Source organism: Mobula birostris, chromosome 3 (assembly GCF_030028105.1).
Source record: "Mobula birostris isolate sMobBir1 chromosome 3, sMobBir1.hap1, whole genome shotgun sequence".
Taxonomy (NCBI): Eukaryota; Metazoa; Chordata; class Chondrichthyes; order Myliobatiformes; family Myliobatidae; genus Mobula; species Mobula birostris.
The window spans coordinates 62,909,987-63,031,882 of record NC_092372.1 but is presented as its reverse complement, the minus strand read 5'-3'; the positions used below and the strand labels follow the sequence as shown (position 1 = coordinate 63,031,882).

The window sequence follows — 121,896 nt, the reverse complement described above, 5'->3', positions numbered from 1 at the left end:
ACTTGTATTCCATTGTTATTTGTCATCTATATCAATGATCTGCATGATAATGTGGTAAATTGGATCAGCAAATTTGCTGATGATACAAAGATTGGAGGTGTAATGGACAGTGAGGAAGGTTTTCAAAGCTTGCAGAAGGATTTGGACCGGCTGGAAAAATGGGTTGAAAATGCAAGATGGAGGTTAATACAGACAAGTGTGAGGTATTGCACTTTGGAAGGGCAAACCAAGGTAGAACATACAAGGTAAATGGTAGAGTACTGAGGAGTGCAGTAGGAGAGAGGGATCTGGGAATACAGATACAAAATTCCCTAGAAGTGTTGTCACAGGTAGATAGGGTCGTAAAGTGAGCTTTTGGTACATTGGCCTTTATAAATCAAAGTATTGAGTATAAGAGTTGGAATGTTATGATGAGGTTGTGTAAAGCATTGGTGAGGCCAAATTTGGAGTACTGTGCACAGTTTTGGTCACCTAACTACAGGAAGGATATTAGTAAGGTTGAAAGAGTGCAGAGAAGGTTTACAAGGATGTTTGCTGGGACTTGAGAATCTCAGTTACAGAGAAAGGTTGAATAGGTTATGACTTCATTCCCTGGAGCGTAGAAGAATGAGGGGAGATTTGATAGAGGTATATAAAATTATGATGGGTATAGATACAGTGAATGCAAGTAGGCTTTTTCCACTGAGGCTAGGGGAGAAAAAAACCAGAGGACATGGGTTAAGGGTGGAGGGGGAAAAGTTTAAAGGGAACATTTGGGGGGGCGGCTTCTTCACACAGAGAGTGGTGGGAGTGTGGAATGAGCTGCCAGTTGAAGTGGTAAATGCGGGCTCACTTTTAACATTTAGGAAAAACTTGGACAGGTACATGGATGAGAGGTGTATGGAGGGATATGGTCCGGGTGCAGGTCAGTGAGACTAGGCAGAAAAATGGTTCGGCACAGCCAAGAAGGGCCAAAAGGCCTGTTTCTGTGCTGTAATGTTCTATGGTTCTACTGTATACAAAATGCCATTTATAATTAAACAAATCAAAATATTGTTCCTGGGATCTGAAATAGTAATTGGACAAATCCATTTGCACAGTGCCAATCAGATAGGATCTATATTATTTTAAGCTGAAAAATTCAAACTTTTAAAAAAACTTCTCACTTGCCTTCCAATTAGAACATACTTGTATGAAAAGAAAGTTCCCTCTTTGAAGCAGTTCCTGAGAATGGTAACTTGAATTATGTTACTGAGGTGAATTGAATTTACATATACCGCCAGCTATCATTACTTGCAAGTCTAGGTGCACAGCTATAGTTATCATGACATATGGTTAAAATTGCGTGAACATTTAAATTGTACAATGAAAAATGTGACTATACTGTTGCATTAAATTAAATTTTTGAGGCCATCCCATACATGGCTCTATGTTAAGAAATCCTCATTCAACTTTGTCACCATTAGTATGAAAGTTACAGCAATTACTAGTGCTTAAAGCAAGGCCTTTAGGTGTTTGCTGTTATTTATGGGTAATTACAATATAAACTTAAGGTGAGGGGCAAATAATTGTTTGACTATGAATCTACACAATACACACGATACTGGCTATACTGTTCCATCATTAGCTTTAAAGAATACAGTCCTGCCATCAGATTCCCATTAACTTTTAGGAACATGTTATATTTCTCCATTAATCTCAAGGATAAGGTCCCATTAAGCAACTTTTTTGCCTATTAGCTTCAGAAGCATAAAAAGTGAGCAGAGAATCTCAATCATTAAAAAAAGTAAAAATAGCAAAGTAGAAACTTAAAAATATTACATTAATACATTTTCCTTAAAGATTCAATAAACACAATTAATGAGACTATACCATTAAACATCCTATTCACTCAGATCCAAAACATAATTTCTATTGCTGTATCATCTTCAGTTTGAAACTCCAGAACTTTGCGAGCAAGAGTTTTTTTGAACTGAAGATGCTGGAGTTGAACAGCTCAGGTGCCCAGATGCAACAAATACAGAGTCAAAAATAAAATCAACATATCTGGAAAATATCATGAATAAATCTTATAAATTAAGATCAGAAATAGATAGCTGTCCACATGCATTATAAGTACAAGTGAAAACGTGGTTTAATCCATATAGTTATTTTTTTATGTATAGACCTGACATTGAGATAAATCTCTTGGATGTGTTATTTGGTCATATCACAAGTAGACCGACTTATAGTTAAAACAAACCAAGCAGTATGAGGCACATGTTAGTTACAACAAATGTTACTGCACACAAAATGCTGGAGGATCTCAGCCAGTCAGGTGGCATCTATGTCAAGGACTAAACCATTGACATTTCGGACCTAGATCCTTCTTCAGGACAGGGTCTCGGCCCAAAACATCAACTGTTTATTCCAAGTTCCCCTAGCATTTTGTATGTGTTACTCTGGAGTTCTGGTGTATGCAAAATCTCTTGTGTTTACATATCTTACCAAATGTGTTTAGCTATGATGTTTGTTGAACAAAACAATTCAAACTTTAATCATACTATCAAGGAATATCAGTAAGCCTTAACAAGAAAAGCAATTCAAGACGTTAAAAAAATTCAGCACAGCAACCTCAGATACAATGCTAAATTTTAGATGTTGTTTATACAACCACAAACAATAGAATATAGATACTTTCCCCAACACCTTAACTCATCAATTCTGCATTCTGAAATAAAATCAAGGCACAAAATGCCGAAAGAAATTTAATATGACCATAGCAAAAGTTACCTTAACTAGTCTTGCTCTCTTCAGAACTGATCTGTTACATTGAAATAAATTATGCTATATTTCACATTCCACTTAAAACAGTTCCATGCACTGTAAATCAACTAATGTTTTTGGACACATAGAACCCAATTTTTTTGGTTGGTGTTACAAGGATTGCAATATCTTCTTCACTGCTAAAGTGATAAAAAAAAATGTACACACAAGGATCTGAGATCAAATGTGATAATAACCAAATTAAACAAATTTAGTAAAGTTGGGTAACTAATCTCTCCTGTTTCTTGGGAGTACAAATGTCATTGTTGTGTGGGTGGGACTTCAAATCTGCTTCAGGTATTCCCTGATAAATTTTCATCATAACGTCCTTGTGTTTGCTGAACAGAAAAATGATCTCCTGTGCAAAGGTATTTGAAATCTACTGCCTTCTGGACAAAGAAATCTAGTGCTATTGATATCTTCACAACAACAAAATGAAACAGTTTTTATTATAACAAGTGAACTTCTTATGGTTTTGCTCAAGAGCAGTCAAATGATATATGTCTTCATACTTGATTTGTGCTTGTTTTACAAACATCACCTCTGGATTAAGCAAGAATATCAGGTTTATTATATCATAATTCTTTAAGAAGCCACAGCTCCACCTTAGGGAGACAGGCCATTTTATTACCATTGTAATTATAGCACTAATATAAATTCATGTCACTGTACTGGTTGCACAAATCTTTATCAAAATGAAGATCCATGAGCTGTTTTCATTATAGCTGGCTGACAGAAATTGTTAAAAGCAGGCATTGGCCTCTCAGCCCGATTGCAATCAGACCTCTGCATTTCACCCCAGTAACCTTTGACCTTGCTCATCAGCCATCGACCTGTTTCTCCCTTAAAAATATTCACACTGTTCCCATAGCCCAATAAGGAAGAGAACTCCAAAAGCTTGCAACCCTCAGAATAAATTTTTAATTAAAGAAGAAAACATAACTGTCTCCATCTTCATGAACTAAACATGAAAAGCATTAGAATCAGAATCAGGTTTAATATCTCTGGCATATATCATGAACTTTGTTGTTTTGAGCCAGTAATCCATTGCAATACGTAATGATGAACACTATCATTTACAATAAGAAATGTATATATAAGAGATTAATAAGTAGTGCAAAAGGCAAGAAAAGAAAAACAAAACAGTGAGGCAGTATACATGGGTTCACTGTCCATTCAGAAATTTGATGGTGGAAGGGAAGAAGCTGCTCCTAAGCGGTGCATGTCTCTTCAGGCTCCTGTGTCTCCTCTGTGGTGGTATCAATTAGTAGCTGATTGGGGTCTTTAATGATAGATGCCACATTTTTGAGTTATTGCCTTTTGAAGGTGTCCTCGATGCTGGGGAGGCTAGTGCCCATAATGAAGCTGGCTGTATTTGCAACTTTCTGCAGCTTTTTCTAATACTGTGCACTGGCCCCTCCACATCAGACAGTGATGCAACCAATTAGTATGCTCTCTATGGTACATCTGCAGTAATTTGCAAAAGTCTTTGGTGATAGTCTCCTTAAACTTTTAATAAAATATAGCCACTGTTAAGCCTTCTTTGCATCAATATGTTGGGCCAAGATAAATCTTTTAGAATTGTTGACACCCAGGAGTTTGAAACTGCTCGCCCCTTCCACTGCTGATCACTCGATGAGGATTGATGTGTGATCCTTCGACTTCGCCTTCCCCTCAGAGGTTTTACTGACATTGAGTACAAGCTTGTTGCAATACCACTCAACCAGCTGATCTATCTCACTCATGTATGCCTTCCAAGTCACCATTTGAAATTCTGCTGAAGGAGATGCTACTTTCGATCTGCACTGACTGCGTTCTCCCAATGAGGAAATCAATGTATGACCAAAGACAGTTTGATACAACTGGAAATACAAAGTATGACATACAGCTGGATTTCTATTATCCGCTGACAAAGAAAGGGAAGAGTGAGGCACAATCACTATAGGGAAAGAGAGGAATATCAATCAGTAACCATTAGTTTATGATCTTCTAAACAAATCTCTATAAATAATAAGTTTGGTAATCTATGGTATTTGGTATTACTTGTATCTTCCTCATCTTTCCTGTGTCTCAAAGCTATAAATAAATATTAACATTCAATAAGGCCAGACAACAATGAGAAATGGAAAAATATAATAGTTCTTCATCACAGGTTTCACTTAAAAGCTGGAAACACAATCTGGAACATTATCACTCCCTATGGCCCCCAACCACAAAGAATGAAAAATAGTCTCTGCAGATTCCAGAGCCTCCTCAGTCATTCAGAATGAACTTGGTTTATCTCTTACATCCCTAGGACACTTTCGAATCTACAAATATGAAATTGAAGTTCTGTTTAGATTTAAACTGCTTCAGACTTTGAAACTATACTTCTCTGCATCTTTTCTTCCAATTGAGTAATTAACACTGAGCTATAATTAATAATTTGGCAGGCAAAGAAAGCCATTCTGTTCATATGGAGCACTATCATGTGAATGATTTACACTGCGGAATTAAAACAAAAATTCAGAAATTGTGGATAATGCCAAGTTATGGGGGAGGAGGAATTGAGTTAATGATGAGAAACAATGCATTAAATTACAGGAGGACATGGTTCATCATGTAGAGTAAGCAAACAATTGACAAATGCAATGTCAATTGGTGGGAACAGAAAAGATACCCACCTTTGGGATAGTGTGAATCCAATTAGATAATGAAATAGATAGTAATACACAGACACTAATAAGGAAAATCTGTGCCAGTGATTAACAATGCCATAAAAAGAAAATTAAGCACTCCGTGGACGACTTTGAAAATCAGGGAAGTTACAATAAACCTGTACAAAACTTTGGTTATTGAATATATTTCTGGTTATTTTATATAAAAAAACAAAATCATTGAAAAGATGCAGAGAGGATTTATGGGTAAAAGTTCTAAATTGCTCTAGTGTGTAAGTAAATGACAATTATAAAGGAAAACAGAACAGGCAATTACACCAATTTATTTATAAACACAAGAAAGTCTGCAGCTGCTGGAAATCCAAAGCAACACGCACAAAATGCTGGAACCCGCTTTATTGTTGTATCTGCAGCATCATCAGTGGAGGAAAGGAAACCTGCTCTTTGAATAAAGAGGGAGTCTCTGATGTCCTGGAAAGTAAAACTGCATCCTGGGAACAGATGTGACAGGGGCAGAGGTACTGCGAAAAAGGAATAACATTTTCGCAGGAGATAGGGTGGGAATTGGTAGGTGTATAAAATACATGGTTGACAGTTTTTCTCCAGAGACTGAGAAAGGGGATGGAAGTGTCAGAAATGGACCAGTGAATTTAAGCACAGGGTGGAAGTTAGAGGGAAAGTTGATGAAATTGACAAGCTCAGTCATCCATGTATCAGAATAAAAGTTGGGAAACTTTACAGAAGGCTTGGAACATGGATTGTTCTACGTCGCCAACAAAGAGGCGAGCATACCTATCGAGTGGGTGCCTATGGCTACAACTCAAGTCTGCATAAAGTGGGAGAAGCTAAAGGAAAATTTATTGAGGGCGAGGACTAGATCTGCCAGATGGAGGAGGGTGGTGGTGGTAGTGGAAGTGGTTCTTTTACTGAGGAAGAAGCAAAGCACTTTGGAGCCTTCTCAATGGGGGACAAAAATGTATAGGGACTGAATATCCACGGTGAAAATTAGGCTTTTTCTCCAGTTAGGGTTCCCTCCTAATGGCATGGCAGATAAACAATACAAATCTGTTATACTCTTATCATTTCTTTCAACCTCTTACATGGTGAACTGCATCATTCTTTGAGACCTTTCATCTGTTATCCATCCATTTGATTATATGCATACCAATTGGTTTTACTATCTTCTCTTGAATGTGACTCTCAGAATCTATCATTCAATTTATCATTCGCTATCACCTACATCAAACTTTTGGTGATATCACAATGGATTCAATTCACACATGTATAATTAAAGCAACCTACTCTATCTTTGATTGCATTATATCCCCGTGCTGCATGACTATATTATGTCTATTCAAAGTTTCCATAATTTCATCAATTTCAGTTCAAATGACAAACTCCCTAAACCTGGTTAACAATTATCCACCAACTCAAATTAAAATAAGACAATTTGTAATCTTGAGTAACTCATTCAACTGCTTTTGGCCTCGTATCTTCCCACAAGTACCTCCAACTTTCAACTTTTGAGTTACAGCCACCTTCTTCCAAAAACAATTTTGATTTGTTAAAGAGAATCCAAACCAAGGTGAAGTCACATTAAGGACTTGTATAATATGCATCACTGTGGGCATAAATCAAATTACTGCAGAGACAGACAAGAGATAAGTGTAGAAAAAATCTAAATGCTTCAACAACTGTCAGTAGCTCTAGGAGTTGTGATTAGCACTGAATTTTTGTAAAATTGATTATCATTTCAGTAGATGATAAAACCACAGCTTTGCTTCAGCACTGGACACTGTAGAATTTAATAATAAAAAAGCTTGATTAAAATGGCAAACCTTTCCAAAGCTTTCTTTTTGATAAATATTAGTGTTTTTATGGGCTCTGCTCCAGGAATTGCAACAAATGTGCCAAGACCAGTAAACATTTCCCAGTATTTTGAACCCATAAATTGATAGTAGGTGATGGCCCTCATCAAAATACTTCAATGAATAAGATTGGAAAGCGGAAAAAACTGATCAAGAACATTTACCAAAGTAGAAGGCAATCTATTAACAAATCTAAAGGCCAAATTCCTTTGGGAAAAATAAGAGCTTAAAAAATGCATTAGCTTTTTAACAGAACAAAAAACTGAAATTAGCAGATAAGAGGCTCTCATGTAAACTCAACCATTGTCAAATATTCTTTCTTCTCATGTTTTGGGGTGACACTTTATTTGAATGAATAAAGCTAATTAAATGGGAACACATATTTCTTCATCTTTTATTCTGCAGAACTAAACTTACCCACTACATTAAAGGATTACCACCATAAATCAGTGGAAAAACTGATTAAGAACATTTACCAAAGTAGAAGGCAATTTGTTAACAAATCTAAAACTAAAGTCCTTTGGGAAAAGTAAGAGTTTAAAAAATGCTTCAGCCTCTTAACAGAATAAAAAACTGAAATTAGCAGATGTGAGGCTCTCATGTAAACAGCCACTGTCAAATATTCTTCCTTGGTGTGTTTTGGGGTGACACTTTATTTGAATGAATAAAGAAGCTGATTGAATGAGAACACATCTTTCTACATCTTTTATTCTGCAGAACAAAATTTATTCACTAGAGTAAAGGTATACGACCATAAATCAAAAACAATTAAATCACAGTTAAAAATTCAGCTAAATACACAGATAAATTCTAATTCAGGACACATAACATGACGTAATTCAAACTATTTGAATTCAATGCTCTGTTTTAAGTTTAGCAATAATTTCCTACAGAAATGAGTTTGCAGAACATAACATGCAAGCAGTTTTGAATTAATTTTAAGTTACTAGTATATTTAAATAATGGATTGAAAAGTAATACAACTATATAACTGAAGTGTGAAAACACAAGGTTTAGCACTGATCTCAAAGACCAAACTTATTTTTGGATGGTGGAACAAAATGACCCATTCGTGATAAGCTAGGTAATGGGCCAACATAGGCAGTTACATGTCAATTGATCTGAAGTCATAAAAATTCCACATTTTCGTGTCTCAGAGCCAGCTACTTTAATTTGTGGCTTTATTTTGATCATGTAAAGCACTGTGTAAACAACGCAAAAAATCCCAACTGATCCTTTTGATCTCAAACAGCAAAGGATTACACCATGGAAAGGTGATCAACAGTTCAAAACATTCTGGCTAGCTGGGGTCAACTATTTTTATCTCCAAGCATTTTTGATTGTTACTTGCACTGAAAAGATAACAGGAAAGGGTGAGAATTAAAAATGTTGGAATGGATCAAAAAAAAACACAATTTGAACACTTTAAACAAGCCTTTCTAAACTCAGATTAACAAAGGAAGAAATAAACTAAACAGCTGTAATGTAATCTATACAAGCTGATTTCTCACAACAGATTTTGCTTCCAGTGTATAGGAATACAATTCATAGACCTCAATGGAATTTCATTATGCATGCCTAAATACACAGAAGTGTTGTCTAATCTTTCATACATGTACAAATTGAATACCTATTTGTCACGTGTATCAATCACTTTTAACATTAGTGATGGCATTTTTAAATCTTTTCAGGTTTGAGGAAAACTCAAAATATATCCTTGTGTGGGACTCTACCTAATGCAATTATTTTTGAAAAAGGTACTTTAATATATATTTTTCTCTCCCAATTAATTTTGGTCATACAAAGTCTTCTAATCTTATCAATTGAGTTGCAGTAGATAAAAAGTAACCATTGCTAGAATAACTCCACAGATAGGGATCATCAGGTATTTCTTGTATTTCTGCCAAGCGGTCTCTTTGGTCTCTTCTGCATCCCGCCTCTTGTTCTTCTTACGGCGACCTTTCTGCCTTTTCTCAAAGGCTTCTAGTTCCACCTGGATAAGATGCCAGACAAAGCAGGTTTTATTTTTGAAATTAAAAAAAAATTAAGCTACTGATTAGAAGAGAGAAAACAAGCATTTCAGATGTACTATTTTTCATGAGCGTATCTATGGGGAAATTACAAGCATAACATAGTGAAGTCACTGATAATTGATAGCATATAAAAGGCTGATTTGTACCTGCATAAAACAGAAAATCTCATTTAATATTTGTTTTCTACCTCTTACACCCATTCTAAAGGTACCTGACCTCAGCCAGGATAGAGTTTGAAACAATAAAATTGGTTCCAATACCCCTGGATTTCGAAGGCACAAACATTAGCCCAAGATTTCATTTCTGAGCATCATCCATTGACTTTACTGAGTGTGCATAAACTATGTTCCAATAGAGTACAATTAGACCTTGCTGTTACACCTGTCAGAGTGAAAATGGTTCAGCAGAGGTTACTACCTTTGCTTCTCTTTTAAATTAATGCAGCTTTCAAAAACTGAAAATTGATTTGCTTTTCATGACAGACATACAGAATTATAGAACTAGATTTTAGGAATGAAAAAAATCATTCAGCATTGACTCTAGCCTTTAAATTTTTGAAGTGGTACAGGTTTTCATTTTTTTCCCTTCAGAAATTGTAAATGTTACAATGACATTACTGGAAGTGATTTTAAAGACACCTGAAATTCAGAGATGAACATGATGACTAGACAACATAATTTTTGTCAACCTGAAATTGGAACTAGAAACAAGAATATAATAGTACAACTAAATAATGTTCATCAGTGAAATATAAAGGTCATTACAATTTTCAAACACTAAGAGGTGGTGATAATTACTTCTTGTATTTTTTTATTTGTGCAGTGGGGGGTAATGCTCGCATTATTTGGCTTGCACAAATTATTGTTATTCTATGTTATTTAGAAGTGAAAATTTAAATGTTATTGCTTTGTCCAATCTTTAAAGAATTTTCTTCAGCATACAAAATAGGCTGAAAGGTCATTGGATTTTCAAATCAAATCAGTAAGAAAGCACCAGCATTTGATAGCAACTCTCACACTTACAGCATGACCCAAAGTGGTGAACAGCCCAGGCACTTCTGAAATGCAGACATGGGACACCATGTATTTTCAAGATACCAAAAACCACAAATATATTTGTGATGGTCCTGGTTAAAAATATTGAGCAGGAAACCAGGAAAACATGTTCTTCAAGTATTGATGTGGGATCTTTCCATTTCATTGAACAGACAGCCAAATATACACTTCTAATAATGTCCTTGAGGGATTAGAAATGGAAAAGGTGAGCTGTTTTAAGTTCAACATCTCCAAGGATCTATCCTTGGCCTAACATGTTGATACAATCCAGGGGGTCAGTGTGGACATGGTGGAGGATTACAAATACCTGGGGATATGAATTGACAATAAACTGGACTGGTTGAAGAACACTGAGGCTGTCTACAAGAAGGGTCAGAGCCGTCTCTATTTCCTGAGGAGACTGAGGTCCTTTAACATCTGCCGGACGATGCTGAGGATGTTCTACAGGTCTGTGGTGGCCAGTGCTATCACGTTTGCTGTCGTGTGCTGGGGCAGCAGGCTGAGGGTAGCAGACAAAAACAGAATCAACAAACTCATTCGTAAGGCCAGTGATGTTGTAGGAATGGAACTGGACTCTCTCACGGTGGTGTCTGAAAAGAGGATGCTGTCTAAGTTGCATGCCATCTTGGACAATGTCTCCCATCCACTACATAATGTACTGGTTGGGCACAGGAATACAATCAGCCAGAGACTCATTCCTCCGAGATGCAGCACAGAGCGTCATAGGAAGTCATTCCTGCCTGTGGCCATCAAACTTTACAACTCCTCCTTTGGAGGGTCAGACACCCTGAGCCGATAGGCTGGTCCTGGACTTATTTCATAATTTACTGACTTAATTTACATATTACTATTTAACTATTTATGGTTCTATTACTATTTATTATTTATGGTGCAACTGTAACGAAAACCAATTTCCCCCGGGATCAATAAAGTATGACTATGACTACTATGACAATTACAAAGTTGGCATGACAGCAGCTATATATCATTAGGAATTTGAGGTGTGTCATCAAAAACTCTCACAAATTTCTCCAGATGTACTGTGGACAGCATTCTAACTGGTTGCATCACTGTCTGGTATGGGGGGGGGGGGCAGAACTGGGTAAAGCACTAGTTTCCAAAGCATCCTGGACACCTTCAAAAGGAAATGCATCAAAAAGGTGGCATCCATCATTAAGGAACACCATCATCCAGGACATACCCTCTTCTCATTAGAATCAGGATCAGTTTTAATATTACTGGCATATGTCATGAAATTTGTTAACTTAGCAGCAGCAGCAGCAATACAATGCAATACATTATAAATGTAGAAACAAATAAATGAATTATAGCAAGTATATATATCTATATTAAATAGTTAAATTAAAAATAGTAGTGCAAAACAAATAATTAAAAAGTGAGATAGTGCTGGTGGGCTCAACGTCCATGTAGAAATCAGATGGCAGAGGGGAAGAAGCTGTTCCTGAATCGTGGAGTGTGTGCCTTCAAGCTTCTATACCTCCTACCTGACAGTGACAACGAGAAGAGGGCAAGTCCTGGGTGATGTCCATTGCTACCATCAAGGTGGCAGTACAGGAACTTGAAGACAAACTCAACTTTTCGGGAATAGCTTCTCCCCCTCCACCATCAGATTTCTGAATGGACAATGAACCCATAAACACTTCCTCAGTATTTTTCCCCTCTCTTTTTACACTATTTAATTTATATATATATATATATATATATATAGTGTATTCCAGTTAATGGGACACATCAGGTTCAGTACATTTTGGCTCAATTAAGTGGCTGTCTCAACTAGCCGAAGTTTTATGGAAAATGTTAAGGTATTAAAAGACAAACTACTGTTTAACTGAGTAACAAATTATGTATTTAAATGAAATACAGAAAAAATTATAACACTAGCAATATTACTACAGTACTATAAAACCATATTCATTCCTAAAATATATCAACAGAGGAATTCATCCAGTGTACACGCAGTGTCCTTTTGATTGACATTAAATGAACAAAATCAATGCAGACACCAAGTGCAGGTAATCGATCCACTATGCAACCCGTTGGTTTCTTTGAACCTGATAGTGTTGTGGATTTGTAGCAAAAGGACCCATTCAGTGTGGCACAATAAAAAAGGCCTATTTCATCGTCATTGTAGGTATCATCGCACAATATTTTTTGAAGCAAGTCAGGGAGTTTTGTAGATATCCATGTTTTTGCAATTATAGCAACAGCAATATCTTTCTCACCATGTATTTCCTTAAATTTAATATGGTGCCAACACTTCCATCAAGGCAAACAACCATTTGTTGCTTTATAATCTTCGTGACCAGCTCTGACTTGTTTTTAAACATTGGTCCACTGGCACACACACTTCATCCAGTTACAATGGAAAACCATTGATTGAGGACCTGTTTAATATCTGGATCCTTAGCTTCATGCTTTTGTTTTTGGGATGTTCCCTGTAGTCCATTGCATAATGCTTATTCTCGCAGTTTACCTTGCAGATGTATCAGTGTGTAATTCTAAATTTCAGCACTCCAGTTATCTCTGCCAGCTGACAATGAGTGTTGTGAGCAGACATCCCACCTCTCCCGGATATTGATAGTGGCTCCCTGACGCCTGGAAATTATATACAGTATCCCGGAAATAGATTTTTTTGAGAGGGAGAGCGAGCATCCTGATTGGTCTCTCTTCATGCTAAGAGTGGTCCCCAACCACCGGGCCGCGAAGAAACAATATGATTTGGCGATATGAAATGATATGAGTCAGCTGCACCTTTCCTCATTCCCTGTCACGCACTGTTGAATTTTAACGCACACGAGGTCATCAGTGACCCAAGACGTGCAAAGGAATAGGTCCGTGACCCATTTGTGAATGTTTCCGGTGAATCTCCCATGTCAGCGCGGGAAAAAGATCAACTCCTCGAGCTTGCAAATGACGGCGGGCTGAAAAGTATGTTTGACATAACATCTCTGCCGGCATTCTGGATCAAAGTCAAGGCTGAATATCCTGAGATAGCCACGAAAGCACTGAAAACGTTGCTTCCATTTCCAACATATCGCTGCGAAGCGGAGTTTTCTGCAATGAATGCAACGAAAACTAACTTGTGGAATGGACTGGACATCAGGAACTCCCTTCGAGTATCGCTGTCTCCCATCACCCCTTGATGGGACCGTCTTGTTGCAGGGAAACAAGCTCAGGGCTCCCACTGATTCAGCGATATTGGTGTGTTGCAATGATTTTATATGTTCATACGAGGAAAATATGCACTGTGTGTTTAATATCCAAACGTTACATAAAATATTATGATGCTATTGACTTATAAGTGACTTATAATTCAGTGGTCCCCAACCTCCGGGCCGTGAAGAACACAGCAGTGGCCAGAACGCCCCCAGTACATCTGTAAGAAAAAAGCCAAAGTAAACAAGCTAATTAATTAGGTGCCACCCGGCATGTAAATGTCAACCCAGATCAGAGGCGATTGCCGATTGCGTCGCCTCTGATCTGGGCCGACACTTACGTGCCGGGCGGCACCTAATCAATTAGCTTGTTTATTTCGGCTTTTTTCTTAAAGATGTGCTGGGTGCATTCTGGCTACTGCTATATTCTTCGTGGCCTGGAGGTTTGGGACCACTGTTATAATTGACTTATCACTATATTCATGCGAGGAAGATATGCGCTGTGTGTTTAATATTAAATTCGTTAGATAAACCCCTTTAGAAATGAAATTGAGTGTATTAGCCACTTACAAACTTATCACCTATATTCCGGTCACATTTAACACCCCCCTCTCCCCCCACCCCCCCCGCACCGGTCCGCAAGAATATTGTCAATATATAAGTACATATTTTAATGTCAGATTTGCTGCATATATCCAACTTGGTTTACAAATTAGACAAAATCACTAAACAAAGTATTATATACACCCTTGGAGGTTGACGGGGGGGAGGGGAGGAGCTACCTCCCTGAAATGAGTTTTTGTAGGGTGGGATGTCTGTGTTAGGCAAATAGGTTTTTAATTCAGTCCAGTTGGGTATTTTTACAGTTACTGTCAAATCCTTTTGGTAGCATCTTGGCAAGGGGTCGGCAATTTTTTAAAATGATCAAAAATCACTGCTCTTTGAATCGATGTCCATTGGCCCAAACAGATAACATAACACAAGTACACACAACTAATGCTATTTAGAAACTGTTTGCTTTAAGCACAGTGTAGTGTCCAAGGGCTACATAATGTGCACGTGACCAATGCCCGTTAGAAATTGTTTGGCAACAACCTCCTACTCCAATTAAGTGGCATAGTGTCCCAAAGAAATGAAAGGAATCCTGGCTATTTTCTTGATTTTTGCCAAGAGTTGTCTCAAATAAGCAACTGCCCAATTGACCAATGGCCCAATTAACCGGAATCCACTGTACTTATTGTAATTTATACAACATCACGGAGGCGGAGTTAAGATGGCGCTAAATGGTGATTCCTTTGCTTGCATCTTCGGAAACAGCTCTATTTCCATCTTTAATATCTTTACTTTTCCCTTTCAGAATTCTTTTGAAGACCCTGACCTGGAGTTACATGCAGACTTTGGTTCTTTGCAGGAACGGGATCCATTCTCAGGGTTTCAGGACTGGCCGTTTTTCGGCACACCAAGGGTTCGGCCTGAGTGTCCGGCTCATATTTCAAAGCCCAAGATCTTGGGGCACTGGAGAAGGGCGGGTCGAGGGTTGGTGTCACAGCAGGAGCCCCGTATGTTGTCGGGGAAGTCAGAAAATCTACTGCTGTGGGCCCGAAGACTTGAGATCTTTGCGATCTTCAGGCAGAGAGCTCAAAAAAAGTGACGTAACAGACTTTTAACATCGTAAACCAGCGAGTTGTTGTTATGTCTCCCTGCTCACTGGGAAAATGGAGACACCTCCTTCACAGCAGCACACACAAAATGCTGGTGGAAAGCAGCAGGCCAGGTAGCATCTATAGGAAGAGGTACAGTCGACGTTTCGGACCGAGACCCTTTGTCAGGACTGTACCTCTTCCTATAGATGCTGCCTGGCCTGCTGCTTTCCACCAGCATTTTGTGTGTGTTGCTTGGATTTCCAACATCTGCAGATTTCCTCGTGTTTGCGTTTTTAAAGACCCCTCTTTCTCCCTCATTTGGGAGAGACAGAACCTGTGGTTTGTCGAATGCTGTATGAAACGCAAAGTCTTTGGGGTAACTGCAAGTCTGTGTCTTTGCCATTGCCTTGCTCACGCTTGAGTATTCGGTGGCCGTGCTGATGCTTGCTTTTTTTTTTGCTGGTGGGGGGGAGGGGGGATTGTTGCTGGCTGCCGCTTACGCACGGAAGGGGGGAGTTGGGGGGGACTTTGGGGTTCTCATGTTTAACTGTCGTTCATTCTTTAGGGCACTTCTCTGTTTTCGTGGATGTTTGCAAAGAAAAAGCATTTCAGGATGTATATTGTATACATTTCTCTGACATTAAATTGGACCTTTTTATTACTTTATTTTACAATGTACTGCTGCTGCAAAACAACAAATTTCATGACATACGACGGTGATATTAAACCTGATTCTATCAATCATTTCAAACCAGATATTACATTTTAGTCCTAAATGGAGCTTCTAAGACAATAAAGTACTTAATTGTCAGATTCCCTGCTCAATTAAAAAACAAAATATACAGCAGATATTCATGAATAAAACTAATTCCAATCTAAATCATTGCTCATGTAATTGCAGATTATTTATACAATGTGGCAGAAATGAACAAAAAAGTTTCTAATGTTAATTTTGCACTCACATGCTAGTGATTTCTGGGCATTTGGTACCACCCTTGTGGCTACATTCTGATGTTAGAAAGGGAGTGTAATGCTGTGATATACCAGCACTAGTAAAGGGGGATATGCTCGAAAAGCTACACTACATGGGTGGTGACACAGGAACCTTGCCTCCTCCAGGGAACTAAAAAATGTTGCAATTCATATTTTTGCATTGCTTAAGGTTGTTTTTTAAACTTTTAAGCCTATTTAATTGCTTGCTATTCATGTTAAGCTTTTTTAAATAGTTTAAAATTTTGTAAGCTTTTAAAAAGTCATTATCAGAACTTTCAAACCACAAAAATACACTGCTTTGCTCATAATAATGAAATAATTTCAGGAGGTCCATGTACCAGCTGATTACAACAATATGAACACAATCGAAGCCATTCCTGCAGCTCATAAGGAGGAGGCACACACTGCAGGAAGTCATTTCAAAGCTTTAGAAACCTTTATTGTAACAAAAAAGCCAGGAATGAGAACTTATAACATAGCTCTCATATCCAGTACAGGAACTACTAGAAGAGAGGGAAACCAGGAAAGAGCCTGTTTTTTCATGACCCTGGAGAATGCCAGAGATTGACAACAGAAGTAATGCCCCATGGATCTGGGTACAGTGCTGGAAGTTTAATAATATCTGGTCAAAGTTAATGAAGACATACACAAAGCACAGCAACAAACAGATACATCAGTATGCTTGGATATTGCTTCAAGCATTCTACTACCATTACTTAGTGACAAACCAAACACTTACCTAGCACGCATCTACATATTTGTAGACGCAATATGGAGACTAATCTATGCACATTTTGTAGCTCGCACGCAGTACCCACTATTCAACCATGACAACATCCCAAACTTTAAATAATGTGCTCGTCACAATGAGACTGGCTACCACACGGACTGTGGCCAACAATATAGCCAAGGTCATTGAAGGAATGCTCATATCCATTCCACTTTCTCACAGCCCTCTCCCCAAACCACCCCATTTTTTTTCTTGTTACATGATGCAGGTGACTTAAACAAGCTTCATACTTCACCTGCTGAGATCAAAACTGTGTGTCTTTCTCTTTTCAGACACCAAAGAAAAATTGTCTACACTGACACCAGAACTGGATGAAATTTAAGTAAGAGGGCATGCTGTCCCTCCATCTGACGTTTGTAAACACAAGCTCAGATCATGGAATGCTCCTCATGTAGTGATCACAGGGTACAAGAAGCCTATAGACAAGCAAACACCTTTCAGAACGTCTTTCTTGTTAATCAGCTCCCTGCACACAAGTTCTTACGTCACTTCTGTTAAAATACAGATCATACTAAATTAGGAAGTCCTATAGGCTCTTGATTGCAGATACATCAAGATGCTTCAGGAGTACTCAGGGCTTTCTCAAAGCCAGTACCAAGAGTAAATGGAAATCCAACTTCAAACTTGAACATTATGGCCAATACTTTATCCTTGGCCTTGTAACAACATCTAGCTCCAGCTCTATTTCAATACTTAGGGACAAAAACAGACTGACAGCATTTCATGGCTTAGGTTGCAGATTCCACAATGGCATAAGCAGACACTATGTAACAGAGTGATGCAAATTCAGAATACTGCCAATGTGGCCCTGGATTTTACTATCTATAGGTACTTCCAGCTAATCACAGTTCTCTATGACACTAGAAATCTGTCCTTCACTCTCCGTAGTCATTACAGAGTCGTCTATGAGAAGTGCACAGAATTGTAGGGAAGGCTAAGGAACACAGAATATAGGCAATTAAGGGCTTGCACAATAACTATATGGTTTTGGTATTAATCAAATGCATGTCACTGTTACTTTGCATGGTACATGCTATGGAAAAAAATCAGGCTCTTGTTTTCATTCCCACTAGAGAGAGTTCAAAATTGCAAAGCTGCAAGACCACAATGGTTTACAAATTCTATAGTGAGGTGCTCACCAAATGACTTCACAAAATAATTACAATCACTCAGATGACACAAAGCTGCTGAGTAACTTTTTTTCTACCCGTTTCCAAGACCGCAGTTTTAAACACATGAAAACAGCTTTCAGGATAAAATGTATGCCCTGATTGCTGACCCCATCTACCACCCTAAGTGTTTAATACAGTCCATTACCAAATGTAGTGCTGTATGCGCCATTTACTAAATGGAAGGCAACAACTTTTCTAAGCTTCCTCGGCAGTACAAACAAAAACTCAATCTCTCGCATCCAGAAGAATGGATGAGAGCAGCAATTAGTTGGTTACTAAAACACCTGCAATATCTTATCCAAGGCAAACATTTATATATAGTCACAGTTTGCAACCGTGCTGAAAAAACAAAATTTGGTTGTACTGTGACTGCCAGTGGTAGATTGCAGCAGAAGATAAACAAAATGGTGACATTAGAAGATGCAAATTTGAGAAGATGTTGGTATGCAGTGCCCTTTTTCCTTCAAAAATAGCAATGTGCATTTCCGTCAAAAAGTTTGACTTTTGTCTCATCTGTCCACAGAACATTGTCCCAGAAGGATTGTGGAACATCCAGGTGGTCTTTTGCAATCTCGAGATGTGCAGCAATTTTTTTTTGGACAGCAATGGTTTCCTCCATGAACACCATTCTTATTCAGTGTTTTTCTTATAGTGGACACATGAACAGAGACCTTAGCAAGGTCTAGACAATTCTGCAGGTCTTTTGCTGCTCCCCTTGGGTTCTTTTTCACCAACTTCAGCCATTGCCAAGAAAACGCCTCTAATCTGGACCAACATTTACATGCTGGGCGAGACCTAATTAATTAGCTTGTTTATTTCGGCTTTTTTCTTAAAGATGTGCAGGGTGCGTTCCGGTTACCGCTAGACCCCTGCATGCTTCACAGCCCGGTATTGGTTCACGGCCCGGAGGTTGGGGACCACTGCTATAATCCACAGCTCCAATCTCATCTCATTAGTTGGAACACCTGACTCCAAACAGCTTTTGAAGAAGGCATTACCCAGAGGTTTACATACTTTTTTGACCCTAGACTGTGATAGTTTAGATGGTGTACTCAGTATTGATGAGAAGTAGTACAATTGTTTGTGTGTTATTAGTTTAGGCAGTTTGTGTTTGTCGATTATTGTGACTTAGATGAAGATCAGACCACATTTCATGAGTAATTAATGCAGAATACCAGTTAATTGCAAAGGATTCACAAACTTTTTCTTATAACTGTATGTCAGAATGCTGTTTTTAGATTTCAGCATTCAAAACAGCTGTTCCAGAGACATTGGTGAACAAACTCCTACTCCTCGGTCTAAATACATCACTGTGCAACTGGCAATCGGAACAGACCTCAGATAGTCAAGATGCTCAACCGCTCCTCCCTCCCCACCATCCCCCACATGGGTGCCTCCCACCCCCGGGCTGCGTGCTGAGCTCATCACTGTGCTCACTGCTCACACTTGACTGCACAGCAAAACACCCGAGTAATCACATCATCAAGTTCGTCGATAACACAACAGTGGTGGGGTTCATCACCAACAACAATGAAACAGCCTACAGAGAGAAGGTGGAAGAGCTTGAGGCCTGATGCCAAGCAAATAACCTCTTCCTTAATGTCAACAAGACAAAAGAGACTTTAGAACTCGCACCACCAACACCCCCTTTACATTGGCGACACAGCAGCGGAAACTGCAAGCAGTTTCAAACTCCTGGGAATGCACATCACTCCTAACTTCTCATGGTCCCTGAACACATCCTACACAGTCAAGAAAGCTCACCAACACCTTTACTTTCTGAGGAGGCTGAAAAGAGCTGCACACTGAATGTCCAAATGCATGTCATTCTACAGATGGGCAGCAGAGAACATCCTGACAGACAATCACTGGCTGGTACAAAAAGTGCACTGCAGCAGACTGGAAGGCTCTACAACAGTCAAAACTGGCCAGCAAATCCCAAGCACCAGTCTACTAGCAATCAAGAACATAGGTACAGAAAGGTCCTGGAAAAGGGCCAGTTATATGATGGATCTAACACACCCTGCTCATGGACTATTTGTCCCACTCCCGTCAGAGAGCATCCACACCAGGACCACCCGACTCAAAAACGGTTACTTTCCCAAGCAGTAAAGCTGATTAACACTTCCACCCACCAGCTCCACCCATTGCTTTATTATTTCCCACTAGACAATGGGATGACCCATTGGGGCACCCTTTGAGAGATGGGCAGTGCAGGCTGATGTGACCAGAATAAACATTAAATTTTCCTGAATGCTATTGGTATCGCTTTGCTTTGGAAACTGAAGTAGAAAACCTCAGTTTATTAAAGAAGAACGACACGTAGCAAGGCAAATATAGCTCTTCCTCATTTAACGAAGGACACTTTTGATGGCATAATTTCGGGTTTATCTGCCACCCTTGTGCCTCTCATTGTCATTCTGGAGACGTGCAGTCCTTTCATCCCCTGTCTCTTCATCTCTTCTGCTGTTCGTTCGTTGTCTCTGATCCTGGATTTCACAGCTCCTTTGTCTCTTCCTCTCCTCCTTCTGTGCCTGTTTTAGTCATTCTGGAGACGTGCAGCCCTTTCATCCCCAGTCTCTTCATCTCTTCTGCTGTTTTTTGTTTGTCTCCGATCCTGGAGACGTGCATGCCTCTCCTCCTCTGTCTCTTCTTCTCTCATCGTTTTTTGTCCTCTTTGATCCTGGAGTCATACGGCCCTGGCCTCATCTGATTCTTGTTCTCTCCCTCTCCTTGCCGTTTCCCGACAAGGTTTGGCGTCATCTCTTAACCATAATTTCCCCCTTCCCTTTCCATGCGGCATAGTTAGGCTGACCTTTTTTTTTTAATACCCTAATCCTGGATAGAAGATACGAAGCAGTAACACCAAAGGATGCTGATTATTCTTGATGTGGCTGGCGCTCTCCTAAATGGACATGATATAGTCACTGCTGTCCTTTGACTGCAGCAAAGGGTTTTATGAGTGTCTCGAAGTACATCATTACAATAAGATTTAATTATCTCTTATTGATGGGTGGCAGTTACATCTGTCCCAATCCTGCACATGCCGATGGTGATTAGCAGAATGTGACCCCTCGAAATAGAGCTACCTTGCCCTTTTGCTCCGGCAGGTGTTGCTGCTGAGGCAGGCCGTGCGCATGCGTCAGGCTGTCGCGTCCCGAATTCCATGATGGTGGATCAGCTCTAGGGTGAAAGCGAGCCTGTTTATTTTGGCGTATGAGCAATTTTATACGAATATATAACCCTGAACTTTGCCTGCATTCAGCAAGCTAGCACATTTTAATTCGATTTAGCCCAGAAAAGTGCCACCGTAATGCACCATTTGCGCTAATTGGAGGTCACAAACAGACAGACAGAACATGAGAGTTTTAGTAGTATATAGATCAGTCACCATACATACAGCCTAGTGTCAGTTTATAAGACACACAATCAACGTACAGTGCCAATAAAAAGCATTCACCCCTGCTCCCCGGAAGTTTACATGTTTTATTGTTCTACAATACTGAATGACAGTGGATTTAATTTGCCTTTTTTGACACTGATCAACAGAAAACTCTTTCATGTCAAAGTAAAAACAAATTTCTACAAATTGGTCTAAGTTTATTACAATTATTAAACACAAAATAATTGATTGCATAATTACTCACCCCTTCAAGTTAGTATTTGGCAGCAATTACAGCCTTGAGTCTATGTGGATAGGTGTCCATCAGCTTTGCACATCTGGACACTGCAATTTCTCCCCATTCTTCTTTACAAAACTGCTCAAGCTCTGTCAGATTGCATGAGGTTCGTGAGTGAACAGCCCTTTTCAAGTCCAACCACAAATTCTCAATTGGATTTTGGTCTGGACTCTTACTCGGCCACTCCAGGACATTAACTTTCTTGTTTTTAAGCCATTCCTGTGTAGTTTTGGCTTTATGCTTGGGGTCATTATCTTGCTAGAAAACAAATCTTCTCCCAGTCGTAGTTCTCTTGCAGACTAAATCAGGTTTTCCTCCAGGATTTCCCTGTATTTTGTTGCATTCATTTTACTCTCTACCTTCGCATGCCTTCCAGGAGCTGCTGCAGTGAAGCATCCCCACAGCATGATGCAGCCACCACCATGCTTCATGGTAGGGATGATGTGTGCTGTTTGGATATGCCAAACATAGCATTTAGTCTGATGGCCAAAAAGCTCAATTTTGGTTTCATCAGACCACAGAACTTTCTTCCAGCTGACTTCAGAGTCTCTCACATGCCTCCTCGTAAACTCTAGCCGAAATTTCACGAGAGTTTTTTTCCTCCCAACAGTGACTTTCTCTTTGCCACTCTCCCATAAAGCTGCAACTAGTAAAATACCTTTTCAAAACCTTTTTGCCGAATTGCTTGGAGTGTTCTTTTATCTTCATGGTATAGTTTTTGCCAGGATACTGACTCACCAGTAGTCAGAACTTCCAGATACAGGTGTAATTTTACTACAATCAATTGAAACACCTTGACTGCACACAGTTCTCCAAAAACAGATCTCCATTTAACTAATTATGAGACGTCTAAAACCAATTGGCTGCATCAGTGATGATTTGGTGTGTCATATTAAAGGGGTGAATATTTATGCAATTATTTTGTTTTATACTTGTAATTATTTTAGATCACTTTGTAGAGATCTGCTTTCACTTTGACACTACAGAGTCTTTTTCCGTTGATTAGTGTAAAAAAAGCCAAATTAAATCAATGTTGTAAAACAATAAAACATGAAAATTTCTGGTGGGGGGGTGATGTGATTACTTTTTATAGGCTCTGTTTTTCTCAGCTATCTTACGTATTTATTTATTGTGTTTTTTATTATTATGTTCTTTATCTTTGTGTTTTGCTATTTTGCACTGCATACGATCTGAAGCAATTATTTTGTTCTCCCTACATTTGTATACGGGAAATGACAGTAAACAGTCTTGAATTTCACTTTATCATGTTAGCTAAATTTACGTATTAATCTCATTTAAGACTTCAACCACACCCATCACATGTGGTGATCAAACAGAGTGGGTTTTTGAACATCAGCACCTTAATTACACAACCATCTATAAAACCATAGAAATACACAAATACCAAGAAATGAAACAGATGGTCACAACACATTCCTACTATTGTAAAGGCTGTAAGTTTTTCATTGCACCTGTGCATACTTGTTCTTGCATCTATGACAAAATACTTGACCTTGAATGTAGTATCACTGATTATTCACCTAACAGTTGTGAAAATATACATCAAGCACAAAACCCCTGCCTTCTAATTGTCATGTACACAATAAAAACAGGTGTAGACTAATCAGTTGCTTGTGCTTGCTCTGTATTCAATGTTATAGCTAATTTATCCTTTTGACTCTTTCATACAATAACCCCATATCCCTTGATTACCTTAAAATCCAAAAATCCGTAAGTCCATTTTGAATTGGTGACTTAAACTCCATAACCTCGTGTAGAGAATTCCAATGATTCCGTATCCTCAAGGTGAAGAGATTCAATCTCATCTTAATCATGAAAGAACCAACCACAGGCCACAACCACCCTGCATTTTCTCTGGTTAAAGCCCATAAAAATTTTGTATGTTTCAGTAGAATTTCTTCTAACTTTTCTAAGTTCTCAGCATTGGGTCATTTCACTTAATTTATCCTCAGGAAAAAATCTGCCATGTTTAGAATCAATCTGGTAAACCTTTGTTGTACTTGCCCTAGCGCAAGTTATACTTCCTGAGGTAAAAAAAAATCAGACATTTACACATTTTATACAATTCTAGTATGCCATCTTTACGCTTAGGCAAAACTATATGACAAGATTGCTTAGTAATTAGATAAAAAGAACATAGGTCTAATAACTGCTAGGTTTAATTCAATAGAAATGATTCATCTCTACCACAAATGCTAAAAACGTTTTGAACAATACTCTTCAGCCAATTTAATGGTAGTAAGACTTCAACTTTCAAATGACCTTTTCAACTAGCTTCACATGAAGCATGAGTTATAAAAATAGCCATAAAAAGGAACATTACTTCAGAAATATCCAAAGAGGGGGAAAAAATTAAGATAGAGACACGAGACCACAGATGCTGAAAATTTCGAGCATCAAACAATCTACTGGAGGAACCAGTAAGTAATGCTACATCCTTGCAGGGAAAGGAATTGTCAATATTATGATAGATAAATACTTTATTGATCTCAAAGGAAATTACAGTGTCACAGCAGCATTACAAGTTCACAGATATATGAATATTTGAAGAGAAGTAAGAATAAAATTAAGTTACCTCAAACAGTCTAACAGGAGGGGGTCATCACTTCCCCTGCTATAGGTTGACTCATTATAAAGCCTAATGTCCGAGAGTAAGAATGAGCTCATATAGTGCTCTTTGGAGCAGTGCTGTTGTTTTAGTCTATTACTAAACGTGCTCCTCTGTTCAGCCAAGGTGGCATGCAGAGGGTGAGAAACATTGTCCAAAATTGACAGGATTTTCTGTAGCGTCCTTTGGTCTACCACAGCCTCCAGTGTGATGTCTACCACACCCTCCATCAGCACTATGAACAGCAAGGGGAGACAGTATAAAGAGAGGGTAGTGGTGAAACAGCGGGCAGAGATGATTTGTGGAGTGGGGTGGGGGGAGGAAGAAGAGAGGTTGCAGGTAGGGGCAGGTTTTGTTGAAGGATGACAGGCACATGGAGCAATGTAGAGGAGAGCAGGGGTGGAGTTAGAGGTGGGTGACAAGAGAATGAGGGAGATGCAGCCAGGATTTGTTTGGAGTAGGGTGGGTGTCTAGAGGGTGAAAATGGAGACAGTTGCTGGAGGGTGATGAGCAGGAACACAAAGGCTCCAGTGGCGGATTCTGATAAGGAAGGTGATAATGGAAACCAGAGGGGCAGAAATGAAAGGTGATAGAACCAGGAAGAGGGGGTAGGCAGAGACAGCCAGTGGGTGAAATGCATGGATAGTTGGTGAATGGAATGGGGGAGTGCAGAAGTTGGGGGACAAAAGAGAACTGGAGGCTAGGGTTAAGCAAAATTTAAAACAAAACTTCACACTACAGAAAACCATCTGAGCAGAGGGTAAAAATAAATGTTATTCCATCATTTAAAAGATACATTTTGCACCAATAAACATTAAGAACATTAATTAATATCTTATTTTTACATCATGAATACTCTCAGCTAATTTATACCACTTACCTGCTGTTTTAATTTTTCTTTTTCAAGAGCTGCTTTCTCTTCAGCTTCTTTCATCTGGAGTTACCAGTTTAAAAATAAAATGTCTATATTATTAATTCAATAATTGGTTTACCTTTAAAAATGCAAAATGAGCAAATAACTTATTCAGCTATTGTTCTCATTTTTATTCGCAAAACTTGCAGATCAAATCTGACATTTTAGATTAGCTATACTGTTTGTATAGTGGATAATGATCAGCATATCCTCAGCAGTAATTTGAAAAATAACTACGCTTCATTTCAACAAATCACAAGTCATTTCAAAAGTTTAAATAATATTTCATTCTCCTCACTTAAATGGGGTTTAAGCCTTTTTCCCCCAAATGTGACTATCATAAGACATATAATCATCATCCAGTTTGTAAAAGTGGAAAGAGGAAATCTAAATTGCTCCTTGCTAAAATATGCATTTATGGGGCTCTTATAGCAAAATGAAATTGGAGTACATCCATGTTAAATATAAGCCACCTGGCAAATTTTAATGAACTTATCCCTTATAATGCATATAAGGTTTTGCATGTAACCCAATACAGTTCTTGGGAGTCTTTAATTTAAAATCCTGTCTAGTTCCATAATGGCAAAATGATTAAAATTCTTCTGACTCTGGATTAACATTGCAATAATTCAATTTGAGGTAATTAGTTCATGATATATCATTTCTGGCAAAAGCTATTATTCCACTGCTTTTCCAGTCAGCTAGTTGGCAGCTGCAGAGAAGCTTTAAATCAGAAATAAATTAATGTTTCAAGCCATTGCTGACAATTCAATAGGTAAACACCATCACTGGGAATTTAGATATTGGTGAGAAATCATCTCCATTTCTCCAGGATCTGATTTGCAGTCACACCTTCAGTTATCAAGGGCCTAACATTTGGAATTCCCCCCCCCCCACTTCATGCTTACCACTCCTAATTTCTACATTTTTTGACCCAAGTTATAGCCATTCAGCATAAATACTTCATTTGACAGTATCATACTTTCGATAATGGTCTGCCAAGTACTTGGGAAACTTTCATTTTTTTTAAAGCTACTGATATTGAATGTTTTTGTATACTGTCAACACCCCTTGCCCAACTATTTTCATTTTGGCTGTGATCATATTCTCTCAGATAGATACTGTTCAAATCCAGGGAACGAGTCAAAAATTGTGCAATTATGAGGCCATTAATTTCTAATTAATATATTTCATGTTTGGGGTAAAAGAGACAGACATGACAGGATTTTAAAAAAAAACGAGAATGTAGATTTTTCACAAGGCATCACTGCTATGTGTCCACATAAGATTTATTTAATTCTATCCAACAACTATTGTTCAATTTCCTAATCAATTAATAAAAAACATTAAGTTGAGTCTGTGACAAATATCATGCTTTGAAACATTAAACTCTGAATACAAGATGCCACTATATCCTTTCTCATTTCTCTGCTTTCGCCACAACCTCTGCTTTTTACAAATATTTATCTTATTTACAAGTTCCATGGAATCTGCTTTTACTACCACACCTGGCGGAGAAAGTAACTGTGATTAAATATCTTCTGAGCAATATGACATGACACACGCATTATGGTAGCTTAACTTGTTGAAATCCACATATATAACTGCAATGGCTTGACTGGGGAGTTCCTTTGTTTGCCAAGTCTATTGTACCTTAAGGAAAGCTTGGAGAGTATAGCATGACAATACAGGAGACATTACCTCAGATGCCTTTTGTTTCATTTCCTGACAGGCTTCATCACATTCCACCAGGACCTGCTCCTTAGTCACCACTGAACACAGCATTTCCTTACAGAACACAGAAAGTGGCTACAGTATTAGTTCTTCAACGAATGTTGCATTAATTTAAAAGAAAACTATATATATTATGTATGAATGATCTAGATATAGTGAATTTAAATAAGCTTTTGCTTAAAATGTCATAAATACGCACACTTACTAATTGTCAATAAACTTTTTTTTAAACTCGCTACACAAAAAAACCATGGATGATACAGTTCATGCAATGATGGAAGTTATACTCAAAGTGCATGACTGACATCTCAACCATGCAGAATACATCTGAACCTTGCAGAACTCAAATTCAATTTCTTTTCTGAATCATTTCACTGACTTATTGCATGAACTGAAACAATAAAGATAGTCTTCTTCACCTAATTTTGAATAATTCTTCCCTGTATGCATAAAGGAATGCATTTGAAGATTAAGGAAAAACAAGCTTGTAATTGGTTTTAAAAAATGTAAAAGTATTTGAAATAGTTATTGGATGAATATTATATTGCATATAATGTTATCATTTAAATTCCCAAAATTAAACTGCTTTCTGTGAGGAATTTATAACTTTTTGAAGCCAATTACATGGCAGTCTGACTAAAGCCTCTTCAACTCAAACTATTTCAACCGAATCAACCTTAAAAATTTGATACACATTACCAATCTATTTACAGATGCAAGTGGTTTGTTTTTTTTTAATTTTCTTATGACCAAAGAGGGTATCATTCTGTCCATCAAGTCAATGCTAGTTCTCAAGAGCAATTCCATCCTCAATTTCCCCCATAACTTATTTTCTCTCAATGCCCCCCTCCCAGTTCTTATCAATACCACAGGTAATTTACAGTGGGCAATTAATCTACCCAACTGAACATCTTTAGTACGTGGAAGGAAACCAGGGCCCCAGGGTAAAACCGCACACAACTTGACCAGGAGCAGCGGACAAACATTTTAAGTCTAGTTTCTGGATAGATGGAGCACCACCCTGTTTAATTTGGATGGGACCACCAAATTAAAGTTTGTACAAGCGGCGTAATGTTTTCATTTATACCACTTAAACTGTCATTTAATATTTTTAAATATAATTTATTTTAGTAATTTAGACCCATTTGAATGTTCATTAAAACTACTCAAAGTCAAAAGGCCATCTGGATAGCTGCCAAGATCCATCAGGATCTTTCAATCTGAACATTATCCTTTCATCCTCTGTTCAACTCCTCGCTATATGCATTTAGGACACCTCTGGTGCCCTCTGTCACCTTCCTTGATAACTCTCAAAAAAACTGCATGTGCTAGAAACTGGCAAAAGGCAAAATGCTGCAAACACTTGGCAATATCTACAAAACAATCTTGTATCAAAAGCAGTGAGAAAATATTAGTTTTACAATGCATAGAGTGTAGATTAGATGGGGCAAGATGGATAGACAAATGGTAAATCTGTAGTAGGATGAAGGTACATTCTCAATTCTGCTGCTGAAGGGTCCTGAGATGAATCCAAATGGCATCCAAATGGCATCCAAATGAATCCCCTCCATAGATGCAACTTGACTTGCTGAGTTCCTTCAACATTCTGTGTGTGTTGATCACATTAGCAGTCCTTATATGCATATGACCCAAGACAAATATTCTCCATCTTATCCATCCTACCCTCATTCTCTAAAACCAATTTGTTTACTCTGTTGAAAGGTCTTCAAACTGTTTCCTTTCCACAAATGGGATTTGCCCTGCTGCGTATTTCCAACATTTTGTTTTATTGCAGTTTCCTGGTTCTAACTGGTTCAATTTCAACATGAGCATTAATCACTCCACAACTCCATCCTATATCAGAATGATTTTGACAGCTCTTCTCTCTCATTTCAAACATTAGTCCAACCATCTTTGTCCCTCTATCTCTGTCACATCTACCCTCAAGACAAGACTCTTCACACAAGTTCCTTTAAGAGGTCTTCCTTTTTTCTTCACGGTTTTCTCTCTAGCATAGTTAACACAACTGTAAACTCAAGTTCCTTTGCTTCAGTCAGTTTTCTTATCCCTCTTCAGCCTCTAACTCCTATTTTTTTTCCCTGATAACTTTCCATCACAGACATTCTACTAGACACGTTCCACAGCCTTGCTATTAGCAACACGCAGTACAATGAAAAGAACATAATCTGATCCTAACTGTTGCCTTAAATCATCTGGTCTCACTTTTTCAATATATTCCTTTTGTATCATCCATCTCTTCCCATTACCTCTGCTACTGAAAAACAGCTTGTTTTCTCCCTTTCCCACTAATGGCAACCAGTTTCAGAACTTTTCAGTTAACCATATCACTTTCCATTTATGCTGCCCGACTTGCTGAATGTTCCCAGCATTTATTTCAGAGCATCTCAGGTATTTTTCTTTTTCTGATTTAAAGGAAGATTTTAAAGTTGAAGTGTTATCTCCACTTTCCTCCCCACCCACCCAGCTTGATATGGTGAGTGCTTGAAAAATCTTGCATTGATAAAGATCCAAAGGCCTGTTGCTTGCTGAATCACAGGCTTTAGGATAATTGAGTTCCCAGTGACAAATGCAGCAGTGGATATTGCACACCCGCGAATGGTAAACCAGAACTTAATTGGCCAAGTGAAACTGCTGGGCTCGAACATATGAAATAACAAGGCAAAGTTCCTATTCTGGAATTTTCACAATGTATTATAATTAAGGTTTTACCTTTTTAATCCGCCTACAGGGGCATTTCATCTTCACTTTCTGGCTGCAGCTCTCTAGACAGTTACCAGGGTGGCAGATTGCTTTGCATCGATGTCCACAAGGTAACTGGAAAAAATGAAGATGATACACAGAATTTTGTTCAATAAATACAAGGAATAAAATGAAATAAGTGAAGGTCAGACCTAAACTTGCTCAAAATTGTTCCGTTGGAAGTTTACACCAAATAAGTACAGAAGGGTTGATTGTTTCATTAAAAAAAATCTCCACTTGACAGCTGCACAGCTCTTACTTGAAATGATTTGTCAGAGAGCATGGTTTTTAAATAAAGTGACTGCTATGATGTTGGGCTGGACTCATTCTGCATTCAGCCATCTGGATGGATTCTTTCTTGATGCAAAGTTGAAAATGAACTAACTTTAAGACAAGAGAAAAACTGACAGCTAAAAAATTAAATAAGGCAAACAGATGATGAAAAAACTTATAATTACTCAGTACTCTTTAGAAAGTGATATATTTTGGTCATCTTTTGCGCAAATTCAATTATTTAACATACAATTCTACAAAAAAAATCCACAATACTCATCCTTTGACATATCCAATAAGCATGTAGTATCTGGTAATACAACAGCCGAACATTCAATTTCTTAATAGGCTTAAATTCTACATTCTCTTCTAAAGGACTGTGCTTGAACATACCTGCTTAGGACATTGATTTTTGCAGGAATTGAGGTGAATTTTAGTTTTAGCATCAGCTGTAGTCATTTTTCTAAAAGAGAAAGAGTACGTGATGTTGAAAGACAAAATGTCGCATGATAATAACCTTAACGAGATTAGTTTACAAGGCAACACTTTTGTAGATCATTTACATTCATCTTTCCAAAATATTACCCAGAAATTTTCCCAGAAGCAGCTCCTTAAACAAATATACATGATTCACTTACTGATGTTCAACATAATTATAAAGATAGACAGACATCATACTCCTGAACTTGTTCCTATTTCATTCTAGTCACCTCTGAGAAATGTATTCTTAATTTCTTTAAACACCTCTAATGAGTAATGATGAAAATTTTAAGTTCAACCTTTCTCAATTATTAAATAATGGAATACAAATAATATAGTTTGAAGCACAAAAAAACAAAGCATTTATTTTGTTTAAAGGGGAGAAATATGAGGCTTGTACCATTGGATAAGCCATTCATTAGAGTCCCTATGCTCTGCTCCTTCTTTCCCTGACAACTGCTAAACCGACTAGCCCAATGAAACTTTGTAAATGATCCAACTCCAAAAAATAATAGAGGGCTATGGGTAACCCTAGGTAATTTCTAAAGTAAGAACGTGTCTGCATTGTGGGTTTTCTTAATCACTACATCGAAGACCCAACGGGAGAATGAGCGATACTTGACCTGCAACTAGGGAATGAGACAGGCCAGGTGACAGAAGTTAGTGTAGGAGAACACTTTGCATCTCGTGATCACAATGCCATTAGTTTAAAAGTAAATATGGGAAAAGGTAGGTCTAGTGCACAGGTCAAGATTCTAAATTGGAGAAAGGCCCATTTTGATGGTATCCAAGGATCTGGCATGTGTGGATTGGGACAGGCTGTTTTTTGGCAAAAGTGTACTTGGTGAGTGGTTGGCCTTCAAAAGTGAAATTTTGAGAGTACAAAGCTTTTATGTGCCTGTCAGAATAAAAGGTAAAGATAATAGGTGTAGGGAACTTTGATTTAAAGAGATATTGAGGCCCTGTTAAAAAAAAAAGGGAGTTCATTACTGGTAAGAGCAGGTAGGAACAAATGAGGTGCTTATGGTGTACAAGAAATGCAAGAGGACACTTAAGAAAGAAATCAGGAGGGCTTAGCAGACAAGGTGAAGGGAAGGGGAATCCCAAGGGATTCTACAGATATGTTAAGAGCAAAAGGACTACAAAGGACACCACAATAGGGACAGAGTTCCCCTTGTCCTCACCTACCATCCCACCAGCCTCCGGATCCAGCACATTATCCTCCGCATCTTCCACCAACTTCAACAGGACCCCACGACTAAGCACATCTCTCCCTCTCCACCCCTCTTTGCTTTCTGCAGGGATCGGTCCCTCCACGACTCCCTGATCCACACGTCCCTCCCCACGGATCTCCCACCTGGCAATTATCCCTGTAAGCGCAAGTGCTACACCTGTCCCTACACCTCCTCTCTCGCCACCATTCAGGGCCCCAAACAGTATTTCCAAGTGAGGCAACACTTTACTTGTGAGTCTGTTGGGGTCATCTATTGCATCCGGTGCTCCCAGTGCGGCCTCCTCTACATCGGTGAAACTGGACGCAGATTGGGGGACCGCTTCGTCGAGCACCTCCGCTCCGTCCGCCACAACAGACAGGATCTCCCAGTAGCCACCCACTTCAACTCTGCTTCCCACTCCCATTCAGATATGTCCATACATGGCCTCCTCTACTGCCATGATGAGGCCAAACTCAGGTTGGAAGAGCAACACCTCATATACCATCTAGGTAGTCTCCAGCCCCTTGGTATGAACATAGAATTCTCCAACTTCCGGTAATTCCCTCCCCCTCCCTTCCCCTATCCCTATTTCACTCTGCCCCCTCCTCCAGCTGCCTATCACCTCCCTCATGGCTCCACCTCCTTCTAATACCCATTGTGTTTTCCCCTATTCCCTCTTCACCTTTCCTGCCGATCGCCTCCCTGCTTCCCCTCCCCCACCCCTTTATCTTTCCCCTTACTGGTTCTTCACCTGGAACCTGCCAGCCTTCTCCTTCCCACCCTCCCCCCACCTTCTTTATAGGGCCTCTGCCCCTTCCCTCTTCAGTCCTGACAAAGGGTTCCGGCCCGAAACGTCGACTCATTGTTTTCACGGATGCTGCCCGACCTACTGAGTTCCTCCAGCGTGTTGTGAGTGTTACAAAGGACAAAATTGGGTCTCCCGGAAGATCAGAATGGTAACCATGTGTGGATGGGGAGACCTTAAATACATTTTTTGCATCTGTGTTTACTCAGGAGGTGGACATGTAGTCTATAGCAGTGAAGCAGAAAGCATCAACTTCATGGACTCTACAGATTACAGAGAAGATGCTGTTTGCTGCCTTGAGGCAAATCAGGGTGGATAAATCCCCAGGACCTGACAAGGTGTACCCTTAGGCCATACGGCAGGCAAGTAAAGAAACTCCCACAGCTCTAGCATAGATATTTAAATTATCCTTAGTGACAAATGAGGTACCAGAGGATTGGAGGATAGGTAATGTTGTTTTGCTGTTTAAAAAATGGCTCTAAAAACAAACCAGAAAATTATAGGCCAGCAAGCCTGACATCAATAGTGAGAAAGTTATTTATTGGAAGGTATTCAAAGGGACCGGATAAATGAGTATTTAAATAGACATGGACTGATTAAGGATAGTCAGCATGGCTTTATGAGTGGTATTATGTGTCCAACCAATCTTATTGAGTTTTTCAAGGAAGTTGCTAGGAAAGTTGATAAGATAAGGCAGTGGATGTTGTGTACATGGACTTTAGTAAGGCATTTTACAAGGTCCCGCATGGGAAGTTGGTCAAGACGGTTCAGTCATTGGCATTCAAGATGAGGTAGTAGACTGGATTAGACATTGGCTTTGTGGGAGAAACCAGACAGTGGTAGTAGATGATTGCCTCTCCGACTGGAGGCCTGTAACTAGTGGAGTGTCGCAGGAATCACTTCTGGGTCTATTGCTGTTTGTCATCTATACCAATGGTCTGGATGACAATGAAGTTAACTGGATTAACAAATTTGTGGATGACACCAAGGTCTGGGTGTAGTGGACAGCAAGGAAGACCATCAAAGCTAGCAGTGGGATCTGGATTAGCTGGAAAAATGGCAGATGGAATTTAATGCAGACAAGTGCGAGATGTTGCCCTTTGGTGGGACCAACCAGGGTAGGCCTTACACCGTGAATAGTAGAGCACTGAGGAGTGTGGTAGAACAAAGGGATCTGGGAATACAGGCCCATAATTAACTGAAAATGGCATCACAGGTTGATAGGGTCATAATGCAAGTTTTTGGCACAGGAGATGAGATTATTATGTTGATGCTGTCTTAGACATTGGTGAGGCTTAACTGTGTGCAGTTTTGGTCACTTACCTCCAGGAAAGATGTAAATAAGGTTGAAAGAGTATAGAGAATATTTACAAAGATGTTGTCGAATCTGGAGGACCCAAGTTATATGAAAGATTGAATAGGTTAGGACTTTATTCCTTGGAACATCGAAAATTGAGAGGAGATTTGATACAGGTATATAAAATTACAAGGGGTATAGATAAGTAAATGCAAGCAGGCTTTTTCCACTGAGGTTGGGTGGTACTACAACTAGAGGTCTTGAGTTAAGGGTGAAAGGTGAAAAGTTTAAGGGGAACATGAGGGGAAACTTCTTCACTCAGAGGATCATGAAAATGTGGAACGAGATGCCAGCACAAGTGGTGGATGCAAACTCGATTTCAACATTTAAGAGAAGTTTGGATAGGTACCATGCATGGATGGTAGGGGTATGGAGGGCTATGCCCCAGTGCAGGTTGATGGGAGTTGGCAGCTTAAATGGTTCAGCCCAGACATTGGCCTAAGCCCTGTTTCTGTACTGTACTTTTCTATGACCCTATGACTCTAAAGCAATATTTGATAGATTAGAGGAAGAGTGGAAAAAGGATGGCAGACGTGGGAGACAGCAACTGGATGACTCAGAAAGGCATTAAGGATGGTATTGAAGATGCAAGAGCTGCTGAAGTGGAAATCTGCAAATGGCCAAGAGTGAAGGAGTTGAAAGAAATACAGATGAAAATGAAGGAAAAATAATTTGGCTAGATGACAAAAGGGATTGGAGAAAGAAAAATCATGTACAATAAAGGCAAGAATGAGATGGCCTTTTGAGAGGCTGAAGTGAGGCAGAGACTAAAATTAGAAAGAAAAGTCAAATGGATTATGAATTTGTTCTCCAGTCATTTTTCCAATTTGGATTCAAAATAATTTTATGAAAGTAATTTCAAATCAAACAACAAAATCTATGTAACAGTAAAAATAAAACAGGAAGGAATAATATGAGCAACACACAAAATGCTTGAGGAACTCAGCAGGCCAGGCAGCATCAATGGAAAAGAGTATAGTCAATATTTCAGGCCAAGATCCTTCAGCATAATACGAATTTAAAGGAGAGGTGCTGGGAGTCCAGTAGATGATGGAAATCAAACAAGGATGTAGAATTGCTCAACTTCGTATCTGGAACATTATTTCAGCAAGCAAGTTAGTGCATGGCTAAGAGAGCTAAACAATGAGGGTTTTCCAAGAAAGGTGTGAGCTTGAGAAACAAGGAGCTTGAATGAGTACAATTTGGTAGAAAAAAACTGAGGCCATTGTTTAACTACTGTGGTTTTGGAAAAGAAGGATGACAAAGACCTTTTAGATGAAGGGGAGGAGGCAGTGGAATAAAGAGGTGGGGCAATACGAAGGGCTGAGAATAGTTTCTAACTAGATTTAACCAAGATGTAACAAGCAGTTTATAAAACACCCAGAATGGCTTGGTGCATTTGGCTAATTGTTGTTTCCCAAGAACAGTACAAGTAATTAAGCTTCAACATACATGCATTCTACGTAGAGGGTTGCCATCTTGCAATGACATTTGGTTCTGATCATCTGTGAACATGGAGCACAGACTCCTTCGTGACATGGCAGAGTGCATGGGTGAATGCAGCCAGGTGGCCGAGGATAGCTACATGCTTCTTCACACACTTGACAATCTTTAGTAGCCTATTCAAAACAGATAAAGTAACATTCAGTTTTCTATAATCTATGAATCAGGTTCAATCAGTTCAATCAGGTTAAAGTGTAATCACATGATAATCAAGAATACCAAGCAAGAGTCTGCAAAGAAAGGAAGGAATAGGTTAGCCTGTATTGTGTTTTTAATCTGGAGCACAAAGATTCCAGCATATTAAGATTATTGGGATGTTTTGCTAAAACACTTGCAGAACAGCATTTCAACTTTTGACCATGAGATGAGATTTTCAATGAAAATACTCACTCAATTCCTATCCAATTTCCAAATAATAACTAGCAACTTTTATGTGTGTTGCTTGAATTTCCAGCATCTGCAGAATTCCCGTTGTTTCCAAATAATAACTAATGCTTTGCCTCCCAATATACCTGTAGCTTTCCAACAAGAAAATGGAGTTGCTGCACTTTTTGTACACTCCAGACTTTTATATTACACTGACATAATGATCTTATTAAATTGCAAACTGTGCAATGCCCAACTCCTGTAGAGAGGAAGACATATTTCTATGCAAAATCTTTTCTCCAAATGGGAAATTTTAAAAGTGAATTACACTAGGTTACATGAAAAATGTAGTCAATTAAAAAGACATCTAGGTATCATTACATTAGGAATATAATGTTATTACATTACTATAACTGTAGCCACATACGACTACCGTGACACAAGTTAATTTTAACAGAAAATTCAATATTTCCCACACAATGCAAGTAAATATACTCGATTATCTACATCTTAAAAACCATCATTTAGTCAAGAAAGTACTAAATGATTATTTAATACTACGAGTAGCCAGTTCAACATGGCAATTTACCAATTTAATGAAAACACATGCATGTTCTTACAGGAGGTTATTGATCCTCAACCATCAGGCTCCTGAACCAGAGGGGCTAACTTCACATAAATTCACTCACCTTATCACTCAACAAAACAGTTTCCAAAAGTGTTGGAACTGGGGTTTGCTAGTGCCGCTTGGGGGGGGGGGGGGGGGAGGGGGGTTTAAACTAGAGTTTCAGGGTTTCAAGGGATGGGAAGCAAAGCGCCAGAACAGATAGTTGTAGAGACAGAGGTTGTTAAGCCTACATACAAAGTCAAGAATTGAAAGGTTGAGCATGTAGAACTAATGCTCAGAGCTGTGTATACTGCAGTGCAAAAAGTATTGTAGGAAAGGCAGATGAGCATAGGGAATGGATCAGCATGTGGTATGATGACATTGTAGTCATTAGTGAGACATGGTTGCAGGAGACACAGAACTGATAGCTCAATCTTCTGGGATTCATTGTTTTAGCCCCGATAGAGCAGAAGGACTAAAGGGAGGATGAGTGACTGTACTATATAGAGAAGGGGTAGGTAACCTTAAGCACAAATTATTTTCTAGCATGCGTTACTCATTAATTTGAGGCAAAACATAACTAGATGTATTTAAATGGATAATTCCCATATTTCAAGTTTCTTATGGCATTTATTTGGCCCACCATCCGCTCATTAATACACAATCCGGCCCACAGAGGCAGGAAGGTTGCCAACCACTGATTTAGAGAAAATGTCATGGCAGTACTCAGTCAGGACAGACAGAAGAACTCATCTAGTGAGGCTTTATAAGAACCGAGGAAGAAGAAAAGAGTGACCACATTAATGGGAATATATAGTAGACTACCCAACAGTCTGTGGGAATTAGAGGAACAATTTGCAAAGAGAACACAGGCTGCTGCAGGAAACACAAGGATGTGATAGTAGGTGATTTCAACTTGCCACACATTGACTGGGACTCCCATACTGTAAAAGGGATAGATGGGAAAGAGTTTGTAAAATGTGTTCAGGACAGTTTCTTAATCAGTGCATATTAGTCCCAACTAGAGAGATAGCAATACCAGATTTCCTATTAGGGAATGAGACAGGGCAAGCGACAGAAGTTTGAATAGGGAAGCACTTTGTATCTAGTAATCATAAAGCCATTAATTCCAAGGTGATTATGGAAAAGGATGGGTCCAACTCTCGGGTTGAGATTATATACTGGAGAAAGACCAATGTTGATGGTATCAGAAAAGATCTGGCAAGTGTGGATTGAGGCACGTTGGTTTCTGGGCAAAGATGTACTTGGCAAGTGGGTGGTCTTCCACAGTGAAATTCAGAGTACAGAGTTTCTATGTCCCTGTCAGGATAAAAGGCAAGGATAAGAGGTGTTGGGAACCTTGGTAATCAAGAGATATTGAGGCCCTGGTTAAGAAAAAAAAGGTATAGGCAGACAGGTACAAATGAGGTACTCAAAGGGTATAAGAAATGCAAGAGAACACTCAAGGAGGAAATCAGGAGGGTGAAAACATGAAGTTACGCTAGTAGACAAGGAGACGGAGAATCCCAAGGACTTCTACAGATATATTTAACAGCAAAAGGATAGCAAGGGACAGAACTGGTCCTCTGGAAAATCAGAGTGGTAATCTATGAATGGAGCCAACAGATGGAGGAGATCTAATTTGGATTTTTTGCATCTGTATTTACTCAGATGGACAGAGTCTATGGATGTGAAGCAACGCAGCAGTACGTTCATGGACCCTATACAGATTACAAAGGAGGTGTTTGCTGTCTTGTGGTGATTGAGGCTGGATAATTCTGACAATGTGTTCTCTCAACACTAGTGCAGAAATTGCAGACGCCACAGAGACATCTAAACCATCCTTAGCCAGGGTTGAGGTGCCAGAAAACTGGAGGATAGCTAATATTGTTCTGTTGTTTAAGAAAGGATCGAAGGAGCAGCCAGGAAATTATAGGCTTGTGAGCCTGACATCGGTAGTGTGAAATTTATTGGAAGGTATTCTAACAGATTGGATATATAAGTATTTGGATAAACAGGGACTGATTTGGACAGTCAACAAAGCCTTGTGTGTGGCAAGTCGTGTCTAGCCAATCTTGTAGAGTTTTTTTTTTGAGGAAGTTAACTGGAAAGTTGAAGGCAAGGCAGTGTATGTCGTCTCCATGGACTTGGGCAAGATCTTTGACAAAGTCCCACATAGGAAGTGAATCAAGAAGGTTCAGTTGCATGGTATTTAAGATGAGGTAGCAAATTGGATTGGACATTGGTTTTGTGGAAGAAATCAGAGAGGCTGTAGATGGTTGCCTCTGACTGGAGACCCGTAACTTGTGGAGAACTGCAGGGATCAGTGATGAGTCCGTTGATCTGGATGATAATGTGCTAAACCAAATGACACCAAGATTGGTGGTGTAGTGGACAGTGAAGAAGACTATCAAAGATTGTAGAGGGTTCCAGACCAGCTAGTGAAATGGGCTGAAAAATGGCAGATGGAATTTAATGTAGACAAGTATGAGGTGCTGCATTCTGGGAGAACCAACCATGGTAGGTCTTACAGAGAGAGCGGTAGGGCACTGAAGAATGTGGTAGAACAGAGGGATCTGGGAATACAGATTCATAATTCTTTGGAAATGGCGTCACAGGTAGATACCGTCGTAAAAAATGTTTCTGGCATATAGGCCTTCATAAATCAATGTATCAAGTACAGGAGTTGGGATATTATGTTGAAGGGGGTAGAGCAAAGTGATGATGGTGCTAAATGGCAACTCCTTTGCTTGCATCTTCGGAAACAGCTTGATTTCTATCTTTAATATCTCTTTTCTTCTCTTTCAAGGTTCTTGTGAAGACCCTGACCTGGAATTACACTCTGAATTCAGTTCTTTGTGGGAATGGGACCCGCTCACAGGCCCCATGACTGGCCACTTTTCGATATGCCAAAGACACGGCCTAGAAGACTAGCGCGCCTTCGAGGATACTGGATTTTCGTGGCTCTGGAGGCAGGTGGATTGAAAGCTGCACTGCCGTTGCCACCATCTGCTGTCTTGTGGGAGTACAAGGAAGATCGGAAGCAGCGGGCTTGCTGTTGGCTGTGTGCCCAGCAGCACAGAGCTCAGAAAAGGCGATGCAACAGACTTTCAATACCATAAATCAAGTTGTTTTGTTATGCCTCCCCTCTCGCTGGGAAACGGAGACCCACTTTTTACCCCTTATTAGGGAGAGAGAGTGCCTGCGGTATGTCGAATTACCGGGTGAATGAGTAGTCCTTGGGGCACTGCGAGTCTGTGTCTATATTGATGCTTTGCTGCACGCTTGAGTGCTCGGTGGGGGGTGCCAATGCTTTTTTGCTGTTGGGGGAGGGTCGTTGCTTTGCTGCTGCTTATGTGTGGGAAGGGGGAGCTTTGGGGTTTAATGTGAAAAAGACTAAGGAGCTGGTGGTAGACCTGAGGAGAGCTAAGGTACCGGTGACCCCTGATTCCATCCAAGGGGTCAGGGTAGACATGGTGGAGGATTACAAATACCTGGGGATATGAATTGACAATAAACTGCACTGTTCAAAGAACACTGAGGCTGTCTACAAGAAGGGTCAGAGCCGTCCCTATTTCCTGAGGAGACTGAGGTCCTTTAACATCTGTCAGATGATGCTGAGCATGTTCTATGGGTCTGTGGTGGCCAGTGCTATCATGTTTGCTGTTGTGTGCTGGGGCAGCAGGCTGAGGGTAGCAGACAAAAACAGAATCAACAAACTCATTCATAAGGCCAGTGATGTTGTGGGGATGGAACTGGAGTCTCTGACGGTGGTGTCTGAAAAGAGGATGCTGTCCAAGTTGCATGCCATCTTGGACAATGTCTCCCATCCACTACATAATGTACTGGGTGGGCACAGGAGTACATTCAGCCAGAGACTCATTCCACCGAGATGCAACACTGAGCGTCATAGGAAGTCATTCCTGCCTGTGGCCATCAAACTTTACAACTCCTCCCTTGGAGGGTCAGACACCCTGAGCCAATAGGCTGGTCCTGGACTTATTTCCTGGCATAATTTACATATTACTATTTAACTATTTATGGTTTTATTACTATTTATTATTTATGGTGCAACTGTAACGAAAATCAATTTCCTCCGGGATCAATAAAGTATGACTATGACTAACATTCTAACATTGAACTGTCATTCTTTGGGACACTCCTCTTTTCATGGATATTTGCCTAGAAAAAGAATATCAGGATATATATAGTATACATCTCTCTGACTTTAAATGTACCTATTGAAACCATTGAATTGGATAACACATTGGTGAGCCTTAATTTGGAGTATTGTGTCAATAGATAACACAGACCATTCCTTAGAATGCTGCATAGGGATCTGGTTGTATTGTGGTTGCACCAGAGCGAAGAGGAAGCTTTTGTGGATAATGCTGGAACTGGAAAATATTAATTTTGAGAATGTGCATAATTCTCAATATTAACATTAAACATTAATATAAATGTTAATGTATAAGGGGAACATGAGGGGGAACTTCTTCACTCAGAGGGTAGTGAGAATGTGGAATGAGCTGCCAGTGCAAGTGGTGGATATGGGGTCCATTTCAGCATTTGAAAGAAATTTGGATAGGTACATAGATGGGAGGGGTATGGAAGGTTATGGTTCAGGTGCAAGTTGATGGGACTAGACAGATTAATGGTTTGGCATGGACCAGATGGGTTGAAGGGTCTGCTTCTGTATTGTAGTGTTCTATGATTCTTCAAGATATAAACCAGAAACTATAGAAGTCCAGAGATTTAGGCATCTCTAAGGAGAGGTGCTTAAAATGCCACTGAAGATGTTCTAAATTGCTTGTAGAATGTGCTCAATACACTGATTCTTTTGTATTGATTTTTGGAAGTCATCTTACAGTTACATTAACCCTAATTCCAGAATCTTCTAATCATTCTTTGCCAAAAATATTTTAAGAAAGGAGAGCCAAGTATCAACTAGGATGCGAAATTTGGATCCCACGAATTAAACTGGAAGAAAATATTACAGAAATTAGAGTTGTACTTTCTTGAACTGACCAGCTTAAATTGTGATTTGATTGAACTTCAGTGTCAAGAAGAATTGCAAGTTTAGAGGGAATACAACTCTGGTGGTTGGGAATTGAGGATATAGGAATATAATCTAAAATCCATAACCTGATCTTCCACAACTTTCATTAACAATGGTAGAAATGAACCAATTCCTACCAATACCAATTAATAAGAATATCGTCACAGATCTAACTGAATGGGGATAACCAGCACAAAGGATGAAAGAATTTTCTTTGGAGTTTCTATAGCCATTGCTTATGGTCAGAAATTGCTAAATAGGCCAATGGAAAAATAGGGTACTGCTCATCAGGATGCTAAAATGGGGTATGAGTGTACAAGAGAGCACAACTCAAGATTTGTCCCTGCAAACTAATCAAGCACAAACCACAAATCTGGGACAACAGATTACATGATTGATATATTAAAACATGCATTAAATGCATAAACCTAATCACAATCCTTCACTTTGCCTGCTATATTAATTCTCTACCCCCTTGCTAATTACCTCCTCCTCTACCAACTCACAAAATTTCAATACAGCCCAAGAAAAGTGAACATCAGTGCCTTAATGTACCAACAAGCATCTTGCATCTTTCATTGCTCTGGATTCAACAATCAAAGTTGCTTGCCATATCTGACATCCGTAAACATTCAATACTTTTTGCATGACCTCTGCTTCATGGTTTCCTTACTCTAAAATCTAACATCCTTACCCTTTATACACATACATGCAGATACAAATATAAGGCAATGTGGCAAACCCAATGCCTCTCTGAATGGCCTTGCAGTTGCCTAAAAACATAATAAATGTGGATATACAACTGTTACTGACTTCAGTATCAAATACAGGCTCAACCAATCTTACAAAGCCTTCTTTACACATTTTCAACAGTTGCCCAAATTGGGAAAGCCAGTCAACAAACTGGTGAAGTAACAGTCTGACACATACTCCAAGAACCCTAACGTTTTGCCAAAATCCCACGACACCTCTATCAAAATTTTTGTTTACATTCTGTCTCACCACTAGGGCAAGTCAGCAACAATGTTCGCCAGTGTACAGACAGGAGTAAGTCAAGATGAACTCTAGAATTTATGATGTCTGAAGTGATTCCTTCTCACTGGTTTTAATCACTTGAATGGTGGTGAAACACCTCAGAATACCTCCTAGTGATATCCTTCAGCTAATGAATCAGTAGTCTCCCTAGAAATAAAACTGATTGAAGCATAAGCCCAGAATACACACACGTTTATTATGATAAGAAATGCCTACCATTCCCATGCCCAGACCACATTTTGGTAAATTATATTACCCAGCTGTCCTTCTCCTAACTCCATACAGGCAGAGGCTAAAGAGCAAAGCTCCCGAGATTAGGGCAACAAAGGTGGTTGTGGGAGGTAAAGGAGTAGCTATTGGATTGTTTCCAGTGGACTGGACCGTGTTCAAGGACCCATCTAGAAATCTGAATGATGGGTGTCATGGACTTTATTAAAACAGTTGTTGACAAGTGTCCCCACAAAATCATAGTGTCTTCCACAACCAAAAGCTCTGGATGAACAACAAGATCCACAATCTGCTAAGGGCCAGATCAGAAGCATTCAAGTCTGGTGACCAAGAAATTTACAAGAGGTCCAGATGAGCTCAATGCATTCTATGCTCACATTGACTGTCAAAACCTGGAAGAAGCATTACTAACTCCCACAGCTCCTGATGATCTTGTGATTTGAGTCTCCAAGGCCAACAAGTGAGCAGCTTTCAAGAAGGTGAACTCACGAAAAGCATCCAGCCCAGATGGGTTACCAGGCCAAGAACTAAAAACCCGTGTTGAGCAACTGGCTGGAAAGTTCACTGAGATCTTTAAACTCTCATTTCAGCAGTCTGAGTTACCTACCTACTTCAAGCAGGCTTCAATTATATCGGTGCCTGAGAAGAACGTGGTAAGCTGCCTCAATGACTATCGTCCAGTGGCACTTGCATCCACAGTGATGAGGTGTTTTAAGAGCTTGGTATGAAACATATGAACTTCTGCTTGAGAAGCTGCTTGGATGTGCTCCAATTTGCCTACCAAATCAACAGGTCCATGGCAGATAGCATTGCACTGGTTCTTCATTCAACCCCAGAATATCTGTACAGCAAAAATGTTAACTACAACTCAGCATTCAATACCATTATCACCTCAAAGTTAATCAACAAGCTCCAAGATCTTAGTCTCAATACCTCTTTGTGCAATTGGATCCTTAATTTCCTGACTTGCAGAACCTAGTGTATTTGGATTAGCAGTATCTCCTTCACAATGTCCAGCGGCATAGGTGCCGTGTACTTAGCCCCCTGCTCTACTCACTTTATACTCATGATTGTGTGGCTAAGCACAGCCCCAATGCCATATTCAAGTTTGCTGATAACTCCATTGTTGTAGGCCAAATCCAAAGCGGTGATGAATCAGCACATCAGAGGGAGATAGAAAATCTTGTTGAGGATCCCATATTACCCCTCAGTCGCTAGGCTCTTGAACTAAAGGGGATAACTTCACTCAGTTCAATTGCCCAATCATAGAACTGTTCCCACAACCAATGGACTCCCTTTCAAGAACTCTTCGTCCCATGTACTTGATAGTTATTGTTCATTTATTATGATTATTTCTTTCTTTTTGTATTTGCAGTTTGCTGCCTTTTACATGCTGGTTGAACGTCCAAGTTGGTGTAGTTCTTCATTCATTCTGTTATGGTTATTATTCTACTATGGATTTATTAAGTATGCATGCAAGAAAATGAATCTCTGATGATAGATACTGCTTTCCTGTGACAGCGCACCACGCAGGTGTGCTCAATGGTGGGAAGGTGTTTACCAGTGATTGACTGCACCATATTCACTGCTTTTTGTAGGATCCTCTGTTCAAGGCATTGATGTTTCCATACTAGGCTTGAATATACCAGGCAGCCAGTCAATGTACTCTCCACTAAACGTCTACAGAACTTGTCGAAGTTTTAGATGTCATGCCAAATTTTCATAAACTCCTAAGGAAATAAAGGTGCTGCTGTGCTTTCTTCGTAACTGCACTTACATACTGAGCCCTGGACAGGCTGTCCAAAATAGTAACACCAAGGAAATTAAAGTTGCTGAGCCTCTCCACCCGGATCCTCCAATGAGAACTGGCTCTTAAACCACAAACACGAGGAAATTCAAGCAACACACATCAAAGTTGCTGGTGAACGCAGCAGGCCAGGCAGCATCTCTAGGACTGTACCTCTTCCTAGAGATGCTGCCTGGTCTGCTGCGTTCACCAGCAACTTTGATGTGTGATGCCTGGCTCTTAAACCTCTAGTTTCCTTCTCCTGAAGTCAAAAATCAGCTCTTTGGTCTTACTGATATTAAGTAAGAGGTTGATGGTATGGCGCCACTCAGCAAGATTTTCAATCTCCTTCCTACATGCTAATTCATCACCACTTTTGATTTGGCCTACGACAATGGAGTCATTAGTGTAAAGTAAGTAGAGTTGGGGGCTAAGCACATAGCCTTGTGGTGCACCTGTGCTGATGGAGATCATGGAGGAGATGTTGCCAATCCAAACTGACAGGGGTCTGCAAGTGAGGAAATACCATTAGTCAGAAAATCACGAATATTATGTAATATACATAAGGAGGTAAACAAAACTCTAGAGTGGCTGTGTGGAGGAAGTCAGGAGAATGGCAAATGTATTGACTTCTATAAATCTTAAAGGAGCTCTTCTGTAAATACAAGTAGGTCAGTTTAATACTTCTAGCAAGAAATGTTTCGGAACTTAAGATAAAATTATAACCAAATAAAAATAATATGCAGACAGAATAAATTATGGAAAGGAAAGTCATTATTTGTAAATTTGATAGCTTCATAAACAGAAAGGCAAGAGATATGAAATGTATTTTTAGTGTTCTATGCAGCTTTTCTATCTGGAATCCATGGGAAACGGGGGAGATGCTCCCATTTAGTCAAATATATTGATTAGTCAAGAATCAGACTCAAGTTTATTATCACTAACCTGTATGATGTGAAATCTGTTGCTTTGCAGCAGCAGTCGTGCAATGCAGAGATAAACATAATACTATAAGGTACAAAATAAATAGAGCAAAAAAAAACAATGTGGTAGTGTTCATGGACTGCTCAGAAATATGACGGGGGAAGAAGCTGTACTTGAATCATTAAGTGTAGGTCTTCAGGCTCCTATACCTCCTCCCTGATGGTAATGTGAAGAGGGCATGACCCAGATGGGGAGGGTATTTAATGATTGCTGCCTTCTTGCGATGAAGCTGGCTGAATGTACAACACTTTGCAGTTTTTTGTAATCCTGTGCATTGAAGCCTCTAGTCTAAGCTGTGACTAAGCTAGTCAGAACAGTCTCCATTGTACATCGATGGAAATTTCCAAGTCTTTAGTAACATACCAAATCTTCTCAAACTCCCAACAAAGAAGAAACGGAGGCACGCCTTCTTCATAATTGTATTAATGTGTTGGGCTCAGAACAGTTCCTCAGAGATTTTGACACCCAAGAACTTAAAGCTATTCAGCCTTTTCACCACTGACCCTGCAATACGGGCTGGTGTGTGTTCTCTCAACTTCCCCTTCCTGAAGTCCATAATCAATTCTTTGGTCCTACTGAAAATGAATGTAAGATTGTTGCTGCGCACCACTCAACCAGCCTGTACTCCTCCTCATTGCCAGAGATTTTACCAGTGGTTTCATCTAATAATTTATACATAGTGTTTGAGTTGTGCTTAGCCACACAGTCACGAGCATAGACAGTAGACCTCACTTCTTGAGATACAATTACCAGAGAAGAAGAAATGTTTCACTGACCATACTGACTGTGATATATCACTAACCTGAGAATTCAATTGCAGAATTAATTACGGTGTCCTAAAATCCATAACAATAAAGGACATAGAATACAATAAACAAAATACTGGACTACAGGTCTCACAGGCAAGATAAGTAACATATCATGATAGGGGATACATGTTTGTTCCCGTGGCATTACTCCAACATTTACTCAGGTACTCCGTTTGACCAGGTACTTGGACTTGCCTGCAAAGACAAATGTTTCAGGTTGTATACTGTATACATTCTCTGATAATAAATTGAACCATTTGAACAATTTGAAGCCTTACCTCTGCAATGCCAGTTACTGAAAAGTTCCAATGAGTGAAGCACTAGATAATCAAGCTTTAGTTTTATCAAAATTCAGAAGGGATTGGGCAAGGACAATAGCATTACATTGTATTCAGTTCAAAGATTGCTTCCATTCATTAGTTTTGACATGAAGCTAGAGAAAGAGCATTTAAGTTTGCAAGACATGAATGCTACTGAGAAGCTTACTAAGTTGAGTATAGTGGTAAATTCTCACTAGAAAAGAGAGCATGTTTTTAAAAAGTTGAAAATAAAGGAAATTCACCAGAAGTTTTACAAATGCTTTCACAGAATATGAAGTATAATTTAGAAAAATACCCTCTGAATGGACTTATTACCTTATTATCATTTCCATCCAGGATGGTGACTGCATGACATTCTAATGCACACGTGTGATTCCCACAGGCCAGGCGTCGCCCACATGGCCTTTTACAGGAATATGGCTCTGCCACATGACAAGGTAAAGGGGTTATCTGAAACAAAATAAATTAATCATACATCATAACTGTCTTATAACCAAGGAAAATGTTAAATTAAGTAACGTACAAGGAAGTAGCATTTCCAACTAAATTAGATAATTTCTCTGTAAAGATCAAATCATATACATTTTGAAACCTTCATACAACTTCAAAATTATTTCAGCTGCATGCCTGTGTAAGTTAGCTCAAAGGTACCCCTTGGTAAGTGTAGCACAATGCAAAGATGGCCAGGGTCAGGGATTGGCAATACAGGTCAGGTGTGCTGTTAGAGCCAGCTGTAATGAGTACAGATTGCTATGTGACAGCTTCAAGAAAGGAGCGGGTAGTTAAGTGGCAAAATACAGGGGTTTGCAGCCAGAGCTGGGGACTGGTATGCGCCAGGGCTAATAGCCAGGGTAGGATGTGAGAGGGCATACACATGTTTGAGTGGGAGTGGCATGGATCCCCTCCTTATTCTTTATGTGCAAGTATTAATCCCCATGCAACAGAGCCTGGTACCCAGTCATTTTGGTCTACCTTGCATTGAATCACGATCTTGCTGTTTGAAGGCCCTGCGATAGCTAGTGTAGTGGCTACCCTAATATACAACACACAGTAAACTTATGTGAAGTTCAGGATGTGAAATAGCAGTACTCCTAAAGTGATACTTTGAAACTAACATTGATATACTGAGTGTTCTACATTAGGCAGGGGATGGCCAGTTAATGAACTCATTCCTCTGGAGGGGCAAATCTTATGTCTTATAAATCTTCAGCATTACATAGTTTTATATTCTAGTCCTCTCAAAATTAATGCTAACATTACATCTGCCTTCCTTACCACCGATTCAACCTGCAAGTTAACCTTAAGGGCACCTTGCACAAAGACTCCCACGTCCCTTTGCACCATTTCTGCTTCCCTCCCTTCAAGATTGGAGTAACATTTGTATTTTCAAGTCCTCCAGAACAATTCAAGAAACTAGTCATTCTTGAAAGATCACTACTAATTGCCTCAACAATCTCCTTGGCTACATCTTTCAGAACGGTGGGGCGCAGTCCATCTGGTCCAGATGACTTATCCACCTTCAGACCTTTCAACTTCTCAAGCACCTTCCCCTTAATAATAGCAACTACACTCACTTCTGCCCTGACACGCTCAAACTTCTCGCATGTTGCTGGCATCTTCCACAAAGACTGGCGCAAAATGCAAAGAGTTTGTCTGCCATTTCATTGTGCCCTACTAAAGCACACAAATGACCATGTAGCAATGATCCCTACTCCCTTGCTTGTTGCTGAGCTACAGTCTACCTACAGCATATATCTCAAGGAACTGGAAAGCTACTAACACCATCCCAGCAAAATTCACTGGAAGGATAGGGAACCAACATTAAAAGGACCTCTCCCGAGCTAATGCCCCAACATTGAAATCTACTTACAGGTGACAAGTCCAGGCGTCAGGCTAAACCAAGTTGATCATAACCATGATTTCACAGTTACATTCTTTTCCCTTGTCCTTCCATTCAAACAGATGTAGTGAGAAGATTAGCAATCATTAACTTTCTTTCTAGGATTTCAGGAAAGTATGCGGCCACCCAAAATGCTGGCGCTCAAAAGAGATAGGAGAATTAAGGTATTTGGCCAATTGAGTGATCTGCCATGACTGAATTTTTACTAATCCATTCTACTGCCTCATCCCCATAACCATAATCAACCCCCCGTTACCAATCAAGAATCTATCAATCCCAGCCTTAAAAACACCCTAAGACTTGGTGTCCACAGTCTTCTGTGGCAATGAATTGACAGATATGCCATTACTTTACTGAAGAAGTTCCTCCTCATCTAAGTTTTAAAAGGACATCCTTTTATTCTGAGGCTGTGCCATCTGATACCATGTTCTTCTACTGATGAAAACATCCTCTTCATGTCCACTTTATCTAGGCCTTTCAGTATCTAGTAGGTTTCAAAGAGACTCTTCATTCTTCTGAACTCTATCTAGTAGATACAGAGACGAACTTCTCATATGTTAAGCTTTTTGTTCCTGGGATTATTCTTATGAATGCCTCTGGACCTTCTCCAGAGCCAGCACATCTTTCCACAAATACAGGGTCCAAAATAGCTCACAAAATTCCAAAACGTGGTTTCACCAACACTTTATACATGGTTACTTCTACATTCTAGTCCTCTGGAAATGAATGACACCAACATGAAATAACATCAGTTGGAAGAATGAATCCTTTGGCCTACGAGGTGCATTCTTTCTAAAGATAGAACTGTCATGACAGAGTTTCATTTTTTTTTAAAGTAACATTGACAACAACCATTTGGCCATTCAAACCTAGTCACACCTGAGCACACACATCACTTCAAAACCTCCACGTATTTCCCTATAACTTATTCTCTCTCATAAGTATATCAACTTCCCTCCGATTGTCCTTTCATTTCTCTATAATAACTATAGCTCACAGTAGTCAACTGACCTACAAATCAGTATCTTAGGATGACAGTGAAAATGGTGCACATGAAAGAAATACGTATAATCACACCAAGAATGCATATACTCCATATATAAGCTATAATTGTTTTCAAAAATATTAAAATAAAAATATAGGACAGATATTGTATTCTCTCCACCCCTAAAACCTACTATTATGTTTTAGCATAATTCATTCCAAATGTTTTAAGGGGCAATAAACATATGAAGTCTGTACCATTAGGAAGCAGTCATTCGAACTATGAAATCCCTTTAGACTGTGCTGTGCCAAGGTGTTAAATCCAGAGAACTTCCAAAAGTCTCAGCTGCTTTTTAGATCTTAAATACCCCTGTTTTTATCATTTACTACGATTATAACTTCTACACTTCCTTCCTTTGAAAATAAAAATATTCTTTAGTATTACAGCTGTATAATAAAAATATTGGCATTAGGTCCTGAGACAAAAACATAAATAGTTGATTAAAAAAATTCAGCTCATTGATAAAAAAAAGTAGCATCTAAAATCAGCAACAAATTAAGTTAACATCAAATTAAGTCGCATGCATGTATGACACAGAACAAAGTTATAATTATTCTTTTGCAATATATTCATAGAGCCTTCCTAAAAATATTAGCATTTTTGCCCAAGGTACTTAACAAGCAATGGTTTATGATAGATAATCATTGTGAGACAGATTTCCAATTATTTAACACTTTCAATAACTCAAATGGGATAGAGTCAAACAGCTAACAAGAATGTAAAATGCTAATGACATAGACAGGTAGCATTTGTAGGTGAAAACATTGAATTACAAAACAAATCAGTGAGCAAAGGGACAAAGCAGTGGCAAGTCACTGTCAAATACCTGAACTGGGGTTTGCTAGTGCTGCACCGGGGGGGGGGGGGGGGGGGAGGGGGGAGGGGAGCTTAAAACTAGAATTGCAGGGAGATGGGAACCAGAGCGCAAGAACAGATAGTGCAGTGGTTATGGAAAATGTTGTTAAGCTCCGAACAGAGTCAGGAATCAAAAGGACAAACATGTGAAACTAATGTTCTGAGCTGTGGATATTTCAATGCAAGGCGTACTGTAGGAAAGGTAGCTGAGCATAGGACATGGATCAGTACGTGGTATTATAACATTGCAGACATTAGTGAGTCTTGGTTGCAGGAGACACAGGACTGGCAGTTCAATGTTCCTGGATTCCATTGTTTTAGGCATGATAGAGCAGAAGGATTAAAAAGAGGGGATGAGTGGCAATACTAGTGAGGGAAAATGTCATGGCAGTACTCAGTCAGGACAGACTGGATAGCTCATCTTGTGAGGCTTTATAAGCAGAACTGAAGAATAAGTATGACCACGTTAGTGGGAATACATTATAGACTACCCAACAGTACGTGAGATTCAAAACACCAAATTTGTACAGCAATCGCAGACTGGTGCAAAATTCACAAGGATGTGTTAGTAGGTGATTTTAACTTTCCATATATTGACTGGGACTCCTATACTGTAAAAGGGATAGGTGGGAAAGAGTTTGTAATATGTGTTGAGGACAGTTTCTTAATCAGTACATAGAAGTCCCAACTACAGAGATAGCAATACCAGATTTCTTATTAGGGAATGAAACAGGGCAGGTGACAGAAGTTTGAATAGGGGAACACTTTGCATCTAGTAATCATAGAGCTATTAGTTTCAAAGATATATAATGGAAAAGGATAGGCCTGGTTCTTGGGTTGAGATTCTACATTGGAGAAAGACCAGTTTTGATGGTAATGGAAAAGATATGGCAGGTGTGGATTTAGACATATTGGTTTCTGGCAAAGATATACTTGGTAAGTGGGAAGTCTTCCAAAGTGAAATTCAGAGTACCAAGTTTGTATCTTCCTGTCAGAATAAAAGGCAAGGATAAGAGGTGTAGGGAACCTTGGTGATCAAGAGATACTGAGGCTCTGGTTAAGAAAAAGGTGTAGGCAGACAAGAATAAAAGAGTATAAGAAATGCAAGAGAATACCCAAGGAGGGAATCAGGAGGTTGAAAGAAACCATGAGGTTGCTCTGGTAGACAAGGTGAAGGAGAATCCCAAGGTCTTCTACAGATTATATTAAGAGCAAAAGGATAGCAAGGAACAAAATTGGTCCTCTGGAAGATCAGAGTGGGAATCTATGCATGGAGCAAAAAGAGATGGGGGAGATCTGAAATGGATTTGATTTCATTTGTATTTACTTATGAGATGGACACAGAGTTTACAGATGTGAAACAATGCAGCAGTAAGGTCATGGACCCTATACAGATTAAAGGCATTGTTTGCAATCTTCTGGCAGGTTAGGGTGGATAATTCCCCAGTGCCTGACAACGTGTTCTCTCAACGCTGGGCAAGTCTAGTGCAGAAATTGCAGAGGTCCTACGAGAGACATTTAAAACATCCTTAGCCTGGGATGAGGTGCCAGAGGACTTCAGGATAGCTAAAGCTGTTCTGATGTTTAAGAATGGCTCTAAGAAGCCAAGAAATTATAGGCTTGTGAGCCTGACATCAGTAATGGGAAAGTTATTGGAAGGTATTCTAATAAATTAAGATATATAAGTATGTGGATAGACAGGGACAGATTTGGATAGTCAACATGGCTTTGTATGTGTTAAATCGTGTCCAACCAATCTTGTAGGGTTTTTCAAGAACAGGCAAGACAGTGGACGTTGTCTACATGGATTTTAGCAAGATCTTTGATGAGATCGCACAAAAGAGATGGGTCAAGAAGGTTCAATCACAAGGGATTTAATATGAGGTAGCAAATTGTATTAGACATTGGCTTCGCAGAAGAAATCAGAGTCGTTGTAGAGGTTGCCTCTCTGACTGATTAGTGCAATGCTGCAAGGATCAGTGATGGGTCCAGTGATCTGGAGTAATGCGCTAAACCAAATGACACCAAGATTGTTGGTGTAGTGGACAGCGAATAAGTCTATCAAAGCTTATAGATGGCTCTGGATCAGCTGGCGAAATGGGCTGAAAAACTACAGATGGAATTTAATGCAGACGGGTATAAAGTGTTGCACTATGGAAGGACCAACCATAGTAGGTGAGTGGTAGGGCAGAGGGATCTGGGAATACAGATTCATAATTCTTTGGAAGTTGTGTCACAGGCAGATAGTATCATAAAAAAGTGCTTTTGGCACATTGGCCTTCAAATATTAATGCACTGAGTACAGGAGTTGGGATGTCATGTTGAAATTTGATAAGACATTGGTGAGTCCTAATTTGGAGTACTGTATCCATAGATAATATGGGCCATTCCTTAGAGTACTGCATAGAGATCTGGTTGCATTGTGGTTGCAGCAGGGTGAAGAGGATGTTTCTGTGGATAATGCTGGAACTGAAAAATATTAATTTTGAGGATGTGTATGCTCGTCTATTAATATTAAATATTAATATTACTTTTAATGTTTCAGAGAAAAATGAGGGGGAGCTTCTTCACTCAGACGGTAGTGAGAGTGTAGAATGAGCTGCCAGTGGTGGATATGGAGTTCATTTCAGTATTTGAAAGAAATTTGGATAGGTACATAGATGGGAGGGGTATGAAAGGCTATGGTCCAGGTGCAAGTTGAGGGGACTAGGCAAATTAATGGTTTGGCATGGACCAGATGGGCTGAAGGGTCTGCTTCTGTGTTTGGCATGGACCAGATGAGCTGAAGGGTCTGCTTCTGTGATCTAGTGTTCTATAACACTAAAAGATATACACCAGAAACTACAGAAGTCCAGAAATTTAGGCACCTCTAAGCAGAGATGCTTAAAATGCCACTGAAAATGATCTAAAGTGCTTGTAGAATGTGCTCAATACACTGATTCTCTTGTACTGATTTCTGGAAGTCATCTTACAGTTACATTAATCCTGATTCCAGAACCTTCTAATCATTCTTTGCCAAAAATATTTTAAGAAAGGAGAGCCAAGTATCAACTAGAATGAGAAATTTGGATCCCACGAATTAAACTGGAAGAAAATATTACAGAAATTAGAGTTGTACTTTCTTGAACTGACCAGCTTAAATTGTGATTTGATTGAACTTCAAAGTGTCAAGAAGAATTGCAAGTTTAGAGGGAATACAACTCTGGTGGTTGGGAATTGAGGATATAGGAATATAATCTAAAATCCCTAACTTCATCTTCCACAACTTTCATTAACAATGGTAGAAATGAACCAATTTCTACCAATAACAATTAATAAGAATATCGTCACAGATCTAACTGAGTGGGGACTGAGCTGTGCTCAATGACTCATCTAGGGACCTGAATGAATATACCATAGGTGGCATGGACTTTATTAAAACAGTTGTAGATGAATGTGTCCCTACAAAATCATTCAGAGTCTTCCCCAACCAGAAGCCCTGGATGAACAATGAGATCCGCAATCTGCTGAGGGCCAGATCAGAGGCATTTAAGTTTGGTGACCAAGAAAATCACAATAGGTCCAGTCTTTCCTGTTTGTCACTGATGAACTCAGGGTGTAAGCTGTGTACATAAATCTACTGATGTTTCTGGACACACCTTCAGTGATGTTCCTGGAATCATCGGGTGTTTCAGGTCTTTCAACATCATACAACCTCGTCCAGGTGACCCAGCCGGGGCTGATCAGACCCCAGCTTGTGTCCAGATGGCTAGCTACTTATGATTCCATGGCACCCTCTTTTGAGCCATTGCTTATGGTCAGAAATTGCTAAACAGGCCAATGGAAAACAGGGTACTATTCATCAAGATGCTAAAATGGGGTATGAGCATGCAAGAGAGCACAACTCAGGATTTGCCCTTGCAAACTAAACAAGTACAAAGCACAAAACTGGGACAACAGATTACATGATTGGTATATTAAAAAATGCATTAAATGCATAAACCTAATCACAATCCTTCACTTTGCCTACTATATTAATTTTCTATCCCCTTGCTACTTACCTCCTCTCCTATCAACTCACAAAATTCCAATACAGCCCAAGAAAAGTGAACATCAGTGCCTTAATGTACCAACAAGCATCTTGCACCTTTCATTGTCCTGGATTCAACAATCAAAGTTGTTTGCCATACCTGGCATCCTTGACATTCAGCAATTTCAGAGCATAACCACTGTTCCAAATTTGTTTCTGTAAAGTAGCTGCTAATACTTTTTGCATGACCTCTGCTTTGTGGCTTCCTTGCCCCAAATCTACCATCCTTACCCTATATGACATACATGCAGATGCAAATATAAGGCAATGTGGCAAACCCAATGCCTCTCTGAATGACCTTGCAGACCATCAATTACATCAGGCTGTTACCTAAAAACATAATAAATGTGGATATACAACCATTACTGACTTCAGTTTCCAAGATAGGCTCAATCAATCTTGTAAAGCTTTCTTTACAAACTTTCAACATTCTACAAACTGGTAAAGTAACAGTCTGACACATACTCTGAGAAACCTAACATTTTGCCAAAATCTCATGGCTCCTCTATCAAAATTCTTGTTTACATTCTTTCTCACCACTAGGGCAAATCAGCAACAATGTTCATCAGTGTACAGACAGGAGCAAGTCAAGATGAACTCTAGAATTTATGATGTCTCAAGTGATTCCTTCTTATGACCTAATGGTTTTAATCGCTTGAATGGTGGCAAAACACTTCAAAATTACTTCCTAGTGATATCCTTCAGCTAATGATTCAGTAGTCTCTCTAGAAGTAAAACCGATTGTGGCATAAGCACAGGATATACAAACACAGTTATACTAAGATAAGAAATATCTACCATTCCATGCCCAGACCATATCTTGTTGAATTGTATCATTTGGCTATCTTTCTCCTAACTCCACACAGGCAGTGACTGAAGAGCAAAGCTTCAGAGATTAGGTGGTCGCGGGAGGTGAAGAAGTGGCTACTGGATTGTTTCCAGTCAGTGGACTAGGCCGCGTTCAAGGACTCATCTAGGGATCTGAATGAATACACCACGGGTGGCATGGACTTTATTAAAACAGTTGTAGATGAATGTGTCCCCACAAAATCATTCAAAGTCTTCCCCAACCAGAAGCCCTGGATGAACCATGAGATCCGCAACCTGCTGAGGGCCAGATCAGAGGCATTTAAGCTTGGTCACCAAGAAAATTACAATAGGTCCAGCTACGATCTCAGAAAAGCCAATTCCAGACTCAACTTGAATCAATGAAGGATGCTCGACCGTTGTGGCAGGGCTTGAATACTGTCACCTCTTATAAAGTTAAATCAAGCAACATAGGTGACAAAAGGGTTTCGCTTCTAAATGAGCTCAATGCCTTCTATGCTTGCACTGACTGTCAAAACATGGAGGAAACATTACTAACTCCCATAACTCCCAATGATCCTAAGATTTGAGTCTCCAAAAGCCTTCTGGAAAAGCATCCTGCCCAGATGGGGTACCTGGCCAAGTACTAAAAACCTGTGCTGATCAACTGGCTGGAGAGTTCACTGAGATCTTTATCATCTCGCTTCAGCAATCTGAGTTACTCACCTGCTTCAAGCAGGCTTCAATTATGCTGGTGCCCAAGAAGAACATGGTAGCCTCAATGACTATTGTCCAGTAGCACTTACATCCATAACAATTAAGTGTTTTGAGAGGCTGGTATGAAACTTATCAACTCCTGCCTAAGAAGCTCCAATTTGTCTACCGAAATCAACAGGTCCATGGCAGATAGCATCGCATTGGCTGCTCATTCAACCCTGGAACATCTAAACAGCAAAGATGTCAACTACAACTCAACATTCAATACCATCATCCCCTCAAAACTCACCAATAAGCTCCAAGATCTTGGCCTCAATACCTTCTTGTGGAATTGTATCCTTGATTTCCTCACTTGCAGACATCTAAAACTTTGATGAACTTCAATAGATATATAGTGGAGAGTATACTGACTGGCTGGCATAGAAACACCATGCCCTTGAACAGAAAATCCTACAAAAAGTAGTGGATATGGCCCAGTCCATCACAAGTAAAGCCCTCCCTACCATTGAGCACACCCATGTGAAACATCGTTGCAGGAAAGCAGCATCCATCAGGGAGCCCCACCATCCAGATTATGCTCTTGTCTCGCTGCTGGCATCATGATGCTAGTACAGGAGCATTAGCACTCACACCACCAGGTTCAGCAACAGTTATTACCCCTCAATCATCAGGTTCTTGAACCAATTGGGATAACTTCATTCAATTCAATTATTCAATCTTTGAACTGTTTCTACAACAAATGGACTCCCTTTCAAGAACTCTTCATCTCATGTTCTCAATATTTATAGTTTATTTATTATTTCTTTATCATTGTATTTGCACAGTTTGTTGTCTTTTGCATGCTGGTTGAACACCCAAGTGGGTGTGGTCTTTCATTGATTCTGTTACAGTTATCATTCCATTTATTGAGCGTGCCTGCAAGAAAATGAATCTCAGGGTTGTATATGGTGACATACAGTATGTATACTTTGATAATAAATTTACTTCAGCTTTGGCTGGGAGACTTCAATATCCATCACCAAGTATGTTTTGAACAACTGAAAAATATAGTCTAAAGAACATTTATCAGGCATGTGCATGTGACAGAGACTCTAAGTTAAGGGGAATAAACTTCCTCTTCCTCATGAATTTATCCAATGTCGATATATCAATGACAGCAATCATGAAAATAAGCATTAAATTGTCCATTCTGAGAAACTTGCCCTCAAGTAGTGACCATATACTTGAGGGTCTGGAATTTCAAACTGATCTGCTTTCCTCCCCTGGAGGATATAATTAAACTACAACAACTTTAAAACTGATGAATGATTTGATGATAACCACTACCAATGGTGGATCTTCATTCTGATTTATACAATTACTCAGCTGCCACAATAGGATTTGAAATTAGAATTATTTAACTTCCTCCCACTTCCCAGCTCTTTTTAAGTGGCCATCCAGGAACACCTGTGGGATTGTACCTCCCCTTATTTGGATAAAGGTAAAGCTTTCACAAGATATGATTCCATATTCAAGAGCAGAAATTAAGCTACTATAATAGAGATAATGAGTGCCAACTTTCATACTCCATGTCCTGACCTTTAAAGGCATGTACGCTATTTCCTCCAACCTTTAGAGATTAAAATTTTCAAAAAAAAGGAAGTATGCTTAAATAATCCTAAGGATAAGTCAGGTAATAGTAATATCATTTATACTACATGCTTCACTTAGCCTTTTCCACAAAAATGTGAGAATTGTTGAAATTAAGTGCTTTCAAAGCACTCAGTGACCCAATATAGACATTTACTATTTATATATCCTGTACCCTCCTCCCAAGAACTAAAACATGAACAATGTTTTACATAAGATTTAGCACAAGGTTTTTAAAAAGTGCATACAAAATCAAAATCTTTGCAGACAACACTTTCTGACAATTAAAGATTATAAAAGATGTACACCCATGCAATACTTTAAGGTCATGCATGTACCTTACCATCTCTAGGGATTCAAAGTCTGTCACAGAGAGATCTGACATTTTAAAAAAATGGCTGGTTACAGATCCCACATTGACAGACTTCAAAGGAGCATTTACTGTAACCGAATAACTGACCTTTGTTATATCAGAGGCTATACAAGACATGTCACACTATCTCTTGCCTGACTGCTGGAAGCTGTCTGTTGTAAATACAAGCTGGACAAAAGGAACTGTTTCTGTGAACATTTTAGAGAATGACACTCACAAAATGCTGGAGGAACTCAGCAGGTCAGGAAGTATCTATGAAAAAGAGTAAATAGTTGACGTTTCAGGCTGAGACCCTTCTTCAGGACAGAGAGGAAGGGGCTGATGCCTGAATTAAAAGTGGGTGTGTGGAAAGAAGCTAGCTGGAAGGTGATAGGCACAGCCAGGTGGGTGAGAAAAGTCAAGGGCTGGAGAAGAAAGGATCTGATAGGAAAGGAGAGTAGACAGTAGGATAAAGGGAAGGAAACCCAGGGGAAAGAAATAGGCAGGTGAGAATAAGTAATAGGTTAGTGGGGAATAGAGGGAGGGTGAAATTTTTGTTCACCAGAAGCAGAAACTGATGGACATGCCTACATGAGAATGACCTTGGTTTTATAGCCATTATGACATTTTACTTGAGAGGTTCGCAAACTATGATTAAAAATCCATTTTTTGAAAGTGTCACTTCAAATTTTTACAACAGAAAATAAAGTAGATGTAGCGTTCAAAATATATACTTTGAGTGAGGAATTTTTAGTAATCCATTTGACAATGTCTCTCATGGCAAGCCAGTACAGAACAGCAAGTTAAATGGGATCCATGGTGAGTTGGCAAACTGGATCCAAAACAGAGCTGATTCTAAAAAAAAGTGATGATAGAGGAGTATTTTCCTGACTGGAAGTATGTGACTAAGTATGAGCCCTGCAAGGAACACAGCTGGCATCTGTTTCTAATATGTTAATACGTGGCTAAAATTGTAGGTAGTCTGATCAACAAAATTGATCGACATGAATAGCAAGAAAGTTTGTCAGCAGAATATAAACCAGTTAGAAATGTGGGTGAAGAAATGGCAGATTGAGTTTAATTCCGGTAACTGAGTTAATGGATTTTGTGAGGTATGATACAGAAGTATACAGTAAACGGCTGAAACTTTAAGAGCACTGAAGAAAACAAAGGGATATTGCACTGCAAGTCCATACCTCCCTGAAAGTGGCAACAAAAATAGATATCCTGGCAACATGCCTTTTAAAGGTCAGGGCACAGAGTATGAAAGTTGGCACTCATTATAGCTGTATAAAACTTTGGTTAGGCCACATTTGGAGTAATTGTATGCACTTCTGGTCACTATGCTATAGGAATGACACGGAAACTTTGGAATGAGTGCAGGAAAGGTTCACTAGGACACCAGGACATTACCTAGATAGGAGTACATTATCTATTTGGAGATACTGGGTAAACTGAATGATTTCTCCAGAGTACTGGGGACTGCAGGGTGACTTGATAGGAGTATATAAAGTTATTAGGGTCATAGAAAGGAGACATAGAGTCATTATCCCAACCCCCACCCCCACGAGTGGAAATGTCAAATACTAAGGACATGGATTAAGGGAGATTTGCGAGAAAAGGTAGTTTTTTTTTCTTTTTAAACATTCTGGACTGCACAGCCAGTTGAAGTTGCAGAAGAATGTACAGCACCAATATTTAACAGGCAATTAAATAGGCCAACAATACGGGTTAAGGGGCCTGTTCCTGTGCTGTACTAGTCTATGTTCTGAATACAAGTGACCTCTGTTGCAAACAAATTCCAGTCAGGATGGTTTTGAGCTACAGTCTCTATTGAGGATGTGGGTCAGACATAGTCGTGTTTTAAGTTTGTAGGGATGGTTCTGGAGACAGAAAGGGAAGGTTAGGGGTCAGGATGGAGTCTAGGCCTCTGCTCTGAGCTCTATGGTCAGTGTTTGAACGTAGGTGATAAGGATGTGCAATGAAGAACATCTATGGACAGAAGTTAGGTTCTGCAAGTGCTGTGGACAAAGACCAGTGAAAATGAGCATTCATCTGACAAATCATCCAATTCTTGACCTCACTGGCACATAGCACAGGCAGCAATCCAGAGATTGCTATCATGGAGGTCCTGTTTTTCAGCTTTCTACCTAGCTCTCTAAAATCTCTCTTCAGGACCTCCTCACCTTGTCACACATTGGTGGCAATATGTACTAAGAATTCTGGCTGCTCATCTTCCCCTTTAGAATGCCATGGACCTGACCCAAGGCACATCTGACCCTGGCACCTGGGAAGCAACATACCATTTGGGTTTCTCTGTCATGCCCACAAAATCTTGTCTCCGTTCCTCTGATAATGGAATATCACCACTGCAATCCCCATTCATCTCTCTTCTCTTCTGAGCCACAGCACCAGACTCAATGCCAAAGGCCCGGTCACTGTGACCCTCCCCTAGTAGGCCATCCCCCTCAACAGTATCCAAAGTAGTACACTTATTGAGGGGAATGGCAAGAGGGGTACTCTACACTGGCCGCCCAATCCCTTCCTTCTCTTGACAATCACCCAGTTACCTGCCTCCTGCAATCTAGGGGTAACTACCTCCCAGTAGCTCCTATCTATCACCTCCTCATTTGCCCACATGAGCCGAAGATCATTGAGCTGCAGCTCCAGTTCCTTAATATGTTCTCTGAGGAGCTGCAGCTTGGTGCACCTGGTGCAGATGTGGTTATCTAGGAGGCTGACGGTCTTCCAGAATTCCCACATCTCACACAAAGAACAAAACACTGCCCCAGAGCATTCTTACTGCACTAACTGTGCCCATACAGATAAGGAATGAAAATTAAGAAAAAAAGAGAAACTTACCAGATACTTTTCAGGTTAAGCCTGATGAGCCAAATCCACTCTAAACACTGGCCCACTCACAACAATGGTCACCCTGCTTGCACTTGTCTTTATTTTTTATTCGCCCTTTCTAATGAATCTTGCTCAGTGCAGTCCAACTCCAAAAAAACTGTTGCGAAGTTCTGCCTTTTCACTTAGGTTCACACTCAGGATTAAAATTGTAGCTCTTTTTCTCATAGTCCTGCTCAATTACTGATCACAGTCCAATTCCTTGGCTATTCTGCAGCTATTCCACTTACATGATGCATGTTTTTAAACTGAAGTGTCAACAATACTGCTCCTCTGCCATCTCAAATGCTGCTCGACTTGCATAGTTCATCGCACAGATTGCTTGCTGCTCCAGGTTTCAGCTTCTGCAGTATCTTGCTTCCCCACTATTCCACTGTGCTTCCTTCATCCCCTTATCACTTACTTCTATAGCCAGACCAAATTATGCATTTTTAATAATAAAACTAAGCCTTCAAAACAGAGCCACCTCATCTAAATCTATATTCCCTGCTCCCCTCTTAAAAAAAAAGTGCATGGGCATTTTACACAAACTGCTGGCAATCTATCCTGGAAAATATCCTGTTCAATAAATGGACCATAAAAATTATGGTTTGGCATGAATTCAGCTTCCAAATCTTTCACTGCAACAGCATAATAAAGTTGTATCATCAACAATAACCAATAATTAATTATTACCATATGCTCTTAAATTGCATACTCAATTGTGCATTCATGTTTATATCTGTTGGTGTCTGGAGTTCAAGTTTGTTTGGATGACAGTTAATTCATTAGATCCAAATATTGATTTCATTTATGTGATTACTGGAATCTTGTTCTATTTAAATGCATATTAGGTGCTAAAAGCTAAACTGCAGCCAAAATCAGTGTACAAAGTTAGTTGAAGTCTTCATCAGCAAATGCTACCCTTGATGAAACAAAGACAAAAGGGGTAGAAAACTATAGATTAACAATATTTGAGAGAGCTGTGAATAATACATGGAAACATTGAAACTAACATTGCCCCTTTGCTAACTTAACTAACTGAAATAAAGTTTCCTGTCAGCTGAAGTCATCGTTACCTTTTGCAATAAGTAAAATAAAGCACAACAATAATGAGAATTTAAAAAATCAGCAATTGCAAGTTGAAATTCTGTAAACAAAAAGTGACTAGCTATTTAATTCAGACAGAAACAATGTTCATATTAATTCCAACAAATATGTTGGATGATGAGAGGCATTGATCATGTGGATAGTCAGAGGCTTTCTCCCAGGGCTGAAATGGCTAGCACGAGAGGGCACAGTTTTAAGGTGCTTGGAAGTAGGTACGGAGGAGATGTCAGGGGTAAGTTGTTTTTTTTAAAAAACGCAGAGTGGTGAGTGCGCGGAATGGGCTGCCAGCAACGGTGGTGGAGGCGGATACGATCGGATCTTTTAAGAGTCTCCTGGACCAGTATATGGAACTCAGAAAAATAGAGGGCTATGGGTAACCCTAGATAAATTCTCAGGGAAGGACATGTTCAGCACAGCTTTGTGGGCCAAAGGGCCTGTATTGTGCTGTAGGTTTTCTATGTTCTATGTTTCTAACTATTTCTCTTGCTCAGAAGCATAATAGGCCAACTTCGCACATCAGCAAAAATCTGATATAATCAATAGGAATGGAACCTTAGGTCTGAAAAGTGGCAGTAGTGCCACTCATAACAACAATTAAAACAATTCTTGGGAGAAAATACATTTGTAGACACTTTAACTGAAATCTTTTAAAGCCGCATTTTTCACTACGCAGCGTAAAGAACTACTTTATGTTGACAGCATTTCATGCTCCATTGTGAAAACAAGATTCAAACTGACAGGAGTTATATTCAAGGATTAAAACTTACTTTCTCCCAAACACACCAACGTCTTCAGAAAAAAGTGTAATAAACTGTGCCAAAATCTCAAGAAATAATCCCCAAAACAACATTTTTGGCTGAAGTATTTTCAGCCTGATTTACAAGAAAGCCACAATGAATATTGATGAATTGACCACCTAATTACACATGTTATCCTAATTTCTCTATTTGTACTCACCTCATGTTTTCCAAGACAGGCCCTACAATAGAAGATACTGAATTTTATTAAAGATTGTAATAGCCAGAAGTACAAAGATTTTGCTAAATTTTATAATTTTGAGTTATATGAAATCAATCCTAATGTTAATTTTGTAAATATTCCTCTGGTTTCTTAAAGCATTCAGAAATGACTTGAATATAGAGTGAAAGAAAACAATTTAGTTATTTGCTTTCCCCCACTATTTCCACACAATCTCTGAAAAGGAGAAAGACAGCTTTACTCAACATACTGACCAATGCTGAACTTCATAAAAGAAAGTGACCTTACTTTGTCTTCTGAAAATCGAGCTTTTCTACCTGTGCTGTTAAATTACTTTTGAAAGCTATGTGCAGTATACCTGCAATATTTTCAGTGCTAACATTTACCCTGAAGGACAGGAGAGGACATCAGTCCTGCTGAAGGGTCTTGGCCTGAAACGTCAACTGTACTCTTTTTCATAGATGCTACCTGGCCTGCCGGGTTCCTTCAGCATTTTGTGTGCGTTGCTTGTCCATAGCAGGTTCTCTGAAACTTACCCCTTCACTTACTATAATAAAAATGGAGGTAGCTCAAAACCCCTAAATGAAAGGAAACATGGAGAGCTACTGAATATAATTATCACTAAAACCTCAACGACGTAGCCACCATAGGTTAATAATCTTTGAATACTTGAGGGCAAATACACGGCAATTCCAGAATTAAGCTTTCTATGCCAGATTAGGTTTAATATTTAAAAATATAATCAGTTGCCATCCATCATAAAGTGTTAAATTTTAACCTTAGTGCAAACATAAAAGGCCAAACTATTCAAAATCTGAGGTTTGGTCTAGAAATGAGAGGTTAAAACAATAAAAACGCTAAATGTTGGAAGATGCACGCGACTTGGTTTTGATTTCATTTGGTTTACAAGCAAATGTTTTGTTCTTTTTCTGACAGAAAATTTTCCACAAAAATAATCTTGTGCTTCTTTAAATACTGTTTAAGGTGCTTCTTCTACCATCCCTTCTTTATGGAGTATTTAATCTTAAACGATTTTCCAATAAATTGATTTTTTTTATAAATACGGTTTTTCTTTCCCAGCCTTCAGCTCATTTACCATTTGACTCCTGGCTTCTCCAGCATTTAAGGATCTTATCCATCAGCCCTCAATGAGTTTAATTTTCTGATTCATCAATGCTGGTGTCACTAAGATTCAAATAATTTAGCTTCCTGGTTTTATGCTACTCATAGAAATGTTCTTTCTTGTCAAGTGCCCACCTCTCCCACACTAACTCTTCAACAAAAACCCTTTGCTCAAGGCCAACCAGCAAGAAAAACTCAGCATTCCATGGCCAGAGAAACCAACATCTCATGCATCCAGACTATTTACATACATATCGGCAGTTACTTTTACCATTTTCCAGTCTCTCTGGTGCTAGCAACAGCATTCATGGAAGATACATTTCACAATTCAGGACATTTGTCAAAATCAAGCCATGCCAGTGTTGATGTATCACTAACTGTCTTGTCCTTTCTCATCCAAATTTGTCAGCATTATCTCAGCCTCTCGTTAAATGCCATCACTGCTATGTGTTTCAAACGCACTGCAATAGCAAGTTCTCACCACTCTTGCAAGATTCTTCAGAATTCCCCACTATATTTCATAGTGACTGCCTTGCATTAAGACCATTTGGCCCATTAAGTCTGCTCTGCCATTTCATCATGGCTGATCCATTTTCACTCTCAGGCCTAATCTCCTGCCTTCTCCCATGTCTCTTCATGCCCTGACAAATCAAGATCTATCAACCTCTGCCTTAAAAATAGATAGATAGATAGATATAAAAAAAGACTTGACCTCCACAGCTGTCTGTGGCAAAGAATTCCACAGATTCAACACTCTCTGGCTGAAGAAAATTCCTCCTCCATCTCCGTTCTAAAAAGATAACCCTCTATTCTGAGGCTGTCCTCTAATCTTAGACCCTCCCACCATAAGAACATCCTCTCCACATCCACTCTATCAAGGCTTTTCACCATTTGATAGGTTTCAATCAGGTCACCACTCATTCTTCTGAATTCTAGCAAATACAGGCTCAGAGCCATCAAACACTCTTCATATGACAAGCCATTCAAACCTGGAATCTTGTTCAAAAGAGGGTCCTCTTTTGAACCCACTCCAGTTTCAGCAGATCCCTTCAAAGATAAGGGGCCCCAAACTTCTCACAATACTCCAAGTGATGCCTCACCAATGCTTTATCGTCTCAATATTACATCCTTGCTTTTATATTCTATTCCTCTTGAAATCAATGCTAATATTGCATTTGCCTTCCTCACCACAGGCTCAACCTGCAAGTTAACCTTTAAGGAATCTTACACAAGCACTCCCAAATCCCTTTGCGCCTCAGTTTTTTCTCTCCATTTAGAAAACAGTTTATGCTTTAATTTCTTCTACCAAAATGCATGACCATACACTTCCCAACACGTATTCCATCTGCCACTTCTTTGCTCATTCTCCTAATCTGCCCAAGTCCTTCTGTAGCTTCTCTACTTCCTCAAAACTGCCTGCTTCTCCACCAATCTTCGTATCATCCACAAAGTTTGCAACAAAGCCATCGATTCAATCATCCAAATAACGTAAAAAGAATCGGTTCCAACACAGGCCTCTGTGGAACACCAGTCACCAGCAACTAAACAGAAAAGGCTCCCTTTATTCTCACTCTTTGCCTCTTACCAATCAGCCACTGCTTTATCCATGCTATAATCTTCCCTGTAATACCATAGCTTGTTAAGCAGTGCCATGTGTAGCACCTTGTCAAAGGCGTTCTGAAAATCCAAATGCACAACATCAACTGATTCTCCTTTGTCATCCTATTTGTTATTTCTTCAAAGAATTCCAACAGATTTGTCAGGCAAGAATTTTCCTTGAGAAAACCATGCTGATAAAGCCCATTTTATCATGTGCCTCCACGTACCCCAAAACTACATATTTAACAATCGACTCCAACATCTTCCCAACCACTGAGGTCAGACTAACTGGCCTATAGTTTCCTTTTTTCTGCCTCTCTCCCTTCTTGAAGAGTAGAGTCACATTTGCAACTTTCCATTCTTCCGGAACCATTCTAGAATCTAGTGATGCCTCCACAATCTCTTCAGCCACCTCTTTCAGAACCTTGGGGTGTACACCATCTGGTCCAAGTGACTTATCTACCTTTGGACCTTTCAGTTTCCCCAAGAACCTGCTCCCTAGTAATGGCAATTTCCCACACTTCATGACCCCTGACACCTGGAACTTCTGGAATACTGCTAGTGTCCTTCACAGTGAGGAATAATGCAAAATACATATTCAGTTTGTCCGCCATTTCCTTGTACCCATTACTAACTCTCCAGCATAGCTTTCCAGTGGTCCGATATCCACTCTTGCCTTTCTTTTACACTTTATGTATCTGAAGAAAGTTCTGGTATCCTCTAAAATTATTGGCTAGCTTACTTACTTATTCCATTTTACTTTCTTAAATGACTTTTTTTAGTTGCCTTCTGTCGGTATTTGAAAGCTTCATAATCCAACTTCCCACTAATTTTTGCTCTAACATTTGTCTCTTTGTTTAATACAAGTCTCTTTGGTGTTTATGTAAGCTTTGACTTTGCAACAAAAACAGAAGCATTCCACTTTCATTCCACAAAAACCTTTTGTATAAATTTCTGTTACATTAACCTTTAACACTTAAAAAAAAGCTGGCCAATCATCATTCCAAGATGTTACTCCAACCTTTGAGGACAGCAATGCATGAACAAGAAATGCTGGCCTTGCTAACAATGCCCAGATCCAAAAAGATTTTTTAAAATCACATTTTGACATGAAAATTCCCAGATCCAAAAAGATTTTTTAAAATCACACTTTGACATGAAAATTCCCCAAACCCCTCTCATCTCCAACCACGTATTCCTTCTTTTGCCTTCTAAAAATCCTTCCATCTCACTTCTAAATTTGAAAAATTCTTCAAAAATGCTATTTTTACCTCCCGTAAAAGCAAATACCTATTTACTACTGTCTCCAAGACAACTGCAAGCTGCTGTCAAGTTAGTTATACTCAAAATGTTTATTCAATAAAATGTCAAAAATGGCATTAATTAAGCAAAGCATTTTGCATTAAATTGCTAACATAAAATTAAAATAGTATCACATGCAATACAGTACAAAACTCCTTGCGATCCAGTGTCCGATTGTAAATTCCACTGCTTCAACATCTGATTCAGTCATTACTCTGCAGTTGAAGCTAGGGGTTCAGAGTGCAGGTTACAAGTCTAGCCAGGCTCCAGAGCACAAGGGAATCAGGAAGCTGAAACACACCAGGTTCTATTCTCTACTTCCTTTAAAATCACTGTGCTCACTGAAAGATGTGTTACTGTGTAACATGCAGAAAAAGTGAAGCTAGTAGCAATATTAATAGCAGTTTCATTCAACATTCTGGAAAATCTGCTAGTCAGAGTACGCTGGATTACTCAAGTTTTACTGTACTTAAACTTATCTATTTCAAAAATACGAATGACAAAAGCATAGCTAAATATAATGAAATCAAAGTCTGCTCTTGCTGCATAAACAAAGTTGAAATGGAAAAAAGGTTAATGATGAGTAACTTGGAAATTACATTATTAAAGTCAATATATGAAAGCTCAAATTGGAAGAATAATGTACTAAAAAACAGCTTTAAGTTTATTTTCAGAACTAGCTACAGTACTAATTTTAGAATCAGAGTGTAAGACTCTTACTTACGTGGAAATAGGGACAATACAAGCTGGGCAAGGGACAGCTGTTCGAATGAAGGCCGGCTCAGAACGCCGTTCCCAAGGACCCGAGGGTTGGCACTAAGAAGACATAAGGGTTATCATGAGTGCCCTGTTCCAAACTGCCAAGCAAAACTTCATTAAGCAACTATCAGATAATTTTTGCCAAAGAGCTATGAGAATTTGGTGAAGATTTACAAAAAAACTTTGAATTAATTTATTTAATTTTATAGCACCCTTATGATATGATGATCTATTTATGTTGCAAGTGCTATTAATTAATTTATTTCCTTTATTGCTGTAATCGTTTCATTTTACTACATTGCATTTTTCCTGTCCCTTGAGATTACTAGAAAAATTAAGTAACTAAGTGCACATGACTGGAGTCATCCATGCAATGGGAATTGAAGGCTAGTTTGAGAGGCAGGAAACAGCAAGGAGATAAATGGCAAGGACTCTGAAATCTTACTAGTTAATGCTGAAAAGGCAAAAAGGAACTGTACAAAGACAGAATCAAGGTTGACACACATGACTGGGAGGAGCAAACAACTAACTACTTGGTATGCCACCTCATCCATCACGCCATATGACATTTCAAAGGCCAAACAAGGTAGAAAAAGGTGATATCAGAACAACGACCAATGAAAGGCTGAAAATGCTGCTTGCCTGACCAACAACATACTTATACTTCCAGAAGAATCTTGCACACAGAGTGGAGAAATGCAAGGTTTGTTGCAATAAGGATTGCAATTTGACAGAAGTCAAATATGATAAAGAATTCATTGAAGCAGGAAAAGGCTAAATCACCAGGGTAAATAGATCAATATTTTCTAATTCATTTCGTTTTAATGAATCAGACACAAGAGACTTGTTATTTCCTGTTACGGCTTTGATGCAAACAAAGATTATGTGAAAAACCATCAAGTAAATTTTCTTTGTACGAAGTTGTTCTAGTTATGTTGTATTAGCATGGATTAGAATAAAACTAATAAATCTGCATTTATGCAAGAACACATGCAAAAATCATTTTAAATAAGTAAAACAATCCTACTTTTTCATCATGGCTCATAGAAAAATGCTGCATTTATTGTATCCAGATGAATCATAAACTTCATAAAATATTTCAAGTTATATTCCACATAAAGACTACATATTCTTACAGAGTTTTCTTGCTTAACCAGCACTTCATCATGACATGGATCTGGGCAAAGGTGAGCACAGGTGGTACGTATTTTCTGGCAGGGCTGTCTGCACGGAGGGCAACTACCAAAGTGACATCGGTGTTTCTCTCTAATCGGATGATGACATGTGGGTGGCTTCCTGAAAAACATAATACAACATTCTTCAGATGGAACACATAAGAGATTACAATATCCTGTGATTATCAACAAGTTACTTGACAGAAGATTCTGCAGTACTGATGAATTTTGTTTGTTTGGCTGACAGTTTTGTAATATTAAGAATTTCTGACTGGAATAAAAGAGCAAAGAGATTGTAGGGGTTGTCTGAAGATCAAAGTCAGATAAACAAATCTTAAGAAGCAACTTTTGATGCAATACCATTTAGTATCCTTGGTTTGGGTGAGTTCTTCACCTTTCTGGCAACATAATCCCAATTCTGACTTTATAAACAAAAAGAACCATGTTACCATTGTACCAGTAAAGTCTAGTAGCGTAGTAGCCTACGCAAGTGGGCTACGCCGTTGTGAGCATTTATACTTGTGCATTGGTGTGTCTGCGTTGCTCTGCAATTCACCGCCAAAACACTAGTTGGCAGTAGGCTTTCTACGCCACTGTGAAACTCAACACAAAGAAACTCAAACTTCAAACAATAGCGACCGAAACTGAAGGAGGGTGAATTTTCTGTGCTTGTCCGGCCACTGAGAGACATGGACAAGGGAATGCATTTCAGATATTTTTGGATGCCGGCAGGTAGATTTGACGATTTGGTTCATTGTCTCCAACCATTTATTTTGCATCAGTGTACGCACAGTATACTCAGAGACTGGCAATCACCATTCAAGTTTTAGCTTCAGGTGGAAGTCAACAGGCTGTAGCAGCTAGCTACAAACTGGTGTCAAGCACAGGGTCCTCCATAATTTCGGAGGTCTGTAAAGTTTTACGGAAAGCATTGCTGCAGCCAGAGTTCCTTCCCTGCCCTTCAGTCGCCCAATGGGAAGCCATTGCAGCGTAGGAGGAAATGCGATGCTACCAAGCAGACCAATCACAGTTGTTGCGGTCTGCGTCGCCGCGGCACACAGTTACATTTTTGGGGAGGTGCACATCAGGCTACGGCGTAGATTTTACGCAGAAGTATAAATCGGCCTTGATGCTGATCTGATCTATTTGATCTTTATAATACAACATTAGAAAATATGGGCCTCAAGTATAAGAGAGATATTTTAAACGATCTAGAACATTTACAAATTTTAAAGCAAATAAACATCTGCAAAATTTCCACTCCTTAATTTCAAGTAACAAGAACAGATCAAAAGCAATTAAACAAACCACTTTTTCCCCTAGAAAAAGAACTTACAAGAAAACAATTGTCATGTGTCATAACTTGAGAAGCAAATAATGATGCAGGTGATCATGGGAAAGAAGACTACCTCACTTGAAATGTTTTTACAACTGAGCAGGATCTCAAACTGCCATATTTTTTTTTTAAAAGAAGTGTTTAATATCAGGCAAGATCTCCATCCTCACATAATGTAATTTGAATGAATTAAGTATCAAAGTACTCAAATCCACAAAAAGAATATGGATATGGTTCACTAAAATCTTGACCAAGTTAAGCAGACTTTTTGAAGAAACTATATTACAATATCGACCCAAGCCACACTAGCGCTATCCCTACACCGCATCATAGATTTTATGGAACAGCAATTCACAAGCTTGCTTTACAAACATATCCTAACAGCACTGCGAGGTTTAACATTTCTCTTCCAAAGTTTTTCTAGCCAGAACAAGATTAGAAAATATTACAACAATAAGTAATATATTTAATATTCCTCGATCTATCAGACTTACCTGCATAGTTCTTTGCACCTTGGAGGCTTGGTTGTGCGTTCTCTGCCACAGGGTACAATTAGAACAGTTGCACTGCAATTACATTTAACTTCTATAGTCTCAGGACACGGGTAGCAAGCACCTAGGAAATTGAAAGATATATTTAAACAAAATAATTAACTTAAATGGCAGGTTCAATTCAATTGTACCTTAATTAAATAATTAAAATTAAAATGTATTCCTTTCCTCACATTTTCCTCAATTCATGATGTTTATTCTGTGCTACCTCTAGATTAGAAGGTAATGAAGGACACTCTTAAAATTAACAGATTTGAGGCATGGAATCATTTTTTAAACTTATACTGAGAGCCTGTTATCAATCAGCATTAATAGTACAGGAAAGTAGTTTGTAACAAAAAAAAGGTTTTAGACAGCATACATGCATTTGATGATAAATTCCAAGAAATAAGGCTATTTCTTATTTTTCCAAAAAAAAAGGGATTGCACCTTAAGTACATGCCTTCTAAACATCAACAAAATTCAGGGAACCCCATGTTACAGCTGTTCAGGTTAAAGAAATTCACTCTTACAGAATTTAAATGAGAAAATGTAAATAAATAAATTTGAATGTTTAATGAACTCGCACGTTTTATCAACTTGCAATAGTGAACAGGTTTCCATAATTGAAAATCATGAAACAGACTGCTTTTTGGGAACAAACTCCTTCCCCCCCTCTAAAAAAAAAACGCAAAAGCTGCCTATATGTAGGTATTTTGTTTTAATCCAAAAAGTTCAAGTAAACAAATTAAGCTGAAGGAATACACCGTAAAATCAGAACATGGTGCTGAACTAGCAGATTTCCAACTGTTTTAATTCACTTCTTCTATTAAAAAAAGGATATTACACAATACAATAATAAATTTACCAGAGAACAGTCAGTTCCAAGAAAACACAGGAACCAGGGTCACAATGAACTAGATGCTGAACTACTGAGATGCCCAAAAATCCAGACAGCAGATTATCAGAGTTTTACTGTCGCACTACAATGAGAATGTAATAGTCTAGGTACGGTTGAGAGTAGATACCAAGTCTGTCAGGAATGAAGAGCTTCAGCCATCTGGAAAGACTCATTAGTCTGGTTTTACTTTTTTGGAACAAAGGCTGAATGGATATTAAACTGAGATGTGTAAAATTTAGGTGCCAAATTAGAGTGGATAAGAAATATTTTCCCTAACAGGAGCGTCATGAAACTAGCTATGATAGATTTAAGTAATTGGTGCAAGTGCAAGATGGGAATGGAGGGAAGAATTATTCACCCAGAATAATGCTATAATCCAGGTCTAGTATTTAGAGCCTTGAATGAACAATAGGAAATGTAAGCCCTCTTTGCATTTAAGAACAATGTACTATAATGTAAACTGTGGACACAAATGATAAAAAATGGTACAAGGCAAAGTTAAGTTAGCATGGACATAGTGGAATGACTTTTTGTACTGTAAATTTCCAGACTGAAATTCAACATTCACTTCAATGTGCAAGCACAGTCTTTGAACTTCCAAGGAAAATGAAATCTGCAAATCAAAACCTTAAACTTGGCACAAAACTCAGTCTCACCCAGTGGTAATCCTGCAATTTTATATGCTGCCTATATTTGGAACATATACAGTAGGTAGCTCAAAAGGACCAGCAATGTCATCTTTGCAAAATCCTCCAAATCTACAGGCAGGAAATCTAGGCCAGTATTCCCCTGGTGGTGGCACGAGTTACAACAGCTCTACTGGAATGGCCACATAATTAGCATGTCCAACATCAGACTCCAGAAAATAACGCTAATTTGAGCTCCAATTTAGGATGAGATTAGCAGATGCACAAAGGAAATGATTAAAGGATGAAAATGTACAGAGTTAAACAGTCCTACACTGACACATTGGATGAAAAATCTCGGAGTGTTGTCACACAGTCAAAAGCAGTCGTAGAAACTAAACAGATAATGAGAGAAGGTACTAAGGATATACAGGCCCAAGGCAAAGGGGGTGAAGACATACAGTGCTTAATTCTACTCACCGTTTCTTAGCAATGAAAACATGCAGCAAAAAGAACATTATGCATTGATTGTGTAGTGAAGGTTACTTGCCCAACATCAACACTAGGAAATAATCTAATCGCCTGTTCTTGACATTTTACAGTAATAACATCACATATTTTTTCTACCATAAATACGCTAGAGATCACTATTGACGAAAATCTTAAATGGACCTAGGCAGTGGTCCCCAATCACCGGGCTGCAAAGCATGTGCTACCGGGCCGCGAGGAAACAATATGAGTCAACTGCACCTTTCCTCATTCCCTGTCACGCCCACTGTTGAACTTGAACACATGTGAGGCCATTACCCACGCGAGGTTATCAGTCGGTCATTAACTTACACCGACTCGATGAGTAAAAAACAAACGTCGCTTGAGAGTTTCCTTGGAAGAGATGGAAGGGGACATAAAAGGCCTAACGATGATGATAACGCAGAGACAGCTGAGGCCGAGACTGCAAAAGAAAAGAAAGCTTCCTTCAACAGAAAATATGGCTAGCCGTATTGCTAAGGCTAAGAAGCCTTTCACTGTTGGTCAAGAATCGATTCTGCCTGCCGCCAAGGACATGTGCCGTGAACTGTTGGGAGAAGCTGCAGCTAACAAGATGGCACAGGTTTCTCTTTCAGCTACCACAGTTTCAAGGAGAATCAATGACATAGCGGAGGACATCGAAGCACAGCTGTTGGAACGGCTTAATGAGTCTGGTTTCACTACCCGAGTCAAAGAGGTTGCTCCTGAGTGCCAGTCTAACATTGTGTCACACACAGGAAAACGCTGGCTAGCCGAAAAATGTCACCTGATCTTAACAGCGTATTGAGTGACATTGTTGAAGTTATCAATTACATCAAAGCAAAAGCCCTTAACTCACGTTTGCTTGAGCAGCTTTGCGAGGAAATGGATGCAGAGCACAAACGCCTTCTCTTACACACTGAAGTCAGGTGGCTATCAAGGGGGAGAGGCCTGGCCAGGGTTTTTGAGTTAAGAGAGCAACTACAGAGATTTCTTTCAGGAAAAAAAGTCACCACTGGCAGCACACTTCAGTGACAAGGAGTGGATAGCAAAACTCGCTATCTGTGTGACATCTTCAACCTGCTCAATGAACTCAATTTGTCACTTCAGGGGAGAATGACAACTGTCTTCAAGTTAGCAGATAAAGTGTCTGCTTTCACAGCCAAACTAGAACTGTGGGGATGGCAAGTGGACAGGGGCATATTTGACATGTTCCCAACATTAGCTGGGAATTTGGGAGAGACTGAGGCTCACAGCTGGTGTGCGAACACCCATCTTTGCTGTTGATAGAATATGAGTGTTACTTCCCAACCGCAAATGACCCAAGACGTGCAATGGGCCCGTGATCCATTTGTGAATGTCCCCGGTGAATCATCCATGTCAGCGCGGGAAGAAGATCAACTCCTCGAGCTTGCAAATGATGGTGGGCTGAAAAGTATGTTTGACATAACATCTCTGCCAGCATTCTGGATCAAAGTCAAGGCTGAATATCCTGAGATAGCCACGAAAGCACTGAAAACATTCCTTCCATTTCCAACATCATATCTCTGCAAAGCGGGGTTTTCTACAATGAATGCAACGAAAACTAAATTGCGGAATAGACTGGACATAAGGAACCCCCTTACGACTTATAATTGACTTATCACTATATTCATGGGAGGAAAATAGGCGCTGAGTGTTTAATATTAAATTTGTTAGATAAACCCTTTTAGAAACGAAATTGGGTGTATTAGCCACTGATAAGTGACTTATAGTTGACTTATCACCTACATTCCAGTCACGATTAACACCACCCCACCCCCACTGCCCCCCCCTCCGGTCGGCTGGTCCGCAAGAATATTGTCAATATTAAAACGGTCCACGGTGCAAAACTAAAGCTCCCCACTCAACACTTGGAAAATACCATCAGTCTGAGGACTGCAGCTGGTTTATGGCTCACACCATCACCTTGCAATTTGCCTATACTCAGTAAATAAACAAACGGATCCATCATATTGCTAGATGCTAAACCTATCCACCCTATTGCAAAGCTTGCAGGAAATACATATCAAATACAAGTCTATACTACAAACTTAAGACTATATCCACAGACTTCTTGGCACAAGGAAAAGGGATAATGAAGAATGGTCTTCAAGTTCAACCACAGCAGACCAAAACCAGTGTACTTATTGTCAAGTTTAAATGGCAATTACAAAAACCTCGTTCAATAGCAGTATTTATGTTTGGAACACATATCCCTTCAACATTTTCTGTACGTGCCATTTTCCAGATCTGAAAAGATGACCTATACCAATATTGAACTAGGTCACTTTTCATAGAAATAACCTTTTTCATCGAAGTAACCTTTTTCATTTACAATCTGATTTCGAAAAAGAGCATGTTTAAAGCTTAAGGTCACTCCAATGAACTAAATTTAATCAAAATACAAAAAGATAGGAAATGCAGAATTTGTTTCTTCATAGCAAAATGAAATTGACTGCTAAGCTACTGATGGATTTTTTTTAAAATCAGGAAGATCTTATGGTCTTTAAAACCCTTCCCATTCGACGACTCTACTCTTACCTCCAATATCAGAAGAGCCCAAGGACAACTGTTTTGTCATCAAGATTAAGATCATTTAAGTCAGTCTCTGATGATTTTATTCCCCTCTTCCCCTAAGCTCAGGCCAAATTTCTATAGCTTTCCTCACCCCAAATCACAAATTCCAATATTCCTCAGTTGTCTCCCATCTTCCTTCATGTTCCTCCTCAGTTTACCTTTATCTGCATGCCAAACTAAAACGTTGGCTAGCCAACTTCCTTCCTCTGCTCCAATCACATTATCTGGTGTTTCTAACATCTCTCTCCTGGGATGAGTCATTTATCATCCCTTTCCTCCCAAATTCAAACCTGAATGCTAAATGGTTCTCAATAGTTGCTCATTGAATCTTTTTTTTTTTGAAGAGGTTATCAAAAAGGTAGATGAGGGTTCGGCAGTCGATGTTGTTTATTTGGACTTTAGCAAGGCCTTCGACGAGATCTGACATGGTAGAGTGGTCCATAAGATTAGGTAACATGAATCCAGAGAGAGTTACTTAAGTGGATTCAAAATTGGCTCAGGAAAGGATGCAGAGAGTAGTTGAAGGTTGTTTCTCAGAATGGAGGCCAGCGGCAAGTGGTGTGTCACAGGAATCTGCGTTGGGACTCTTGTTATTTGTTTTTTTTAAATAACTGATTTGGATGAAGATGCACAAGGCTTGATTAGTAAGCTTGCGAGTGACGTGAATAAGGAGGTACTGATAATAGTGAAGTTACCATCGATTATAAGGGGGTCTTGATCAATTAGGAAAGTGAGCCAAGATATAGCAATGGATTTCAATATGGATAAGTGTGAGTTGATATTTGGGAAAGTCAAACCAGCATAGGACTTGAACTGTGAATGGTAGGGCATGAAGGAGTGTAACGGAACAACAGGACCTAGGAGTAAAACTGCACTGTTCATTGAAAGCAGCTTCACAGGGCACAGTTAAGATGGTACCAAGTGACTGCCTCTTCAAACTCATCTGCAGAAACATCTTAAATTCCTCTCTTTAGTATCTTTTTCCCCCTTTGCCAAGTGACTGGGGTTCTATCGTGGTCCTGATCAGCAACAGCACTCTATTTTTTTTTATTACGGCAAATGAGTTTCTGCTTCTGGAGCTCACCAGTTGACCACTTTCCGACATTCTCCAGCACAGCCTGGAAGATGGCACCTCCAGGATGTGGCCCTGCACAGCCCTGTGGACGACCAATTCCCGGCCGGTGTTGCCGACTGAGGCGTCGCAGGCGGAGGAACATCAGGTTTCACTGTGGCAGACCTACAGACCTAGGCCTCTATAGTCGAGCGATCATAGTCTCCCTCTTTCTCTCAATGGCTTTCGGAGCTTGCTGTCGATTCTCAGTCGGAGAGTCTTAGAATAAAAAACGACGCGACAAACTGTGATGCCATAACTGTTGGTTAACTGCAACTGTTAGTCTTCCTTTTCACTGTGAAATAGGTGTCATTTCTCTGCCTCTTGTAAGTGAGAGAGAAAGCACCTGTGGTATGTCGAACTGTCAAGTAAACAATACTTTTTGTTGACTGCAGATCATGGTCTCTCTTTGGGTGCTTTGCTATTGCTTGGTGGGTGGTGGATGCTGATGCATCTTTACTGAAATGGTTGGGGGGAGAGGAGAGAGTTATGCATTGATGCTTGCTGCTGCTTGCACAGGGGGGTTCCTTGGGGTTCTAACGTGTTCCTTCATTCGTTTGGGGTTCTGTTTCTCGTGGATATGTGCAAAGATCAAGTATTTCAGGTTGTACACTGTATACATTCTCTAATAATAAACGGAACCATCTGGACCATTTGACAGGGTGGTGAAAAAGTGTTTACCTTCATCAGGTAGGGCACTGAGTACAAGAGTTGGGAAATTACGTATAGTTGTACAAGTTGTTGGTAAGGCCATACTTGGTAACATTGTGCACAGTTTTAGTCATCCTGTTATAGGAAAGTTGTGATTAAACTGGAAAGAGTGCAGCAAAGATTTACACAGATGTTTTCAGAACTAGAAGGCCTGAGTTCTAGGGAGGGGTTGGCCAGGCAGTCTTTATCCCTTGGAACATAGGAGAATGAGGGTCAACCTCACAGAAGCGTTTAAAATTAAGAGAGACATAGATAAGGTGGATGGCAACTGTCTTCTCCCAGAATAGGGGAGACCCAAACTAGGATGCAAAGATTTCAGGTGATAGGCGAAAGATTTAAAAGAGACCTGAGGGGCAAAATTTTGACTCAGAGGGTGGTGAGTATATGGAACAAGCTGCTGGGGAAAGTGGTTAAGGCAGGTACAATAGTGTCATTTAAGCAGTATTTGGACAGGTACATGGAGGGATGAGGGCTTAGAGATATATAGGCTGAACGCAGGAAATTGGAACTAGTTGAGTGGACACATGGTCAGCATGGAGCTATTGGATTGTAGGGTCTGCATCCACGCTGTATTGCACTATGACTCTTACAGTTTGATAACCTGTCATTTTATTGAAATAAACACTTGGTCTCTCCATCAATAATGCCTGCCAGAGCTTTTCCACAGCATTTTTAATTTCAGATATCCAGTACCTAAAGTAATTGATACTTCTAAGTTGAAAGACCAAGGGTTATGGAGAAATTTGAGTATACATCGTGAACAAATTTCACAAATTCAGATGTTTTCTTCAATTTAATTTAGAAACTAAAAATGACTAAGTTCTTCATAAGATGAAACAAAAAGGACAAATTTACTTCAATACAGATATGAATGGTCAAAAGATAAAGCATTCATTCCAATGGAACCTTAATACACACTTTCTGGAATATGATTATCACAAGGTCCCAAGCATAATTCACATTAATTGTAAACTTATTTCGCTTTAATGAAAACTAGAAACCCTATCTACAGATACATATTACTTCATAAAATTAATAGTTCGAACAGAAAACAGAAGAAAAATTTTCTATGGAAATCATATATTTTCACATCAGCTAAAGATTATTAGATACTTTCCCTCCAATTTGTAATCAAAAATATATGAAAAGGATTTATATAAAAGAGGGTTAATCTCATCTCAAATGAACAAAAGGATAATTTTTGGTTAAGAATAAATAATATATAAAAAGAAAAGAAGAAACCACAACAGGATATTTAAGAATAAAATGCGCTTACAAAGTATATAATGTTAATTTTTAATTGTATTACATTTATAAGTTTCTTAACATTTACTCTGTTAATTAACTTTGTTAATTTAAAATTTTAAAAATCAAGTTGAAATGCTGGTGAGAACAGAAACCCTTACTGTTACTGAATCTTCCGGATGAGTTAACACGTTTTACGAGGCCTGTAAAAAGTATTTACCGCCCTCTCCAGAAGTTTTCATGTTTTATTGTTTTCCAACATTGAATCAAAGTGGACTGAATTTGGCTTTTTTGACAGTAATCAACAGAAAAAGATTATTTTGTGTCAAAGTGAAAACAGATCTCTACAAAATAATTACAAATATAAAACAGAAAATAATTGATTGCATAAGTATTCACCCCCTCCCTTTAATATGACACACTATATCATCACTGATGCAACCAATTGATTTTCAAAGTCACATAATTTATTAAATGGAGATCACAATGTGCAGTCAAAGTGTTTCATTGATTGTAGAAAAAAAACTTGTATCTGGAAGGTCCAACCGCTGGCAAAAACTACAGCGCAAAGACAAAAGAACACTCCAAGCAACTCCGCAAAAAGGTTATTGAAAAGGACAGGTCAGGAGATGGATACAAGAAAATTTCAAAGTCACTGAATATCTATTAGAGTACAGTTAAGCCAATTATCAAAAAAATGGAAAGAATATGGCACAGCTGCAAATCTGCCTAGAGCAGGCTGTCCTCAAAAACTGAATGACCATGCAAGAAGGGAATTAGTAAGGGAGGCCACCAAAAGACCTATGACAACCCTGGAAGAGTTACAAGCTTCAGTGGCTCTGAGATGGGAGAGACTGCACATATAACAATTGTTGCCTGGGTGCTTCACCAGTTGCAGCTTCATTGGAGAGTGGCAAAGAGAAAGCAATGGTTCAAAAAAAAAAAAAAAAAAAAAAAAAAAAAATCTCTGAAGTCAGCTGGAAGAAGGTTCTATGGTCTGATGAAACCAAACTTGAGCTTTTTGGCCATCAGACTAAATAAGCCAAACACCACACATCATCAAAAACACACCATCCCTACTGTGAAGCATGGTGGTGGCAGCATCATGCTGTGGGGATGCTTCACTGCAGCAGGCTCTGGAAGGCTTGTGAAGGTAGAACATAAAATGAATGTAGCAAAATACAGGGAAATCCTAGAAACATAGATAGAAACATAGAAAACCTACAGGAAAATACAGGCCCTTCGGCCCACAATGCTGTGCTGAACATGTACTTACTTTGGAAATTACCCCAGGTTACCCAAAGCCCTCTATTTTTCTAACCTCCATGTACCTATCCAGAAGTCTCTTAAAAAGACCCTATTGTATCCACCTCCACCACTGTCACTGGCAGCTCATTCCACGCACTCACAACTCTCCGCCTGAAAAACTTATCCCTGACATCTCCTCTGTACCTACTTCCAAGCACCTTAAAACTGTGCACTCTCGTGTTAGCCATTTCAGCCCTGGGAAAAAGCCTCTGACTATCCACACGATCAATTCTCTATCACGTCAGTTCTCATCCTCTTCCTATAGATGTTGCCTGGTCTGCTGCGTTCACCAGCATTTATTGTGTGTGTTGCTTGAATTTCCAGCATCTGCAGATTTCCTCATGTTCTCATCTTCCATTGCTTTTCAAGGAGAAAAAGCTAAGTTCACTCTACCTATTCTCATAAGGCATGCTTGCCAATCCAGGCAACATCCTTGTAAATCTTCTTTGCACCCATTCTTTAGTTTCCACATCTTTCCGGTAGTGAGGTGACCAGAACTGAGCACAGTACTCCAAGTGGGGTCTGACCAGGGACCTATATAGCTGTAACATCACCTCTCAGCTCTTGAACTCAATCCCATGGTTGATGAAGGCCAATGCACCATATGCCTTCTTAGCCACCAGTCACACAGCTTTGAGCGCCCTATGGACTCGGACCCCAAGATCCATCTGATCCTCCACACTGCCAAGAGTTTTACCATTAATACTATATTCTGCCATCATATTTGACCTACCAAAATGAACCACCTCACACTTATCTGGGTTGAACTCCATCTGCCACTTCTCACCCCTGTTTTGCATCCTATCAATGTCCTGCTGTAACTTCTGACAGCCTCCACACAAACCACAACACCTACAACCTTTGTGTCATCAGCAAATTTACTAACCCATCCCTCCACTTCCTCATCCAGGTCATTTATAAAAATCACGAAGAGAAGGGGTCCCAGAACAGATCCCTGAGGCACACCACTGGTCACAAATCTGCATGCAGAATATGACCCATCTACAACCACTCTTCGCCTTGTTACGATTTCATAACGTACCAGCAGTAAAAGATGACCAATTGAGTCGGGTTCTAATATTAAAGCCACTATATTTATTTACATCTATTCAAAAATATAGAAAATTAAATAAACTACGTTCTTAAACAGAAGTTAACAGTGTCATGCATCTATAGCTCCGTTACAGTTAAACTTAGAACCGGTTCTTAACAAATCTTACTCAAGCGCAGTCTTAAAGTGGCAGTCCAGAGAGTCCCAGTAATTCACAAAGTAGGTGAGATAAGAGGCTTCTGGATTCACAATGCAGCGACGAGGCGATCACAACAAATTCCAAAGATTCCACGGCTAGCAAACGAAGAAACGGTTACCGAAGATCCCAGCCAAAGAATACTGTTCCGAAGTCCACGAAGAGCGATTTCACAAAGTGACTGTCATGAAATCCACACCCATGGATGATATGAAGGACTGACGCGTCTCCACAATGCACAGTGTGCCACTAATTAACCCAATCCTTTGGGTATGGGTAAGCGTTAAGACTTTACCCTTCTAGATCGTGAGCTGTTCCTTGATAGCTCGATGTCTGCAGTCTTCACTGTCTCTCTCTTTCCTTCGACTCCTTCTCAGCACTACGACATTCCTTTTATACCGTCGGCATACGTCATAAGGTAACGCTCAAAGAAACGAAACTGTGGACTCCCAGTAAAAACGAAACTGGAGACACGTAACAGCCTTCTGTGTGCAAGCCAGTTCTGGATCTGTAAAGCAAGGTCCCCTTGGATCCCATGCCTTCTTACTTTCTCAATAAGCCTTGCATGAGGCACTTCATCAAATGCGTTGCTGAAATCCATATACACTACATCTACAGCTCTACCTTCATCAATGTGTTTAGTCACATCCTCAAAAAATTCAATCAGGTTCATAAGGCACAACCTGCCTGTGATAAAGCCATGCTGACTATTCCTAATCATATTATGCCTTTCTAAATGTTCACAAATCCTGCCTCCCAGGATTTCCTCCATCAACTTACCAACCACTGAAGTAAGACTCACTGGTCTATAATTTCCTGGGCTATCCCTACTCCCTTTCTTGAATAAGGGAACAACATCTGCAACCCTCCAATCCTCCAGAACCTCTCCCGTCCCCATTGATGATGCAAAGATCATTGCCAGAGGCTCAACAATCTCCTCCCTTGCTTCCTACAGCAGCCTGGGGTATACCTCGTCCGGTCCCGGTGACTTATCAAACTTGATGCTTTCCAAAAGCTCCTACAAATCCATTTTCTTAATGTCTATATGCTCAAGCTTTTCAGTCCACTGTAAGTCATCTATACAATAGCCAAGGTCTTTTTCAATAGTGAAAACTGAAGCAAAGTATTCATTAAGTATCTCTAGTACCTCCTCCAGTTCAATACATACTTTTCCACTGTCACATTTGATTGGTCCCATTCTCTCACGTCTTATCCTCTTGCTCTTCACATACTCATAGAATGCCTTGGGCATTTCCTTAATCCTGCTCGCCAATGCCATCTCATGGCACCTTCTGGCTCTCCTAATTTCCTTCTTAAGCTCCTTCCTGCTAGCCTCAATCTTCTAGATCTCTAACATTACCTAGTTTTTTGAACCTTTTGTAAGCTTTTATTTTCTTCTTGACTGGATTTCCAACTGCCTTTGGGGAAATTAAAATCTCCCATCACAACAACCCTGTCATTACTGCACCATTCCAAAATCTATCTCCCTATATGCTCCATGATGTCCCTGTTACTATTGGGTGGTCTATAAAAAACACCCAATAGAGTTATTTACCCCTTCCTGTATCTAACTTCCAGAGACATAGTAGGCAATCCCTCCATGACTTCCTCTTTTTCTGCAGCCATGACACTATCTCTGATCAGTGCCAAGCCCCCACCTCTTTTGCCTTCCTCCCTGTCCTTTCTGAAACATCTGAAGCCTGGCACTCTAAAAGCCATTCCTGCCCAAGCCATCCAAGTCTCTGTAATAGCCACAACATCATAGTCTAAGTACTGATCCACACTCGCTCATCCACTTTGTTCATGATACTCCTTGCATTAAAATAGACACATCTCAAACCATCAGTCTGAGCACATCACCCGCCTATCCTCCCTCTCACACTGCCTACAAGCTTTCTTTATTTGTGAGCCAACAGTCTCTTCCTCCGTCTCTTCAGTTCAGTTTCCACCCCCTAGCAATTCTAGTTTAAACTCTCTCCAACAGCCTTAGCAAATCTCTCCGCCAGGATATTGGTCCCCCTGGATTCAAGTGCAACCCGCCCTTTTTGTACGGGTCATGTCTGCTCCAAAAGAGGTCCCAATGATCCGGAAGTCTGAATCCCTGCCCACTGCTCCAATTCCTGAGCCATGCATTTATCCTCCACCTCATTCTATTCCTTCCAATACTCACTGTCACATGGCACAGCCAGCAATCCCAAGATCACTACCTTTGAGTCCCTGCTTCTCAACTTCCTTCCTAACTCCCTGTAGTCTGTTTTCAGGATCTCCTTCCTTTTCCTACCTATGTCGTTGGTACCAATACCATGACCTCTGACTGTTCACCTTCCCACTTCAGGATATCATGGAAGCAATCAGAAATATCCCGGACCACGGCACCTGGGAGATAAACTACTATTCGTGTTTCTTTCCTACGTCCTCAGAATCACCTGTTGTTAAGGGGGACAGCCATTGAGAAAAACCTGATGCAGTCTGCCAGAGAACTGAGACTTGGGAGAAGACTTGTTTTCAGCAAGACAAAGACCCAAAGCATAAAGCCAAAACTACACAGGAATGGCTTAAAAACAACAAAGTTAATGTCCTGGAGTGGCCAAATCAAGAGTCCAGACCTCAGTCCAATTGAGAATTTGTGACTGGACTTGAAAAGGGCTGTTCATTCATAATCCCCATGCAATCTGACAGAGCTTGAGCAATTTTGTAAAGAAAAATGGGAAGTATTGCACTGTGCCAATGTGCAAAACTGATAGAGACCTATCCACACAGACTCAAGGCTGTAACTGCTACCAAAGGTGTATCTGTTAAATACTGAATTGAAGGAGGTGAATACTTGCTCTATCAACTATTTTGTGTTTTATATTTGTAATTAATTTAGATCACTTTGGAGAGATCTATTTTCACTTTGATACAAAAGAGTCTTTTTCTGTTGATCACTGTCAAAAAAACAAATTAAATTCACTGTGATTCAATGTCATATTATAATAAAACATGAAAACTTCCAAGGGGGTGAATATTTTTTATGAGCACTTATATACTTGAAACAAATGATGCTTTCAAACACAAAAACACCATTCATAATTCAATACATCTTAAAAAACAAAGCCATTGTTTACTTATGCTCAGTAGTAATCTGAAAATGATCTTAATCAACTTTAGAACTCTGATACTATACTATAAAATCATATTAATTCCATTAATGCAAAGAGCAAACTTGCTTCACCACAGCTGGTGCATGCTTCATTTTCCTCACATAAAGTGAATTTTAAAAAGGTATTCCTTTATCTATATTTATTTAAATATATTATTTCCGACCTAAAAAGAAATGTGAAGTCTGATATGTTGAGACTTCATCCTCTTATTCTGTTTTTACCAGCTCTACCAGAACTAATAGTTAAAGCAAATCCCATCTTAACTTTTGTAAAAGATATGGGTTAGTATTAGGTACAACCAGGACAGAGTAACTGAATATAACTGGAGGAGGGCTGTACAAAAGATTAAATAAATGGTGTCCCCAGGTTTTTGCTTAATCTGACTGAATGTAGAAAAGCCTACATTCAATTAGGTTAAACCACAACCTGGGGACACTATACATTAAGCTTGAATTCTGTGCAATTTTTCATGATTTAATGCAATTGCATTCAAACAAAGTGCAACAAATTTGGGAAAATTACCTCTGTGACAGGCTGAGGGGCACTTGTGGTTTCTACAGCCAAGAGTTCGACCACAACTTTGATCACAAGGAGGGCAATTCCCAGTACAGCACTAAAGGAAAAGGATGCAGAATGACTACAATAAAAAAGTTATTGTCTTCACAAAACAGGTAAAGGTTAGGACACAATGATACAAAAGTTCAAAATATTACACAGCAAAGTCTCTAATTCTTCCAAATTCTTAATATTCATTAGTTTGAAAACATTAACCTGTATAGGATGAAACACTATACACATAGCTGTGCCAGTCAGTGAACAGGAGCACAAGGGGTGGCAATTTCACTTGGGTCTGTGATTGAAGATTAAAAAAACAGCACTTCACTGCAGTGTTTGGGGTTGGACTGCACCCAATCAGAGAATGGGAACACCAGAAGTAAAGGCAATTTCACTTAAGTCGGTGGCTGAAGAATTAAAATGCAGCACTTCACGGAGTTCTCAGATTTGGACTGCATCCAATTACTGAATGAAGCACGAGAAGAAGCAGCAATTCCACTTAGGTCAGTGTTTGAAAATTTAAAAAGCTGCGCTTCTCGGCAGTTTTCGGAGTTGGACTGCGGCCAATCAGAGAACGGAATTAGAAAGGACGATAAATGAAAGGCAAGAGGAACAGCCATTTTGAGTCGGCCAGTTTTAGAGTGGCTTTGGCTTATCAGGCTTGGTTGAGGCAAGCATCTGATTAGTTCCTTCTTCATTCTCGTCTGCGAGGGCAAAGTTATTGCAGTGAGAATGGCTCCAGGGGCAGTGTTCTGTTCTGTGTGTGGGAAATGCAGGAATTCTGTGAGACCTCCAGTCTCCTGGATAACCACATATGCACCAAGTGCACTGAGCTGCAGCTCCTCAGAGAACTTATTAAGGAACTGGGGCTGCAGCTTGATAACTTTCAGCTCATATGGGAGACTGAGGAAGTGACAAATAGGAGCTACAGGGAGGTAGTCATTGCTAGGTTGCAGGAGGCAGGCAACTTGGTGACTGTCAGGAGAAGGAAGAGAAATGGGAAGCCAGTGCAGAATACCCCTATGGCCGTTCCCCTCAATAATAAGTAGCTTATTTCCGATACTGTTGAGGGGATGACCTCCTAGGGGAGATGCAGCAACTGGGTTTCTGGCACTGAGGCTGCTGCTGTGGCTCAGAAGAGAGGTGAAGAGGAATGCAGTGGTGATAGGAGACTCCATAGAGGAATGGACACGATAGATAACTGGATGTTGCCTCCCAAGTGCCAGGGTCAGGGATGACTCGGATCGGGTGTATGACACTCTAAAGAGGGAAAGTGAGCAGCCAGAAGTCTTGGTACAGATTGGCATCAATGGTACATGTAGGAAAAGTGAGGAGGCCCTGAGGAGAGATTTTGGGGAGCTGGATAGAAAGCTGAAAAGCAGGACCTCCAAGGTAGTAATCTCTGGCTCGCTGTCCATCCCACACACCAGTGAGGGTAAGAAAAGGATGATTTGGTACTTGAATGCATGGTGAGGAACTGCTGCAGGGGGCAGGGGTTCAGAATTCTGGATCATTAGTATTTCTTCTGGGGAAGATAAGACCAGTACTAAATGAGCAGGTTACAAGTGAACCTGAGGAGGACCAAGACCCTTAAGGGCAGGTTTGCTAGAGCTATTCGGGAGGGTTTAAACTAATTTGGCAAGGGGATGGGAACTGGAGTGATAGCCTTAGGATGGGGTAGTTGGTTTACAAAGAGTGCATGTGTACTAAGACTGCCAGCAAAGAAAGGCTGATGATATAGAGTAAAACTGCTGTCAACAGGATGAATTGCAATGTAAAAGGGGACAAAAATCAAAACAGTGATGAATACAGGACTGAGGGTGTTATACTTCAATGCATGCAGTATACGGAATAAGGTAGATGAACCGTAGGATAGTTACAGATTGGCATGTATGACGTTGTGGACATTACTGAATTGGGGCTGTAAGAAAACTACAGCTGGGAGCTTAATGTCCAAGGATACACATTGCATTGAAAGGTCAAGCAGGTAGGCAGAGGAGGTGGGATGGCTCTGTTGGGAAAAAAATGAAATCAAATCATTAGAAAGAAGTGACATAGGATGAGAAAATGTAAAATTGTTGTGGGTAGAGCTAAGAAACTCCAATGGGAGTTATATTCATACTTCCAAACAGGAGCAAAAATGAGGTCTACAAATTACAACGGGAGGTAGAAAATGCATGTCAAAAGGGTAATATTACAATAGTCATGGGGGATTTCAATACATAGGTAGATTGGGAACACCAGTTTGATGCTTGTTCCCAAGAAGGAATTTCTAGAAATCCTTTGCGATGGTTTTTTAGAGCATTTCATGATTGAGCCCACAAGGGGTTCAGTTACTCTAGATTGGGTGTTGTGCAAGGAACCAGCATTGATTTGAGATTAAGGTAAAGGAACCCTTATGGATCAGTGATCATAATATGATAGAATTCACCCTGCAATTTGAAAATGAGAAGATAAAGCCAGATGTATCAGTGTTACAGTAGAGTAAAGAGAATTACTTGGGTATGAGAGAGGAGGAGCTGGGCAAAATTGATTGAAGAGAACACTAGCAGAGATGACGACAGAGTAGCAATGGCTGAAGTTTCTGGAAACAATTCAGAAGGCACAGGATGGATAAATCCCAAAGAAGAAATATTCTAAAGGCAAAATAACGCAACAGCAGCTGACAAGAGAAGTCAAAATCAACATAAAAGAGAGAGCATATAATAGAACAAAATCATTAGGAAGTTAGAGGATAGGGAAGCTGTTAAAAACCAACCAACAGAAGGCAACTAAATAGTCATAAAGAAGGAAAAGATGCAATACAAAGGCAAGCTCATTGGAAAATGATGCTAGAAAAGGCCTTTGACAAGATGCCACATATGAGGCTGTTTAATAAGTTGGGAGCCCTTGATAGTACAGAAAAGATAAGACATGGATAGAGCATTGGCTGATTGGCAGGAGCCAAAGAGTGGGTATAAAGGAAGCCTTTTTTTGGGTGGCTGTCAGTGACTTTTTTTGAATGATGCAATTGATGACTTTATGGCCAAGTTTGCAAACAAAACGAAGGTAGGTGGAGGGGCAGGTCGTATTGAGGAAACAGAGAGGCTACAGGAGAACTATTAGTAAGAGAATGAGCAAAGAAGTGGCAGATGGAATACAGTGTTGGGAAGTGTAGGTTCATGCACTTTGGTAGAAGAAATATAGACTATTTTCCAAATGGAAGGAAAATTCAAAAATCTAAGGTGTAATCTAAGGGACTTAGGAGTCCTCGTGCAGGATTCCCTAAAGGTCAATTTGCAGGTTCAGTCAGTAATGAGGAAGGCAAATGCAATGTTAGCATTCATTTTGAGAGAACTTGAATATAAAAGAAATGATGAAATGTTGAGGCTTTATAAGACATTGATGAGGCCTCACTTGCAGTATTGAGCAGTTTTGGGCCTCTTATCTAAAAAAAAGATGTGCTGACATTTGAGAGAGCTCAAAGGAGGTTCACAAAAAATGATTCTGGAATTGAAAGGCTTGTCATAGGAGGTGCATTTAATGGCTCTGAGCCTGTACTTACTGGAATTCAGAAAAATAACGGGGGGTTTCACGAAAGCCTATCAAATGTTGAAAGGTCTTGATAGAGAGGATGTTTCCTATGGTGGGGGAATCTAAAACCAGAAGACATAGCATTAGAATAGAGGAACATCCACTTAGAACAGAGATGAGGAATTTCTTTAGCCAGAGAGTGGTGAAGCTGTGGAATTCATTGCCATAGGTGTCTGTGGAGGTCAAGTCTTTGGGTATATTTAAGACAAATGTTGATAGATTCTTGATCAGTCAGAGCATGAAGGGATATGGGGAGAAGGCAACAGATTGGGGCTGAGAGGGAAATGGATCAGGCATGATGAAATGACAGAGCAGATTCAAAGGCTAAATGGCCTAATTCGGTTCCTATGTCTCATAGTTACACAATATCCACAAAATTGTGCACATACCAAAATAAAGACCTGATAACTTCACATATTAATGTTTATCCACAGGAAATAATATATATTAGAAAAAGAAAGCACTTACAATACTAACACCTTTGTTTTTAAACTAGCATATAAAAGTGGGATTTAGCATTCCTTCAGCACATGCGTGAGTCCAAATAACCAAATCACAATATTTGTCACTGGAGGGCTTCTTCTCAGTTAAAAGATCTTGGTTGTTAAATGCCATGATTCTATTTATCTTATGGAAACTTATTATGTTACAACATGATTATAGTGTTTGCCAGACTAATTCCAAAATGAATCACCAGAAATTATGAACTGGAAAACCAAAGAATAAGGGGGCAAAAAAGGTTTGCTACCACCACAGAGACCTAATTTATGGATGTATTACACTCATCCAAGCAGCCAAATCTATTCAAGAATGTAAAAAGAACAGAATGGAAGTTGTTCCCCAAACTCAAGTTGCTTTAACTGACTTCAGTAGTCTGAAGTTAAAGAATTTTCCTTAAAACAAGTCTTGATGCATCCAATTATACAACACTGACATCTGCTGGAAAGATGTCAAGTGTGGGAGGATTACTGCAAAATGTTAATCAGACAATCTGTCATGTGTCCGGGGGGAATGAGAAAAAAATAGAAAATACTTAACAGGTCAAGACAACTTCCGTGGAAAGAGAAACAGAATTAATATTTCAGGAGTATCTTTGACCTGAAATGTTAAATTTGTTCCTTTTTGCACAACTGCTGCCTAACCTGATGGCTGCTTCCAGTATTTCCCACTTTGGTAACTTTTCAACCGTGATCAATTTGCAACTGTTTCACAGTAGTTTACTTACTAGTAAAAATATTTGGAATAAACTAGTTATTTAAAAAGTAAATGAAAATGAAGTACATGTACAAAGTTCCTCATCTCAATTTGTTAAAGACTTCTGCCCTGATAGATATAGATTAGGAAAAATGAAAGGAAGACTGAATGAAACATGAACTAGTTGGGCAGACCGGTGTGTTTCAATGCCATACACCCTATGTAATCTTCATTTAAGCAGCAATTCCATCCCTCCTGCTTAACTTAACATCTGAGGTTGAAGCTAACTACAGTTTTGGTATCAACAATATAAAAAAACTTTTAACAGCATAAGCACCAAAAAAAAAATCAAAATCATACCTTTCTTTTACATTGATGCCTTTGGCAATCTCGCAATTTCAGGCATTTTGTTTCACACAGATATTCCTTATGACACGGCAAAATCTTTGCATGCTTTCCACAACGACACTGCTTTTCGACTTCCTAGAAACATTTTTTTAAAAATATACAAACATGCTATTGTACAAAACTTGTAATTTTGTACCAGAGGAAAATTCTCAAAGCTTTTCTTTTCTTCCCCAGAACACTTTCATAGAATAACAGAGAAGTTATTCACATAAAAGTTTCTTAATTGTATTATCCAAGATATTCTTCTTCATAATTTAGCTTTCTATTGTACATTGAACATTATAAATAAAATGGTAAAATTCCACTTAATTCACATCCAAATCATAGAATGCTCATATACTGTCTGAACTTTAGAAATGCTTCTCCTATGTGGTCTTGTGATTTTCTCCATAAGGAACTTAGAATAATCCTTTATTCAAACATACCAACTTGTCTGATCGGAATTACCAATTTTAAGATTCCCACTCTATTCAGAATCAGATTTATTATCACCGGCATGTGACGTGAAATTTGTTAACTTAGCAACAGCAGTTCAATGCAATACATCATATGGCAGAGAAAAAAAATAATAAACAAAATAAAAATAATAATAGTAAAGTAAATCAATTACATATATTGAATAGATTTTAAAAACAGAAATACTATATATTAAAAAAAAGTGAGGTGATGTCCAAAGATTCAATGTCTATTTAGGGATTGGATGGCAGAGGGAAAGAAGCTGTTCCTGAATAGCTGAATGTGTGCCTTCAGGCTTTTGTACCTCCTACCTACGGTAACAGTGAGAAAAGGGCATGCCCTGGGTGCTGGAGGTCCTTAATAATGGAAGCTGCCTTTCTGAGACACTGCTCCTTGAAGATGTCCTGGGTACTTTGTAGGCGAGTACCCAAGATGGAGCTGACTAGATTTACAACCCTCTGCAGCTTCTTTCGGTCCTGTGCAATAGACCCTCCATACCAGACAGTGATGCAGCCTGTCAGAATGCTCTCCATGGTGCAACTACAGAAGTTTTTGAGTGTATTTGTTGACATGCCAAATCTCTTCAAATTCCTAATGAGGTATAGTCACTGTCTTGCCTTCTTTATAACTGCATTGATATGTTGGGACCAGGTTAGATCCTGAGATCTCGACACCCAGGAACTTGAAACTGCTCACTCTCTCCATTTTTGATCCCTCTATGAGGCTTGATATGTATTCCTTCGTCTTACCCTTCCAGAAGTCCACAATCAGCTGTTTCGTCTTATTGACATTGACTGCCAGGTTGTTGCTGCGGCACCACTCCACTAGTTGGCATATCTCACTCCTGTATGCCTTCTCATCACCACCTGAGATTCTAACAACAGTGGCTGTATCATCAGTAAATTTATAGATGGCATTTAAGCTCTGTCTAGCCATACAGTCCTGGGAAAAGCGAGAGTAGATCAGTGGGCTAAGCACATGCCCCTAAGGTGCGCCAGTGTTGATCGTCAGTGAGGAGGATATGTTATCATCAAACCGAACAGATTGCGGTCTTCCGGTTAGGAAGTCGAGGATCCAATTGCAGAGGGAGGTACAGAGGTCCAGTTTCTGCAACTTCTCAATCAGGATTGTGGGAATGATGCTATTAAATACTGAGCTATAGTCGATGAACAGCATCCTGACGTAGGTGCTTGTGTTGTCCAGGTGGTCTAAAGCCACATGGAGAGCGATTGAGATTGCGTCTGCCATTGACCTATTGTGGCGATAGGCAAATTGCAATGGGTCCAGGTCCTTGCTGAGGCAGGAGTTCAGTCTAGTCATGACCAACCTCTCAAAGCATTGACAACATGAGTGCTACCAGGTGATAGTCATTAAGGCAGCCTACTATTATTCTTAGGCACTGGTATAATTGTTGCCTTTTTGAAGCAAGTGGGAACTTCTACGCATAGCAGTGAGAGGTTGAAAGTGTCCTTGAATATTCCGGGTAGTTGGTTGGCACAGGTTTTCAGAGCCTTACCAGGTACTCCATCGGGACCATCCACCTTGCAAGGGTTCACACTCTTTAAAGACAGCCTTAACATTGGCCTCTGAGATGGAGATTACAGGATTATCAGCTGCAGCAGGGATCTTCACAGCTGTAGTTATTTTCACCCTTTCAAAGCGAGCATAGAAGGCGTTGAGTTCATCTAGTACTAAAGCATCACTGCCATTCATACTATTGGGTTTCACTTTGTAGGAAGTAATGTCTTGCAGACCCTGCCAGAGTTGCCGTGCATCTGATTATCACCTCCAACCTCATTTGAAATTGTCTCTTCGCCCTTGAAATAGCCCTCCGCAAATCACACCTGGTCTTCCGGTATAGGTCTGGGTTGCCAGACTTAAATGCCACAGATCTAGCTTTCAGCGGAAGACGTACCTTCTGGTTCATCCACAGCCAATGAAGTTCGATGTAAGGTCAAGGAATAGGGTCTCATCTTCCAATTTACATTCTTCCTAAAATACTACAGAGATCAATAATCTCCAACAAGCATCCCATTATTCATTTTGCTCATCCTCCAGACCATCCTTTCTTTTCTTGATCTATTATCAGGTACTTTATTCTTTTAGTTATTTTAACTTCTCTTGTATTCCACTTGATCATTTGATTCCTTTTGCTCATTCCTGCTTGTTCTTGTAAAAGCTTACTGTTATTCTCTATTTACTGTTCTCATGGACAAACATTGACTCAAAATATTAACTCATTTTCTCTCCAATGCTGCCTGCCCTGCTAATTTTAACATTTTAAGGAATTTTCATGTCCAAATTCTGAAGCCATTTGTATGGCTATTTGTTATGACTACCAGTTCCTCTCTTTTCCAAACAAATCTGCAAATACACTTCACTTCCAATTTTTCTTCTCATTATTTACCCTGTCACAAATGTAATCTGATACTTCAATATTCCCCTCCCAGTTCAACACCTAACAATCTGTTAAATTCTAACACCACCTTTCCCATCTCGTGGACAGCTACTTCACAACTGGAGCGACAACATAACAAAAGCACCCTGCCTCTTGGAAGAAGCGGTCGTCTCAATTTGAATCTCAGTTTATTCCCCCCCCGCCCCACCACTGAACAGTACCGAGGTTATCCTGTTGAATAAACACTGATGAACTGTAATAAATGCCATTCCAGCTATTTCAATGCAAGTCTCAATCGTCTTTCCCCTGTATCTCACATCATTCTCACTGCTTGTGCATCTCATCTCACAGATGCTGAAATGCATTTTTGGGATGTCAAAGAATACCAATTTAATAATTAAAACAGGTTTCAGAGTATGTTTGACAAAACCACTTTCTAAGCAATCAGCTTATAACAGTAGATAACAGTTGATGTTGCATCCTGTGATGTCAAATACACAAAAATAATCTCCTCCATCCATCACTTGGTTTCTAGACACCTTTGAAATTTTCAGTGACTTTAAATGTGCTTTAAAACCAGTCAAAATAATAAATAGTTTTAACAGTTCCTATCTTAATGATAGCCATAAAAGTTTTAATTTCAAGCAGCTGATAGATATCTTAATTCACATACTCCGTTATGTTTCTTGTGCACAAAGTGTATATATTTTCATCAATTATCAGGAATGCTTACAAATAACTCAAAATGAACAAGAATCAAACACTTAGGGCTATCACAGGGTAGGACTGTGCTTCATGGTTTCCACATTACTCTGATACACTTAACTCAACTGAAGGGTTTTGTTACCTAAGCAGGTAAGCAAAGACTCACCCTTTTGAAGATAGTAGGAATAGATCAGATCATTTTGACTCCCTTCACTTTAATTATAAAAACAGGTCAACTCTGGGATATATGGATAGTACGAATAAAGAAACTTCACATTTTTTCCCCAGTCCTGTCTTTATTTTAAAAAAAAGTCATTGGCAGCATAACATTACTAGAGTAATAAATCTTCTCACCTGTCTACAGGTCTCACAGGGGCCTCGATGACACCGCATTGAACATCTATGAAGACCACACTCTAATTGTTTGTCACAAGTATCACCACAGGTTGGTATATCCTCTGTGCAAGGCAGTGCAGATTCTGGATGAACAGATCAAAAAGAAAGGTGATTTTTAAGAAGGAATTTAGAAAAGACTTCCGTTTTTTGAATGTGAAGGACATTATTATATGAAACATATACCAAATAATTGCCAACTTTTACCCACAGCTTTATATTTGTCCAAAACCTAAGCCATTTAAACCCTGGCACTTCCTCGTAATACAAAGGAGGCTACCCTAAAATAATTGAAAACACAAGAGACTGCAGATGCTGGAATCTAAAGCAATAATCCATCTGCTGAAGGGCATCATAATTCTGGTCAGAAAGAGGCTTGCTTTGCTGTTGTCTTGTTTTGTTCTGTTGTTGCTGTTGTATCTGCTTGTGTTGTGTTGAACGCGGTGGGCATGCTATGTTGGCGCCAGAATGTAGCATTGCTTGCGGGCTGCGCCCCCCACACCCCCATGTTCCTGGGTGTATTGCTTGTTAACTCAAATGATGCATTTCACTGTATGCTTTGACGTACAGGTCATAAATGAATCTTCTGCTGTAAATGAACGTTTGAGTTTACTGCACTGCAATCATCTACCTCCTCAACTTGCTCACAATAGCATCTTGCAATCTGGAAGTATATCAATTCTAAGGTGAAGCATCTTGCAATCTGGAAGTATATCAATTCTACGGTGAATGTAGACACTCAACTGACATGAACTAAAATCCATTAAAGTGAAGACGTTGCAACAGAAAGTAATGAAGATGCAACATCTCATTATTTAATTGGGAGCCAATATGGCTCAATGAATACAAGCTTGATGGATAATTGATGTTAGATGAGCTTCAGATGACCTTGTAACCAATGAAGAGTACAGAATGGATGGCCAGGTTGGAATGCATTCAAATTAAAATTTCTAGAAAATACAAATTCCTGAATGAAGCATTTGGTAACAAATAAGCTCAGGCAGCAAAAAGGTTGGCAGACATTGAATTGAATTTGGACAATCTTGATAGTTCACTGAGGTTAAATTTGATCTACAAACAGTTTGACTCAGTTTTAGTCAATTGTCAAAGAAAAAGGGAATCGGAGTCCACAACTAGAGAAAGAAACATGATAATGTTTTGGCATACTTCATACTTAAATGGAGTAAATTTCTGCCCAAATTTGGATACTTCCAACAAGTTCAAGAACTTTTGAGAAAAGGGAGATTAGGAAGGAAGAACTATTTGCAAGAACAGAGAGGGTTCGAAGTTCAAGAAGTACATGAATTATCAAAGAACATATACTATATACAACCTTGAGATTTGTCTCCTTACAAACAGCCAAAAAATAAAGAAACCCAATAGGACACACAAAAAAAATCACTGTCAAACACCCAATGTGCAGGAAAAACACAAATCATGCAAACAACAAAAGCAAGCAAACAAATGAAGTTCACAAAAGTGAGTCTACAGCCACAAAGCCAGTCATCACTGCAGCTGATCCGGTAGCCTGTTAGTTGCAGGTCATAGCCTCAGTTTAGCGCATAGACAAATAAACCTCACGGAGCAATGAGCTGAACCAAACCATCCCTTGCCTCGGGCCCTAATACCCTGAGGTTTTCAATCTGGACCAGTGCATAAATCGTCCAAACCTTGGGCTTGATTAACAGTCAATCACTATGGTTTCATATAACATTCACCATATAAAACACAAATAAGCAGTCCAAACAAGGGAAAATCCTTGATTTTCTCCAAAATCCAGAATATCCTGGCTGTCTAGCTCAGAACCAGTAAAGCTAACCAGGACTTGTGCCTACTAAAGTCAATGCAAGTCCCTTGGTGGCTTCAAGAAGTACGAGTCAAAAGAAGCCTGATGCACAAGAGGATTAAAATAGTGAGACAATTTACTTTAAATTGTGATACAATGATAGAAAACATTCAAACAAAATAACATGACAAATAGAAGAAAGGTTTTCAAGAACGCAAACTTTTAATGCATATACATACTTGACTTTCCACATGGACACACCCTGTATCCTGATCGTGGGCAATTTCCACAAGCTCCTTTGTGACAGACCTGTTCACATGTATGATGACCGCAAGGTAGAGTTTTTCTACATACCTGAGTGATAAAAATAAGTTACACATACCTTTTGGAAATGTAAATATACTAAACATATTGCTACAATTCTGAACCTCATACAAATAAGTAACAGAAAATGATAAACACTTTATCAGTAAAATTATTTGTCAATATAGCCATTTTGAAATCTACTTTTTTCCTCTATAATAATCAGGGACAGATAGGGCTGAAGACAAGATCTGAAAACTGTCCAATGAGAAATCATACCAAAAGGCAGGTAGGACAGTGCTAACAATCATCCCAGCTTAAATATGAGGAACATCAACTGACAATGATGAGTATTCTCAATTCTTAATTTGAAAGTTTTATTCTTTCAAATTAACAGTCCAATGTTTTCAAATTTACTATTTCGTCATTACTATCATAACCCTGAAACTTCCAAGCCAACAGTGTTACAGAAATACCTTCAATATAATCACTGTAATAGTTCAGCAAAGCTTTCTCGAGGGCAACTAATGATGAGCATTAAGCGCATAAACCCAAGCACAGAATATCGTAATGAAAGCATAATTGTCCTTCAGTTTCTAATTATACAATCTTTCAAAAAATCTTAAATATATGTATATATTGTTATATATTACAGAAAGAGTGAAAATATACACATATAAACACAAATATACATACATATATAAATAATAAGTCATTTTATGTAAGTAATATGTTACAACTTAGTTCAGTTTACCTCTTCACATTGCCACTGTGGACTAGCACACAGCCTCTCAGCCGTTTTCTTGCCACACAAACATCTTTGCCAGCTGACACGAGGACACTCTGGACAATCGCCTAAAACAAATTGAGGGCAATTTCTAAATGCAAACTACAGCATGTGCTTTTTGTTCAGTCACAAGCATGGTGAAGTTGGATTTCATTTGCAGCAGACATTGGTCACTGTTGTCACATTCCCTTCAAAGTATGACATAGATTCTGAAAACCTACATACTGACAAAACGAGCAGGTAATTTGAATTATCAGTCAATTATGTAAAGGTATTTTCCGGAAACATTAAATAAAAGAAACACAAAGACTAAATAAGCACAGAAGTCAAAGTAAGATAATGTTCTCTCACTTCTGAATTTCTTTTAAACTTCTATCAACTTATTATTTATTCCTTATGCTGGCCTCTTACTTATATCTGAATTTATTCCTGCCATATTAGCGGTTATCCCTTCAGCTACAAAAATCCCCTGCCCAAAGTGCACCACCTTACCATACTCCTATAAGATGCTTCTTAAAACTTAACACATTAGCCAAGATATTGGTCAACTATCTTAATATCTACTAATTTGGTATGACATTAATTTTTATTTGATAATGGTCTAGTGAAGTGCCTGGGAATACTTTGAAATCTTAGCCTTAAGTATTTATACAGAGGATGACCCATTCTTCAGTCATCCATGGAAAAGTCCAATTGTAATTTAAAAATCAGAGAGAGATAAACACAAAAGAAATTTATTACTGCCTCAGCTGGCTGGGGGGAATATTCAAAATAAAGAAACCATTTGTCTTACTGAGGTTAAGTCACACTTCTGAATAAAAGAAATCACTTAAATGTGCTTATATATTTAATTTCTAAGCTCACAAGGTCAAGAGGAAAAGGAAATAGAGACTGATACTTCCAATCATCATTTTCCTTCCAAGCACCACTTAGACTAGACACTAATACAAACACATGTTAAAAATAAAAATAGTGTTTCTTATCATATTGTTTCCAGTTAAAATTAAAGCAGATGCATTCTAAGATGGAAGCACAATGTGTTACTTGAAACAAAGTTTATTCAAGTTATCCTCATGTTTACTGAAACCTCACAGTGGAGTTTATTCAAAACACTGACCTGCATGACATAGATTTTCACATTTATGCTGCCCGCAAGATAACAGTCGACCACATGGTTGCTGACAGGACCACCCCTTAGCACTGCATCGCCTGGATACTGGTTTAGCCTTTTTACAGTAGCACGTTACGGAGACCATCTTTGGACAAGGTGGGCAGGGACCTAAGTTAGAAACATAAACCAAATTCTGAAACATGCCCAAGTTTATTGAAACTGCAAAAAACAACAAACCTATTCTAAAATACTTTACCTGGATGACATAAAAGAAGACATTTGTGTCCACATAAAGGCTGAAAGTCTTTGTCACAAACTTGGCCACAGGAATGAGGAACAAGCCAAGGATCTTGTGGCGGATCTTCAACTTTTCCACAGTAGCAGTAGTATCTTGTCGGAGTTTGAGATTGTTCATATTGATGTCTACATTTAGGACTAAATAGAAAATCAAAAAAATAAAATTCCTGAATCATCTGAAATGCACAAATTTATTTCTAACAGCACTGTGTGTTTTAAAATGAACTACAATATCTTGTCTTTTACAAATAGTTTTATAATGCAGCACCCAAAAAAAGGATATTGCAAAATTATTAAAAATAGAATTACTGAAAGCCCACAACCCAATAAAAATAATTTTCCTAAACCGTAAAGATTTTGTGAAGCTGGTAATAATAACCTGCAATAGAAGTATACATTTCATTAGTCGGTTAGAATATATATCATCAAATGGTAACAACACAAATTCCTGCAAGCAGTGTATAAAAATTCTGAGTCCATATATAGTGAATTTTGGATAATGGAGAGTTAAGTGCAAAATTGCACCAGGGCAGCTACTAAAAGCAGCTGCTTCAAAACTCGACTAACTCAGGATCAACAGATTCTGTTGAATGGAGCTTGCAAATTTTCCTTCTAAGCTAATGAAACATAGAAACACAGAAAACATAAAGCACAATACAGGCTCTTCAGCCCACAAAGCTATGCCAAACATGCCCTTATCTTAGAAATTACCTAGGGTTACCCATAGCCCTCTATTTTTCTAAGCTCCATGTACTTACCCAGGAGTCTCTTAAAAGACCCTATCGTATCCATCTCCACCACTGTTGCCAGCAGCACATTCCACGCACTCACCACTCTCTGCGCACAAAACTTATCCCTGACATCTCCTCTGTACCTGCCTCCAAGCACCTTAAAACTGTACCCTCTCATGCTAGCCATTTCAGCCCTGGAAAAAAGCCTCCGACTATCCACACGATCAATGCCTCTCATCATCTTATACACCTCCATCAGGTCACCACTCATCCTCCGTCACTCCAAGGAGAAAAGGCCGAGTTCGCTCAACCTATTCTCATAAGGCATGCTCCCCAATCCAGGCAACATCCTTGTAAATCTCCTCTGCACCCTTTCTATCCTTCCTGTAGTGAGGCGACCAAAGCTGAGCACAGTACTCCAAGTGGGGTCTAACCAGGGTCCTATATAGCTACAGCATTACCTCTCAGCTCCCAAACTCAATCCCACGATTGATGAAGGACAATGCACTGCATGCCTTCTTAACCAGAATCAACCTGCAAAGCAGCATTGACTGCCCTATGTACTCGGACCCCAAGATCCCTCTGTTCCTCCACACTGCCAACAGTCTTACCATTAATACTATATTCTGCCATCATATTTGATCTACCAAAATGAACAACTTCACACTTAGCTGGGTTGAAATCCATCTGCCACTTCTCAGCCCAGTTTTTCATCCTATCAATGTCCCGCTGTAACCTCTGACAGCCCCCACACTATCCACATAACCCCCAGCATTGTGTCATCAGCAAATTTATTAACCCATCCCTCCACTTCCTCACCCAGGTCATTTATAAAATTCACGAAGAGTAGGGGTCCCAGAACAGATCCCTGAGGCACACCACTGGTCACTGACCTCCATGCAGAATATGACCCGTCTACAACCACTCTTTGCCTTCTGTGGGCAAGCTACAAAGCTGGATCCACAAAGCAATGTCCCCTTGGATCCCATGCCTCATTATTTTCTCAATAAGCCTTGCATGGGGTACCTTGTCAAATGCCTTGCTGAAATCCATATACACTACATCTGCTGCTCTACCTTCATCAGAGTCACATCCTCAAAAAATTCAATCAGGCTCCTAAGGCACGACCTGCCTTTGACAAAGCCATGCTGACTATTCCTAATCATATTATGCCTCTCTAAATGTTTATAAATCCTTCCTCTCAGGATCTTCTCCATCAACTTACCAACCACTGAAGTGTTCTCCAGTTTTCTCCTGCATGCCAAAGAAAAACTGATAGGTAAGTTAATTGGTTGCTGTAAATTGTCCCCAGTATACAACTGAAAGGTAAAATCTGTGGGGAGTTTACAGTCACGTAGAGAGAACAAAAAAGGATCAATGCCGGATTTCTGCAAAGTGTGGTTCAATGGTTGGTAGAGACATTGTGGTGCGTGTCTATGATTTCAGAGCAGAAATTATAGGAAAATACTTGCCAGCTGAAAATATTTCCAAGATAAAAAATTATAATTTTAGAGATTTCAAAGTAACAATAGCATCCAAGTTACGGAAGAGATAGCATGGACAAGGTGAAAAATTAACCCAGACCTTAAGGTGATTGCTGAGTTAAGTCTCAAATTCAAAACATGAAACCTTATAAAACTGCAATAAACATACAATGTTAAACCAAAGTCCATCAGATCTGTTGATTACCATGGCCATGGGTGATCTTTCCTTCCAAAATCATCATCCAATACTGAGGATACAAGGAAAATGCTATCTTTTGCCCATTTTTGAATACACGGCATGTGAAAGATACAATAACAACGAAAGCAATTCCAAACCTAAAGAGGTAAAACAAAATTAAGTTTAATCGAAAACTCTGAATTTTAAACAATATAGATTTGAACATATTAAAGCCTTATTCACACTCCAAAAAACTGTTGAATGAGGTTACAGAATTTTATACAATTCTTATACTACTGATGGTCAATTTGCCAATAATGGAGGTAAAGAGAAAAAACATGGTGGTTGCAGATTTTTTAAAAAATCCATAACCTATGTTCTTCTACAAAACTTACCTTCTAAATTGAAATCACAGATCCACAGCCTACCCACATTCCTCTCAATATCATTCACAATTTGATTAAGTTAGTTAAGATCAGAAATATACCACATGAAAAGATTCACATACATCAATTTGTATTGATTATTATACCATTATACAAAAATTCAGAAGTATTACCTAACCTCAACATCATGGAACTGTGAAGTTTTCCTGCAGGAAGCTTAAACCTTGTACTTAAAGCAGCTTTTTGCACATTATAGAATTGAGAACACATGAACATACGATACACAATTTCACAGTTCCCGAAGGACTATGTACACATTTGCAATGTCAGTCCTAAGAAGTGTTTACAATTTAAATCGAATGTTTAAGATTTTTGACCAAATAACAACACTTACAGCCTGGTTCCTTTTTACAGAGGCAATGCAGATGAGACACGTTTGAGCCCCCGACTGAAATGCATCATTCAAATATTGTTTTGTACGTTCCAATTCTCTGGAAAAGTCCCCACCTATATAAAAGAACCAATTCATCAAGCAAGATAGTTCATCGTTTGCAAACAATACTTTTAGTTTTTAATTATGCATTAATTAGTACAGGCAACATTGATTCCTCCACTTTAACTAAACTGTCCCACTGAACTCGTGTCCGCAGTTCCTGCACGCTCCCACCCCAATGAACCCGTGTCTGCATACCTTAGCTCCATTTTATCCTTCCCACCTATATCTGTGACCTTCAACTCCTCTTAATCTCAACAACTTTCAATTTCATGGCCTTGATTGTCTTATTTTCACCACGGATGTCCAATCCCAATACACTTCTATCCACCATCAAGAAGGCCTCAAAGCTCTCTGCACCTTTCTTGATAACAGACTTGACCAGTTCCCCTCCACCACCACCACCGTCCTCCACCTGAAGCAACTGGTCCTCATCTTCAACAATTTCTCTTTTGCTTCCTCCCACTTTCACCAAACTCAAGGTGTAGCCACGGCAGCCACACGAGAGTCAGTTCTACCTGCCTTTTGTTGGCTATGTGGAACAGCCCACGTTCTAAGCCTTCCCCGGTAATGCTCCCCCACTCTCTATACTGACGACTGCATTGGTGCTGCTTCATTCACCTATGCTGAGCTCATCAATTTCATTAACTTTGCTTACATCATCCACTCGGTCCTTAAATTCACTTGGTTCTTTTCCAACATCTGTCTCCCCTTTCTTGATCTGTCTCTATCACTGGAGAAAAACTACCTACCGATATCTAATGTAATTTCCTTAGTGAGATGGTCGGAGGTACGGGTCAGAAAGAGGGTTACTGGTCAGAGAGCAGAGAGGGAGCAAGCGTATTTGGTAGATGGCTGGTGGTCTGGAGAGTGTCATCGGTGAGGAAGAGGGGTGAAATGGGAGAGGACGAACAAGTGAGGCATATTTTCCTTTTAAATAGGTATTTTCATTTTTGCCAATGCACAGAAACTTTCATCTGATGAGATTTGATTTTACCTGTCCTTTATTGACAAACATTGCCTGTCCTATTTTTCAGATTCATTGCTTTTTCAGCATGCTGTAGCCTGATAATTTGGTAACTTTTGCAAATAAAACAATACACTGTTTAATCCCTTTAGTCCTAGCAACACCAATAAACTTAACTATAAATATTGTTAATGTTCATTTATTCAATTCTTAATTCATACCTGGGTTTTATTTAGAGTAAACCACGAGGTTCAGGAACAGTTATAACCCTTCAACCATCAGGATCCTGAACAAGCATTAGTAACTTCATTCACCACGATACTGAACTGGTTCCCCAACCTATAGTCTCGCTTTCAAGGACTCAGCAATTCATGTTCTCAGATTTATGTATTTATTTATTTATTATTATTATCAGCACAGTCCATCTTCTTTTGCACATTTGTTGCTTGTAAGTCTTTGTATGTGGTTTTTCGTTGATTTTACTGTACTTCTTTATTCTACTGTGAATGACTGCAAGAAAATTAATCTCAGACAAGCATATGGAGACATATACGTATTTTGACAACAAGTGTATTCTGAACATTGGATATCTAATGACTTTTATTTGTGAACTAGACTTCCACATGAATTTTACCTAAAACTTTCTGGAAGCCTTAGGTTAGTATCCAATATTCAACAAAATGTTAGCTCCTCAAAAACGTCCTGTTTAATGATGGTCATTATTAAAGTCTGAAGGCTAGTTCTGTTATTCTTAGCAGGAAATTGTAACCGTATCAGCAGCCCAAATGAAAGCTTTAAATTCTTGGAAGTTAATATATCAGATGATCTGTCCTGGGCCCATGACATAGATGCTATCATAGAATCGGAGGTTAAGAAGGTTCAATCTGTCATCAAACATGCCAACAAACTTCTACAGATGTACTGTTGAAAGAATCCAGACTTGTTGCATTGTAGCAATTTCAAAGCACAGGAACAAAGAGAGTGGCAAACGTTGCAAGCACTTCTTTCTCCACTATCTGTAGTTTCTACAAAAGACTCTGCCTCAAGAAAGCAACATCCATTATCGAAGATCCCCACCATCTGGGCCACGCCATCTTTATCTAGCTACCATCGGGTAGGCGCTACAGAAACCGGAAAACTCACTCCACCAGGTTCAGAACAAAATACTTCCCCTCAGCCACTCAATTATTGAACCACTTCAGTTCAACAACACTATGACCACTTTGATCACTTTTCACTAAGATGAACTTTAATTTTTTTGTTCTAATTGCATTCTTTCTTCTAAAAACTATGTACAATTTTGCTTTTCTTGCGAATGTTGCTTATATCAAGTTATATGCCTGTGATGCTCCTACAAATAAGTTTTTCATTGCAGCCGTGCATACATGTACATGTGTACAAGACAATAAACTCAACTTTGACTTTGGAATCAGTAAATAAAAAGGGTAGTAATAGGAGTATGTATATAGACAGATGCATTACTGATAACACAGATGTGCCACAACCTACAAGTCAGGAATCTGGTGTGAACCCCTGCCTTCTGCTGAAGCTCTTGCAGCAGAGAACTTCCCACAACTCAATGCAGAAAGATTGTCTATAAACATCAGTATCAGGCTGGGCAAGGAGCAGTGCAATGTTCACTGCTGAGATACTGGCTTCAAGGTTTATGACTATTGGTAGACATTGCTGGGGACTGGCAGCACCTTGTTCACGTTCTAACATGGTGCCAGCATTCCATGATCTCTCTCATCACCATCCTGGTGGACCTGAAGGAAGCTACTGCTTCCTCTTCTTTGCCTGGCTGCAAAACTCTCCCCAACCCTGAAATTTCTCTATGGAAGCCATCTCAAAGCTCAGTAACTGATCTTGAGGCCTTACCGCAGACAAATTTCTGAACTGGAGCAAGCTACACAGCCAAAGAAAGCAACTTCCAACTCATCCACAAGGAAGTGATGAGAGGCCACAAGATATAGGAAGCCATTCAACATTTAGAGGTGTTCCCAGTCCAAAGCAATGGTTCACACTCATCCGTGTGACTCAACCCCCATCATCTTGCCTCTGAACAGCTGAACTGCTTACCCTGGCTCATCCAAAACCAGCCCTCAAGGCTGTCTCTTCAGACTGAGACATGGACGATTGCTTGCTGGAAAAGTGCCCACAAAGGGCAAGAATTAGTACCATGTTCCCAGCAGAGCCGCCCCTAGCAACAGGGAGGACATTTTGCACTAGACTCTCTGCACCCAAATTCCAGTCACAACAGCATCCAGTCTGAATGGATGTCTTTCATTCCTCCTCCCCACCCCCAAACAAAAGTAGCGGAGGCAGGTACCTGTGAGTATTTTGACCGCACTGTATTTTAAGATCATTTGGAAATCTGGGCAAGGTGGATGCATTTGTAAAAAAAAACTCCCATATTCTATATTACATTTCAGAATTCATAAAATTTCTAGCTAATAATCAGATCAGTATTTTCATGTGTTGCACATTAAACATTGTGATTTAAGTAAAATTGTTTGATGTTACCTATGTGATCCGAATATGTAGTAAATGTTGATGCAACAATTTTCCCTCGCTGGCTCTCAAAATCTTCTCCGCTGCCTTCTTCATCATCATCTGAGGAAGTGTCTTCATCAGCAAACCTCTGAACTGCAGCTTGATTGGCCTTACAGATTTCTTCAAATTTTTTCCGTGACAATAATTCTATTGAAAATATTTACATTGTCATTACAACATAAAATACAAGTAGTAGCATCAATCATATAAACAGCAGGCTTCCATTCCCTCTTCTGATAATACACTGTGATCAAGAAAAACCACAAGTAGTTTCATATATACCTATAAATGTTGTAGCTTGAAAGATAAACTAAGGATCATGAAAGGCATGAGACTCAGAGAAGTCAAGCTCAGCAAGTTCAATGAACCCTGATGTCGAGAGTTGGAGAGGGGGCAGTGAAAATGAGTGAATGGGTTTAGAAAGAGTACTTAAAAAAGGAAATCAGGAGAGAGCAGAGAGGCACAAAATACCACAGGCAGACAAAATTAAAGAAAATTGTGAAGTGTTTTAAAAGTCTGTTAAGGGCAGCAGACATAACAGAAAAGTCACGGAAAGAGCTGGGACCAATTGGGAAATCAGTATGTAGAACCAGAAGATGAAAGTGAGGTCTTAACTGAATACTTCTCATCTGTATTTACCAAGGACAATTGTTGAAGAGTTAAAGGAGGCTGGAATTCTAGAACAATTTACCATTAAAAATAAGGTACTAAATGTTATTGAGATTTTAATTATAGACACATTTCCTGGCTATATGAGAGGTGAGGAAAATCTGTGTTCAGTGGCATAACACAACAATTAGTGCAGTAATTCTGTTTGTTATATACTTTAAAATTTGAATGTCAATGTGGGTAATATGAGTAGCAAGTTCACAGATGACAAAATATTGGTAGCATTTTTGATAAATGATTTATTAGCTTATGGTACAATATTGATGACTGTACCGACGATCAGCAAAGGCTGATGGAATTTAAGTGTGGGGTAATGCACTTTTGAACAATTACTACGGCTAGAAACTGCACAAATGGTAGACCCCAGGAGATATTGAGGAATAGGGACCCTGGTGAACATGCTACATAATAAAACAAAGGTTCACTAATGTGAGAATACTATGCAGTTCAGGTCACCCTATTATACAATGGATGTGACTGTACAGGAAATTGTGCAAGATACTGCCTGTGATTGAATGCTTCAGTTACAAAAAGCCACTGGATAAGCTGAGTTTCTATTCATTAGTGCTCAGGAGGTCCTGATAGAGGTCTGTTAAATGCACAACCCTCCCCGGCATTCAACACCATCCTCAAGGGGCAGAACCACAAAATAAAATGGCATCCATTGCTCAAGAAGGACCCTGTCTAGACGGGACATGCTCTCTTCTCGTTAATACCATCAGAAAAGAGGTACAGGAGCCTTAAGACCCACTTTCAACAATTTAGCAACAACTTTTGCCCTTCCACCATATTTATGAATGGTCTATGAACGCATGAACACTCTATCTTTTATTTGCGCTCTTTATGTTTCGTCGATGCACTGTACTACTGCCACAAAATTACAAATTTCACATCACTCATCAGCGGTAATAAATCTGATTCTGAGTTCTACACAACCAAGAGTGACAAAGTGCACGTAGTAAAAAAACTTCTCCCAATACCATACCCCTCTAAAACCAAAAGGCAGTTTTATGGAAGTTTAGAGAGGATCTAAGAAAGAATTATTTCACCCACAGTGTGCAAGAAAATGAATTTCAATGTAGTTTATGGTGATATGCACGTACTTTGATTATAATTTTACTTTGAACTTTGGTTGGAATCTGGAGCATACAACAGAAATTCTTGTGACACTTAACAATTTACATGAATGCCTAAAATGTTAAAGTATGGGTCAAATAGTGAAAAATAAGATTAGTGTTTTTTTTCCCCAACACTTCAACAATTAGTTTCTCATCATAGATTTAAATTTATCAGTAGAAACTTAAGAAAGATGAGGAAGAAATATTTTCATTCATTAGGTGACTACAATTTCAATGACCAAGGCAATGCTAATACTGTGGCGACCCACTTTTTGGCACCCACGAACCGGCTCACAACAGCGCGCGCAAGCAGAGGGCCGGCCCCAAAAAGGGCGCCAGGCCACCTTCACCAGCAGGGGGAAAATCCCGCGCGCGGAAAGGGTCTGGGAATATGCATTCCCCACAGCAGTTCCGCCCCAGGGAGGGCGGGAACGGGAAGGCTTTAAAGCAGGCCACGAAGTCTGAATAAACCTCTTTCATCGCAACTCTAACTCACCGACTCCGTGTGGTTATTCTTGCGCTGTGTGTAGCACACCACTACAATTGGTGACCCCGACAGCCCAAACGATATTTGGACCAGAGATGACCGACGCTGCATCTGTTCACGCAGTTTCGTTAAAACTGCCAAGCTTCTGGACGCTGCGACCCCAATTATGGTTCGAGCAAGCAGAAGCACAATTCCACATTCGGCAGATAACCGCGGAGTCCACTCGCTACTACTACGTGCTGAGCTCTCTCTACCAGGAGGCAGCTGCACAAGTTGAGGAGTTTATACAGTCGCCCCCGGAGGACGGCAAATACACAGCATTCAAAGCCCTGCTCATAAGGACTTTCGGACTCTCACGGCGCAAACGAGCACGCCGCTTAATGCACCTGGATGGTTTGGGAGACAGGCCGCCGTCAGCATTAATGAACGAGATGCTGGCCCTGGCTGAAGGACACAAAGTCTGCCTCATGTTTGAGCAGGCGTTCCTAGAGCAACTGCCCAAGGACATATGCCTGTTGCTGTCCGACGCAGATTTCCGCAACCCCCGGGAGGTGGCGGCCCAAGCAGATGTGCTGTGGAATGCCAGGAAAGAGAGAGGGGCATCCGTCGCACAGATCACCAAGCCGCGTGCCCAACGACAGACCAGACCAGGCCCGGCAGCAGAGCCTACAAAACCCGGCGACGGGAGTGAGGAGCCCAAAGAGCAATGGTGTTTCTACCACCAGCGGTGGGGCACAGAGGCCCGCTGCTGCAGACCACCCTGCAAGTTCCCGGGAAATGCCAGGGCCAGCCGCCACTGATGGCTACGGCGGCTGGCCATCAGGACAGCCTCCTGTACGTCTGGGACAAGCAGTCGGGACGCCGCTTTTTGGTCGACACCGGAGCGGAGATCAGCGTCTTACCTCCAACGAGTTACGACACCCGCAACAGAGAACCGGGACCCACCCTGAGGGCCGCAAATGGCAGCACAATACGAACCTTCTGCACCCGCACAGTGCGGCTACAGTTCAGCTCCAGCCGGTTCACGTGGGACTTCACACTGGCTGCCGTGGCCCAACCACTCCTGGGGGCGGATTTTCTGCGAGCCCACAGCCTGCTGGTCGACCTGCAAGGGAAGCGATTAGTCCACGCCAAGACTTTTCAAACGTTCTCCTTGGGTGAAGCACAGTTGCCAGCCCCACACCTGGACTCCATCACGCTGTCCGACGATGAATTCACCAGGATCCTGGCGGATTTCCCATCAGTACTGACACCGCAGTTCACGGCAGCCATGCCCAGACACAGAGTACAGCACCACATCCCGACTCAGGGACCACCCCTCCACGCCCGTGCTTGAAGGCTTCCCCCGGACAAGCTCCGACTGGCGAAAGAGAAGTTCAAGAAGATGGAGGAATTGGGGATCATACGACGGTCCGACAGCCCATGGGCCTCTCCCCTGCACATGGTGCCCAAGGCAACAGGGGGCTGGAGACCATGCGGTGACTACCGCAGACTGAACGAGGCTACAACGCCAGACCGCTACCCTGTGCCGCACATTCAAGACTTCGCAGCAAACCTACACGGCGCAAGGATCTTTTCCAAGGTAGACCTCGTCCGGGGATACCATCAAATCCCTGTACATCTGGACGACATCCCCAAAACAGCACTTATCACCCCATTCGGACTTTTCGAATTCCTCCGAATGCCGTTTGGTCTAAAGAATGCCGCACAGACTTTCCAGCGGCTAATGGACGCGGTGGGACGCGACCTGGACTTTGCATTCATCTATTTGGACGACATCCTCATAGCCAGCAGTAGTCGGCAGGAGCATCTGTCCCACCTCTGCCAGCTCTACTCCCGCCTGAGCGAATTCGGCCTTACAATCAACCCAGCCAAATGTCAGTTCGGACTCAACACCATCGACTTCCTGGGCCACAGGATTACTAAAGACGGGCAACCCCGCTGCCCGCCAAGGTAGACGCGGCCTGTAACTTCCCCCGACCCAACACAATCAAAGGCCTGCAGGAATTCGTGGGTATGGTGAATTTCTACCACCGTTTCCTCCCCTCAGCAGCCCGACCCATGCGACCCCTGTTCACCCTGATGTCGGGTAAGGGCAAGGACATTACCTGGGACGAAGAGGCCGCAACCGCTTTCGTTAAAACCAAAGAGGCCTTAGCAAACGCCGCGATGCTAGTGCACCCCAGAACGGACGTTCCTACTGCCCTCACGGTGGACGCATCCAACACAGCGGTAGGTGGAGTGCTGGAACAACTCATCGAGGGTTGCTGGCAACCCCTGGCGTTCTTCAGCAAACACCTATGACCACCTGAACTCAAATACAGTGCTTTCGACTGGGAGCTATTGGCACTATACCTGGCAATCCGGCATTTCAGGTACTTCTTAGAAGGTAGGCCCTTCACCGCGTTCACAGACCACAAACCGCTTACCTTTGCGTTCATGAAGGTGTCCGACCCCTGGTCATCTCGCCAGCAGAGACATCTGTCCTACATCTCCAAGTACACGACGGACATCCGGCATGTCTCGGGAAAGGACAACGTCGTGGCGGACGCACTTTCCAGACCGACCATACAGGCCCTGTCCCGGGGGGTGGACTATGCAGCGCTGGCAGAGGCACAGCAGGCAGACGCTGAGATCCCCAGTTACAGGACTGCAGTCTCCGGTTTGCAGTTCCAAGGCTTCCCCGTAGGCCCAGGTGAGAGGACCCTACTATGTGACGTAGCTACCGGCCAACCCCGCCCCGTCGTCCCAGCAGCCTGGCGCCGGCGGGTTTTCGAGTCCATTCACAACTTAGCGCACCCCTCCATCGGGACAACCGTCTGGCCGGTCGCCAACAGGTTCGTGTGGCATGGACTGCGTAAACAGGTCAGTGAATGGGCCAAAATGTGCAAGCAGTGCCAAACGGCCAAGGTGCAGCGGCACACCAAGGCTCTGCCGCAGCGGTTCGAACCCACCCGCCGGAGGTTCGACCACATCCATGTGGATATCGTGGGGCCCCTGCCAGTGTCACAAGGAGCGCGGTACCTCCTAACTATGATAGACCGGTTCACCAGATGGCCAGAGACAGTCCCGCTCACCGACACCACCTCCGAATCCTGTGCCCGAGCACTGATTGCAACCTGGGTAGCCCGCTTCGGGGTACCGGCCCACATTACCTCCGACAGGGGCGCCCAGTTCACCTCCAGTCTGTGGTCAGGTATGGCCAACCTTTTAGGAACACAGCTACACCACACAACTGCCTACCACCCACAGTCGAACGGACTAGTGGAGCGCTTCCACCGTCACCTGAAATCGGCTCTCATGGCCCGCCTGGAGGGGCCTAACCGGGTGGACGAGCTTCCCTGGGTCCTGCTCGGAATCCGCACGGCACCCAAAGAGGATCTGCACACCTCGTCAGCCGAGTTGGTGTACAGCGCACCCCTGGTAGTCCCAGGAGAGTTCATACCAGCCCCAAGGGGGCAAGAGGAAGAACCCGCAGCAGTCCTGGACAGACTACGGGAGAGGCTCGGTAACCTGACCCCCATACCCACTTCACAGCACGGACAGATCCCGACCTGCGTACCCAAAGACCTGCAGAACTATAAGTTTCTTTTTGTACGACGGGGCGGACACCGGGCACCGCTACAGCGGCCCTACGAGGGGCCGTTTAAGGTGATCAGGAACAACGGGTCCACGTTCGTGCTGGACATTGGGGGGAGAGAGGAGGTTTTCACGGTGGACCGACTCAAACCGGCCCATGTGGACTTGGCGCAGCCAGTCCAGGCTCAGGCACCGCGGCTCAGGGGCAGACCTCCCAAACAGAGGCCGATCCAGACTGTGGACATTGGGGGAGGTATCGCCGATTCTGGGGGGGGGTTATGTGGCGACCCACTTTCTGGCACCCACGAACCGGCTCACAACAGCACGCGCAGGCAGAGGGCCGGCCCCAAAAAGGGCACCAGGCCATCTTCACCAGCAGGGGGAAAATCCCGCGCGCGGAAAGGGTCTGGGAATATGCATTCCCCACAGCAGTCCCGCCCCAGGGAGGGCGGGAACGGGAAGGCTTTAAAGCAGGCCTGAATAAACCTTTTTCATCGCAACTCTAACTCACTGACTCCGTGTGGTTATTCTAGCACTGTGTGTAGCACACCGCTACAATACATTCATTATATTCAAATAGTGCTTGAATATGTACCTCAAAAACTGAGACATGCAGTTATAGGCCTTATACTAGAAGAGGAGAATAGATTGGGTAACTGGCATAGACTCAATACATGGGTAAAATTTTCTATCTCAACTACTCATTATATATTTTTCTTCAGATGACCTTTTACTGATCATACTTACATATGACTTCAAATTATCCTTCGTTAGAATACTGGTAACAATTTATATTTATTTTATCAATCCAACCTCCCTGTTCCAAGTACAACACCCCCAGCTTCTCTGGTTTATCCACAGTATGCAACCCTTCACTCCAAAATCACTTGGTAGAGAGAATTGGAATCAGCATCAAGGTAGGTTTAGATGGAGGTTCAATGTAATTTAGACGGTGGCTACAATGGGAAAATTAGTTAACAACATTTTGTATTCCAACTATTTCAATGAGATTAGTCTCTGTAAAACAGAGAAAAAAAGCAGCAAATAAACAAGCCAGTCAGGCTTTCATGTTTGCATCAACCATAATGCTAATCTGAACCAATCCCACCCGCTTCTACATGGTCCATATATCTCGATGCCTTGCCTGTTCAAGTGCCTGTCTAAATGCCTCTTAAATGAACAGTCATATTTCGGCCAAAAATGTCAACTGTTTGTTCTTTCCAATGGATGCTGCCTGAGTTCCTCCAGCATTTTGTGAGTGTTGCTTTGGATTTCTAGCACCTGCAGAATTTCTCAACATTGAAATTCTATATGCTTCCATCACCTACCCCAGCAACATATTCCAGGCATCTACCACTCTCCATGTAAAAATAAAACTTGGGTCACAAATCTCTTGTAAAATTTCTCCTCTCAGTTTAACACTAATCAATATTTGACATTTCCTCTCCTGGGAGAAAGGCACTATCTATCTACACCTCTCAGTTTTATATTACCGCTCAGCTTCTGCCACTCAAAAAGCTATCCAAATTTGTCCAATGCCTCTTTATAGTTAATACTCTCCAATCCAGGCAACATCCTGGTGAACAACACATATCAAAGTTGCTGGTGAACGCAGCTGACCAGGCAGCATCTCTAGGAAGAGGTACAGTCGACGTTTCAGGCCGAGACTCTTCGTGACAAAGGGTCTCGGCCTGAAACGTCAACTGTACCTCTTCCTAGAGATGCTGCCTGACCTGCTGCGTTCACCAGCAACTTCGATGTGTGTTGCTTGAATTTCCAGCATCAGCAGAATTCCTGTTGTTAACATCCTGGTGAAACTCTTCTGCACTTTCTCAAAAGCCTTCACAACTTTTCTAAAATGTGTAAACCAAAACTGCTTGATAGCATAAACGTACATTAACCAAAGTTTTAGACAGCTGCAAAATAGACTTACCAACTTCAAAACCAATGCTACAACAGATAAAGGCAGACATACCTATCTTCTTTACAATCCTTTCCACTTGTGTTGCCACTTACAGGGAGCACTGGGCTTGCACCCCAAGATCCCTCTAAATAATCAACGCTCTTAAGAGTGCTGTTATTTACTACATGCTTTCGTGTAACATTTAACCTCTCTAAGTGTAACACCTCACATTTATCCAGATTGAACTCCGCCTGCCATTTCTCCAACCGTATCTGCAACTGATCTATATACTGCTGTATCATTTCACATTCTTCCTCACTATTCTCCACTCCATCAATTTCCGTGTCAGTTTTACATTTCACGAGATTCTTTACCATTATTTTCATCAGACCGACTCCTTAACCGGGTGATGGCGGCTAAGCTGAGACCAGAGCCCCTTCCATTAGCGGGCCTGGCATCTCCTCTACCGGCCTGGGCTTGTCCTTCGGACCCAGGTACCTGAGTTACGCTTGTTTTACCTCTGCCACGTCCTCGCCCCCGGCCACGACCAGCCTGCCGCCAAGCTGGCTCCATGTCCTCCCTCCGCACCCCTACAACCGAAACATCCCCAAACCGACCACCTGCCACCCCATCCAGCTCTTATTTCCAACTCGACAAATCACTACGCATGCTCGCCGGCCACGCGGCACCGATATTCTACGCGAATGAAATGTTGCATTGTGGGAATTGTAGTTTCGTTCTTTGTTGACGTACTGTGGTGACGTTGCCCCATTCCAAATACTGCCTGTATACTTGTAAAGGTGAGGAGACGGAGAAAGAAAATTGATTGTCGTGTTACTCGAGGGGTTCTGAAGTTTATCAGAGACTTGAAAGTGAAAGCAAAAGCCACTTTGCAATGTACGGTCATTGACCTAAAATGCTTAATCTGTATTGTATTTAATATGTCAGTAATATTTGAGTTATATTGTTTGATGAAGTATTCTTTGTTTTGTTTTAGTCCTGGGTATGACTCTAAACTGCAACCGGTGATTGGAGACAACCCTCTGATTGGAGACTTTCAGAGCTTTGGGGAAAGTAGAGTTACCCCTCAGTCATTCATTGATCCCAGGGCCGTTCTGACCGAGAACGGTAGCACCTGCAAGGGTTCCTGCTCAGGATACGAGCGAAGGCCAACGGCAGATCCGGCAGGTTCAGTAACTGAACTTATGATGGAGAAGGCAGATGAGCTAGGACCTCAAATGTCAACGGCTATAGTACAGGCGGATGAACACTTGCGAAGAGAAATGGCGATTTCTTTAGTTTGCTCAACGGTAGGCAATAGCAAACCACCATTGCTAGATACTAGGTTTCCTAGAATCTATTTGCTAAGAAAATCATGGTCAAACTCACAAAATGTATCACACAACAACAGCGTCAAGAGGATCTTCAAGACAATTCTGAAGATGCTTCGCTCAGTAGGGTTGATTCTGGTCAGCAGGGGATCCCCGACCACCATCAAGCTACTGCTCATAAAATTCAAGTAACACAAAAGAAAATTGTTGCCACTTGGAATGTTAAGAACCCTATATCAAGCAGGAAGATTGGACAATGTGATAAATAAAATGGAATGACTGAAGATTAGCATCATGGGAATTGATGAAGTTCTTTGGATAGGTGCTGGAACATGTCAGAATAGAAATAAAACACTAACTTATTCTTGTGGAACATCCTATACTAATGGAGTAGGAATTCTTATGGATGAAAACATGGCAAAAAGTGTTTTAGGACATTAGGCAATATCAGAAAGAGTGCTCTTTGTTAGATTTAGAGGACAACCATTTGATTTAGCAATTTTACAGGTATATGCACCAACAACAGATGGAACAAATGAGAATATAGATAAATTCTATGAAGAACTTGAACAAGCAAAGAATGGATGCAAATCTCAAGATATTGTTATTGTCATGGGAGATCTAAATGCTAAAGTAGGACAAGGTGCTGATGGAAATACCATTGGAAAATTTGGACTGGGGAAAAAATGAAAGAGGTGAAAAATGGGTAGAATGGTGCAAGATGAATAATTAAGTCATTATGAATACCTACTTTAAAAACCGTCCAAGACGCTTGTGGACCTGGAAAAGTCCAGGTGATAACACTAGAAATCAAATTGACTTTATTACTATAAACCAAAGATTTAGAAACTCAGTGACTCAATGCAAAACGTATCCAGGTGCAGACTGTAATACTGACCATATGCCAGTAGTATGGCATGTAAAGGTAAAACTTAAAAAACTAAAAAAGAAAAAACCTAAACAATCCCTTGACTACTTGCAATTAATTAAAGAAGAAAACTTAAGACAACAATTTACAATTGAAGTAAGGAATAGATCTCAAAGTCTAGAAATAGAATCTGTTGAAGATGATAGCTATCATGTAGAAATGAAATTTAACTCTCTAAAGGATGCCTTGGTGGAATCAGCAAAGTCAGTGATTCCTAAAAAAGAAAAAAAAGCACAAAGAATAAATGGTTGACAGATGAAATCAAGAATCTAATGGAAGTAAGGGGATGGAAGAAAGCAAATCCTATAGAATATAAGTCCTTAGATAAAAAAGTTAAAAGCTTATGTCAAAAAGCCAAAGAAGAATGGTTAAACCAGGAATGTGAGAAAATAGAAAGAATCCCTATTACTGATCCGAAAAGAAGAAAGCAAGAGGAAGGCAAAGACAAATGATGATGGAGACAGCAGCCAGAGAACTGGAAATGAATACCAATGAATTGATCCACTTGACCCAAAACAGGAGTGTGTGGGCCATGGCAGTCAAAGCTCAAACTGGGCATGGCAGCTGATGATAATGATGATGATGTTTTGTTTACATAATTCATTATGTAGGAAATACATGAATGACATACATCATTGTGCCACATTGTATATGAGATCTCATTAAAGAAAAAAATGAAGTAGGCAATTTTCCCAGGCTCCCGTGTTTTTCAGTTAGTTTCTGGACTTACAAAACATAACAGTGGCAATGCAGAAATTTTAAAACAAACCCAAGATGACTACCTAAATAAATAACAGCACAGGCTGGCTGAATCAGAAAAACAGATGTGCTTAGTTTAACTGCTCCAATCAAACCAGCTGAAATGAGCTCTGCTGATATAATGAACATAATGCAGGACATTTAGAACTGAAACCATTGTTGATTGCAGAACAATTTAAGTTTCATAAGCGGAATCAAAAGGAAGGGCAGTCCATTTCATTGTATGTGGCTGAATTGTTAAAAAATATATGAGCATTGTCTGTTCGGTGATGAGCTTAATAACCTACTGAGAAATCATTTAGTTTGTTGTATATTACAAGAAAGCATACAAAAATGGCTACTAACTGAAACACAACTCACATTTAACAGAGCAGTTGAAATTGTATCAATGGAAACAGCAGCTAGAGATGCAATTGAGTTGGAGTCAGGAATGAAAGTGAATGCGAACAAAATTGCAATGTCGCAACAGAAACCCGCTTGCCCAAACAAATTGTGTTACTGTTTGTGGCAGGGGCTCCTATACACAAGTCCAATGCAGGTTTAAAGTTGAAACTTTCAACAAAGTAGGACATATACAAAGAGCATGTTAGGCAGAGAAAAATAAATGGACAGCACAGTGAACAGAAGAAGATAAAAAGTCAAGTTGTAGTTTCAAAAAGAGCAGAAATTGGCATGGATTATGAAAAATCTGATAATAATGAGAGTGGTACAGGACTGGGTTGACTTGAGATTTATGAAGTGAAAACTAACAAGAGACAAGCTTTCACCAGAAGTGAACAGCAAATTAACTAAAATGGAATTGGACAGTGCTTGGCTATTTAAGTCATTCCACAAAGTTAGGATGAATGGCATTCCAAAGATACTGAACTGAAGTCTGCAGGTGTCCAACAAAGAGATTGGAGATAACTCCTGCAGGAATGACATTTGTAACAGTGAAATAAAACAACCAACAAGCCATATTGAGTTTGTATGTGGTAAAAATAGCAAGGCCAGCATCGTGGGGCCATGATTGGCTGAGACAACTACAACTTGATTGGAGATTCAACCACAATTTGCATGTCACATACCCTGTGATAGAGTCAACTGAAAGTGAATTAAGAAAAGGCTATGATGCCATAGCAGTGTTCAAAGATGATATTGGAAAACTCAAATATATAGAAACAAAGAAAATCTACAGCACAATACAGGCCCTTCAGCCTGCAAAGTTGTGCCGAACATGTCCTTACCTTAGAACTACTTAGGCTTACCCATAGCCCTGTCTTTTTCTAATTTTTCTATTTTTCATGGGTGAAATTCTGTTAAATGAAAATGTCACACTCAAGTTTTACAAATCCTATCCAGCTCCTTATACCACCATGATAAAGTGATCAGTGAGCTAGGTAGCTTGGAGGCTGAAGGAATTCTTTCCAAGGGTGTCTGGATCACATGGGCAATGCCAGTGGTCCCAATAGCCAAGAAAATGGGTCTGTCAGGATCAGTGGTAATTTTAAGGTCATAGAAACATAGAAAACCTACAGCATAATACAGGCCAATACAGGCTCTTTGGCCCACAAAGTTGGGCTGAACATGTCCCTACCCTAGAAATTACTAGGCTTACCTATAGCCCTCTATTTTTCTAAGCTCCATGTACCTATCCAAAAGTCTCTTAAAAGACCCTATCGTATCCGCCTCCACCACCGTTCCTTATACCACCGTTGCCAGCAGCCCATTCCACGCACTCAACACTCCCTCAGTAAAAAACTTACCCCTGACATCTCCTCTGTACCTACTCCCCAGCACCTTAAACCTGTGTCCTCTTGTGGCAACCATTTCAGCCCGGAGAAAAAGCCGCTGACTATCCACACGATCAATGCCTCTCATCATTTTATACACCTCTATCAAGTCACCTCTCATCCTCCATTGCTCCAAGGAGAAAAGGCCGAGTTCACTCAACCTATTCTCATAAGGCATGCTCCCCAATCCAGGCAACATCCTTGTAAATCCCCTCTGCATCCTTTCTATGGCTTCCGCATACTTCCTATAGAGAAGCGAACAGAAGTAAGCACAGTACTCCAAGTGAGATCTGACCAGGGTCCTATACAGCTGCAACTTTACCTCTCAGCTCTTAAATTCAATTCCACAATTTACGAAGGATAATACACCATACACCTTCTTAATGACAGAGTCAACCTGCGCAGTAGCTTTGAGCATCCTATGGACTCGGACCCCAAGATCTCTCTGATCCTCCACACTGCCAAGAGTCTTACCATTAATACTATATTCTGCCATCATATTTGACCTACCAAAATGAACCACTTCACACTTATCTGTGTTGAACACCATCTGCTACTTCTCAGCCCAGTTTTGCATTCTATCAATGTCCCGCTGTAACCTCTGACAGCCCTCCACACTATCCACAACACCTCCAACCTTTGTGTCATCAACAAACTTACTAACCCATCCCTCCACTTCCTCATCCAGGTCATTTATAAAAATCACGAAGAGTATGGGTCCGAGAACAGATCCCTGAGGCACTCCACTGGTCACCGACCTCCATGCAGAACATGACCTGTCTACAACCACTCTTTGCCTTCTGTGGGCAAGCCAGTTCTGGATTCACAAAGCAATGTCCCCTTGGATCTCATGCCTCCTTACTTTCTCAATAAGCCTTGCATGGGGTACCTTATCAAATGCCTTGCTGAAATCCATATACACTACATCTACTGCTCTCCTTCATCAATGTGTTTAGTCACATCCTCAAAAAATTCAGGCTCGTAAGGCACGTCCTGCCCTTGACAAGGCCATGCTGACTATTCCTAATCATATTATACCTCTCAAAATGTTCATAAATCCCGCCTCTCAGGATCTTCTCCATCAACTTACCAACCACTGAGGTAAGACTCACTGGTCTATAATTTCCTGAGCTATTGCCACTCCCTTTTTTGAACAGGGGAACAACATCTGCAACCCTCCAGTCCTCCGGAACCTCTCCCATCCCCATTGATGATGCAAAGATCATCACCAGAGGCTCAACAATCTCCTCCCTCGCCTCCCACAGTAGCCTGAGGTACACCTCATCCGGTCCTGGTGACATACCCAATTTGATGCTTTCCAAAAGCTCCAGCACATCCTCTTTCTTAATATCTACATGCTTAAGCTTTTCAGTCTGCTGCAGGTCATCACTACAATCACCAAGATTCTTTTCCATAGTGAATACTGAAGTAAAGTATTCATTAAGTACCTCTGCTATTTCCTTCGGTTCCATACATACATTTCTACTGCCACACTTGATATGTCCTATTCTTTCACATCTTATCCTCTTGCTCTTCACATACTTGTAGAACGCCTTGGGGTTTTCCATAATCCTGCCCACCAAGGCCTTCTCATGGCCCCTTCTGGTTCTCCCAATTTCTTTATTAAGCTCCTTCCTATTAGCCTTATAATCTTCCAGATCTCTAACTTTACCTAGCTCTCTGAACCTTTTGTAAGCTTTTCTCTTCTTCTTGACTAGATTTATTGCAGCCTTTGTACACCATGGTTCCTGTACCCTACCATAACTTCCCTGTCTCATTGGAACGTACCTCTGCAGAACTCCACACGTATATCCCCTGAACATTTGCCACGTTTCTTCCGTACTTTTCCCTGAGAACATCTGTTTCCAATTTAAGCTTCCAATTTCCTGCTTGATAGCCTCATAATTCCCCTTGGTCCAATTAAATGCTTTTCTAACTTGTCTGTTCCTATCTCTCTCCAATGCTATTGTAAAGGAGATAGAATTATCATCACTATCTCCAAAGTGCTCTCCCACTGAGAGATCTAACTCCTGACCAGGTTCATTTTCCAATAACAAATCAAGTACAGTCTCTCCTCTTGTAGGCTTATCTACATATTGTGTCAAGAACATACCTAACGAACTCCACCCCATCTAAACCCCTTGCCAATCGATATTTGGGAAATTAAAATCTCCCATCACGACAACTCTGTTATTATTACACCTTCCCAGGATCTGTTTCCCTATCTGCTCCTCAGTATCCCTGTTACTATTGGGCGACCTATAAAAAACACCCAGTAAAGTTATTGACCCCTTCCTGTTCCTAACCTCCACCCACAAAGACTCCGTAGACAATCCCTCAATGGCATTCACCTTTTCTGCAGCCGTGACACTATCTGATCAACAGTGCCATGCCCCCACCTCTTTTGCCCCCCTTCCTGTCCTTTCTGAAACATCTAAAACCCAGCACTTGAAGTAACCATTCCTGTCCCTGAGCCATCCAAGTCTCTGTAATGGCCACCACATCATAGCTCCAGGTACTGATCCACACTCTAAGCCCATCCGCTTTGTTCACAACACTCCTTGCGTTAAAATGGACGCATCTCAAACCTTCAGTCTGAGCGCATCCCTTCTCTATCACCTGCCTATCCTCCCTCTCACACTGTCTACAAACTTTCTCTATTTGTGAGCCAACCTCCTCTTCCCCAGTCTCTTCAGTTCGGTTCCCACCCCCCAACAATTCTAGTTTAAACTCTCCCCAGTAGCTTTAGCAAACCCTCCCGCCAGGATATTGGTCCCTCTGGGATTCAAGTGCAATTCGTCCTTTTTGTACAGGTCACACCTGCCCCAAAAGAGGTCCCAATGATCCAGAAATCTGAATCCCTGCTCCCTGCTCCAATCCCTCAGCCATGCATTTATCCTCCACCTCATTCTATTCCTATTCTCACTGTCACGTGGCACAGGCAGTAATCCTGAGATTACTACCTTTACAGTCCCGTTTCTCAACTTCCTTCCTAACTCCCCGTACTCTTTTTTTCAGGACCTCTTCCCTTTTCCTACCTATGTTATTGGTACCAATATGTACCACAACCTCTGGCTGTTCTCCCTCCCACTGCAGGATATCTTGGACACGATCTGAAACATCCCGGACCCTCACACCTGGGAGGCAAACTACCATCTGAGTTTCTTTCCTGCGTCCACAGAATCACCTGTCTGACTCCCTAACTATAGAGTCCCCCTATCACTACTGCCTTCCTCTTCCTTTCCCTACCCTTTTGAGCTACAGGGCTGGACTCTGTGCCCAAGGCACGGCCACTGTTGCTTCCCCAACAGTACTCAAACAGGAGTACTTATTGTCAAGGGGTACAACCACTGGGGTACTCTCTAGTACCTGACCCCTCCCCTTCCCCATCCTGACTGTGACCCACTTGTTTATCTCCTGTGGCTCTGGTGTGACTACTTGCCTATAACTCCTTTCTATCACCTCCTTGCTCTCCCTGACCAGACAAAGGTCATCTAGCTGCATCTCCAATACCCTATAACTCAGTCCCTTAGGAGCTGCAGCTCGACACACCTGGTGCGGATATGGCCGTCTGGGAGGCTGGGAGACTCCAAGACCTCCCACATCTGACACCGAGCACAGAAAACTGGCATCACACACATACTTCCTCCTTTCCGCAAATAACACTGGTAAACCTACCTCGCCTCGTCCCTTTATCACCTCAGCCCTATCACTCTGCCTGCTTCTTACTCCGCTGCACACTCCGAACGCTGCTTGCTGGATATGGTGGTCTTCTTTTTAAACCTTTCGCACTCTACTGGCTGACGTCACGCACCTGCGCAGTCTTGCCTCTCTTTTACCCCGAGTGGTAAAAACTGTCTTGGCTCCGAAAATCAGCTGTTCACTCACAGCCTTCTTGCTCCGAATCAACCATCAACCCTGTACTGAAAGTAGATCAATACCCCCTGCCCAGGTTGGACGATATTTTTACAAATCTTTCTGGAGGGAAACATTTCAGCAAAAGGGACATAGCTGAGGCCTACCTACCGATGGAGATGGAAGAAGAGCCTGAAGTGTTTCTCACCATAGACACTCAGAAGGGGATTTAACACTATAATAGACTTATTTTTGGATTAGCATCTGCACCTGCATTCTGGCAGAAAGTTATGGACCAGATGCTTCAAGGTTACCCAGGCATTCAATGTTGCCTGGGTGACATCATTGTTATCGATGAGGATGACAAGAAATGTCTGCAAATTGTCAAGACAGTGTTAAAAAGATTAGAAGATTATGGGTGCAAAGCACAACATGATAAGTCTGAATTCTATA

At 40.3% G+C, this 121,896-nt stretch overlaps 1 protein-coding gene across 1 annotated transcript; it reads right to left on the bottom strand.

Moving 5' to 3' along the window:
* Positions 1-8,045: 8,045 nt before the first annotated feature.
* On the bottom strand, positions 8,046-113,435 carry nfxl1 (nuclear transcription factor, X-box binding-like 1). The gene is made up of 22 exons (XM_072252755.1): positions 113,173-113,435; positions 105,013-105,189; positions 101,424-101,536; positions 100,671-100,801; positions 98,210-98,388; positions 97,960-98,121; positions 96,810-96,910; positions 95,992-96,106; positions 93,928-94,052; positions 89,967-90,089; positions 84,807-84,897; positions 70,852-70,972; positions 68,983-69,142; positions 67,812-67,903; positions 63,044-63,065; positions 47,029-47,163; positions 35,469-35,635; positions 30,554-30,623; positions 29,858-29,962; positions 27,095-27,181; positions 25,361-25,414; positions 8,046-9,302 (listed from the first exon to the last, which is right to left on the bottom strand). The coding sequence occupies exons 1-22, from the start codon at positions 113,369-113,371 to the stop codon at positions 9,129-9,131; spliced, it is 2,703 nt and encodes a 900-aa protein (XP_072108856.1). The 5' UTR covers positions 113,372-113,435; the 3' UTR covers positions 8,046-9,128.
* Between the last annotated feature and the right edge of the window lie 8,461 nt (positions 113,436-121,896).

What these genes read in the sequence shown, in the direction of transcription:
- nfxl1 (XM_072252755.1), bottom strand. Translation starts at nt 113,371, where the DNA reads ATGGAGCCAGCTTGGCGGCAGGCTGGTCGTGGCCGGGGGCGAGGACGT. An exon ending in TCGGTCTGATGAAAATAATG is followed by an intron (nt 105,190 to 113,172) that starts GTAAAGAATCTC and finishes TATTTTCAATAG; the next exon opens with AATTATTGTCACGGAAAAAA. An exon ending in GGCATCAATGTAAAAGAAAG is followed by an intron (nt 84,898 to 89,966) that starts GTATGATTTTGA and finishes CTTTTCCTTTAG; the next exon opens with TGCTGTACTGGGAATTGCCC.